Below are 144,179 nucleotides of genomic sequence, written 5' to 3' on the forward strand. Positions count from 1 at the left end.
GGTGCTCCTCCCACCGAATTGTGTGATGTTTTTCATATGGGACTTCTTGCCTCCAGTAACATAATGGGAACCTGGCATACCTCGAAGACCCCTGGCTGGCAAATGGAGATTATGGCAATATTCCCCTCCTGTCTGCTAATCCTAAAAAAGTTCCATACTGGGGAGGAGTACTTTCTTATTGGGCCATTGTCACTTCCTGAAGAAGAACTGTATGTAGGTGGGTGTGTCATTTGCCTCTTTGCAGTGCATACTTCTACTGAGGTACAGGTTGGTGCAGGTCTCTATTGGGGTCTTACTATAATGCTATTTGAATTTGACCACCAACTCCATCTTGACCACTGACTCCATTTGGTGCTTAGCTGCAGGTGCCGTCATATTGTTGGCACAGGTTTTGTTTCTACAAAGCTTGTTTTCTACACAGAACATGTTTTCACTCTTCTCACTAGAGTAGGGAACATATTGTGGGGGATGTAGAGGTGATAAAAGAGAAGTAGGGTGAGAATGTTTTCTCCAGAGAAAAGTAAAGCTCTGTCTCAGAAATGTGCATTGGGGCCTGGCTAGTTCTTTTGTGTGTTTTCGGCGCAGACCAAGTACAGTCAGCATTTGAAGTCAATAACTGAAGGAAAGAGTGGATTACTAGTATCTTCCTCCTGAGTTAATTTAAGGTATACAAAGCGGGGAAAACTTAACACTGAAACAGAGGAGATCGTTTTGGGAGTGGGTGCACATCCCAATCAGATCCCACTGGGGAGGTTTGCCTGTCTCAGCTGTTCAGGGTTCCCCAGTTGGATGTTGGCAAGTATGATAATTCGACCCCATGGTGATGCATTTTTATTCGCAAAATAAATTATAAAGAAACCTAAACTATTAAAATTTAAATAAGAAAAACAAATTAAAAAAATGAAATAAAAATGGCATAAAAATTAAAATAACAAATAAACTTTAAAAATTAAAATAAAAAGAAATAAAAAGAAAAACTTACAAAACAAATGATCAATAATTAATGATGTTTGTATGCAAGCCTATGTCAAAGACACACTGGCTGTGTGCACAAAATTGCTGCCAGCCAGACACATGGTTACACAACAACAACAAGAAGCAAGGAGGAGGCATGGAAAACAAAGAGCCCATGCAAGCCGATGGCAAGGGCTACTGGCTGGATGCACAAAATGGCTGACAGCCAGCCACATGGTCAAACACCACAAGAAGGAGCAAGGAGGCATGGCAAACAAAGAACACATGCATGCCCATGACAAAGGCACACTGGCTGCATGCACACAATGGCTGCCAGCCACATGATTCAAACAACAAGGAGCAAGGGTGCATGTAAAAAAAGAACACTATGGCAAACCTATGGTAAAGGAACACTGGCTGCATGAACAAAATGGCTGCCAGCCACATGGTCAAACAACAACAAGGAGCAAGGAACACAAAGAAGAACACATGCAAGCCTATGTCAAAAGGGCACTGGCTGAATGCACAAAATTGCTGCCAGCTACATGGCCATGGCCTAACAACAACTGCAAACAAGGAAGCATGGAGAACAAAGAACACATGCAAGCCTACGGCAAGGCACACTTGCCCAATGGACAAAATGGCTGCCAGCCAGCCACATTGTCACACAACCCAAGAAAGAGCAAGAAGGCATGGCAAACAAAGAACACATGCAAACCTATGGCAAAGGAACACTGCCTGCATGCACAAAACGGCTGCCAGCCACATGGTCATACAACAACAAGGAACAAGGAGAACAAAGAAGAACACATGCAAGCCTATGGCAAAGGGACACTGGCTGAATGTACAAAATGGATGCCAGCCACATGGCCATGGTCAAACAACAACTGCAAACAAGGAAGCATGACGAACAAAGAACACATGCAAGCCTACAGCAAGGCACACTGGTTGGATGGACAAAATGGCTGCCAGACAGCCACATGGTCAAACAACAACAATAAGGAACAATGAAGCATGGCAAACAAAGAACACATGCAAGCCTATGGCAAACAGCTACTGGCTGCATGCACAAACTGGCTGTCAGCCACATGGATGGATAGATGGAGGAATAGATCAGATGGATGTGAATGGATGGATCAAAGAAAAATGCAGAATTCAATGAAAATAAAAATAAAACATATTAAAAGTATTAAAAACATAAAAAGAAAAAAAGAAATTAAAAAAGTAAAAGTAAAAATAAATTATAAAGAAACCTGAAATATAAAAATCTAAAAAAAAGGAAATTAAAAAATGATTAAAAATTAAAATAAACAATTTTTTTTTTTACAATAATAATAAATCAAAAAAGATCAATAATTAATGATGTTTGTATGCAAGCCTATGTCAAAGACACACTGGCTGCGTGCACAAAATGGCTGCCAGCCAGCCACATGGTCAAACAACAACAACAAGAAGCAGGGAGGATGCATGGAAAACAAAAAGCCCTTGCAAGCGTATGGGAAGGGCTACTGGATGGATGGACATAATGCCTGCCAGCCAGCCACATGGTCAAACAACACAAGAAGGAGCAAGGAGGCGTGGCAAACAAAGAACACAAGCATGCCTATGACAAAGGCACCTTGGCTGCATGCACACAATGGCTGCCAGCCACATGATTCAAAACAACCACAAGAAGGAGCAAGGAGGCATGGCAAACAAAGAACACATGCATGCCCATGACAAAGGCACACTGGCTGCATGCACACAATGGCTGCCAGCCACATGATTCAAACAACAAGGAGCAAGGGTGCATGTAAAAAAAGAACACTATGGCAAACCTATGGTAAAGGAACATTGGCTGCATGAACAAAATGACTGCCAGCCACATGGTCAAACAACAACAAGGAGCAAGGAACACAAAGAAGAACACATGCAAGCCTATGTCAAAAGGACACTGGCTGAATGCACAAAATTGCTGCCTGCTACATGGCCATGGCCTAACAACAACTGCAAACAAGGAAGCATGGACCACAAAGAACACATGCAAGCCTACGGCAAGGCACACTGGCCCAATGGACAAAATGGCTGCCAGCCAGCCACATTGTCAAACAACACAAGAAAGAGCAAGAAGGCATGGCAAACAAAGAACACATGCAAACCTATGGCAAAGGAACACTGCCTGCATGCACAAAACGTCTGCCAGCCACATGGTCATACAACAACAAGGAACAAGGAGAACAAAGAAGAACACATGCAAGCCTATGGCAAAGGGACACTGGCTGAATGTACAAAATGGATGCCAGCCACATCGCCATGGTCAAACAACAACTGCAAACAAGGAAGCATGGCGAACAAAGAACACATGCAAGCCTACAGCAAGGCACACTGGTTGGATGGACAAAATGGCTGCCAGACAGCCACATGGTCAAACAACAACAATAAGGAACAATGAAGCATGGCAAACAAAGAACACATGCAAGCCTATGGCAAACGGCTACTGGCTGCATGCACAAACTGGCTGTCAGCCACATGGATGGATAGATGGAGGAATAGATCAGATGGATGTGAATGAATAGATCAAAGAAAAATGCAGAATTCAATGAAAATAAAAATAAAACATATTAAAAGTATTAAAAACATAAAAAGAAAAAAGAAATTAAAAAAGTAAAAGTAAAAATAAATTATAAAGAAACCTGAAATATAAAAATCTAAAAAAAAAGGAAATTAAAAAATGATTAAAAATTAAAATAAACAATATATATATATTTTTTTTTACAATAATAATACATCAAAAAAGATCAATAATTAATGATGTTTGTATGCAAGCCTATGTCAAAGACACACTGGCTGCGTGCACAAAATGGCTGCCAGCCAGCCACATGGTCAAACAACAACAACAAGAAGCAGGGAGGATGCATGGAAAACAAAAAGCCCTTGCAAGCGTATGGGAAGGGCTACTGGATGGATGGACATAATGCCTGCCAGCCAGCCACATGGTCAAACAACACAAGAAGGAGCAAGGTGGTGTGGCAAACAAAGAACACATGCATGCCTATGACAAAGGCACCTTGGCTGCATGCACACAATGGCTGCCAGCCACATGATTCAAAACAACAACAAAAAGGAGCAAGGATACATGTCAAAAAAAGAACACATGCAAACCTATGGTAAAGGAACACTGGCTGCATGCACACAATGGCTGCTAGCCACATGGTCAAACAACAACAAGAAGCAAGGAAAACAAAGAAAAACACATGCAAGCCTATGGCAAAGGGACACTGGCTGAATGCACAAAATGGCTGCCAGCCACATGGCCATGGCCAAACAACAACTGCAAACAAGGAAGCATGGAGAACAAAGAACACATGCAAGCGTACGGCAAGGCACACTAGCTCGATGGACAAAATGGCTGCCAGCCTGCCACATGGTCAAACAACAGCAATAAGGGGCAATGAGGCATGGCAAACAAAGAACACATGCAAGCCTTTCCCAAGGGACACTGTCTGGATGGACAAAATGGCTGTCAGCCAGCTACATGGTCAAACAACAACATCAAGGTGAAAGGCTAACAAAGAAGTACACATGCAAACCTATGACAAAAGGACACTGGCTGCATGCACAAAATGGCTGCCAGTATCATGGTGAAGCAACTTCCTACTGTGCCATCAAATATTATTACCCCACAATATATTCACTTTTTGCAAAAAAATTTAAATGCAAACAATAGCCAACATTGTATATTTAGTCCAATGCCTTCCTTGTCCTAAATGAAGTTTTAAAAACATACACCACTGAATAATTTATTTCATGCACTGATAACTACTAGTACTTGGCCCACTAGCTAAATAACCCTTTGGAAGTCTAGGCCCTATAATAAGATATGATTGCAAATGTTATAAACATGTAGAAAAGGTATTGGCTGTGCAACAATTTTACTTTATAGAAACTGAAAAATCAATGAAATACAAAATAAATAATAACTAGGCCCATACTTAAACTCCAGCCCTACCAGCACTATACATTTTAAAATCAAATATCAAATTAAAGTACAAAGACATGCTGGTGCATGACCCAAGCAAGCAAACACAACACCCTTACACAATAGTTTTTTAACTTAGTTGTGGGATTCAACAAAAACAAAGTCCTTATCCATAGGTGTATCCGGGAAACAAAGAGATTGATCCTTCCACCTTGAAATCCAAGTGAAAAGTGACCAGGAGATGGGCAAAGCAGTGGGAGGAGCTTGCTGGACAGGAACAGGAAATTGGAGTCTCTGACACACTTTGTCCTGGTTTGGAAAAAAAATCTGAAAAATAAATTGTAGTGTCCATTGGGGAAGAAAATCTAGTCGAAATCTCTTTTTGACTAGATTTAGTGGCACTGGAGTAGAAAACTTACTTCAGAAGTGAGTTTGTGCTCACAAGCCACCCTGCTTTGGCCACTGGTGTGGCTGGATGCAACACAAGCAAACGCAAGATGTGTTCGCTCATTAGCAGCCAGGGAGTATTGTTGCCTTTGTGAGAGAGCAGAAAAACCTAATCTCACAAGCGCGAACAAACTTTCGGGAACTCCGTGCTACTCCATGTAGTGCGAAGTGCCCAAATTCTGCAAACTCTTCTAGCGGAGCTGAGTTCTACGCCCAAGCCTAGTTTTTAATACCTGTTCTTAAATTGTACGGCTTTCTCAAAGCAAATTGGCCCTGTATTTTTTACATATGTAACCAAATGTTCCAGTCTGTTTTAATGTGGGATGTCAGCTCATTCTAAACATAAATCTTTGACTGTTTGAGTATTTTGGTTCAATATTGGTGTATTTATGTCTGTAATACTTTCACAATTGTTTTTAAATCATCTAATAAAGCCTTTCTGATTGATTGATATATTGAGGATAGTACTTGGTTTAACAAGAGCAGCAATTATAAAGTGATCACTGCCTCTCCCCAGGAATGATCATCAACATCTGTTGATCTTATTGGAGAAGAACAAATTCCTGATATTTATAAATGACAGCTCTGTTACTAAGCCACCTTACATCAACAGGACCTAACTATACAACCTCATTATTAGGAGACACTTGATAAAGGGAAGGGGTATTGATCTTTGATACTGAGACTGTGGGAGGTATCTGGAAGAGTATTGAAAATATTCACTATCCTCCAATAGTTTAAGACTAGAATCTTTGAGGCCTATTGTAGGAAAGTAGCCTCTTTCTAGCCTTGTTACCCGCACTTTTGGCCTGTTTGTGAGTATATGTCAGGGTGTTTTCACTGTCTCAATGGAATCCTGCTAGCCAGGGCCCAGTGCTGATAGTGAAAACCCTATGTTGTAAGTGTGTTTGTTATGTGTCACTGGGATCCTGCTAGCCTGGACCCCAGTACTCACACGTTTGTGGCCTATATGTGTTCCCTGTGTGGTGCCTAACTGTCTCACTGAGGCTCTGCTAACCAGAACATACCATTCTGGTCTTGGGGGGACAATTCCATGATTCCCCTGAGTCTCTAGCACAGTACCCGGGTACTGCCAAACTGCCTTTTCCGGGGACTCCACTGCAGCTGCTGCTGCTACCAACCCCTCAGACAGGTTTCTGCCCTCTTGGGGTCCAGGCAGCCCTGGCCCAGGAAGTTTGTGGCCTATATGTGTTGCCTGTGTGGTGCCTAACTGTCTCACTGAGGCTCTGCTAACCAGACCCTCAGTGGTTATGCTCTCTCTCTGCTTTCCAAATTTGTCACTAACAGGCTAGTGACTAAATTTACCAATTCACATTGGCATACTAGGACACCCATATAATCCCCTAGTACATGGTACAGAGGTACCCAGGGTATTGGGGTTCCAGGAGATCCCTATGGGCTACAGCATTTCTTTTGCCACCCATAGGGAGCTCTGACAATTCTTACACAGGCCTGCCAGTGCAGCCTGAGTGAAATAACGTCCACATTATTTCATAGCCATTTACCACTGCACTTAAGTAACTTATAAGTCACCTATATGTCTAACCTTCACCTGGTGAAGGTTGGGTGCAAAGTTACTTAGTGTGTGGGCACCCTGGCACTAGCCAAGGTGCCCCCACATCGTTCAGGGCAAATTCCCCAGACTTTGTGAGTGCGAGAACACCATTACACACGTGCACTATACATAGGTCACTACCTATGTGTAGCCTCACAATGGTAACTCCGAACATGCCCATGTAACATGTCTAAAATCATGGAATTGTCACCCCAATACCATTCTGGTGTTGGGGGGACAATTCCATGATCCCCCGGGTCTCTAACACAGTACCCGGGTATTGCCATACTGCCTTTCCGGGGTCTCCACTGCAGCTGCTGCTGCTGCCAACCCCTCAGACAAGTTTCTGCCCTCCTGGGGTCCAGGCATCCCTGGCCCAGGAAGGCAGAACAAAGGATTTCCTCTGAGAGAGGGTGTTACACCCTCTCCCATTGGAAATAGGTGTGAAGAGCTGGGGAGGAGTAGCCTCCCCCAGCCTCTGGAAATACTTTGATGGGCACAGATGGTGCCCATCTCTGCATAAGCCAGTCTACACCAGTGCAGGGATCCCCCAGCCCTGCTCTGGCGCAAAACTGGACAAAGAAAAGGGGAGTGACCACTCCCCTGACCTGCACCTCCCCTGGGAGGTGCCCAGAGCTCCTCCAGTGTCTCCCAGACCTCTGCCATCTTGGAAATAGAGGCGTTGGGGGCACACTGGACTGCTCTGAGTGGCCAGTGCCAGCAGGTGATGTCAGAGGCTCCTTCTGATAGGGTCTTACCTCTCTTGGTAGCCAATCCTGCTAACCGGGTACCCAAACATCCTTTTCTGGCTATTTAGGGTCTCTGCTTTGGGGAGTTCCTCTGCATCTCCCTCTTCACCTTCTACCAAAGGATCGACCGCTGACTGCTCAGGATGCCTGCAAAAACGCAACAAAGTAGCCAGACAACTACTAGCAACATTGTAACATTGTACACCTCATCCTGCCTCCTTTCTCAACTGTTTCCAGGTGGTGCATGCTCTGGGGGTAGCCTGCCTTCACCCTGCACCAGAAGCTCCGAAGAAATCTCACATGGTTCAACTGAATTTTCCCCCTGCTAACGTAGACACCAAAAGACTGCATCACTGGTCCTTTGGGTCCCCTCTCATCCTGACGAGCGTGGTCCCTGGAACTCAGCAACTCTGTCCAAGTGACTCCCACAGTCCAGTGACTCTTCCGTCCAAGTTTGGGGGAGGTAAGTCCTTGCCTCCCCAAGCTAGTTTACATTGCTGGGTATCAGATGATTTGCAGCTGCTCCGGCTCCTGTGCACTCTTCCAGGATTTCCTTCATGCACAGCCAAGCCTGGGTCCCCGGCACTCCTTCCTGCAGTGCACAACCTTCTGAGTTGTCTTCTGGCGCCGCGGGACTCCCATTTGTGACTACACATGGACTCCAGTTCACTTTCTTTCCAAGTGCCTGTTCAGGTACTTTTGCGGGTGCTGTCTGCTTCTGTGAGGGCTCCCTGAGTTGCTGGGCGCCCCCTCTGTCTCCTCCTCCAAGTGGCAACATCCTGGTCCCTCCAGGGCTACAGCAGCACCCAAAAACCTCTACTGCAACCCTTGCAGCTAGCAAGGCTTGTTTGTGGTCTTTCTGTGTGGGAATACCTCTGCAAGCTTCATCACGACGTGGGACATTCATTCTCCAAAGGAGAAGTTCCTATTCCTTTTCTTTCTTGCAGAACTCCAAGCTTCTTCCAACCAGTGGCAGCTTCCTTGCACCCTCAGCTGGCATTTCCTGGGCTCCTGCCCACTCTCGACACTGTCGCGACTATTGGACTTGGTCCCCTTGTCTTACAGGTACTCAGGTCCAGAAATCCACTGTTGTTGCATTGCTGGTGTTTGTTCTTCCTGCAGAATCCCCCTATCACGACTTCTGTGCTCTCTGGGGGTAGTAGGTGCACTTTACACCTACCTTTCAGGGTCTTGGGGTGGGCTATTTTTCTAACCCTCACTGTTTTTTTACAGTCCCAGCGACCCTCTACAAGCTCACATAGGTTTGGGGTCCATTCGTGGTTCGCATTCCACTTTTGGAGTATATGGTTTGTGTTGCCCCTATACCTATGTGCTCCTATTGCAATCTACTGTAACTTTACACTGCTTGGATTACTTTTCTTGCTATAACCTGCATAATTTTGGTTTATGTACATATATCTTGTGTATATAACTTATCCTCATACTGAGGGTACTCACTGAGATACTTCTGGCATATTGTCATAAAAATCAAGTACCTTTATTTTTAGTAACTCTGTGTATTCTGTTTTCTTATGATATTGTGCATATGACACCAGTGGTATAGTAGGAGCCTTACATGTCTCCTAGTTCAGCCTAAGCTGCTTTTACATAGCTACCTTCTATCAGCCTAAGCTGCTAGAAACACCTCTTGTATACTAATAAGGGATAACTGGACCTGGCACAAGGTGTCAGTACCTCTGGTACCCACTACAAGCCAGGCCAGACTCCTACACCTAGTCATACGCAGCATTTTGTAGTATGTTTTGTAGCACTATGATAGAACTACAAACATTGTACAAAATGGTATTCGCAAACCTACATGTGGACTTTCTGCCCCCACCACTCCTATCTTTTTCTGCACAGAGATCTATGTCCAGACTGTGGAGTGTCTACACACATAAGTATACATTTTAGTAGTGACTGGAAAATGGGGACTGCTTAATACTACAGGGAAGGGATGTAGGGAGGGGTTTAGGAAGAGACATGCACTCTCTCACAAAGGAGTAGGCCCATTGAGAGTCACAAAGTGACCTTCTAAATGTACTATAGTTAAAAATGGTCTCACAATGGTAGTAAATTACTCCAATTCAGAGCTGAAGTAAGTGCAGCCCGAGACAAGACCAGTCACTGGCACTGCAATGCCCTCACTTACCAATCAATGGTGGTAGGGAGTTAAAATAAAACCCCATAGGAAATAATGTTACACTGAATTGAAACATTTCAAATAGTTAAAAATATAACAAAATATATTTTGATGCAAAGATTTTTAAAAACAGTACATATTTATAATTGACAAATAAAATATCTTATCAACCTTCTTCACATTAAAAATTAATGTAGTATGCTGTCCTGCTTCGAGTGACTTCAGGTCTCAGAAGACACCACCACCTTTGGAGAGAGTGGAGTAAGAGAGTCTTTGTTGTCCTGCCCTACATTGTAAATTACTAGTAGCCCTTTGAACACACAGGAAACTTACCTGCTTGTCAGGGAATTCTGGTCCCAGAAGTCACCCCAGCCTTGGGTGGGAGAGGGGGAAGTAGGGCTGTATTGTCCAGCCTTGCACCTTAAAGTATTTGCAGCCATCCCGCAATGCAGGATGTATGAAGGTCAGACCCGTCTTCATTCTCGTACCCAGGAAGAGGAAGGTCTTGGCCACCCCCTTTTCCTTTCCATTGGAAAATAATATTGAAGCTGTAAAGTATTGTTTCAATTAAACAGGTAGAGAAGGGCAAGTACGTATGTGTTTATACTGGTAAAGTGTTAATTGAAATATATTATTAATGCACGATATAAGAACAAATCACAAGAGGCATGTTTTTAGCTAATTGCAAGGTAAATTGATTATCCAATTAAAGTAGGTATGAGGATAACCTAATGGGGAAACGAAAGGTGGAGATGGTCTGACAGGGGCAGGTAAAACAAAAAAAGAATGCACCCCCATTCTGCAGAGCTGTACATTGAGCAAGATAGAAGGGTTGACTGAGAAAGTTGAATCCCTAATACACACTTAAGGCTGAAATCCCAACCAGCTAAAGAAAACTTACACTATAAAACAGCCAATCATAAAAACTAGAACACTTAGGGGCATATTTGTGGAAAAGCAGAGCATCATTCATGATGCGCCACTTTTCTAGCGCCCCATTGAGATACCATTTGTGCGCCATATTTACCATATATCACATCATGTCAGTCATGTCCACATTAGCGTCATAATTTATGGTGCTAATGTGGCCCTTTGCTGGATTAGCTCCATAAAATATGGCGCTAATGCAGCAAAGCACAAGGAGGCCCATTGTTTCGAATGGGATCATCATCTTAAAACCTGCCATAGACAGGTGTTAATAATGATGCTAAAATGGTGCTGTGAAATCTAGTAAATTTTTACTGCGCCGTTTTCTGGCCTCCCTACGTGGGAACGCCCCAATAGCATACATTTGCCTGGTGCAGGCATAATTTTGAACAATGGTTTGCAAAATTCCACCGTAGTACCACATATGCATCAAACAAATGGCACAAATGTGAACAAGGTTGGTGCTAGGGGCATCATAAATATGCCCATTAGGGCCCTATTACAAGGTTGGCAGTCCTTGGACACCAAACCCTCGGTGGCAGTTGGAGCACAGCACTCCTGGTTTTGTGACCGCCAGATAATGACCCTGGTGGTTGGACTGCCAGTAGACTGCCACCACTGCCAGGCTCATGGATCCCAGTGGTGGGGCAGTGGTCAGATTCGTAGTCAGCCACAGCAATGCTGCATTCAGGCCTCCATGCTGATCACAAGTCCTCTGTCCACCAGCCTTTTCATGGCAGGGTTGCCACCATGAAAAAGCAGTCAGAAAGCTAATGCTGGGGGCCACCAGGAGGCCCCTGCATGGCCAATGCCAACACCCTCAGAATGCACACTGTCTGCAATGCAGACGGTGCACACTCCAAGAGCCTTGGCTCATGCTGTGGCACTGTGTCTGCCAGTCTGACCAGTGGAAACATCGTAGTACAATGTTTCCAACTGTCAGCCAGATGGAAATATCGTAATACGACTGGGAGGAGACTACCAGAATGATGGCAGCCACCTCCCCGCGGCTTTGGCAGTCAGATGATTCTGACCGCCAAATTCATGGGGTCCTTAGACCATAAAATAGCTATTTATAAACAAGTAAATTCATATCAGAGATAAAGGACCAAAATGTTAAAAAAAGAATCCATAACAAAAAGTGACAAACCCTAAAGAAGGGACCAGGGAAGAAAACAATTCAAGCCAAACAGCGAGCTCACCTACTCCCTCACATAATTTGTAGAAATAGGTACAAGCTACTAGCCAAACCAGGAAGGAGAGGAAGGACAGACTGACCCCAGCAAAGCCAATGACAAAGCTACACAGACACGAGGATTAGAGCTATCAAAAAATAGACAAACTAAGGTCCATATTTATACTTTTTAGCTCCACATTTGCGTCATTTTTTAATGCAAAAGCGGCGCAAACTTATAAAATACAATTGTATTTTGAAAGTTTGAGTTGCTTTTGCGTCAAAAAGTGGCGCAAATGCGACCCTAAAAATGTATAAACATGGGCCTAACAGTTGATATAGAGGTCAGGAAAAAACATTTGATATAAACACTGTAAAAATCTGTGACCCCACCCAAAGTATAGGCAAGATGCAGAAAGCCACCAAACTATTTCAACAGCTAAAGTTGCAACGTATACATCACCTTAAGAGGTAAGTTGATAGTTTTGATGCACAAAAATATGAAGCATTTAAAACGAAGGAAAGAACTAAAGACGTACACAGACCTACTATAGAGAAGGGGATCAAGAGGAACACACAAACGGTACAGAATAGCATTATTAGAACCACCAAATATTCGTCTAGGCCAATTTTAATGACAGGTAGTAAGAAAGAGACCACATGCACCATATAACAGTGACTCAGTCACCTATGAAGAATACATTTTGAACAGAACAACAGGACTATATGTGATAAATGTTACCAAGCTGGATTGTGATATACATGAAAATGAATCCTTATAAATGTTATTTACTGGTTAAAAACAGTTTGACAATGCACGTCATTGATCCATGACAACATCATTTCACTTACAAAGTGGAGCAGCTTAATTCTGGCTGCACCCTCATGTGTTACAAAAGTAACTTGACAATGTAATCACTATTGTATACGTTGCACATGTAACCATGCATTGATTGTCTGTTTTCTGCATTTATTCTGATATTATGTCTTCAGCTAAAATCAAATGTGTAACCATGCTTATTAACAGTGTTTTGCTAAGTTAGCCTGAGTAGGCCTTTGTTTTAGCATGTAAAATACTACTTCTGTGCTTCACTCATTTTTCCTTTGCAGGTGCACCTCATGAAAGGAGTATTGTGTATTAGAGCTAGAAAGACTGAGCAAGAAGACTTTGGCGTAGAGTGGATGATTAAGTGTGCCTTCCATTCATTCACTATCTGTTGAGATGAAACTCAAGGCCAACCTGTTTGTTAGTGTTCCTTGGGATGGGAGAATCACTCCATGTTGCAAATGTGCTCTATGAGAAGGAAAATTAATTGGGTTTCTGGTGGCTTGTTCAGAAGATACAGCTGCTCTAGGAACTTTTCACATTAATTTAGTGTCCACACTGTTAGAATTGCAGCAGGTCTCTTTTAGATTCGGAGAGGTGCAGACCTCTAGAATACTTGTCCTTACAGTGTCTAGCTTTGTGCTAAATGGATTCTTAGTTTTCTGACGACTTCTACTGGAGTCTTTGCGATGTTGACATCTCACTTGCTTTGTCCCAAGAGCCTTGAATTTAGCTCTACTTATAATAAAAGCAAAATAGCCAGATGTCCTTATTTCAATTTGTGCTGCATAGAAGGAACTTGAATTCTTTTATAGAATGTTAGTTATTTTTTCTTCGTTTTTTCATTTCTGTAAATATAATCTTTATATGTCTTATATTGAAAAGTCCAAGGCCTGATTTAGAGTTTAGCTGAGGGGTTGCTCTGTCACAAATTTGATGGATATCCTGCACGGTATGTTACAAATTCCATGGGTTAAATTGTAATTGTAATACAGCAGATGGGATATCAGTCATGTTTGTGATGGTGTAGTCCAATTTGCCAAATTCTAAATCGGGCACTGAATCCGTTTTGGTGTTTCAGCTTGACAACTTTGATTTTGCAACTAAATAACCTGATTTTTATATGCTCTTATGTGGGAATGATTACTAACTTGTAATAAAGCTACCAAACTTTAATACTGAATCCTGGTCCTTTTTGTGTAGTCAAATGGGTTTCACTGAATTGTAAAATTCAATTTAATGCTTAACTCCTTGTCCCCAGTACTCTGAAAAGATCCATAACTGACAATCTCTACTATGCTCACTCCAGCAATGGTGTACCTTTCCACGTAACCAAAAGTATTGTATCCAAACTGTGCTAAGTAATAAAATGAGGGCAGGCGAGTTAGTTGCATTAGACCAAAGGACCAAACTATCTAACAGATCGAGCGTACATTTTAAATACAAACCACCATTTCTGGCGTTGGCTATGTCAGTAAGTAGGCTTGTAAGTAGTCTAACAGAGGGCATTCTGTAAAAATTTCCTAACAAACATGCATTCACATCAGATCTTTGTGAAGTCAAGTAACTGGAAGAGAAATGCATTGTACCAGTGATAGTTAACACTGGTAGCATAAAAAGCCTAGCAGAAGAACTAATAGTAAAGGTGAAGCAGGTAATAAACATTGGAATGAGAAAAAACATTCAAAGTGATATCTGGCAAAGGTGTCCTTGACAACCTGATGGAGGGGGAATGCCTCGATATTACTCATCCCAATTAAAGGCTATATCATGCAATATAGCAGGATTGAAGGCAAATTAAGTCACGTAAGGTTTTCACAGGAAGGTATATTTTTTGCCTTCCATGATACATGCCCAGGTTTTATAATGCAAGACTTTAACATGATTTATTAACCGCTCAAAGCTATAACAGAGGATGAGGATGATGAATATTGAATACCACAGTTACATCTAATACCAATAAAATGTTGGTGGTTTGTGGCACAATAGCTACTGTCCCTGAAAGTGGATAGAGATTTAAGAGTTGTGCTACCCACACATCCACACATCCAAACATGATTGAGCACAAGGGAAATTAGTTATATAATACTCAACCTTCATTTATGGGCCCTGATGATAGATATGAGGTTGATAAAGAAAGCTTACTGTGACCTTCATACCCTAGAACTACTTATGAAAGGAAATTACTTTAACCTCGTTGACCAGCACTTCTGGACACAGTACTTCCATTGCAAATGACCAATATTCGCATACATATTAAATGAAAAAGAATAATGAATAACATACAAATGTTATATAAAATGTGTACTCAGGTACTAACACCATTAGAATCCTATAAGACTGCACACAGAAGACAACACTATATTACTGATCCACAGAAAATTTTTTGAGCCATAAAAAAAACATTTTATCACAGATTTTACTGATGTGCACACATAAGAAAAACCAATGTTATGGTATATCCAAGAATGTAGAAAGACAAATAAACAATTGGTCCAGGCCATAAAGTCTCAAAAGAAGGAGCATATTTCAGAGCCCCTACAGCCATGGAAGTTTAACACCACTTTTTTGTGGTGTTATACCTCCTTGTAAATATAGGCCCCTCAGATGCAATTTTCTGCATCAGAGGGGCATGCAATGGGTGTTGTGGTGGGCGTTCCACCGCAAAACCCATTGCTTTTTATGGTGCCTCAGATTTATGAGTTTTGGTAAACCTGAGGCAGAGCTCAAAAACTAATGCCACCCTAGGGGTGCATTAGCATGGCGCAACGGGGAGGAATGCTTTTATTTCTCCTCGCTTTTTGCTTTTTCTATGTGTGCTGCAGCACACATAGAAGAAGCAAAATGCCATGGACAATTGTTTACTTGCAGGAAGGGACTCCTTCCTTCACAGAAACAATCATTCAAAATGGCACTTCGGTACTTCTATGTCTGCTGCATTTTGCAGCGCACATACAAGTGACAAATCCCCATTATAGATGGAGTATATTATATATACAACCTATCTCCTAAATGCAGACACCCTTGCCCTATGGTGCACGGATGCCTGCATTGGCATTAGACAGCTTTATTCAGCACCAGCATTGGGGTAAATGCAGGGGTGCGCTGTATTCCTCTAAATATGGCTCACCTCTACGTTTCTAAAGTGGCAAAGCACAGCGCTGCTCTTTTTGACACAGAACCGCGCTGTACCACTTTAACATAAATCTGGGACTAAAACTCTAATATCAGAGTTTAGAAGAATATATAAACACACATTAATAGAACAGTAAGAAAGTCTGGGAGAATGAAAATTGGTTGGACCTGCAAGTAGCTTTTAAGATAAATGACACACAAACCTTTTGGCACATAACAGCTCAAAGGAAGCTATAATTAAATACTTTGGATTGAGGAGACACATTATGGGGGGGCATTAGATTGGAAGCACTTTGGTGGGAAATCACACCGAATATATAAAATTGCATTCTGAGACTGAGCCTTTGCTGTTCACCCTGCAGAAAAAAAGGGAAGCAACATCAACTAGTAAAACAAGAGGAAAACCCCAGGTCCAGATAAAATTCCTGGAGACTTATATTTGTCTGATCCCATTATTTGGGTTCCTCATATGAAGATCTTTACAAACGCTATTGGGAACAGAGCAGACAACCTTTATACATGGAAAGGATAAGAAATTGTTTCCAATCTATAAGAATGAGAGAAGAGAAGACCTAGCAAACTATAGGCCAATAAACCTAATTGATAATCTGCAAAACTCTTCTGTAAGCAGGTTTAATTTAAGTTGCAGCAATGAATGGAGGCGTCTCATGTCCTAAATGACTTACAAGTGGGCTTTAAAAGAAAAGTAAGTACTGTTGACCAGATTTTTGGGATTTAGGTTCTATATTGGAAGAATGTTTCAAATCATCGTAGATAAATAGCCTTTGTAGACTTGGGGGTGTACTTCAATTCAATACCCAGAGTTATACTATTGCAAGTATTAAATGAGTATGGCATACTGCAACCTTTATTTATCCTTCTAGTATGACTATATTCAAATACGTATGCACAGGTAAGATAAGGTGCCCATGGTGAGTTAACTAATAGGATCCTCGTCTGGAGAGGAGTATAGCAAGGGTGCATGCTGGCACCTACTATTTTTAGCTTGCAGATCAATGGAGCAGTTGAGTATCTACTGAAGTGCCAGAAAAATCACCAAAGTCATTAGGAGAGAAAACGCTGTTCTTGATGTTCGTGAATAATACCTTCTTAACCTCAAATACATCCATGGGCCTACAAGCCCTACGTCCCATTTTTTCTCAGAGAGAGCCATTGAGATACATGCTAATAAAACAAAATAGATGACCATAAATCCACACCGCACATTTGGAGGATCTGTTATGGTTGAAGGGATAAGACTGGAAAGGATCAGAAGTTTTAATTAATTAGGGGTTAAGCTCTAAGACACATCACTATGGAGTTCACAGATTAATATAGCCTTATAGTCTGCCTTAGCAGGCTACGGCAGCCATTAAAGGCCTGCTTCAGCTCTAAAAGTGCTTTAAAAGGGAAGCAGGACATTAATGCTGATAAAGCCCAGCTTTGGAGGTCTATAAGGCTATTAGAAAATTCTACCTCTGGAGGGCAGAATGCTCTAATAAATAAAACAAAGGCCTCAAGGAGCCTGAGGTGATTTCCTTGAGGCCTTTGTTCACAGCAATAGCTGTGAACAAAAGCATTGGAATGTTGGTGTTTCATGCTTCTACCGGCATTAAAAACTCAGGGAACTCCATTGTTTTCAATAGAGCTTCCAAAATTCCAATGTTCTAATAAAAGTCAAATGACATTAAAGCATAATGAGGCTATTCTTTAAAAAATTTACCAAGCAACAGCATCCATGGTGGTTTCACCAGCACTGGAGATTTATTGCCCTAAGAGGTTGAGCTCTGCATTATATGGAGCAGAGATCTGGGGTTTTAGAAATGTGCAGCCATTAACTAAAACTTAAAATTACTTTTTACAATCAAGTTTTTGGCTACTGAAAGGTGCCACACTTCTCCCAATATACCCTGACCAGGACTGTGGCCTGTGCAGCAAACTATGGCCCTTAATATTTTGGATAAGGATTTGGCTGGTTAAAGAGTGAGAACATTTTCGGAATTCATTGATTGATCTGTTGGAAGAGGGTAAAGCATGTATTACTCTTTGTCTAAAGTATGTAAAAGCTTTGCTCCGCAAGTTGGATCTAGAACACCTTTGGATGAACATGATGGCCTTAAAAATAGTATAAATATTATTTTAAAATAATATGGTAACAGAAGTTTAAAGTGGAGCTCTTATATCAAAATTTACAAATGTGTTCCCCAGTCTAAACAGTATGCGAATAATATCTTCTCATACTCTGCAAAAAATCTATACATGTTTTAGAATTGTGAATTTACTCCAGAATGAATTTAAATCAACTTGGGGGAATGGTGGTATAGCTAGTGTTGGCGCGTCGATCCTAAATAAATATACTTACAAGGGGATGCGTGTAGATTGATGAACCTTTTGACTCATTTAAGATGTTCTTACCATAGCTCTAGAATGGAAATTGATAATCATACACAATAATCAATAATCATTTGTCAAATCAATAATCAATAATCAAAAGAGACAGTAATTGTCACACACTATGATGTTTCAGCCATGAATAACCACACCTTTAGTAAAAGTTTAGTAATTTTATTTCCCTTTTTAACAATGCTAAAATCATGTAGATTATCTCAAAATCAAGTCAGAACGCATATGAGAACAATACTGATTAACCAAAAGACACGAGAAGCACAACCTAATCAAAGCTTGAATCACAAAACATTCTAAAGCATCAGTGCAAATCATTAACAAAGTTAATTTCAATAAGGCTACTTATTCCATAAGGTTCAACAAAGTAGTCCATCAACCATTAGTCTCTGGAAATTGTCAATAGTCATGTAGATACCCTCAACTAATCCAGATTAGCATCCGCATGTGGGGCTTCATGCAAAATAATTTGGAACACAAATTTAGGCAAACATCTAGCTAAGGAGAACTAATAAGACAGCGCCTTTGGTACCTAGAAAGAAAAAGCATAAAAATACAATTCAGTCATATTGTCATATCTACCTATCCACAGGAAGGGGCATCCAACAGAATCAGTCTTCGTCCTCAGGTCATCAATCGATCAGCAACACATCATGCTCTCAGTCAGAGAGTATGAGCTCAATGACATAATCTCAAAACTCTTCTAAGTCTCTTCTTCTCGACAGTGGTCTGTCTGCCTAAAATCCAAGGTCTGAAGTCTCTTCCCTCTGTCACGTTGTTATAACAAAGTCACCAAAATAACCTCTAATTCCTAATTGGTTAATTAATCATACATTATTACTCTGTCCAATAGTTTTCATATACCAAATCTATTAATTCTAATATTTCACCTTTCACACAACGTTGATTGGTCTGCCATACAATGTTCTCATCATCCGGCTCATCAGGTAACAAATTTGTTGCATCTTCATCTCTAGTAAGTGTCTTCAATGTTTGCGTCCTGGGAAAGAACCTCTTGCACATATTACACACATTTTGCTACATTACTAGAGACATCATCTCCTGTCCGTCGGTTCCCATAGAAAGCTTCGGTTAAGCATTCTATTAAACAATGAGCATTTCAGAGTTAGTTCACTCTGTCAGCATTGTCTATTAAACGCTAAGAAATACAGCTTCTGCATGAGGCCTGGCAAACTAGGCCAAGACATTCCCTAAGTTAAGGCCTACAATTAATAAGCTAAATGATCATTCATAACCCTTAATATCGCATATTACTACCTTAATCCAATACATTTTCAATATTTCATGCATATTAGAACATTCGAACATTGGCAGCTCCATTGGAGTGCTGCGGGCTTTTACTGGCTGGTAAAAGCCCGCAGCGCCAACATTCCAATGTTCGCTTTGTTCACAGCAACAGGTGTAAACAAAGCCTCACGGAGCCCGAGGGGATTTTAATCCCCTCGGTCTCCGTGAGCAATTTGTTTTTTTTAATAGAACATTCTGCCCTGAGTGGCAGAATGTTCTAATAGCCTTAGAACCCGCCGTAGCGGGCTCTACCGGCTATTAAAGGCCCTTTCCCTTGTTAAATGCCCTTGCCTTCGGCTCAGGCATTTAACGCGGGAGTGGGCCTTTATTAGCCAGAAGAGCCCGCTACGGCGGGTTCTAAGGCTATATTAATCATCAATTTGTACATTTCGTGAACACTGGTGGCCATTCTTCGAGGTCACATTTTTAAAAGTGCACATTATTTTTCTCTACGTTATTCATTTTCTACAGAATTCATTATTCAAAATACATAAACACTCATTAATAGTTTCTAATTAAGACGTCTGCTTCAGCAATCTCCCTGCTGATGAATAATTGTGTCGTCACACCAAATTTACCACCCACAATTTTATAACTCTATCTCTTCGACATTTTGTCTTCTCCCCGAGTTTTCCCTGTATATTCTGTCCCTATTTCTTTCTTCCCTCCTCTGATTATTTCTAGACCTTTTCAATGTAATTCTTTTGCATAATTTGCATAACCCCCATATTCCTAATAGGCAACCCACGACAATTAATATTCCCTGTATAATTTTCAATAGCACCCCCATATTCCAAATGCTACTGAGCCAATTTCCCACCTCAGCAAACCCCTTACCTACTTTTTTCCAAACACCTGGTTCTTTTAACTCCTTCAAATCATTACTTGCGTTAGTCAGATTAGTAAGTAAGTCCCTTATCTCTTTACTGTTGTTAGGTAGGTAGGAGCAGCAACGCCTAGAGTTAATAATTTTATAGACTCTGCCATCCTTCACTAAAAGAGTGTCTAAAGCAAGATGATTTTGAAGAGTCATAGCTCTACCTGAAGCCAATTCAGTATCTAGCAGGAGTCTAGCCCCTGAACAATTTGTCAGCATGTTGTCCACAATAGTAGACAACTTTCGAATCTTGATTGAATTCAGGATGACTCCCAGTGAAGGAATCACCGCACCAAAGATATCTCCCACTATCGCAGAACAGAACTCACTCCTCTGTCTCCTATGAAGTAATTCCGTCATTTTCAGAAACTTTTTCAAATCCTCCTGTCTGGTAAATCTTTTAGAAAACTATCCCCAAATAACATGCCCCATACCATCGTCTTGGAAGACAATAATATGCATTAAGTCCACAAATATATTATATCCCTGGAATTTCAGGGTCCTGTCCATTCAACATATATGTCCATTTACTCTGAAACAAAAACACATGCCTACATTCACTTGTACTCACAAATCAAGTGTCAGTGTGTGACCTATATATACAAAGCTTCTATATGTGTAATGCATCTAAAGATAGTTTCCCTTGCGTCTTATTTGCAGTGTAAGCATAATCATTCTTGTAAGTCCTTTTCTCTTAGCCTTTTTCTAATTTGTCCTTCAGCGCCTTTCTCCTGTCATCAGTATGATCTAAGAAGCTGTTGTAGCAGATATGCTAATTGAGAAAATTATTAAAGGTCTATATGATATTACTAATGAGAAAATGTGTAGAGAAATTAATCGTAGAAAAATAATGTGCATGTTTGAAAAATTAACCCTCAAGGTATGATCACCATGTGTACTAAAACGACTGAAATTGTGTGAAACAATGAAAATATATGAGAAAAATGTAATAATATGTCATAATGAGATGTATAACCTATGTTTTACATTAATTTATAGTACTAATTTAACTGAACTAAAGGCCTAGTTCCACTGGGCCTCGCACACTCGAAACATGGAAAAACCGAATGCTTTACAAAGGACTGGAAACTGCTGTATACAACCATGACCGATTTGAAGTTCAAGTTACTTAGCTAGAATTCTCTGCAATGTACCGGCAGACAGGAGATGATGAAGACAATTTGCTACAATTATGTGTAGAGCAGGCTAAATGTACTTTCCCAGGACTTGAACAATAGATGCACTGACTGAAGAGCCATATGCAACAATTTTGATACCTGATGAGCCGGACGATGAGGGCATCGCATGAAGAACCAATCAGCTTCTTGTAACTCAGGATTTATGGAAATTAGTAGATTTGGTAAACAAAAACTATAGGTTAAAGTCATATCTGCTAACTGATTGACCAATTAGCAATTGGGGGATGGATTGGGAGACCCTAATAAAAAGTCATGACAAGGCGCAAGAGATCAGAGTTGCGGAGAGAAAATTGATGACGTCAGGAGACGCTGTCTGAGGTGCTGATATTGGGTTCATATTCTGTGAGCCTGATTCGTAGCTGACTAATTGATGACTTATAGACGAAGACTGATCTGTTGCTGATTCATCCTGGATAGATAGCTATAAAATGTGATTGATGATTTATATGCCTTTTCTTCTAGGTACCAACTGCGCTGATTATAGATATTCTTATAGATAGATTTTTCCAAATTAATGTTTTCTCTAAAAGGTTTTCACATGAAGTCCCACATGCTGATGCTAATCTTGGTTAGGCAGTGCAGTTAAGGGTACGCTGACAGTAACAAACGACTGACAAACTTACTCTGCTGAACTTTGCTATTAATGCTGATATTCCAAATTTATGAATTTGCATTGTCATATACGTTTCTTCCAAGAGATGATGTTTTCTATTAATAAATTAATAAAGAAGTGGTTTTCAATAAAGTTCTAACTAGCAGAGGATTTAGAATTGTAAGCAATGGGAAATAAAAATTGTTAACTCCTTACCGAGTTGTGGTTATTCATGAGTAGGTGGGTTTTGGAGGTGATTAACTAAAATTGTTTCATGATTAGTGATGTTAATTTTTGGTTGAATGGTTACCGCATGACTAGGATACTCCATGCAATTCAAAAGGTTCATCGACCTATACGCGTCCCCTTGTAAGTTTACTTACTAAGGACCAGGCACGCTAGCAGTTTTTGGTAGCAGCTTGATGGTTAGTTTCCTTAGAGAACTAGTTATATGGTGAATATTGGTTGTGGTAGTAGTATAATTAGGATTAGTTGTGTGTATTTTTATGAGGTTTGAATTTTGTTTTTCTGAAATGGCAATGGCAGCAAAGATTATGTCCCCTTAAAGCCCAGAAATGACTTTCCCAGGTCCTGGATCTTGCTAGTAAAGTTTGGGTATGTTCTCGGCGTGTTTGTGATAGTGTGAAAGTGGTAGGTTGTGCTTGCACAGGATTAATCAAATCGCAGGTGAATTGTGATATATGTGAGGTAAAGTAGGAGTCTGCGTACTCCAGTTGAGGTTAGTAGGAGTAGGCGTACTCCATAGTATGAGAGTAGGGAAGTCGTCGAACTTCGTATGTGTGTGGCGATTTGTGCTCAAAATTTTCCACGTGGTTGTTGGTGATGTACGGACCCTGCATGACTCTGGAGTATATTGACAAGTGTAGGAGACACTTGGTTATATATTGTAATCTGTCTGGTTTAGTAGGTTGATCGGGTGTGGTCAACAAGTCAGTGTGTGAGATAAATGAGCAAAAGACATTTTTCGACTAAGATTTAGCGAGTTCTCTGTGCACCAGGACAGACCCATTGATCAGTTGGGAGTAAAATGTGCGGGTCAACTGTGGGAGAATGAGAAAGAGGAATAGCAACATAAGCGAAAAGAGCCATTAGTGAAAATCCGTAAGGTCTCTGAAGCGATTGTGTCCCTTCCTGTAGTAAACCAGCAGGTTTGTTTAGTTATTGGCATTTGGTTAAAGTGCTCGCAATAATTTGCATTAGTTGTGTGAGTTGAATAGGAGGACGAGCCGCAAGTCTTTGTCAGCCACTGTGTGTGAGTGTGATGTCAGAGTATGCCACGCTGGAATAGGTTGGATAGTGAGAAGAGTCGCGAGCGGATTGGCAGACGTCCGCAAGAGGCAATTGGTTGAGTAAGCGGGTGAAGGGAATCTTGGAAGTAAAAGTCATTTCATTATTGAATTGAAGTAAATAAAAACAGACAAAATGAAGTTTTTCAAAGCGTTTAGAAGTGCAATGAAGGGTGATTCTTACATTATGGCATAGTGGGGGAGCTGACCCCACGGGAAAATTCTCTGGCTAACATGGTAATGGAAGAGCAAGGTGTAGCACCGTTTCTGTGGTTGATGCAGTGGTGTAAGCTAACCAAGAAGCAAGGGTCCTTAGCGTTCCCAGAGTATGGAACATTTAATTTGAGAATTTTGGATGATTTGCGAATGTCCTTGTATGAGATTAAGCCATTACCAAGACCAGCACAATTTGAGGCTTTAGCAGTTTGGGAACTGGTAGCTGGACAGCAACAAGAAATGAAAGAGAATGAAATGAGTAAAGAAATCTTTAGCTGAAGCTAGATGGGATTGAGGACAGAAAAGATGGAGAGCAGAGACACTACAGTGTGCTAAAATGTTTCCTGCCATTACGGAGGAAGATGAGGCAGAGAAGGAAAATGGCGCTAAAGAGGATGAAAGTGCAGGAAAAAAGAAAAAAGAGAAAGTCTTATGTACATGATGAAGATTCTGATGTTGAGGATCTCATTACGCAATTGTTGAGGGATTGACCTCCACCCTTTGTGACATATTCAGGGGGTCCAAATACTAGTTCCACTACAACTGCTCCAACACAAGTACAGGGAACTGAGGGAGTAGCTCAGACAGATAGTGGACAGATACCAGGGGTAGTACAGAGTACATCTAATGCAGGGACTACTACTGTGGTCCAAGCGCAGATGCATCCACCTTCAGTAGAGAGAATTTATTCAGATGTACCAGTCCCAAACATAATGGTGCCAATGGAGCAAGTGCTTCCAAGGCCAATGCTAGTTCAGACAGAGCAGACTCCAATGTTCTTGCCTTCGGCATAGTCACAGAGTTTACCGAAATTTACCCCAATGACAGGAACACAGTCAGATATTACACCAGTCATGAACCAGGCAATAGGGGTAACATTCCCACCAGGTGCAAGTGTTAGGGCAGCTCCCGATGCAATATCGCTACCAATTACTGTTGGTCCAGCGGTTCCCTTATTTGCGCAAAAGAAATCAAACACAGGAGAGCAGAGTGAGATGTCACGGAGTCTAGTGAGAAGGGGAGTAAATGATCCTGTACAGGTAATATCATCCACAGGTCAGACTCTCAACAGATCTAGACCTTTAATGGATCTTAGTCCACTTTTAGCGTTTCCAGATGCAGTGAGTGGCCTGAATGCGAGTCAGAGTTTGAAACCTTTGACGCCGCAAGCTTCAGGTGCAGTGGTGCAACAGCTACCAGTGCCAAATGCGAGTAACATTTCATAACAGGGATTGGCAGCCCAGCAATTGTGTGAATGGTTAGACAGTCTAACCACTCCTCAAAATACATTCAAAGAGCAGATAAGTTGTGTGAGGTTAAATATAGAAGCAACTGAATAAGTTGAGGGAACAACAGGCGTGAACAGATTGGAAACCTACACTGAAGAAGAGTTGAGGTATTTATGTCCAAAGATAACAAGAGAAGTGAGTAGGATACATCAAAAATTGGCAGAGCTAGCAGAGAAACGTGGCATTGAGATTGAGAAAACGAAGCATTTGAAATGCAGTTATAGATTAGATTTCAAGGTAAAGGACTTTGAACATATGAGATCAGCGGGAATGAAGGCCCATTTGATGGAATTGCTGCAGAGTGCTCAGATTTGAGGAGCATTAGAGAAATGGGAAGGTAGATGGACGAAGAAAAAAGATAAGCAAAAACGGGATTCACAAGAAGGGTCTGAGGAGGTTCAAAAGGAAAAGGAATCAGTAAAAATGCTTCCGAAGAGAGAGATTCCAGGAGGGCGGTTTGTTCATGTTCCATGGCACAGGAGTGATATATTGTCATTTACAAATGATTACCCAAAATTAAGAGAGAAGCCGGTCGAGTGGTATCAGCAGACAGACAGATTTGTAAAACTTTCCAAATATTTGTGGGAGGACTTAAACACACTATTGGAGATAGTAGTACCAGCTGACTTGTGGGTTGAGTGTAAGAGAGCAGTGGATTGGCCAACGAGTGAACCGGAGCGGGATAAGGTAATGGGTGTGCCTTCACCTGAGGTAATGAAAAATTATTATAAGGTGATTGAGTTCCTGAAGACAAGAATTTCTCCCCAAAACATTGATTGGCAGAGGATTGATAGAACAGTTCAGGAATCTAAAGAGTATAAAGAGTCAATACATACTTATTATGAAAGATTGTTAAAAGTATTCAAGGAGTACAATGGTAAGGAAGCAATTGAGCCGAAAGACATGTTGCATTTTGTATTCAAGTTCGTCGAAGGTTTGAGACCAAAAGTAGGGAAGATGATTAAGAGTCATTTGATTTGCTGGCAGGCAAAGCCTATTGATGAGGTATTGCAATATGCAAAATACTGTAGTGACGAGATTGAATTGAAACAGAAAAAGTTGAAGGAGAAAGCGATGGTGAGGCAAATAAAGGCAGCTCAAACAGGAGTGCAAGGAGCTACAGTGCAGCCTACTGTTATGCTTCAGCCTCAAATGAGAGTTAGAGGACATGGAGTTGACATGATGCATAGTCCGGACTTAGGGACTGTAGTGGTTCAGAATGACATGCAGGGGATGAAAAAGATGTTGCTGTGTCATTTGTGCGGAAACGTGGGACACTGGAAGTGGGAGTCTCCATTGATAACGCAGGATGGTGTTGTTCAGCAGAGTGGTGATGTGAGTACATTTCAAACTGTGAAAGTCCCAAAAATGAAAGGATTTATTACCAATGTCCAGAATCGAGGACAGCATTTTTTACTGGTACAGCAAATGCAGGTGCCACATGCACAATTAACCCAATTACAACAAATACAGCAGCAGGTTCCCATGGTGCCTAGACAGCAAATGCAGATACCTCAAGCCCCAATGGAGCAGCAACAGGTGATGCTTACTCAGCAGGTCACAGGTCAAAGACAAGACAGTAGTAATAACACAGTGCACATTCTACAGTGAGGATGAAATTAACGAATAATGGATGAGTGACAGTTCGAATGAAAGAGCTTGTATGCTTGCAGCTTCCCTAGAAGTAGATCAGAGAGGACCTTTCGTGAAGGGAAAAGTGATGGGTTAGAAGGTCTCATTCTTAGTGGATACAGGAGCTACATGCTCTACAGTGAGAAGTATAGAAGTCCCGAATTTACCTCTTTCAGGCAGGACAGTTCAAGTTGTGGGTGTGGAAAATAGACAGTTGACAAACCCAAACACAGAACCAGTGCAGGTTGAAATTGGAAATTAGTAGGGACTACATAGATTTGTGGTGTGTGATTCGAATCCGGTATCTCTACTGGGCAGAGAATTGTTGTGTAAGAGGAAATGTTCCATTAATTGTTCCGACCCTGGAATAGAAGTTCAAACAAATAGCGATGATGAGGAAGAAATGATGGTTAAGAGTGCTAATGAAGAATACCCGTTGATTGAATTTTTCCCGATGTTTATGGTGAAGGAATTGCATGCAGATCTACAGGGAACAGGGAAGGAAGAAGTCTGGGACCTGACAGGTAAAAAAGTAGATCTGATTAAGGGAGTAGAGCCGATTAAAATTTCTCTGAGGCCCAATGCAGTATTTCCGCAGTTTCCACAGTATAACATGCCACAAGATGTTCTAATGAAGGTGGCACAGATAATTGGAGATTTTCTAAAACAAGAAGTCTTGAAAGAATTATTGAGCAGCCCGTGCAATTCACCAATAATGGGCGTGAAAAAGCCATGTGGGAAAGTATGTGTTGTGCAGGACTTGCGAAAAGTGAATGATTTGTGGTTAAATGTTGTCCAGTGGTGCCACATCCAGCAGAGATACTGTTTCAAATTCCTTTAGATGCAGAGTGCTTCACAGTGGTAGATTTGTCACACTCTTTCTTTTCTGTGCCTCTTCATGAGGATAGTCAGTTTATTTTTAGTTTCAAATTCTTGGACATAATCTACAGCTGGTGCAGGCTTCCACAAGGGTATACATAGTCACCATCACTGTTTAATTAGATTTTGAAAAAGAACCTGGTGTCATTGGAATTGCCATACTAATCAACTCTAGTACAGTACATTGATGACTTGTTGATCGCATCCAGAACAAGGGACGAGTGTAAGTATGACTTGATTGCCCTGTTGAATCATTTGGGAGAATTTGGACATAAAGTTTCAACTGTGAAATTGAGGTATTGCCAAAAATCTGTGAAATACCTGGGACATCAGATTGAGAAGGGATTAAGGAGACTCTCCAGGGAGAGAATTACCATGATACTGCAGAGAAGTCCCCCGACTTCACACAGAGATGTCAGGATGTTTCTTGGAATGGTGGGGTACTGGAGACAGTGGACTCCTAATTTTGCCGAAATTGCTAAATCTTTACAGCAGTTGACACATAAGGAAGTTACAGATCCCTTTGTCCTAGATGAAGATCAGATAAAAGCATTCACTGAATTGAGAGAGAGTTTGTGCAGAGCTCCAGCGATGGGAATGCCTGATTACACAAAGGCTTTCACTTTGTTTTGTCATGAACTTGATGCTTGTTCTTTGTCTGTTTTGACACAGGTCGATGGAGGTGCTTATCACCCAGTAGCTTATTTTTCAGCTACCTTGGACCTGGTCACAGCAGTTTTACCAGGTTGCCTGCGTGCAGTAGCTGCAATTGGTCAAAGTCTTTCCCAATGTGAGGGGGTAGTCATGGGATACCCGTTGACGGCAATGGTACCACACTCTGTTGAGATTTTACTGACAAGGACGAAAATGCAATACTTGACGGGTGAAAGACTGACAAGGTATGAGACGAGCATGTTGGGTGTTTCAAATGTAACATTAAAGAGATGTACAGAGCTGAATCCAGCAACGTTGCTTTCAAGTGATACTGTTGAGATTGAAAAAGAAGAAGACGTTGAGCATGATTGTCTTGAGGTAACTGAACTATGTACAAAACAGAGACCTGATATTAGAGACACAGGTTTGGAGGAAAACAATCAAATTGTTTTTGTTGATGGTTCGTGTCTCAGAGATGGAACAGGCACACTAAGAGCAGGATATGCAGTGTGCACAATTACAGGCACGTTAGAAGCTTCCTGGCTTCCAGGTGTATACTCTGCACAAGTAGCAGAATTAGTAGCTCTTACTAGAGCATGCTGTGTTTCTGCAAGATTAAGAGTCACACTCTATACTGACAGTCAATGTAGTTTTTGAATTGTTCATGATTTTGACAAGTTGTGGTCGCAGTGAAGTTTTATGACCTCGACTGGAACACCAGTGAGAAATGGCGACCGAATAAAAGAGTTGTTGTACGCAATATAGTTACCTGAAGAAATTGCTGTGGTAAAATGCAGTGCACACCAAAAGACGCAGGATTACATTTCATTGGGAAATGGATATGCAGATCAAGTTGCAAGGTTTTGAGCACTGAACTGTATATCGTTTAAAGACAAGTGGGAACTAATGCCTGAAGAAGAAAATAATTGTACAAGTTTTGTTTTAAAAGTAATTGATACACTGGAAGAATTGAAAACAATATCAAGAGAATGCAGATAAGGAAGAAAAATGACTGTGGATCAAATTAAAGTGCATTCAAAGATCTGATGAAATTTGGGTTTCTGAGGAGGGTCAGATGGTGATGCCAAACAGTTTGTTGATTCAGATGGCGAGGTATTATCATGGCCAAGCACATATTCGAAGAGATGCCATGGTTAGACTGTTTAAGGTTGATTGGTTTAATCCAAAATACAGACAAGCAGCAGGGGCAGTATGTCATCGATGTGTAATATGTCAGCAACTAAATGTGAGAAAAGGGACAGTGGTGAATTTGAGCCACGTTGGAAGAGCAGGAGGACCATTCAGCAGAATGCAGTTGGATTTCATTACGATTCCTGCATGTGGTGGATTGAAATACGTGTTGGTGATTGTGTGTGTGTTTAGTCATTGGATTGAAGCATACCCTACTCGAAGAAATGAGTCTCACAGTAGCAAAGCTGTTGCTTAGAGAGTTAATACCACAGTTCGGATTTCCGATCTCTTTAGAATCCGATGGAGGAACTCACTTCAATAATGAAGTGATCAAACTCTTATGTGCAGCATTAAACATTGAGCAGAAGTTGCATTGCAGCTATCGCCCTGAAGCATCAGGACTAGTGGAACAAATGAATGGTACTTTGAAGTCAATAATTGCCAAAATGTGTGCCGTAACTAATCTAAAATGGCCAAATGCCTTGCCATTGGTATTGATGTCAATGCTAAATATTCCTGAGAGGAAGACAGGACTGTTGTCCCATGAAATCCTCATGGGCAGAGCAATGAGATTGTCAGCAATTCCAACCAATGAACTTGTAAATATTACAGATGATATGGTGTTGGACTACTGCAAAGGCCTGGCTGATGTGGTTCGCTCTTTCTCTCAGCAGGTCCAGGCTGTTACCCTGCCACCCATCCATGACCCAGGTCACAATTTGAGAGCTGGAAATTCGGTTGTCATCAAAAAGCACGTTCGGAGGACCTGTTTAGAACTGCGTTTCAAAGGTCCCTACCAGGTGGTGCTAACAACTACAACAGCTGTGAAGTGTGCAGTACCACCAAACTGGATACATGCAAGCCATACAAAGAGAGTGGTGAGATCGCAAGAGCATGAAGAGGTGTGGTTGAGAGCACCAACAACAGCGAAGCAAGTGACTGTAAATGAGCCGGAACAAGAGCAAACTGATCCTGAGGTTGATCCTGAGCTTGTGGAAGATGGATCAATCACCCCTGTAAGAGACAAGAGTGCAGAATTACAGGAGGGTGATCAGGAGCCTAACTCAACGGTACAGCAGAAGAAACGAGTATAGTAGGGGTTCTCCCAGAAGCAGATGGTGCTGAAAAGCAAACAGAGCGAGTGCCAGATCAAGAGGGTGAAAGAGTTGAGACGGATCAAAGTCAAAGTGATTCGACTCCTCCTGAACCCGTTGCAGGTCCATAAAGAGAAAACACCATAGAAAGAGAAAAAGAGAATAGTCCAATCCTGAGGAGAATATTGACTGAAGGAACAAGAAAAGGAGATAATTGGCCTGAGTCGTAAATTGGGAAGAAGAAGGAATTGGTCATAAATGAAACAATAGAGGAAGAAGTGAATACTACGAGGAAAGAAGAACTGAGTGAAGGAGAATTAGGTGGAGAATGAAGGTTCCTACTCAGTACTTTGATGCAACCTGAAGGTGATCAATAGACTGAGTTGTTGAGCTGATCTAGATAAATCTGAAAGGAGACTGCAAGATAAAACCGGAAAAGACATTGATAACCTGATGTGACAATTGAAAACCCAGATGTGACAAGCTGCTAACTGAGTTTTAACAGAGGAGAAAGGGTTCCTATGTGTGAAACTGAACTGTGAGAAAGAAACATTTTTTTCTTCATTTTGATTTTTTTATTTTGATATTCTGTTGCACTTTATCTAAGAGTTGATTCTACTTTCTGATTCTTTACAGATCATGGCTGAAATAGATAATCATGTTAGGAATATTAGATATTGTAGGTATTTGAGTGTTGGACCGGCAATTATATGTGGAATAATGTTTATAATGATGATTGTGGGAATGTCTGTTCATGAAATGAAGGAAGCTACTATTGCTTCCATTCCTGAGACTACTACATTAGCAGCATTAGAAAGGTTTAAATTAGATGAGAAATACTTGCATGATTATACTAATGCTCAAGGAGAGCTTTCTTCTAATGTATTCTATTGTTTGTTGAATGAGTATGTTGAGACGATGGATGAAAGGAATTGTCTTGGTTGTACGCAAATTCCTTCCTCGGTGGAAGAAGGGGTTACGTACCACAGTCTCCCAATAACTTATGGCATAAGCTGTAGTTTGCTACTAACAAGATTCTATAATCAAGAATATATTCAGTACTTGTATTCCAACTATGATCTTGATTTTTTCTTTTGTGCATATTATTAGATATTTGAGTAAAATAGCCAAGGAGCATGATATAGTATTAGTTAGAGGTTTCTTTGAACCGACATTGACGTTTGGTACCGCATATGCCCGCAGAAATAATTTAACTTGCTTCCTAACCTCATTAGAAAAGAGCCTCATAGTGCATACTGATGATAGAAGGAAGGCATTGAAGGAGAGGTTAGAGAAAGGATTGGAGGAAAGGACTCATAAAAATGATTATACTTATACTGCTATTAAAACACAAGGAAAATTAGCTTTAGATGCATTACATGTAGGGAAACTTTGTATGTATAGGCCGAAATCATGCACCAACACTTTCTTTGTAGAAACGAGTGAATGTAGACATGTGTTTTTGTTTCAGAGTAAATGGACTTTTATGCTGAATGGTCAGGACCCTGCAATTCCCGAAATCTACTATATTTGTGGACTTAATGCTTATTACTGTCTTCCTAGAGGATGGTAAGGGACATGCTCTATTGGAATGGTTTTTCCTAAAATTTATCAAATTGATGATTTAAAGAAATTTCCGAAAGTAACTGAATTACATCACGAGCGTCAGAGAAGGGACACCTCTTCTGCAATTGTGGGAGACATTTTTGGGGCAGTAATTCCTTCTCTAGCAGTTATTTTGAATGCAATCAAGATACGAAAATTGTCTATTATTGTGGATAACATGCTGACAAGCTTTACAGGGGCAATACTCCTGTGAAATTCTGAAATGGCTGCGGATAGAGCTCTGACACTTCAAAATAGGCTTGCGTTAGACATACTTTTAGCGAAGCATTTGGCGGAGTGTGTAAAATGATTAATGCTAGACATTGTTGTTCGTATATACCCAATAGTGATGAGGAGATAAGAGACTTGCTTACTAATTTAACTATTTCATGCAAGGATTTGAAAGAATTGAAGGAACCAGGGGTTTAGGAAAAGGTTGGAAATGGATTTGCTTCAGTGGGTAATTGGTTTAGTCAAATTTGGAATGGGGTATTATGGACAATTGTACAGGGGATATTAATTGTGACTATTTCGATACTAGGATTATGGGGTACATGTAAGTTATGGCAAGAAGTGAGATTAAAGAGATCTAAGAATAATCAGAGGAGGGAAGAACAGCCTAGAAGAAGAATCTATAGAGAAAATTAAAGGAGAATCAAAATATGTCAGAAACTGAACTGTAAAATAATGATAAAGGAAGGTGTGATGACATATTTAGTCATCAGAGGAGGGACTGTTGAAGCAAATATGCTAATTAAGAAAATTTAAATTTAAGAAAAATTAAGAAAATTATTAATGATCTATATGATATTACTAATGAGAAAATGTGTAGAGAAATTAATCGTAGAAAAATAATGTGCATGTTTGAAAAATGTGCTCTCGGTGTATGATCACCATGTGTATTAAAATTACTGAAATTGTACGAAATAATGTCATAATGAGATGTATAACCTATGTTTTACATTAATTTATAGTACAAAGTTAGCTGAACTAAAGGCCTAGTTCCACTGGGCCTCGCACACTCGAAACATTGAAAAACCAAACGCCTTGTAAAGGACTGGAAATTGCTATATACAACCTTGACCCATTCGAAGTTCAAGTTACTTAGCTAGAGCCATATGCAACAATTTTAATACCTGATGAGCCGGATGATGAGAGCATTGCATGAAGAACCAATCCGCATCTTGTAACTCGCAATTTATGAAAATTAGTAGATTTGGCAAACAAAAACTATAGGTTAAAGTCATATCTGCTGACTGATTGACCAATTAGCAATTAGGGGGATGGACTGAGAGACCCTAATAAAAAGTCATGACAAGGGACGAGAGATCAGAGTTGTGAGAGAAAATTGATGACGTCAGGAGACACTGTCTGAGGTGATATTGGCATCATACTCTGTGAGCCTGATTCGTAGCTGACTAATTGATGACCTGAAGATGAAAACTGATCTGTTGCTGATCCATCCTAGATAGATAGCTATAAAATGTGACTGACGATTTATATGCCTTTTCTTCTAGGTACCAACTGTGCTGATTATAGATATTCTTATAGATAGATTTTTCCAAATTAATGTTTTCTCTAAAAGGTTTTCAAATGAAGTCCCACATGCTGATGCTAATCCTGGTTAGGCAGGCTGTTAAGGGTGATGCTGACAGTGGCAAACGACTGACAAACTTACTCTGCTGAACTTTGCTATTAATGCTGATATTCCAAATTTATGAATTTGCATTGTCATATACGTTTCTTCCAAGAGATGATGTTTTCTATTAATAAATTAATAAAGAAGTGGTTTTCAATAAAGTTCTAACTAGCAGAGGATTTAGAATTGTAAGCAATAGGGAAATAAAAATTGTTAACTCCTTACCGAGTTTTGGTTATTCATGAGTAGGTGGGTTTTGGAGGTGATTAACTAAAATTGTTTCATGATTAGTGATGGTGATTTTTGGTTGAATGATATTCCAAATTTATGAATTTGTATTGTCAAATAAGTTTCTTCCAAGAGATTATGGCCCTCATTACAACCCTGGCGTTCAAAGACCACCAGGTTTGTTTTGGAGTTTGCACCGCCAACAGGCTGGTGGTGCAAACTCGCGTATTACGACTGCTGCGGAAGCGCCGCAGTCGCACCGCCGGGACCGGTGGTTTACGGCCACATTGGTCCTGGCGAATTTAATAAGGAAATAAAAATTGTTAACACCTTACCGAGTTGTGGTTATTCATGAGTAGGTGGGTTTTGGAGGTGATTAACTAAAATTGTTCCATGATTATTGATGTTGTTATTTGGTTGAAGGGTTACCTCATGACTAGGATGCTCCATGCGATTCAAAAGGTTCATCGACCTATACACGTCCCCTTGTAAGTTTACTTACTAAGGACCAGGCACGCTAACAAAGCTCTTCTCTAAAGGTGTAAGCAAGCATGTAAGATTATTCTTGTGAGCATAAGCTCTACTATATGTTAGTGTAGGCTCAAAGAATCCTCTAACTAATAATTTGTCATTATCCTTGGCTACTCTACTCAAATACCTAGTAATAGGAACAATCAAAAACACAATGTTGTGATTAGAGTAGAAACACTGAATATACTCCTGGTTATAGAACCTTGTTAGTAACAAACTACAACTTATCCCATATGTTAATGGAAGACTATGGTAAGTGACTCCTTCTTCACCTTATGAAGGAATCTGCGTACAGACAAGACACTCCCTTGCATCCATCGTCTCAACATACTCACTCAAAAAACGATAGAAAACATTAGAAGAAAACTCTCCTTGTGCATTGGTATAATCATACAAATACTTCTCATCTAACTTAAACCTCTCTAAAGCCTTTAATGTAGTAGTCTCTGAAGCAGAAGTATGGTTGACTCCTTTGACATCAAGAACAGACATACCCACAATCTGTACCATAAACAAAATCCCAATCATAATTGCCAGCCCTATGCTCATGTATTTACGGCGCCTAGCATTCCTAACCTGCTTTTCAAAATCAGCCCTGATCTGTAAAGAATCAGAAAGCAGGAGTAACTTAGAAAACGTGCAGCAAAAACCTAAAATAGATAACTCTTCTTTCAGCAGTTCTGTTTCACTTCCAGGAACTCTTTTATCCTTGTCAAAAATCGGTTAGCAGCTTGTCAAAATCAAGTTTCAAAAGTCAAATCAGGTTATCAATGTCTTTTCCGGTTGCTTTTAATAGTCTCTTTCTCTAAAATATTTCTCAGGTTGTTCCAACAGTTCAGTTCATCAATCTTTTCAGGTCACCTCAAAATATTGACTCAGAACTTCCCTATCAAAACAAAAAGACATAGGGCCAGATGTAGGTAAGTATGGTTTTGCGAGTTGCAATTTGCGAGTCATAGAGACTCGCAAATTGCAACTCGCAAAACCACATGCAGAAAGGTGTCTCAGACACCTTCTGCGAGTCGGTATGGGGTCGCAATGACCCACCTCATTAATATTAATGAGGTGGGTCGCAAATTGCGGCCCCATACCGACTATGGGCACTCGCAAACATGGAGGCCTGCTGTCTTCAGCAGACCTCCATGTTTGCGACTGCTTTTCAATAAAGCAGGTTTTTTTTTTCAAAGTGCAACCCGTTTTCCTTAAAGGAAAACGAGCTGCACTTTGAAAAATAAACCGAAACCTTTTGTTTCGGTATTTTTCAGGGCAGGTAGTGGTCCATTGGACCACTGCCTGCTCTGAAAAATTATTTTTGTGATCATTCACAAAGGGGAAGGGGTCCCATGGGGACCCCTTCCCGTTTGCGAATGAGTTACCATCCACTTCAAGTGGATGGTAACTGCGAGTTGATTTGTGACCGCTTTTGCGGTCACAAATCAACTTACATCGCGGTGCGAGTTGCAAATAGGAAGGGAACACCCCTTCCTATTTGCAAGTCGGAAACACATTTTGCGAGTCGGTTCCGACTCGCAAAATGTGTTTCTGCATCGCGCACAGGCATTAGCGCCTCGCAAACGGCGTTTTTCGCCGTTTGCGAGGCGCTAATGCCTTGCTACATCTGGCCCATAAACCCTTGCTGCCATTAGTTTGTAGTTGCAAACGCCCATTCAGGACCCGCATATATTCGACTTGCTATTCTCTTTCTTTTCAACTTACGATCACCATTCAACTCTCCTTCACTTAGTTCTTCTTTGCTCATAGTGTCTACTTCTTCCTCTATTGTTTGATTGACAGTCACCTCTTTCCTTTTCTCCACTTGCAAATTCAGCCGCTTATCTCCTTTTCGTGAATCTTCTGTCTATATTCTCTTCAGGACTGAAATTGAATCTTTTTCTTTCTCTGTGGTGTTTTCTTTTGACGGACCTGCAACCAGTTCAGGAGGAGTCGGATCACCTTGACTTTGATCCAGCCCAACTCCTTCCCCTTCTTGGTCTGGTACTTGCTCTGTTTGTCTTTTGGAATCTGCTTCTGGGAGAGCTCCCTCGGTACTAGGCTCTCCTTCTGGTTCAATCGAAATAGGTTCCCCAGCCCCTTCCCAAGATCTCCTCCTTTGTCTCTCACAGGGGTGATGGAACCATCTTCAATGAGCTCAGGTTCAGCTTCAGCTCCTCCTTGTTCCTTTTCCTGTTCTGGTGCTGTAATCTGTCTCCCAGTTGTTGTTACTCTCAACAACACTTCTTCAAGATCTAGTGGACATGCCACTTTCTTCGTGTGACTTGTGTGAATTCAGTTCAGGATCCCAGCACACTTCATAGCTGTCGTAGTCGTGAGGACCACTTAGTATGGGCCCTTCCAAAGAGGCTCCAAACACGTCTTGTGCACATGTTTTTGGACAACAACCCAGTCACCAGCTCTCAGGTTGTGCCCTGGATCGTGAATCAGTGGCAGTGTGGTGGCCTCCACCTGCTGAGAGAAGGAGCAGACTACATAAACCAGACTCTTGCAGTAATCCAACACCATATTATCTGTAATGTTGACAAGTGCATTGGCTGGAACTGCTGGCAACCTCATTGCTCTGCCCATGAGAATCTCATGGGGCAACAATCCTGTCTTCCTGTCAGGTGTGTTTCTCATTGACATCAACACTAAAGTTTCAAATTCGTAGCTGCACACATTTTTGCAATTCTTGACTTCAAAGTACCATTCATCTGCTCCACTAGTCCTGATGCTTCAGGTCAGTAACTACAATGCAACTTCCGCTTAATGTTCAATGCTACACACAACAGTTTAATCACCTCATTATTGAAGTGCGTTCCCCTGTCTGATTCTAAAGAGATCGGAAATCCGAAGCGTGGTATCAGTTCCCTAAGCAGCAATTTTGCTACAGTGAGACTACCATTTCATTGTGTAGGGTACGCTTTCATCCAATGGTTAAAGATGCTCACAATTACCAACACAAATCTCAAACCTCCACAAGCAGGCATCTCAATGAAATCCAATTGCATTCTGCTGAATGGACCTCCTGCTCTTCTAATGTGGCTCAAATTAACCACTGTCCCTTTCCCTGCATTTAATTGCTGGACAATGACACAACAATGACATGCTGCTTCAGTTGAATGTCTAAACTTGGGGTTAAACCATTCAATTTTGAACAAACAAACCATAGCATCCCTCCCAATGTGTGCCTGACCATGATAGTACCTCGCCATCTGGGACAACAGACTATTTGGGAAAACCACATGACCCTCCTCAGATACCCACAACTCGTCCTGTCTTTGAAGACATTTCATTTTGCTCCATGACCATTTCTCTTCTTTGTCGACATTACTCTGCAGAGTTTTTAACTCTTCTATTGTGTCGATCACTATTAATGCAAAGCTCTTACATGCAGACTTCAGTTAACAATTCCCACTTGTCTTTGAACGTTAGACAGTTCAATGCACAAAATCTTGTGACTTGATCCGCATATCCATTCCCCAGTGACACGTAGTCCTGCGACTTTACATGTGCACTACATTTCACCACGGCAATTTCATCAGGGAGCTGAATTGCATGCAACAACTCCTTTATTCTTCACCATTTCTGACTGGTGATCCAGTAGACGTCAGAAAACCTTTCTGCGACCACAATTGACCAAAATCATGAACTATTCCAAATTCGTATTGGCTATCTGTATAGATAGTGACTCTCAATTAAGCAGAAACATGTCATGCCCTAGTAAGGGCAACCAAATGTGCCACTTGAGAAGAATACACGCCTCGAAGCCAGGAAGCTTCTAAGGTACCTGTAATTGTGCTCACTGCATATCCTGCTCTCAGTGTCCCTGTGCAGTTTCTCAGACAAAAACCATCAGTGAAAACAATTTGGTCATTTTCTTCCAATTGGGTATCTCTAATAACAGGGCTCGGTTTTGTGCACAACTCAGGTACTTTGAGACAATCATGTTCAACATCTTCTTGCTTTCAATTTCAGTAGTATTACTTGGAAGTAAAGTTGCTGGGTTCAGCACTGTACATTTTTTCAGTGTCACATTTGGTGCACCCAGAATACTTGTCTCATACCTAGTCAACCTAGCACCAGTCAAGTATTCGGTTGTCGTCCTTGTCAGTAAAATCTTAATCGAGTGAGGGACTGTTACAGTCACTATACCTTCACAATGTGAAAGACTCTGACCAACTGCGGCAACTGCATGCAAACAACCTGGTAAATCTGCTGCAGCTGGGTCCAAGGTAGCTGAAAAATATGCTACTGGGCGATGAGCACCTCCATGGACCTGTGTCAAGACAGACAATGAACATGCATCACACTCATGGAAAAACAATGTGAATGGCTTTGTGTAGTCAGGCATACCCAGTGCTGGAGCTCTGCACAAACTCTTGCTCAATTCAGTGAACGCTTTAATCTCATCCTAGTCTAGCACTATGGGATCTGTGACATCCTTATGAGCCAGCTTCTGCAATGGTTTTGAAATCTCTGAAAAATTTGGGATCCATTGGCGACAAATAGCCCACCATTCCCTGGAACATCCTGACATCTCTCTGTGAAGTCGGGGGACTTATCTGCAGTATCATTGTGATTCTCTCTCTCGATATTTTCCTAGATCCTCTCTCAATATGGTGGCCCAAGTACTTCACTACCTTCTGACAGTACCGCACTTTCAGTGGAGACACTTTATGACCATACTTTCCCAAATGATTCAACAGGACAATTGAGTCTTACTTACACTTGTCCCTCGTCTTGGATGCAATCAATAAATTATCAATGTACTGCACCAGAGTCAATTGAAAAGGCAATTCAAAGGACTCTAAATTCTTTTTCAAAATCTGGTTTAACACGGAAGGTGACTCTGTGTTTCCTTGAGGTAGTCTACACCAGCAGTAGACTCAATCTAAAAATTTGAAACTAAAGATAAATTGACTATCCTCATGAAGAGGCACAGAAAAGAATGTTTGTGACAAATCAGCCACTGTGAACCATTCTGCGTCACATGTAATACAGCTGGATTGTGCGCTATGGGACATTTGACCACAATGTCATTTATTTTTCTCAAATCCTGAACAATTCGAACTTTCCCACATGGTTTCTTCAAACCCATTATCGGTGAATTACATGGGCTGCTCAACACCTCCTTTAAAACTCCCTGTTTTACCAAATCTGCAATTATGTGAGCCACTTTCATCAGAATATCTAGCATCATGTTGTAATGTGGAAGCTGCGGAAACACTGCATTCAGCCTCAAAGTAACCTTAATTGGCGCCACTCCTTTGATCAAACCCACTTCTTTCCCTGTCAAATACCACAAGTTCTCTTGCACTGTTCCCTTCAAATCGGAATGAAACTCTCTTACTGTGAACATCGGGAAACACTCAATCAAGGGGTACTCTTCATTTGTAGTTTCACACTCATTTTCTGGGGCTGGATCTTCCTTATCATCACTATTTCTCTGGATCACAATTCTCTCATTCGAGCAATTAATCAAACACTTTCTTTTACACAACAAGTCCCTTCACAGTAAGGATACTGGACTCGAATCGCAGACTAGAAACTTATACAGTCCTTGAAAATTGCCAATCTCAACTTGCACTGGATCTGTCATCGGGTTCGTCAAATACTGATTCGCCACCCCCTCATCCTGAACTGTCCTTCCTGAAATAGGCAAATTCTGAACTTCTGCACTTCTTATAGTAGAGCATGTAGCTCCTGTGTCCACCAAAAATGAGATTCTGTGACCCATCACCTTTCCTTTCACATATGGTCGCCTCTTATCTACTTCTAAAGAAGTCGCAAACACACATGGCTCCTAATTTGAACTGTCATGCATCCCTTCACCATTTATTTCATTCTCACTGTGTAACAGGACCATTACTACTTCTGTCTTATCTCTGACCTGTGACCTGTTGAGAAGGCATCATCTGTTGCTGTTCCATCAGGGATTGAGGTATCTGCATTTGCTGTCTAGGTACCATGGGAACCTGCTGCTGCATTGGTTTCAATTGTGACATTTGTGCACAGGGCATTTACACCTGTTGCATAGGTGGGAAATTTTGCATCTGATTCACATTATTCTGAAAATGTGGATTAGGACCCCTTATTCTCAGTCCTCTCACATTCTGAAATGTATTGACATTGTCACTTCTCCTGCACCATCATCGGACACTCCCGCTTCCAGTGTCCCACGGCTCCGCAAATGTGACACGATAACAGCTTCTTTATCCCCTGCACATCATTCTGAACCACTACAGTATTCAAATCCGGACCATGATTCATATTGCCTCCACAACCTCTACCTCTCAACTGAGGTTGAAACATGACATTTCCCTGCTGTTGCGGCATCTGTTGCACAAAAGTCCCCTGCAGTCCTGTTTGAGCTGCCTTAATCTGCACCACCATCACCTTCTCTTTCAACTTTTTCTGCTTCAACTCAATCTCATCACTACAGTATTTTGCATACTGCAACACCTCATCAATCGGCTTCGCTTGCCAGCAAATCAAATGACTTTTAATCATCTGATTGATCTCAGGTCTCAATCCTTCCGCAAACCTAAACACAAAATGCAGCATGTCTTTCGGCTCAATTACTTTGGTGCCACTGTATTCCTTGAATGCCTTCAACAATCTCTCACAGTATGCATGTATCAACTCTTTTACTTCCTTCACTGTCCTGTCAATTCTCTGCCAATCAATATTTTTAGACAAATTCCTCAACTTCAAGAACTCTATCACTTTATAGTAATATTTCATTACCTCAGGAGATGGTGCACCTGTACTCTTATCTCTCTCTGGTTCACTTGTTGGCCAATCTACAGCTCTCTTGCACTCAACCCACAAATCAGCTGGAACCACTATCTCCAGTAAGGTGTTCAAGTCTTCGCACAAACATTTCGCAAGCTTCACAAACCTGTCTGTCTGTCTGCTGATACCACTCTACTGGCTTCTCCCTCAGTTTTGGATAATCATTTGTAAATGATAGAATATCACTCCGACTCCAAGGGACATGAACAAAATTTCCCCCTGGGATTTCTATCATTGGCAAAATCTTCACCGGATCCTTGTCCTGTTATATAATTCCTCTTACATCTAGAGAATCTAATTTCTTTTTATCTCTTTTCTTCACACATCTGCCTTCCCACTTCTCTAATGCTCCCCAAACCTGAGCACTCTGCAATAAATAGTTCTTTAAGATGCACCTTCCCTCCAGATGACCTCATGTGTTCAAAATCCTTTGCCTCAAAATCTAATCTGTAACTTCTCTTCCAATGGTTTGTTTCCTCAATTTCTATGCCATGCTTTTCTGCCAAATCTGCCAATCTCTGGTGGGCCTTGCCCACCTCTCTTGTGATTCTCGGGCATAAGTATCTCAACTCTGCCTCTGTGTAGGATTCTAATCTATTTACCTCCTTTGTTCCCTCGACTAATTCAGAAATAACACAAAGAAGTACGGGGTTCACTAGTAAATCAAAGAGCGTGAGTAAGGGGCATGCTTATGCTCCCCGCTGCTCAAAGTCCTTACTATGAAAATGAAGTCAGTGCGACGCTGTGGAGTGTTGAAAAAACAGGGGGAATTTCCTTTATGGACTAGGTGGTCTCACACACTATATAGTGTCATGCTTCATCATTTGACCACCTAGTCCCACCCAGGTAGGGCAGTGCCACCTGGGTGGACTCACCCTCACCGTTAAAAGAACAGGAGGGAGTGCGTAAATTAATTCTTGGTCTGGAAAAATTTGGGATCCAGCTAACCTAGGGAAGATGAAAACACCTAACCAGTCACAAGTGCAAAGTTACAATTTAATAATGGTGTCTGTTTGGTGTGGTTAAAAACAAAATGTGGGACACCTCCGTGAGGACAAGGACTCACAGGGTCACCTATCTAAAATTCAGTTTCCAACATGTTACTGCCCTTAATAATGAGCCAAGGAAGGTCTTGAGGCATTCATCAGGGCCTCGGATCCCTAAGACTCACACTGGAGTAAAAGAGCCTACTCCAAAATAATGGAGAGTGAAAGTAATAAGATAATGGGCCAACCTTACCCAAGGAATTACCTTGAGGGGGCCTAAAGAATGTAAAACAGAGAGGCAATTAAAACAAAGGTGAAACACATCACTGCACAGCATTGACAAGGAGAAAATTACTCATGCACAGTATATAAGTGGAAGACAATTCTACCACTAACATCAAGGAGGAATTCTTACCAAATCTCTAAAGACTACTAGCCTCTGGTATCCAGGAGGGGGAGTGTCCCCTTATAATCAAACACTAAGGATGGAAACAAGTAGCAAAGATAAGGAGGAGAAATATACACACACAAGACAGGGTAACCCACAGCTATGCCTGTGCCTATCCATGAAAGCCAGAGCGGAGGAAGGTGCCTTAATCAGCACCAGTACTGTCCTCAGAAGTGGGTAGGTGGTGGAGTGTAGAAAGATGTGTAGAGATCATGGCTCAATAAATGAGAGAGCATCTCTAATAAACAAATAATGAGTAATGAATAACGCGTGCCAGCCAAAACGAACAGTGCATAGATATAAAAATGGCACATGAACCCAGACATAATCTTATCTGTGCTGCGCGTGATCCGAAGAGTCACTCACTACATCAAAGAGGGCGCTCACTGTGCGCCTTTACTGTCCTCTCCCTGGACCACTTGGTGGAATGGCTCAGGGAGAGTCGGTCTTTTATTAAGGGTGCGTTGGAAATCCTTCGTCACCACCGCAGGCCTGAGTTCCAGGTGTGGGCCATAAGTGCCTATTCACCGCCGCGAGCTCATGGTGCCAAAGGGCGTCAACGCAGAAACCGGAAGGGTGTCTCCAACGCCGGGTCAGGTGACCCGGCGTTGCACTGCTGGAGCTCCGGGGTTGCTGGGAAAAGCAGTTCCCAGCGGCCGCGCTGAGCCTCAGAGTGGAAAGAGAGCGAAAAGTGGGGGAAGCAAGGAGAGGAGAAGAGGTTCAAAGTACTAATTCACCTGCTTCCATGCTCAATCTGACACAATTGATCTGCTCCTCACCCTTGGAAGCATTCTGTGGGGTATACATCTTGTTTAACAATTCAGTCAACCGCTGCGCTGTCAACCCTTGTAACAAAATGTTACTCGCATTCACCCGTGGCGCCTGTTGTACCACTGCATTTGGTGTCTGCTGTGTCAATCACTTCAAGTTCTGACCTGCACTAGGTCCATTCACAGTAGCTGGAAATGCAACAAGTGGACTGAAATCCAATAGCGACCTTGATCCATCAAAGGTCTGACCCATGTAGAAGACTACCTGAACTTGCTTCATTTGGTCCCCTCCTCACTAAACTCTGAGACATCTCTCCCTGTTCACTCATGCTTGGTTTCTTCTGCGCAAATAATGGTACAGCCGGACCAACAGTATTTGGCAGCGATATTGCATCTGGGGCTGCTCTAGCAGCTGCACCCTGTGGGAGAGTAACTCTCATGCTCTGATTCATAACAGGTGTCAAGTCCGATTGTGTCCCTGTCATTGGCGTAAGCCTCGGCATCCTCTGCAGCTGAACTTGGGGAAACGAAATTGGAGTCGGCTCAGTCTGAACCAACAGTGGTCTTGAACCACTTGCTCCATAGGCACAACTACGTTCAAAGTCGTCTACAAAATAAGCAAATCAGGATAAATTCTCTAAATAGGTGGCGGATGCATTTGTGTCTGAACTATTGGAGTAGGCAACAAATTTGGTCCTTGCACCACACCCTGTGTCTGGCTAGTATTAACCTGTATTGGACTCACTGTCCCCATTGCTGGAAACAATTTAACATCCTGCAATGTCACTGATCTCCACTTCTTTTGTTCCCAATCTCATCTTGCCTCTGCTAAAGACTTTTCTACCTTCCTTATTCTCCTCTCAAATTTCATTTGGTGTTGCTGCCTAGCTACCAGCTCCTAAACTGGTAACGTCTAAAACTGTGCTGGTCTCAGAAGGGGCTTCGATTTATATAGCGCCATCCACAATTGCTCCAAAATTCTCATATCAAACATCCCATTCTCTGGAAACGCTAAGCTCCCATTTTCCTCTGTTAATTTGCATCATTGCTTCAACCAAAGACATGGTGCAACACCTCTCTCCTCCATTACTATGCAAGCTGGTGTATTCTCTGGCGGTGTAGGCTCCCCTACATTCACTCTAGTGTATGCATCTCCCTTTGGGGGCACTCTTCAATGCCTTAAAAAATATCATCTTTTCTACTTTTTGTTTATTCAAAATAAGATCAGGAAATGACTTTTACTCCCAAGAGCCCTTTCACCCACATTCTCAACCAATTGCCTCTCACACACGGCTGCCAATCCGTGCGCGGCCCCTCTCACTAACCAACCTATCCCAGCGCGGCTCCAATGACATCACACTCACACGTACTGCAGCTGACAAAGTCCTGCAGCTGGTCCTCCCACACTCCAATCCACTCAAAACTAATGCAAATTATTGTGAGCACTAATCAAAAACAAAAAAAACAAAAAAACTAAAAACAAATCTGCTGGCTTACTACAGGAAAGGTAACACAATCGCTTTAGAAACCTTATGGATTTTTACTTATGGCCCTTTAGCTCATTCAGCTATTCCTTTTTCTCGGTCTCCCATATTATTATTTTTTTCTCTCACCAACTTTTAACTCACACACTGACTAGTTGACCACGCCCAATCAACCTACTAAACCAGCCTATTACAACATATAACCAAGTGTCTCATACACTTTTCAATATACTCTGGAGTCTTAGACCATGCAGAGTCCATACATCAACAACCACATGGACAATTTTTTAGCACAAAGCGCCACACACATGTGAAGTTCGACGACTTCCCTACTCTCATACTACTCAGTATGCACACTCCTACTAAAACTTCATCTGAAGTACGCAAACTCCGTAAATCCTCTCATATGTCACAATTCACCTGTGATTTGCATAAGCTGTGCAAGTGCAACCTATCCCTCTCACTCTATCACTAGAACGCCAGGAACATACCCAACACTACTAGGAGGATCCAGGATCTGGGAAAGTCATTTCTGGGCTTAAGGGAACATCATTTTCTTTACAAATGTAATTTTTGAAAACAAAATCAAAATCTCAGGAATACTGAATTCTCAATGACTGTCAACACCTGTCATTTACAGAGGTGAACCATCAGTCTCTTTACCACAATTGTTAACACCCTATACCGAACACTTATGACAAGCTCTTAAAGAGATGAACCATTGGTCCCTACACCATGTCTATTGACACCTGTCACATTCTGGACACCTATGGTAAGCTCACAAAGACACCTAACCATCAGTCTGCTACCATAACTGTTGGCGCGTCAATCCTTAATTAGTAAACATACAAGGGGACACGTATAGGTCGATGAACCTTTTGACTCGTATAAGATGTTCTTACCATAGCTTCAGAATGGACATCTATAATCATACACAATAATCAATAGTCATTTGTCAAATCAATAATCAAAAGATTTAGTAATTGTCACATACCATGACTTTTCAGCCATGAATAATCACACCTTTAGTAAAAGTTGGGTAATTTTATTTCCCTTATATTAACAATGTTAAAATCATGTAGATTATCTCAAAATCAAGTCAGAACGCATATGAGAAAAATATTCATTAACCAAAAGATGCGTGAAGCACAACCTAATCAAATCTTGAATCACAATACATTCTAAAGCATCAGTGCAAATCATTTGCAAAGTTAACTTCAATAAGGCTACATAGTCCATAAGGTTTAACAAAGTAGTCTATCAAATCATTTGTCTAAAATTTAGGAAAACATCTAGCTAAAGAGAACTAAAAAAACAGCGCAGTTGGTACCGAGAAAGAAAAGGCATAAAAATACAATTCAGCCATATTGTCATATTTACCTATCCACGGAATGGGTCAGCAACCAGAATCAGTCTTCGTCCTCAGGTCATCAATCGATCAGCAACACATCAGGCTCTTAGTCAGAGAGTATGAGCCCGATGACATAATCTCAAATCTCTTCTAAGTCTCTTCTTTTCGACAGTGGTCTGCCTAAAATCTGAATGAGGTTTGAAGTCTCTTCCTTCTGTCATGTTATTATATCAAAGTCAACCAAACTAACCCCTAATTCCTAATTGGTCAATTAATCATATGTTATAACTCTGTACAATAGCTTTCATTTACCAAATCTATGAATTCTAATATTTTGCCTTTCACACAACGTTGATTAGTCTGCCATACGATGTTCTCATCATCCAGCTTGTCAGGTATTGGATTTGTTGCATCTTCGTCTTCAGTCAGTGTATTCATTGTTTGCGTCCTGGGAAAGACCCTCTTGCACATATTACACACATTTTGATACATTACTAGAGACATCATCTCCTGTCCGTTGGTTCCCACAGAAAGCTTCAGTTAAGCATTTTATTAAACAATGAGCATTTCACAGTTCACTCTGTCAGCATTTTCTAGTGAACGCTAAGAGGTACAGATTTTGCGTGAGGCCTGGCAAACTAGGCCAAGACAGTCGCTAAGTTAAGGCCTACAATTAATAAGCTAAAGCATAATTCATAACCCTTAATATGTCATATTACTACATTAATCTAATACATTTTCAATATTTCATGCATATTTTTCTGCAATTAGTACATTTCGTGAACACTGGTGGCCATCCTTCGAGGTCACCTTTTCAAACGTGCACATTATTTTTCTCTACGTTATTTCATTTTCCACAGAATTCATTGGTCAAAATATATAAACACTCATTGATAATTTCTAATTAAGACATCTGCTTCAGCGCTATACATGCCATTTTTTGTCTAATGAATAATCTTTTGAGGAAGAAATGACTAATGGCTATCTGTCAGTCAATTGTAATAAGACTTTATCAAGCTGCATTATGGATATTTAAATCAGCCATAGCAGACCTAATCATGTATAGCTTATCTAGATTCCTTTCATCAGCCTGGATATTACAAAAGCATAATTAAACAGCAATTGTAAGTCTCCTTTATTAGGTGAAACTCTTACAGAAACTTTACTGGTATATCTGTGTTTTAGTGGTATTTTTTAATACACAAACTTAAAAAGTACATTAGGTGATTATGTTATACATATTAACTATTAAAAAATCATGTTATTACATGTGAAATTTTATAAAATATGAAGGCATGATTGAAAGATAGTATTTTAATCCCATTTTCATATTAAGAGTGATCCACACGAGCAGAACAGCTGTGATGCAGTCCCTGCAAGTCACTGACTACACACTAACTGCTCATTTTGTCATATTTTCAACTTGTGCAGCAAAGAAACTTAGGCCCAGATTTATGCTAAAGTGGCGCAGCACAGTGCTGCACCAGAAATATCAGCGCTGTGCCACTTTTGAAATGCAGGGGTGCACCGTATTTAGAGGAATACTGTGCACCCCTGCATTTTCCCCTGTGATGGCGCAGAATTAAGATGTCTAGCGCCAATGCAGGGATACTTGCTCCACAGTGCAAGGGTGTCTGCGTTGAGAGGATGTCCCTTTCTGCACATAAACAATCTATAATGGCGATTTGCCACTTCTATGTGTGCTGCAAAACGCAGCACACATAAAAGTACCAAAGGGTCTTTTTGAATTATTGTTTATGTGCAGGAAGGTGTCCCTTCCTGCAAGTGAACAATTGTTCATGACATTTTGCATCTTATAAAAAGCTAAAATTCAGGAGGAATAAAAGCATTCCTCCTCGTTTTGCCATGGGTGGCATTAGTGTTTGGCGCTGCCTCTGGTTTAGGACAACAGAATGCAGCACACAGAGAAAGAGAAAGAAATAAGGAGAAATAAAAATATTTCTCCTTGTTACGCTTCCCACGGTGAGGCGTAAGGTTTTGGTGCTTCCCCAGGTTTGTGTGATTAAGTAAATTTGGGGCAGCATAAATCCCTGGGTGATGCATGGGAAAATTCACCACAATGCCCATGGAATGTCTCCCTTGTGTAGAGTAAGGAAATGCAGTGACTTGTGCTGCTTTGTCTTGCTCCATATCTATGAGGCCATGCAAAGCAACACAAAGTGGCTTTGTGTGGCTTTATAGATATGATTGAGAATGTAACACCACCGGAGCATCAAAAAGAGTGATGATCTGGCAGCGCAAGCCTCTCATAAATCTCAAAATAACCTCCTTAATAACCCCCCCACGGAGCTCCCTTAGAACGTCTCATGCAAGGATGACAACTAATTTAAACTTTTGTGTATGAAGAATAGCTTTGTGTTTTTCTCCACACAAGTCCCTGTGTGCTGAAAATTGCTCCATGCCATACTCGCACCAGAGGAAAAAAGTCCCTCTTGTGTGGGCACCCGAGGGATTTCCATTTACTAACATCACCCTCTGGAGTTAGGGAAGAGCTTCCCCAGCACACAACTGTTCCTGTTTTTTCATTGGAATAATGGTGCACTGACATTATTACAATAAAAATGAAAGTGAAATGAGTTGATCAGCTCATTTCACTTTCACTGCATCAGTGCTTAGGGACATATGCCTCCCCCCAAGCACCAATTTAGATGGTATAGGTATCACAGGAAAGGTGAGAATCCCCCTTTTCCAATGGTACCATTTCTCTACTGGATCCTCAAACAAGGATCCATTCCACCAGACACCATGGACTATTTCTTGATAGGGTAGCGGTCCCCTCGTGATGAGCTAGCGCTCCCCCTCCACCAGGCCCAAAAAATCTTTCTGACTTTCCCATGGGCAGATTGGAGGGTAGAAGCTCCAATCTGACCCCGGGAAGTAGGAAGCCCTCTAAACACCAGGGATTATTTTATAAGTTGATAAATGGGTGGGGGTAGCGTTTGGGGCATTGGGTCTAGCCCCCCCACCCTTTTATCTCCAGCAGTCTTTCTGTGCCCTGTCTGGGGCAGATTGGAGATGTCTTTCTCCAATTACTTTTCCAACAGGAGGAGAACACAAAAAGATGTTTAGAGTTTTGCCTGGCATTTGGGGTTACTTAAAAGTGGAGGGACACATCTCAGATGCAGCACCCACCTATATGTTATCACTAGAAGACAAAATATTAGAGAAGTTAGAAAATTCAGAATTCAAACAAAGACTTCATTAACTGCACGTTAAAACAAGGCACCATGGGTTTTCTGGGTGGAATCTGGGTGGTGAGTCACAATATTATTCGCACAACATGAGACTAGTTCTGAGGGGAACGCAATAGAGAATGCAAGGTTTCATTCTCCACAACCATGGGACTAGCTCTGAGGGGACAGCAATAGAGAGTGCAAGGTTTCGTTCTCCTTTAGTAAGGAATCGAACATAGATGAAGAAAAGTAGGTTTCTACAGGGATTTTAGATTCCCACTTGAACTCTAGGTTATTGTTTTTCAACAAGGTCTGAAACATTTTATTTTCTTGTTGTAATTCCAGAATCTTAGATTTAATGATGTCCTGTGAAGATTGTAGATCTTTCTCTACAAGGACAATGGTGGATTCATCAACTTCACAACAACCAGCAGCACTAAACCTTGGATTTTGTTTAAATGTGCTACTACTGGCCTGGGTTCCAATAGGTCTTCTCTATTCTGCTAATTGTTAAGCTTGAATGTGGTCTTAAGCATTGGCTCTTTAGCATCAAGGACTCTGATCTTTATTAGGACACAAGTCTGGGCTATATGATTCAAATGGTAAACAGAGGTTATGAAATGTATCTGTTCTTTCTTTTGTTGTTGTGGGGTTGAACATTGTATGTTACAACTACTTTCAGCAGACTTGTGAATGTCAGAATTCTTGTTCAGCAAACTTAGGGGGTCATTCTGACCCTGGCGGTAATTACCGCCATGGCGGAGGTTGGCGGTAGCACCGCCAATAGGCTGGCGGTGCTCCGCCGGGCATTCTGACCGCAGCGGTACAGCTGCGGCCAGAAGCGGAAAGCTGGCGGTGTACCGCCGACTTTCCGCTCCCCATGGGAATCCGCCATGGCGGCACAGCTTGCTGCGCCGCCATGGGGATTCTGACAGCCCATACCGCCATCCTGTTCCTGGCGGTTCACCCGCCAGGAACAGGATGGCGGTATGGGGTGTCGTGGGGCCCCTGGGGGCCCCTGCAGTGCCCATGCCAATGGCATGGGCACTGCAGGGGCCCCTGTAAGAGGGCCCCACAAAGAATTTCAGTGTCTGCTTTGCAGACACTGAAATTTGCGACGGCTGCAACTGCACCCGTCGCACCTTCCCACTCCGCCGGCTCCATTCTGAGCCGGCTTCCTCGTGGGAAGGGTGTTTCCCGCTGGGCTGGCGGGCGGACTTTCGGCGGTCGCCCGCCAGCCCAGTGGGAAAGCCAGAATGACCGCCGCGGTCTTTTGACCGCAGGGCGGTCTTTCGGCAGGAACTGCTTGGCGGGCGGCGACCACCGTCCGCCGCGGTCAGAATCACCCCCTTAGTATGGTATAATTCTCCATTTGCAATGCTTATATAGTCATTGAATCTGCATCAGAACAGAAAACTAAGGGCCAGATGTATCATCACGGGCCTTTGCGATTCGGTAATAGCGATTTTTAAGAAATCGCTATTACCGACTTGCAAAGTGCCATGTATCACATTTGCGATTCGGTAATATCGATTTCTTAAAAATCTCAAATGCTATTACTGAATCGAAAATTGCGATACCTGTTGGCCCATAGCTGCGAATTATTTGCATTTCCAAAATTGCGATTTCTGAACCAGAAATCGCAATTTTGGAAATGCAAATCCCAGGGTGCTGGGGGCCTATGGCCCCCTCTGCTGCACCCCAAAAATGTTTTGGGGGACATGTAAGGTGCACACATGCCAAAAGGGCATGTGTGCTTTACATGTTCAATTTAAAAATGCATTTTAAATGCATTTTTAAATTTTGCACCAGGTTACCACCTGGTTGCAGTCCTTGGAATTTTGCATGTGCAAAATGCCATTCTGCGAAAAATTGTGATTCGCAAAACCCAGGTCGCAACGCAAGAAATCACTGTTTTAGCAATTTCTGCTTTGTGGTCTGCGAATGCCTTTCATGCATTGCAGACCACTGTTTTGCACTCGCAAACGGCTGAATTTACTGATTCACACCATTTGCGAGTGCAAAACGTTTTTATACATCTGGCCCTAAGCGCTGCCTAGCTAACTGCAACTCCCCTCACTCCCAGCCTTTACACGGCTGTCTGACTGGCACAGAAAGGCTGGGGGTGAGGGGGTGCTGGGGGCTGCAGGGGCCCCATACCTGCCCATGCTGTTTGCAGACAGTGTGCATTTGAGGGTGCTGGTTGGCCCTCTCTGTGCTACGAGATAGAACTCAGCTCATTAAAGGAGCCAAATGCTACCTCGTAGCACTGTTCCTACTGGTGTGACCAGCAAGAATGACAGAGTGGTCTTGTCCATCCGAGATGGGACACTGAGTGACATTTGTGTGTACTTGAACCTCTTTACATTATTGAGTTGAATATAAAAAACCCTGGTGGGATGAACATGGAGTAAGAGCTGGTTGTTCACATATGAACTTTTTGGAGATTGGTTTGATTTTTAATCTTTGGTCTCTGTTTTTGATAACAATTTTGCCACAGGTGTTACATTATTAAATGTGCTATGTGGATTGGTGGAAGGATTTACATTTGTGTTCAGAATTTAGCCAAATATGTGTAAATCCCATGTGATGGATTTAATTAAGGGTAATGAATTTGTTTTATTGGCGCTTCTTGTTATTATTCAGATTAATGTATTTGCACCTACACCTTTTTAAAGACATAATTGCAGTATAGCCTTGGTATTGCCCACTTGGGCTTGATTTTCATTTCATATTACTTAATTATAGATGCAATGTATCGGCTAGATCTTATGATCTTAATAATTTATATTTATTTTTATTTTTTATTTTCAGATGTATTGAATTGCAGACTGTTTATTTTCGATGGCAGAATAAATTTTTGCAAAATATCATGTCTCGCTAATTGTAAATTGCAAAATAATTGTACCAATCAATGAACAGCCAATTTTATTTCTTTCAAGTTCAAAGACAAACTTTGTAAAAACAAAATGCATGTTCTTTTAATGATGTCACTTGCAGGATCCATCTTCTGTTTTCTTCAAAGTCGTTTTACTTTGTTAAATTTTCACTATGGATTGGTCTGCACTATAGAGGCCCTAATTTATACTTTTATTTGCACCACATTACCATCATTTATTGACTCAAAAGCAGCACAAACTTACAAAATACAATTGTATTTTCTAAGTTTGTGCCCCTTCTGTGTCAAAAAATGATGGTAATGCGGCCCAAAAAAGTATAAATAAGGGCCATAGTTTTGAAAGGGGATTGACCCTGTCCTTGAGAAAGGCGGCATAGCGGAAATGCATTTTCTGACATCTAATAAACCAGTGGTTTCATCCCGGAGGAGTTCTTCATATTATTTGTCTGCTTGTGGAAATTATTACGGGTGCTGCAGCCCGTTAAAAAAGCACCAGCACGTCTGCGGTTGCAGTCGGTATTCTGCGGAACCTGTTTTGTGCAAACACACACATTACATATACATATATATATATATATATATATATATATATATATATATATATACAACAACGTAGACAATAATGGGAATGTGGGGTAAAGCAAATGGGAATGAGGGATAAAGCACGCAGGAGCTTGAAGCTCAATATGGCTCTGACCCACAATTTCTGTTACAGATTCTGACTGCTAATACCCATATATTGGATATACATGCAAAGCCACGTTCTTTGGAGCTGGCCCCTATGGTGATGTTAAAAAAGTAACTGAAAGACAACACTCACAGTGGACAAAAAACACCACGAGGTTGTCAGCTCAGCCCAATCAAACAAGAACAGTAAAGATGGTAGCAGCAAGGGTGTAGAACTTAATACAACCATGATAGAGGAGCTAGCAAGGAGGAGTCCTTTATAGGATAGAAGAAGAGAAAACAAAGGACACACTTGGCAGAAAGCAAGTACCAAACATACAAGGAAACTAGAAACAAGGCAGCAGGAAAACAACCAACTATGAACTGGAACAAGGAAATTGAAAGAAAGGCAAGGACTGGGCAAAGGAAAATACAGAAGGAGAGGCTTCAAGGGAGCACAAGAAATGCTAGTCCAGGAATAAGGAAACATGGAAACAGCAGGCAGAAGTAGTTCAAGGAATAAGGAATAACTGAGGATCAGGAGTCAAAGATCACTTCAAGTGGTGCTAGTTCCAGAACTAGGATTTGCTAAGGCTCAATGACAAGGTAGCACTGCAGGGAGTACTAGATCAGTAACAAGGATTCAGTAACTACAGCTCAGGAAGAAGGATAGCTACAGCTTAAGAACTTGAAAACCTACAGCTCAGGAACAAGGAATAACTGCAGTTCATGAACAAGGAAGAAAGAAAAACAAAAGCTCAGGAAACGGCGAGAAATAACTAAGGCTCTTGAACAGGAACAAGGAAGAACTATGGTTCAAAACTTCAGGTAACAAGGGTCGGTCTCACCACAAAACATCTACAATGACCAAAACTGGACTGAAAAGAACTTAGGCTTAAAAGGGCTCACAGTAATCACATGAATCAGGTGTGAACAAGCTAGCAGCAGCCAGCCACAGGTGTGCTGAATTCCTCTATCCATCCTTGGCCTGCAGGGGTGGAGACGAAGCAGTAAGCATGGGATTCCAGGTAAAGGAGTTCCAACCATGAGCAGACTGGCTTCCACAAACTCAGCCATGGATTATGAATGGATGGTAATTTGCAATAGCATCCAAATGACTGGAAGTCTGGGTATGCATGCAGGGGAAGGCCTAGAAGCTTGTTTGAGGATTGAAAAGCCCCACAAATTGGTCCCCTGGTGGTTTTAGTCAAGGTTTGAGTCAAAGTTTGTGTTGTCAAAGTTTGAGTTTTGCAAGGGATTCTGAGTAAAATAACCAGGTGGGAGCCAAGCAAGGTAGCACACCCTGAATTCCCCAAGGTTTTCAGTTTTAAAAAATATACAGGTTTGCTAGGTTTTCCTATGTGCTGACTTAGCTAGGCCCCAAAATCCACAGCTATCCATTTTGAAAAAAATGGGACAGTTTTGAGTGGAAAAATGAGATTAACCATGTTGCATTTTAGGCCGTTTCCTGTTGCAGGGATTAGGCCTACCCACACTTCTTAAGTACCATTTTTATCAGAAGACGTGTGACCCTAGGATAGTAGGATTTTTATTAATACCAATTAGATTTCGCTGTATTCGTATCTTCCAAATGTAAGCCAGCGGGTAAGAAAGAAGTCCTTTTAAAAAATACCCTCTAAGTCACATATGTCTACAGGTTCCCACAAATTCAAAGATGTACAACCACTGCTTTTCACCATATGAAATGATCTATACTCAGTACAGAATGAAAACCCATTGTATGGTGCAGCACAGTTTATGGCTCTGGATACATTGAGTTCTTGGAGAAATTACAAATCTTACATATCCCCACAACCAAAAGGTTCTCACTAAATTAATGGTAGATTGCTTTTGTAAATCACCCATTGTGACAAAAAGTTACAGATGAAAACATTGTCACAAATGGCTGTTTTTTCCTTCTCGTTTTTTATATTTATTTATTTCAAGTTAGTTTCTTTGGGAAAACCTTGAAGGATCTACACATTTAACCCCTTGCTGACTTTCAAATTTTGTCTACTTTTTAGAAATCTATAAGGTAGGAAAGTGCCCTTTTTGGATGATTACCCCCAGGCTTTTTGCTCTGGATGCTATTAGTTATGAAAGTGCACTGGAGCATTCTAACTAGTCCCCAGTGCCACTGCTCTCTGCCTGAATTGGTAACTGTAAATTGGTATCCCCAATTGGCAAGTACTTTAACCCCCTTATAAGTCTCTAGTATATGCGATCACTGGTACCCAGGGCCTGGGTGTTAAAGGGGTCTCCAGAGCCTGAAGCACAGTTTGTGTCACCCTGAGTGGCCCAAATAATACTACTGACAGCAGACCTACTATTGCAGACTGCAGGAGTAGTGCATGCTGCTCGACCTCGACTGTGCCCACATCATATGTGGCACATCCCCAGCACTGTCTTTAACATATGTCAGACAACTCTAAGATAGGCCTCCTGAGCCCAGTAGGCAGGGTGCATTAAATAAAGGTATGAACTTATAAGTCCAAGCTTCTATGTCCCTATAGGGGTCTTTTCAGTTAAAGGCTTTTATAGGTGAATGACAGCCCATAGGATAACATGGGCTGGCACCCGGGCAAACATCAGGCCACCAACTCTTTTATGGTATCTCTGAAGTGGGTCATGTTTGGTATAAACCAGCATGGCTTTTCACCCCTGACATGTCAAGGAAAATGTGTCATGGACCCAGTATGCAACCTTGGATGTTGAGTTACCCACTCAGTTACCCCTATTTTCCTGTGCCCTGGCTGCCAGCCCGCAGCTGCTGACCCAAAACAGGAATCTGACACTCCTGGGCAGAGGTGCAAACACTCAGAGGTGTCAGGACAGTGGCATGGACGGGAAGAAGGTCTTACGTCCCTCCGTCCCAGGAAGGCTAGTGAAGTAGCACACAAGAGCTTCAAATGGCACACCACGTCTGATGTACAAGCAGGCAGTCTCCCAGCTGTTACCCTGCCCATGGGCACATTTGCACCCGGGCAGGCAGAAAAATGATTTAATCAGGAGGTGTACATCCCCAGAAGGCTAGCAAAACCTTTAGGGTGTGCAGACTGGTCAGAACAACCAAGGAAGACTTCTGCCACCATGAAAAGTGGTAAAATAGAGGGTTATGGATCAGAAAAGTGCCACAGCCTACCGGATGTGGTCACCTCAAGGCCAGATTAGATGCTGGGGCTAGTACCCCATTTATTACTTACACCCACATCTCTAATGCATCTAAATCTAGGATTTAAGGGCTCCCCTGGCACCAGAAACTCAGATCTGCAACAACGTTTGACAAGAGGACCTTGTCAACCAAAAGGCATGATATCATGAACCTGTGGTGACCTCCTGGAACTGCTCGATTGCATGGGCTGGCACCCGGGCAAACCCCAGGCCACCAACTCCTTTGTGGTATCTCTGAAGTGGGTCATGTTTGGTATCAACCAGCATGGCTTCTCACCCCTGACATGACTCTCATGTCAAGGAAAATGTGGCATAGATGTAGAATGCAACCTTGGAGGTTACCCTAACAGGGGTCAGGAGCCAGGACAGGGTTGGGTAGCAGGAATCACCTGCAAGAAGTGAGGGACACACATTAGCCCTGCACTATGGCATGGGGTATGACTCCTGAAGGCATTCACTGACATACATTGGGTGGGGACTCAGTCTCACCTATAAGCCACACTCTGTGCCCCTGTAGTTGTGCCATCAGCTGTGGGACACTGCTATTCCTCAGGACAAAGGCATCATGCACCGACCCAGGATACTTGGCAGTGACGTGGGAGATGTACTGATCAGCAAGGAACACCATCGGGACATTGAGTGAGTGGAAACTCTTCCTGTTCCTTTCAAAGACTTTATTACTCTTTGAATGGACTAGGAATTTGATTGCATTTACCATGATGCATTGCGGTCATACTTTGTTGCTGGAGTGTAAGGAGTGTGCTCTCTTTCTTTGAAACTGTCTTATTGACGGCTTACTTGAGTCACGGCTGATGAGCCTTGGGAGGCACCTGTGTGCCATGAGTGGTATTTAACTAGAGAAGACATTTGGCGGCATTTCAAGCAAGCCCCTATAACATGCTGCTCCCTGCTGATGACGGGCTAAATCCAGAAACACGTGTACAGGGAAATACGGCACTTGCTGCACCTACTGAGGTGAAAGACTTTATTACTCTTTGAATGGTCTATGAATTCAACTGCATTTACCATGATGCATTGGAGTGATACTTTGTTGCTGGAATGTAAGGAGTGTGCTTCCTTTCTTTGAAACTGTCTTATTGACGGCTCCCTTGAGCCACGGCTGATGAGCCTTGGGAGGCACCTGTGCACCATGAGTGGTACTTAAACCCGAGAAGACATTTGGCAGCATTTCAAGCAAGCCCCTTTAACATGCTGCTCCCTGCTGATGACGGGCTAAATCCAGAAACACATGTACAGGGATAAACAGCACTTGCTGCACCTACGGAAGTGAAAGACTTTATTACTCTTTGTATGGAGTATGAATTCGACTGCATTTACCATGATGCATTGGGGTCATACTTTGTTGCTGGACTGTAAGCAGTGTGCTCCCTTTCTTTGAAATACTCTTCCTGTTCCTGTACACTTGTTCATTGGCCCGGGGGGCCTAAGGCAATATCTGTACAAGAGGTGGTACTACTGTTGTGCAACAAATACCAGGTAGCAGTTCAGGCTCCAATTGTGCACATAGCTCTGTGATTCTGCCCCTGTCCAGACAACAGGTGAGTATGATGTGCCTGTCCTCCAGTGTAGGCAAGTCCACAAGGGATCTGTACATCAGTGCTTGCCTCCTCCTCCTCCTATTTCTCTGCAGTGGTTGGTACCTAAGGGACCCAAAAGTAAGAAGGGAGTGACAACAGGAACCATGAACACACTGCAGCAGTGTACACGGAGCATGCTTGTATTTTGGACACTGGAATTGCATAGGTGAGTACATTTGACTACAATGACGCACTTAATAATCTGTACATGTACAATTGCCTTATAAAATAGCAAACGCCTGTCCTGTATGCAGGGACAGGTGGAAGTGACCTCACTCCGCCGGCGTTCGCGTCATGGCGGGAGGCAGTTTGCACCGCCGTGCAATTCCTCATTGGCTAATATCGCCCTCTATGAAGTATTGGAACCAATAATGATCGACGCCGGCGGTGACGGTGTTTACCGCCACGGATGTGACTGCCATTTTATCACTACCACTTCACTTGATTCCTGACTTTTCACAGCTCGACATGTCAACTGCGTATGCTGCTGTGACTTGTGTCTGGAACCTGCCATGGCACGTGCAACAGGGGAAAGGGCCCCAGCCTTCACGCCGGAGGAGTTGGAGAGGCTCGTGGATGGGGTCCTACCCCTGTATGAGCAGTTGTATGGGCCTCCAGACCAACAGGTGAGTACATCATGGGTACGTTGAATGCAACATGGTTGCATGTAGATGTATGACTGTGCTAGCAGTGTGTCATTTGGGGAGTATGGCTGGTGGCAGTGTTAATGCAGGGATATGAGTCATATGTGTGCCTGATGAGGGGCTAATGCAGTTTGTAGGCCATATGTGTGACAGGCTGGATTGTCTTGTTCATGGTGTCCCACTGGTTGTGTTTCCTCTGTAGGTCAGCGCCCATCAGAAGAAGGGGTTGTAGCATGCCATCACCAAGGACATGCGGACGCTGGAGGTCTATAGCATGCGGAGCACTCAGTGAAGGAAACAGTGGAAGGACCTGAGATGCTGGTCCCGGAAGACTGCGGAGACCCAGCTGGGGATGGCCTCCTAACGAGGGAGGGGTGCCTGTCGGAACCTGACCTCCCTGATGGCCTGCATACTGGCGGTGGCCTACCCAGAGCTAAATGGGCACTTGAGGGCATCACAGCAGCCACAAGGGGGTGGGTACAGTGTGTTTGACAACCATCTCAGTTGCCTGGCATGGGATTTGGGTGCAGGGTACTAGTCAGTGGATGCCCCAAAATGCCAGTTTAGACTTTGCTGCATGGTCCAGCTTAGATTAAGAGGGTGAAATGCATGTATTTGATAGCTATGTAGCTGGCAGGGCTTAGTTGGTCCCAGTGGGTGTGTAGCTGGCAATGTTTGGTTCCTACCGGCTGTGGTACTTAGCCAATGGAATGGCCCCTACCTGTTGTGGTACTTAGCCAATGGAATGCCAGTGTGGGCCATATTGCCTATTCCCAGTCTCAGAGTGTGACAGTGATGTGTATGCCATCTGTGCTGTTGGTGTTGTGATTGACCCTGTGCTCCCTTTCTTTATTCCACCTCTATCTCCTTTTGTCATCCTGTCCATGTGTGCATTAGCATCATCTGGTGAGGGAGCAGGGGCACCAGCAGGTGAAGGAGCTGCAGCCCAGGGGTCCCAGGAGGCAGAGTCCACTGATGCTGAGAGGAACAGTGGAACGGAGGGTGAAGGGAGCCCCACGGCAGGGACAGGAGCTCATACCACTGACTCTGATTCCTCCTCCAATGGGAGCTCCCTGGTGGTGGCGGACCCCTCTGGGATCACCCCAGCTACAGGTTCTACTGCTACCCCCATAGCAGCACTGCCCTCCCAGTAGCCCCCCCACTGAGTTGCCTGTTCCCGCTCACCCAGGACGGTAGGCATCTCCTTTGCCCCAGGCACCTTAGGCCCTGCCCCAGTCAGCACTGCTACCCTCAGTGAGGAGGCTATTGACCTCCTGAGATCCATCTCTGTACGGCAGTCAACCATCCCAGATGCAGCAATGCAATGCCTTCCTGGGAGGCATTCACGGTGGCTTGGTGGCCCTATAGACCTCGTTTCAGGCTCTGGCCTCCTCTCTGATGGCAGCCAGTGTCCCTCTTCCTTCCACACACCACATCATCCACTGCCTCCACTGTATCCCCTTCCTCCTCCTTCCTCACAGTCACATCTGCACTCACACCTGCATGGACTGCATCAACAGAACCTGCCACTTACACAACCTTGCCTACAGTGACCACAACAGCAGGCCCACAGACATGCACCCCATACACCACATGCGCAGTCACCATAACCACCATCACCACATCATGCAGCATACCCACCTCACTTGCAGACACCACCACAACATCCATCTCCAGGTCCTGTTTGTCCTACCCCACCCTGTCTGCTCCTCCTCCAAAGACACACAAACGCTCGCACTCAGACCCCCACCTCACACATGCACACTGACCATGCACCTGCACCCAAGTCCTGCACACCTCCTCCTCTTACATACACTCCCTCTACCTCCACTCCGATCCCTCCTCCCACATACCGCCCCATTGGCCCTAGAAACCTGTCCTTTCCTGCCTTGACCTCTTCCCTCCCCCTCCCCATCCTGGCCATAAGAGGAAGGTCCCACTGCCCCAGCCCAGTACCTCAAGCACTCAGTCTAACACTGTACCACCCCCAAGGTCTTCAGCTGCCACTTAAGGCACATGAGTGTGATGCCATCCCCCCACCCCAAGGACACTCCTCTGCCCCCAAAACGGAGGGCTAAAGTGCCGCCCCCTCCCAAACAGACAACCAAGACCATGGACCCACATCCAAAACCTAGGGCCAATGAAACCCCACCTAAGACAAAGGCAAAGGAGCCTCCTCCCAAGACCACGGCCAAGGAGGCCCCTCCAAAAACTAAGCCCAAAGAGGCCTCTCTGAAAACTAACCTCAAGGAGGCCCCTACAAAAACTAAGCCCAAGGACGCCCCTAAAAAAACTAAACCCAAGGAGCCTCCTGCCAAAACTGAGGCCAAGGAGCCTGCTCCCTCACCAGAGGGCAGGGACCCCCCTCAAGAACCAGTGGGCAAGGAACCCCCTCTATCACCAGAGGGCAAGGAGCCCCCTCAGTAACTATTGGTATTTGGAAGGACCCCCACCCCAAGAACCAGTGGGCAAGGAGCCCCCTCAGTAACCAGTCGGCAAGGTTCAGCTCCAGAACCAGTGAGCAAGGATCCCCCTCCAGAACCAGTGGGCTAGGAGCTCCCTCCCAAAGAGAAGCACCGACCCAACCAACTCCACCGCCCTGCCCCCTAAAGTGCCTGCCCATTTCCAAAATGATGCCCCGGAAGAGTGGGATTCCGGTGTTGTCAGGAGTGAAGTTGGGGCTTGGACCTTGCCCTGTGGGCATTAGAGACTTTGAACTGGCCTTTGGGCCTGCATGTACATATGCACTTGTATATGTTTTTGGAATCTGAATTTTCATTCAACATAATTACAGTGGTTGGAACAGAGGTATGTGTCCTGGCTTTCTTTGCTCCTGGGTACTGTTACAGTTGATTTACTCTACAGCTGGTTCTGGGTGTGTGGTGTGTTTGTGTATGGTGTGTGTTATGCGTGTGTAACACTCTCTCCCTCCTTTGTGTGCTAGGTGGCTGTACTCACCATCGTCATCTCCGTCGGCATTGGTACTCCTGGACTGTCATGGCATGGAACTACTTCGCAAAAACTTGCAGTTCTGGTTCCATGACAGCAGTTGTCTCCTCTGTGTTCCTGGAGGTGAGTGTCTCTTTTTAAATATAGTGTTCCTACCAGGCTTTTGGTGTCGTTGCTACCGCCCCGAAAATCCTGGCAGTGTGCTATGTAACAATATGGTGGGCAGATCCTTGTCTTCCGCCTGCCTGTAGGTTGCTACGGCGTGTTCAATGGTTGTACTGCGCTGGCGGTTGGTGTGGTACATTGGCTGTCTATTTGAGGGATCACTGCCATTGTCATTATTTGGCGGTCATTACCACCAGCCTGGTGACAGTACTACCGCCATCACCGGCGGGGTAGTAACCTGACCGCCAAGATCATAATGACCACCATAATGGTATATTGCTTTTGTCAATCGGCCATTGTGACAAAAAGTGTGATTGCAAGTGCCCATTTTTTCTTACTCATTTTCAATATTTCTGTATTTCAAGAGTACTTTTCCTTGACAAAATCTTAAAGGATCTATACATATGACCCTTTGCTGAATTTGGGATTTTATCTACTTTTAAAAAAACTATAGCTTTTTTGTATCACCCATCGGTTTCCCAATGGTTTTCACTGCAAACTGTAAGTAGGTTGAGAGCAAACAGAATAGGGAAAATAGGCTACCTCTTAGAAAAATGCCAAAACTGTAGAACAAAATTGAGTTTCTAGATTCAGCTCTGCGTGTTCCTGAACGATGGGAAGAAGGTGACTTTAGTACAGCAAACCATAACAGATGCTTTACCTAGAGCACTTTTTCCATATTTTTCTAAAAAACTCAAAATCTTTCTATATTTTGCCTATTTCCTCAGTTCCCCCTTGGGTACCCCTACAACCCTGAGAATGTTAGGAATAGGGAACACAAATTTGACATGGATTTTTTGTGGATAAAAGGTAATGTAGCCCTAATCACAAACTACCCTAAATAGCCACAAAATGGCACAGAACTGGTGGGGGGAGGGGGAAAGTGTGCAAAGAACAACATTTTAAGTGGCTTTAGATTTGGGCCTTACCTGAAGGGCTGAACAGGAGGTAAAAAGTGTGGATTGAGCCAGTCTGAATTCAAGGATGTTCTGACTTCAGGAAAGGTATGCCTTTCTGCATACCAGTTTATGTTTAGTGTCATATGTCCCTTAAATAGGTTTGTCACTGGTTGTTGCATCTGTGCTCTGAATTCCTTTGGGGGCTAGGGTGTCTATTTGAACTAAGGCTGGTTAGAGTTCTGATTGGATGGCGTGGTAGGTGTAGGTACCTAGGGCTTGTGTTTCTTTTCGACCTAGGGCTTAGGATTTGGCTTCTGATTAGTTGCTAGGGCTGGGGCTGTGATTGGTTGAAGGGGCCAGGTCTCACCCTGGTCCTAGGGCTTAGAGCTTGGGCTCTGATTGGTAAGACTAAACACTAGGATGCCCATTGGCTAAAGGTCACTTGACCTAGGGTTATTCTACCTGAAGGCCCAGGGTGTCTGGGAGTCAAGGCTAAGGGTGTGGAGAACAAGGGCAGTTGTCTGTTTGGGCCTGTTTAGGCCAGAGATGCTGCCCTTTGTACAATTCACCTGCCATCACCATAACCCATCTACAACCTTAATAGCAGACTCTCAGTAAATTAACACTACTGATTTACAACCAACAAACCCTAACCATACTTAATGTCTCAACAACTACTACAAAATCCCACAAAGCAAATCTATACACTTTTCTATCCCAGCTGTCACACAATGGTATCTTCACTCTCATACAACACACCACTTTGGCCTAAATCACTATCAAATCTACACATCACTGACAAAGCACAAATCCACACTATTCTAAACCTTAATCTCTATAAATACACACTTCCTGTTCATACAAAACACCAGATCTAACCTCTACCTACTCCTAGCAAACCCCTTTATACTCTATCAAACCTATACTCAACTTTTACTCATATCACCCTCAAAAAACACCTTCCTCCCCTTTCTATTAAAAACACACAACTGAACAATTCTTACACTCCACCTCTTCTTGCTACCAAACCTAGCACAAACACTCATAACCCCTGTTCATCCCCTCTCACACACCACAATTTTGTAGATTGCCCACAAATAAGTGCTCCATCACTCTCTTAAAAACAAGCTTCACATCTACGAAACAGACTGACTTAGGGCCTGCTTTAGATGTTAGCCCTAATGGGCCCGCCGTCAACTTTTTGACTGAAAACCCATTCGCCTCCCTGAGGGTCTGCCTGCCCTGTTTAGATGTTAGCTGGAGGATAGGCAAAAGGCCACTGAAAGTCCGCTTTCACCGCCAAGAATCAACACCTGCATTGATGGCACCATAGGCTAAAGCAGGGGTCTTTAAACAGGGGGGCGGGTCCCTCTGGGAGGCCTTAAGTGATCTCAGGGAGGGTGCCAGGCTATGGCCAAAAGAATCATTATACAGATTACAGTGCTTTGTTTTAAGCAGAAACATGTTATTGCATTTTTAAAAAGGGAACAGTACTTAGCTGCAATGTTTAAGTAAGTCTAGACATATTTAAACATTGGCATCCTAATAAAATAATTGTGAAAATTTCTGAGAGGGGGACCCCATGATTTTTATTTTTCAACTAAGGAGTGCAACATTAAAAAGTTTGAAAATCACTGGGCTAAAGTGACTGACAGCAGGACACCAGCCCCTTTTACCACTGAGCCAATCACAATGTGCATTCCTGGCGATGCAACTGAGGCGGCTAAACCTCCATATCTGAGTTTGCAGTTTGGAAGGTATATCAGCACAAAACCTTTAAGCTTTCGACAGTTCCTGTTGCCATGAACCCGCTTCTATCAGTCCTGCCATTGCTCCTGGTCCAGGTCCAAGATGGAAATCAACCCCGTTGTCGCTGGAACAGAAGATACGTCAAGGTCATGCCTGTTATCATCAGAGTTGTTGCTTCACAGTGGTACTCGAATCATGCATGGATACATATTTTTAGCAAAAAACACCAAAATGATGCACAATGCTTAAGTGTATGATGTTATATCTAGAAAATGCATCCGAACAGACCTTGAAATATAAGTAACACCCACCACTCTAGTACGAACTGTCTTTATGACAATGGACACCCACACAAAAAAAACACAGTAATCACAGAGAGGAATGTATCAGCACAGGTGTGTACAATAATTTCCCCAAAATAACAAAATCATCAACTGAACCAGTACACCCTATCTGAACCAAACAATCCCATGGTAATGTAGCAATTGCACTACAACATGGTACAGGCGGGTGTACACAGAACGTACTACCAATCTGACAGCTAAAATGAAAACATGGCAGATATGTATGAATGTCACATGTTCCCCTTGGAGTATGCAATACATCACAAACATTAAATGTCACGTAACTGTAAAGTGGCAGGTTCACTCTGTAATGCATAAGTGCAGATCAATGACAAATCATGTCAAAATAAACACACATGCATTCTCCGGCCACAATTACAGAAACACACATAATTTTGATGTATGTCCAGTAACAACATAAATGCTTGCACCAAAATTAATATGTCTATCCCAAATATACAACATAAATGTATGCATTTAAAAAAAAAAAATAACTGCAATCCACAAATTCTGCTGGTCACTGTCACAAATGAGAGTAAGAACATGGAACACACTTAATCAGAAATTATATTATCAGCAAAGAATCAGCAACATTATCAAATAAGGCCGGGACAAAAATGTTCTAAAAATAAAAATGTTCTATAAACATGAGATAATTCTCTCAAAAACAAGTTAAAGCAGCTGTACCCAAGCAAAAAGTCCAGAATGTGGGTACATGCCCACAACTTGCCTGGTAATGTCACTGCCAAAATAAACCTCCTATGGAAGGGGCATCTATGGGACAGAGAGAAGGCACCTTAATGATCCTACTGAGAGTGGGGGTCATTGGGTTTTGGAGGGATGATATTGGGTTTGGGAGGTGAGGTTGTGAGTTTGAGAGGGGTGGTTTTGGGTTTGGGAGTAGTGTGTTAGGTAGGGATAGGTTGGGATTTGAAAGGGGTGGGTTGGGATTTGGAAGGATGGTGTGAGATATGGAAGTAGAAGAGGTGATTTCGTAGTCAGAAGGGACGGTTTGGGAGGTGGAAGGTCTGGAAAGATGTTTGAGAGAGGTGGTTTTGGGGTTGGAAAGGGTCAGGGCCAGGGTAAAAAGTAGGTCCTACTTAGGAAAATGGATATGGTAATTTTAGGGGAGTTTGGGTTGGGATTTAGAGGGAGTGTCTGTTGTGCATGTGTGTGTTGAAAGTCTGCCTGAGAGTCTGGTGTTCTGTATGTTTAGATTTATGTCTGTTGGGTGAGTGAGTGTGGGTGTTTGGGTTCAGCATGTGTATGTGTGGCTGTATGTGCTGTGGATGTGGTGTGTGATGGTGTGAACCACTGTGTGTACTGATGCACGTGTGTGTTGTGGTGGGTGTGCTGACCCGGTGTGCTTGTAGTGTGTGTCAGTGTTTGTGTAGCGGTGGGTGCGCTGACGGGGGTGTGTGCTTGTGGTGTGTTTGGGTATTGGTGTAGTGATGGGTACGCTGACTGGGAATGTGCTGGTAGTGGGTGTGGGTTTTGGTGTTGTGGTGGGTTTGCTGACTGGGGTATGCTTGTGATGTGTAGGTGTTGGTGTAGTGGTGGGTGTGCTGACTGGCTGGAGGTGTGCTGGTGGTGTGTGTGTGTTTGTGTCATGGTGATTGTGATGCCTATGGGTATGCTTGTGGTGGTGGGGTGTGTGGTGTCTGCATGAGTGTGTCTGTGTTTTTTGCTGTGTTGGTGTAAGGATGTGCTGCTTGTGGTTGTTGTAGTGGATGCATACAAATGTTTGTGTGTGCTTGGGATAGGGCTGATTTGAGGGACTTTTGATGAGGAAGTGGTCAGAGTCTGTGGACAAGGTTGAGATGGGTGAGAGGCTGCACTCAAATAGGAGGCCAGACAATGGAATGACCGCTGTAGGCCAGACAGGGCCACCCAGGTAAGCCAGCATCTGGGTGTTCTGGCCAGCAAGTCCGTGGATGGCATTCAGAAGTGCAGTCTGGCCAATAGAAATAGTCCGTAATAGGTCAACAGCCTCCTGATTGAGCACAGTCTGGGACACTAGGGCAGGGGCTGAGGTACCTGCAGCAAAGGTGATGCCGCCCTTTTTAGGGAGGTGGCTATGGCCAACTGTGGGGGTAGCAAGAGGGAGAGTGGAGCTTGGAATATGGGTGGTAGATGATGATACAGGTCCCACTGTTGTTCCAAGGTCTGCCACCACTAGGGACTGTTCTTCATTGGAGGGTTCTTAAAAAGATGTTGAGTCAGTTGTGGCCTCCGTGCCAGTCCCCTCATTCTCCATGCCACTGGGTCCTTTGGTGTTGGTAGTGTCCACACCCCATTCCCTGTGACCTGCTTCCTCCTCGCTGTTGTAGCCACTGTCACCTTCTCCTTGCCTAGATGATGCTGAAAACACAGATATAACAGTTTGAGGGTATCTGTACAAATACAATTGGAAGTTAATGTCCTACACACAACATCTGTAATAATTTCGGTAATCCCCCATCCCAGTTTCCATATCATGTATGCCTTTGTCACTTATACACTTGTAAGTCCCTCCTTAAAAAAGGGTTTTAACAGCATGAGTTAACATGTAGGCCTTGCAACATCTCTGCACCACTGCAAGACAGAGCTAAAATGTATTCGCATTTCCTAAATTACCACGTGTTGGGCTGGGAATAGGCTCCTCAAGATGACACTATAACATCTATGTGGTGTAACCTTCCATCTGCAAATTACCCTTTAAGTGTCCCCTTGCTCTCCATAATTTTTTTCTCAGCAGACAGAACTAAGGACACCAAAGTGTTGTTTGGGGAACATGTGACTCTCTCTCCAATGTGGACACAATCCTGTCTTTTGCAATAAATACAGTATGGCATTCCAATTCACACTGTTTGACACAGTCTGGCTTACATGCACATTTGTAAAGGAAAAAGGCCTCAAGTCAACCTGTTACCATCCATATGAAGTGTCTAGAAGTTTGCTGGAGAAACTGGTTTCAAACATGTTCCAAATTATGAATGATGCCACTGTACACAGAATTCCAGTCCATTTAGTGCAGATGCACATTCTCATATTGTCATAGCACATACTTACCAATGTAAAGTCTAATATGTCAACTGCACTATAATTGTGCATTTTGCCATAGTCACAAGCAATAGGGCATACATTACCTACTCACACTTGAAATGGAACATCCCACCTGACCCAATCATGATATCGGGTATGCTTGGTGCAACTGTCTATCATGACTTTGAGAAAAAGCAGGTACGCTGTTTTCTGTCACAAAGGCATGTGTCTGCTCACAACAGTACTTGCCTTGTGATGAGAAATCTATTCTTAAACGTCTGCGCAAACAAATACAACACACACAGCATCAGACACTCTCTGACTAACTTACACCTCCAGAAATCCTCATGGGATTTGGACGTGTGTCACACTTAAGGGTTATGGCATACAACATTGCTGGAAATTAAAAAGGTTCAACAAGAACACTATCTATAGATAATGACTTACCCCTTTGATGCTGTTGTTGGGCCCTCAACTGCCCATCAAGCTCTGGGTAAGCCACCATAAGGATGCAGGCCAATAGAGGGGTCAGGGTGTGGTGATACCCAGCTGGATCGCTGGGAGCACTGCCCGACTTGGCCTTCAGAAGACTTTCATGTTGCGCTACTCAGGTCCTGCAACCTCTTCTGACAGTGCAGGCTGTGCCGCTTGTGAACCCCTAAGGATCCGTACCTTCTTGGCGATGGCCTTCCATATCTCATGATTCAATGGGGTTTGACCTGTATGGATGACAGAAAAAAACAAGAAATTAAATTTTGAGTGATTTTATTTGGCAGTAATGTCGTGACATCATTATTTGGCATTGCACACATGCATTCACCAAACAGTAACTCAATTTTTAATGATAAACTTTAGAGGTAGCTTAGAAATACTGAGTTACAGGAAGCTAATGAGCACCCTAAACACTTTCAAGCTCCCAGTGTTACCAAACTAGGCCTACAACATCATCTAGACCAGGGCTATGAAACCTATCCTGTTGTGAGAGCTACCCTTGACTACCCACAATCATTTTGCATTACTAAAGGCTAAACAACCTATGCAATCTGTGCACCTAGCCCCACTCACAGCTACATTGGATTCATGCCTAACATCCCAAGAGGCAGAACTCATGGTCTGCATCACATACAGTGACTGAGGGCAGTACAGAAGGGCAGCTATGTGTCAGTGAGAGCAGATATTTGGAGGATGCATTTACATGTGTGCTTTGGAATGGGACAAACTGGGATGGTTGATTTTGAGACAATGTCATATGAACTTACCGCACAGGGAATAACTTCACCTATATGTGGCTACATGACATATTGAAACCACCCACAGCAGCCTACTATACGATATGGGTGGGAATCCCACTTGACAATGTAGCATCAGACAACTCCAAACCCTCCATTTTTTAACACATCACCATCATTTTTACAATGACTGTATGTTCTCACTCCTGGCTAGTGGGCAGTGGCAGTCAGCGGCCTGCAGTTTGTCTGATAAAACAGGAATAGTAAGTTATATGGGCACATATTACAGCTTGTCATTTCAGATGACCTAACACTGTCATGTACAGACATTTCAGACTGTGGCAAAAAAACATTCTGCCCCAGCTAAATTATTCATTGAGCTCCAATCACAGCACTCCAGACATTAACAAAAAGGGACAAAATAGCCTGTGGATCAAGAAGGAAGAAGTTACTTATTCAGGCATTCACCAATCAGACATGTACCTTTTCCTCTAGACTCCCATAGAGCTGGCTGTACAGGGACATGACCTCCCTGAGAAGGAGCTCCACCTCCTCCATACTGAAGGCAGGGATCCTGTAACCTGCTTTTCCTTGCGTTTTGGCCCCTAGAAGTCGGTAACAGCAGCAAAATACCAAGGAGAATTTGTTGGCTGCAGTGATAGGAGTCAAGTGAGCTTTTTTCACTATGCCACATAACTGTACATGATGGACACAATCTGTGACCAAGACGGTCACAGCCATTAGCTTTCGTGCATAGCCATCACACACATTAGCCTATGGCAAGGACTGTTGTGGAGGGTACCACCTACTATGCGGTCAGCTTCCACTGACAGCCTTCGGGTAGCCAATGTCCTGACGGCAAGTTCAGACAGCTGCCATTTTAGGGTGTAAAGCTATGCATTTTTGCAATTGTTAGTCCATCACTAGCATTAAATATAGAGGCTAGTGTATTTCTAAATATCAGATAAGAACAACACAGTTCTTGGCAAGATATGCCAAAATAAAATGTGAACTGTGACTGTGTGTGACATCGATAGTTCGCAAGGGAAGTAATACCTCCAGTGACTGTATTAAAAAGAAAAAAAAAATCAACATTTCAATTGTATTATTTGCACAAAATGAAAAAAATATTGAATGAAAAAGTGACTTTTGAAGTTCCAAAAGTTTGTTAACTATGTATGTATATGTGTTAAACAATGACATCCCCAATGTTACCAAGACTTAAGATGTGTTGATGTTAAAAGTATGGTGTGATCATTTGAGCCAATATTTTCTTTTCCCTACGTATAGACATCTCAACCTAGTTATGTGTAGGAGATGACAGCCTCAGGTGCTCCAGTCCATTCCAGACCTTGCCACCACAGAGGAAAGGGATGTCATAAAACAGTTTGGTTTACATAGGCAAACTATCCTGGATTTGTGTCAGCTGTTTGAGCATGATCTCTCATGAGAGCACTACATTTTGTGGCCACTGGCTCTCTTCGATACACTGTGGCAGTATCTGGGGACATGCCCCAACCAACATTTAGTGGTGTGATATAAAAAGTCCTTCCTTCCTTGATGAGACTCATCAACAGCTACATCCAGATCCCACATCAACAGGATTTGACCACCAAGAATGGAGAATTTGATACTTTGGGTGGACTACCACATGTGGTTGGAGTAATAGAAGGCACGCATTTTGCCTTGGTGCCACTACACACAAGGGAACAGGACTACCACAATCAGAAGGTCTTCCATTCCATCAATGTGCAAGTTGTCTGCTTACCAGATTTATACTTCTTAAGTGTGTGTGCTAGCATCCCTGGGTCAACACATGATTCATTTGTACTACGGAACAGCACCATACCCATTCGGATGTTAAAACGTGGACCAGAGAGGGCCTGGCCTGTTGATAAGTAAAATATTACTTGATAAACTTTTGCCTGCATCACAGTTTCGGAAGGGACAATGGCTTGATATGTAAGTAATCTGTTGATGTATTGCTTCCATGTAGGAGACACAGCATATCCTAACTGACCAGGGTTATTGGCATTGCTGAGGAATCCAACAATGCCAGGGAAAGTCTGCTTTAATGAGGTCCACTGAAGAAAATGGAGGCCAATGGAATGAGGTTTTGGGCTGCGACAGGCCAGGTTTAGGTGTATGGACAAGATAGGTGGAGCCTTCCTCTACTCATCCGATAAAGTGTGCAAAATCATGGCTGTCTGCTACATTCTCCATAACATCACCCTGTGACAGACCATCCCTGTAATCACGGAGGACAGGAGACCGTGATGAGCCACTGGGTGAAGATGTTGAAATACCCATTGAAGATGACAGTGGAGAAGAAGAAGGAGATGACTTACGTCAAGATGTGATTGACCACTTCTTCACCTGAGTATAAGTTAATGTTTACAAATTGTAACCTCCAATGTCAGAACAACTTGTGAACCAGGAAACATAAAAGTCTGCATTGCTAATTTGACTGGAATGATCAGGGCAGGAAAGTCCAAGGCAAAGATGGTAGTGGGTCAGAGTTTCCCTACATTGAATACTGTGGTGTTGACATAGACTAATTTTGCTTGTGCTAAGTATGTAGGTCCTCATAACTTGCCATTTGAGTCAAATTTAATGTGATAACTCATTAATTATCCCTTGATATTTAGTTTAAGGGTTATTAACCATATCATCTTTATTTGGACATTTCAAAGTTGTGACACTTGTAGTGATATATCGCCTTTTTGAAAGTACAAAGTAAAACATGTGTTGATCCTTGGACAGACACCCACTAGGGATGGACAGATCTTGTGCAAAGACAACTTGCACTCTGAATGAATGGACATTCAGGAGATTGTATTATAGCTGTTTTATTTATGATGGTGCAATCAAGGCAATATGTCCCACATAACTTGCCCAAACCACATGTATATGTCATGCCCTAGCATTCTGTTCTTCCTTCACATTGACTAAGGCCCTCATAATAAAATTGGCGGTAAAAGCTGCCTACCGCCGCGGCGATGGCCGCCAAAAGCACATCACGGCAGCTATCATCCGTCCACCATATTATGACCACAGCCGGATTTCCACCACAAGAAGGGCGGAAATCTGGTTGTGGTCATACTGGTGGATGGCGGTAAGGTGGGGCTGCTACCACCAGCAGCACCATGCCAGTAGACTGCCGCCAGCCGTATTATGACAAATAATATGACCTGCTGGCGGGCACTGCTGGCGGTAGCAGCGCCCTGTCCTGTCACCTGCCGGATGACCCCCTGGATCTAGGTAAGTCGGGTCTCCAACAGGGGAGGGGGTTGGGGGGTTGTGTGTGTGTGGGTGGGGGTGTGTGCATGTATGCGTGAGTGTGTGCCTGAGTGCAAGTGTGTGTTTAGTGTTGTTTGCATGCGTATATGAATGTGTGTGAGTGCATGTATGTATGGAAAGTGAAATGCGTGTCTGCGTGTATGTTTTGATGTGTGTGCAGATGTGTGTGTGAATGGATGAATGCATGCATGTATGTAAGTGTGAATGAGTGTGTGTCTGCATGCGTGTGTGTGAATGGGGGGTGTGGATGTAGGGGGGTGGGGGTGTTTGGAGAGGTATGGGGGAGGGGTCCTCCTATCAGTGACAGGGAAGGAATTCCCTGTCACTGATAGGGCCTAACCCCATGGTTTTCATGGCGTTACGAACACCACGAAAACCATGATAGTAGGCAGGGACATAATCCCGTCGAAGGCACAATGGCGGCCGCCGGACTGTAGATTGTTATCTCCAGCCCAGCAACTGCTACCACCATGGCGGTCGGAGTGGTACACTAGCGGGTTGGTTTCAGCCAATGTCATAATGTGGCGGTAAGTGCCGCCAGCCTGTTGGCGGTACTACCGCCACATTAGCCCTGACCGCCGGGGTCATGATGACCCCCTAAATCTTCAAATTGTGGACAGTAGAGGTAGATGTTGATGTGTGTCCTCATAGTTCGCACACCACTGAATGGTGAATGTGTCACTGCACCAGATCCTGCCACAGTGTCCTGTAATGGTCATACGGTCTCAAATGTTCTTACTGCTACGATGTAGACTATTGGTGGTATTGATCTAGGTTTCCTATTGTGAGGGCAGGATGTTTGGCTCCAACTGAGGTCATGCATCAACAATAGTTTGCCTATTTAATTTGATGCTATTAAATATTCCTTTTCCTCCATGGTTTTAAGGGCTTGAGCATCTACCCTTTTGGCACAGACTATTGAGGTTAGTCATGGATATTGAAACGTAGCTCTGATTTCTTCAAGGACTTGTGAGGAACATATGTATGTTCCCAATACATTATGTAGTGTGTTTTGTTTTTTGTTTGAATAAAAAGGATCACACTTTACCTCTTTGTCATTTCTAATTTTCTTTAGCAATTGAATGTTCAAAAGAGTTGACCACATGATTATGGAAGACAGACATGGCAAATGAAAGGCCACAAATAATCCAACAAGAGTCTTGTAGTCGTGCCCATACCATTTATTTGCAGGACACAAAAGAACAGAAAGGTGAATCCAAAAATGAGGAAATGAACCAAAGAAGTCTATCGTGGTGGATGGAAGTTTGTTAGTAGAGCCAAAAACAGTTTGGAGTCCAATGTAAAAAATACAACAGTCCTCAGAAAAGGTAATTGTGTCCATCAAATAGTCCACCAAGTGAATGGTAGACACACACTGGAGGAAATTAGGATCTGCGTCTCCTGGAGGTGGTGGTGGCAGTCTTTCCATCCTATCTAGGTGGTCTGGATCACTGGCCCTCTGGGGAGGAGGGGGTGCACAGGTGCAGGACTGGAGTGTGAGGTGCAGTGGTGTACTTGGCCCAGATGTGGAGGGACCACAGACAGGGACAGATGGAATGGGAAAGGAGCTGCACACATGGTGGTAGATGTTGTAAAACACCCCAGTCAAGCATCTAATTTTTTCATTATGATTGTGTTTTTCCAAGATGAGCGTCCTCTGTACCTCCTTGATCTCCCAGAGCCCAGTTACAACCTAGCCCATCACGTCTTGGGACTGTTGTACTGCTCCCAAGACTTGGTCAGTGGTGGTCTAGCTGACTAAGAAACCAGTGGCCTCAATTTGCTGGCCCACAGATTCCCTCCCACGACCCCTACTCCTACTACCCTGTGCCCTTGAAGAATTGTGTCCCGTCCCACTGGTTACTGGCAGAACTGGAGGCTGTTTTGGTGCTATTTCAACCACAGCCAGGACTGGGGGTGACAGGATTGGTGTGTACCTCCTTCGTACACAGAGAGTGGAGGTGTCCTCATGTTGAGATGGTGTCGCAGCTGTGGTGAGAATTGTGGGTGTGGGCCAAGTACGACTCACTGGATCGGTTTGGCCAGACAGGCCAGATGAACCAGCTGGTTCCTGATCATCTGGACTTGCAGCAGTAGGGTTCTCATTGAAGGCTTGCTCCTGGTCTGGAGTTGAGATATCTTGCCTGGCAGAAGTGGTCCTCTGGGCTGTGTGGTTGGACCTGTGAAGGTTGCAGGGAATATGTAATTAATATATAGTTTGTGCATTTTATGGGTCTTTGTCTACAAATGGACCAACCTAAAAAAGTAGAAACAGTGTCTGATTTTCATTATTTCACAAATGCAGGCTGATTTACACAGATGACAACTCCAGTGCTGACCTTGTAGAGATGTCCTAAAATGCAAAAGAGTTATTTCCGAATTTTACATTACATGTAGATTAGGGTACTGAACCATTCCAAGGCATAGCAGGCTACAAATCATTAGATGGAAAGTGGTTCAACTTACAAATAAAACCGCAATTGGTTATCATATGGATAGTGCAAATTACCTTGTGTGTGACTACTACTTCTATTCAGCATGCCACAGCATGCTGTTGGGAATCTAGGATTCAAAAGTCAATGAATTATGTAAGCAGTTTCATCAGCTCAAGGTAGCTCTGGTAAGGTGTTAGCATGCTTAAGATACACAAGAAGTGACATTTTAATCCACAGATTGACATGGTAACTGTCAAATGCACTAGTCTTTGAGATGTGTGGACACATGGAAGTAAAGGAAGATGGAACAACATTACATTGTACTATTGTTTTGCAGACCGAAAAACAGGGGATCATAGTAGTTGTAGTCATCTGTTGATGTCATAGGCAATACTTGTTTGAAAAGTGACTTACACATATCTATTTCACTGACTATAGAGGAGATGAAAACACATTGCCAACATGTACACACATGTGGGTTTGATGTGAATAGGAGAAGAAACCACTTAGAAACACTATACTTTCCTGTGCAAATGGATGGAGTTTTGGACCTGTTTTTTGGGAAAACACAACATTCATTGATAGAAAACAGGGGGATGAGCAAATGCAAGGGATTATCCATGAGGAAGAACACACAATCTGCACATTGTTAAAAGGAGAGCTACAACTACATTGCTAGTAATTGGCATGGAACAAGATATTTTGAGGAGTCAAGTTTAGGTATATCTGTTTTGCTAAGGGTGTTGAAGCACTCTAAATATCAAACTTAAGGGCAAGACTTAATTTGAGATTGTTGAGACATTGCTAAGTGTAACTCACCACACTCGACTCCACCAGGGATTCTAGTCAAGTCTTCAGGATGTAGGGTATGCAAGTCCTTCTCCTCCCAGGGAAGGAGATGTAATGGGGAGAGGGGAGAACCACCATCAGTCCTTTGGGACTCCAGGTGGTGCTTGGAGGCCAGTTAACAGACTTTCCCCTGCAGGACGTTCCACCTCTTCCTAATCTCCTCATGTGTGTGTGGATTGTTTACTACAGCATTCACTCTGTCAACTATTCTGGACCACATTTGTATCTTCTGGGATATAGTTGTATTTTGTACTTGTGTGCTCCAAACAATTGCGGCTCTACTCTTATGATTTCATCAACGATGACAGACAACTCTACCTCTGAAAAATGGGGATTTCTCTTCCGTGCCACAGAGCACAGCTCTGAAAAAAATTAGTGGCCAAAAAGATGAAGGATAATCTAAAAAAATAATATTAACAAAAGACAAGAGCCCTCATTACAACTGTGGCGGTTGGTGTAAAAGTGACGGTAATACCGCCAACAGGCTGGGGGTAATTACCGCCAAATTATGACCATGGCAGAAATATCTCCGATAGACAGCCACTTTACCACACTGACCGCCAGGGCAGAAACAACAGCACCACGGCTGTAGCCGCCAACAGCCAGGTGGAAGTCAATGTTTCACCCACCATATTAAGACCCTGCAATCCACCACCTTTTCCGGGGCGGTAGCAACGACATCAAAAGCCTGGCGGAAACACTGCACAGAAGTGAAAGGACTCACCATTGGAGACACAGGGAACAAGCATGCGCCCATGGAGCCCAAGCTGCATGTCTTCCCCATGGTCTTCTATGTACTACTCCACCACTAACACCAATGATGGCGAAGACGACGACAGTGAGTACAGATGCTCAGCACACAAGGGAGGGGGGAGGAAAAAGAGAGTGACACACACACACACACACACACACACACGCACAACAAACACCTCATACACACACCCCATACACACAACCAGATGCACAAGAAAACAAGTTAATCCTCCTAATTTACTAAAGTGAGTGTAATAATATCAACAAAGTATAAATAATAATTTAGCTAATGTAACAGATATTTACAAATGTACAGAACAAGGGACACTGCCCAGTCCTCAGTTTGCGTGGTCCACATGGCCACAGACCAAAGTACAAGGCCCCACTTGTCACCTGCCTCAACACAGAGAGAACACTGCAGGGGCATCAGTTAGCAAATAGTCAGCCACCTCAGGGGAACGGGAGGGGGGGCCACATCAGCCGGCAGATGGAACAACACCACTGGTTCTGTCGGGGCAACATGCCCTGTGCTTGATCGTCGCTGGTGCCTCTACTCCTCCACCAGATGATGCTAATGCACGTAAGGACAGGGTGACAAAACAAGAAGGGGGGAAGAGACAAAGGATACACTTGGTCAATGGCTGCACCAACACCACTGTTGGTGTACACAGCACCTTCATACACAGGAAACAGGCCTAAGCAATATACATTGCACTGCCTGTGATATTGCTAGCCACCAAGGCATGGGGAGGGGCACACACAGGCAAATCCATCACACCAGAGACCCACGCAGCCCTGACCAGTAATGGATGCCTAAGAGCTAGATAGGTAAATGTGCCCTTCTGCACCCTAGCCACCAGGGGACCTAGGCTGCAATGTCAGGCCTGGCCTAGGGGCACTCACTGACATACATCCACCGCCCGGTTACCACCCCACCAGGTGTTAGTAGTAATAATGGGCACTGTACTCACCCCCTTGGGGATGCTGTGTTGCCTGTACTGACCTTTCTCGTTGGGAGGCCATCCCAAGCTGGGCCTCCACCATCTTCTGTGCCCAGCGTCTCAGGTCCTCCCACCGTTTCTGGCAGTGGGTGCTCCGCCTGCCGTAGACCCCCAGGGCCCGCATGTTCTTGGCAATGGCACGCCATGTACCCTTCTTTTGATGGGCGCTGGCCTGCACAGGCAATACAGACCACCTTTTGCACACACATGACCCAGCACACAACCAATACGCCACCCAGAGCACATCCACCCACCCCCTTACACAAGGCCTTCACACACACCACATCATGCATTCATGCCACATGCATCGTGCCCACAGTATACTCACCTCTTGGTCTGGAGGCCCATATAGGAGTCCGTACTGGGGTAGGACCCCATCCATCAGTGTCTCCAACTCTGCCGAAGTGAAGGCAGGGGCCCTTTCCCCAGTCACACGGGTCATGGTATGTTCCAGACACAGGTCACAGCAGCATATGCAGTGTAGGTCCTCTCCTGTTGAAGATCAGGTAGCAAGTGAGGAATCAGATAGAAAATGGCGGTCATGTCCACAGCGGTGCATACCGTCACCTCCGGCGTAGATCACCATTGGCCACTGTAACCCATAGGGCCCAATGTTACCCAATGAGGAGTTGCATGGTGGTTCCCGACCGCCTCCCGCAACCGTGCACAAGATCAGCGGAATTACATCACTTCCACCTGTTCCTCCACACAGGACAGGCGGAAGCCATTTCAGGGGCGGGGGGCAAGCCCTCGATAATTGCTGCGTCACTGTTTAAAATTGGACATACTGGACAATTCACACTGACCCCTTACAAATTAACAGCATGCAATGTTCTGTTGTAGCCCGATTGTTCAGTTTGTGACTGGCTCCTCACTCTTTTGCCCCATAGATTGCTACGGCTGTGGATGAATATGAGATGGAGACATACCTCTGTGTACAGACCACTGGTGGACTTGAAACACTAGAGGACAGGCACATTATCATCACCTATAGACTGGACAGGGCCACAATCACTGAGCTGTGTGCCCAATTGGAGCCTGACCTGATATCTGCTATCCATCACCCCACTCGGATCCCCCTCTTTTGCAAGTTCTATCTGTGGTCCATTTCCTGGCAACTGGTTCCCTCCAAGTGACAGTGGGCTTGGCAGCAGGAAGGTCACAGACAATGTTCTTCACAATAGTGCTGACAAGAGTTTTGTCTGCCCTGATTAAACAAATGTGAAGCTACATTGTATTTCCCCAGCTGGAAGATTTGGCCATTGTGAAGGCTGACTTCTATGCAATGGGACATATCCCCAACATAATAGAGGCGATTGATGGGACGCATTGCATTTGTCCACCCCCATCAAAATGAACAGGTGTACAGAAATCGTGAGAGTTTCCACTCTATGAATGTAGAGATGGTGTGCTTGGCGGACCAGTACATCTCCCACGTCATAGGCAAAGTATCCTGGTTCGGTGCATGATGCCTTTGTCCTGAGGAATAGCAGCATTCCAAATGTGATGGGCCAACTACAGAGGCACAGGGTGTGGCTATTAGGTGAGGCCTGGTCCCCACCAAGTTTATGTTGGTGTATGGGTCTGGTGTGGGCCATATGAGATAGTGTGTGGCTAAATGTTGTCCCTCAATATTTGCAGGTGACTCTGGTTACCCCAACCTATCTTGGCTGCTGACCCCTGTGAGGAATACCAGGGCTAGGGCAGAAGAGCATTACAATGAGGCACATGGGAGAACCAGAAGGATTATAGATCGGACCTTTGGCATCCTGAAGACCAGGTTCCGGTGCCTCCATCTAACAAGTGGATCACTGTGCTACTTACTCAAGGTCTGCCAAATAATAGTGGCATGCTGCATGCTGCACAACCTTGCCCTAAGACGCCATGTGTCTTTTCTGCAGGAGGAGGAGGAGTCTGGAGATGCCCGTGTGGCAGCAGTGGACCCTGTGGACAGTGAGATTGAGGAGGCAGAGGATGAGGATAAGGACAACAGAACAGCAGTCATCAGACAATACTTTCAATGACACACAGGTAAGACAGTGTTACTTCACATTTCATTGTAATTATTTTTAATATCTGTGGCACTGGCATGCTATCATTTCCCACCACTATGCCCACTTACTGTACCCTTTGGCAATTAATTTTACAGATGTTGGTGCATCCCAATAGTTCCTGGTGTGAATACTGCAGCCAGCCACAGGTCATTAACATATGCTCATTTACTGTACAGTTGAATTGCATTGTTTGAACCTTGTTAGATGAATACATACTTGAAGCATTTGACATATTCCATACGTCTATTTTTTCCAAGGGTGTTTATTGAAGTGCTTAGAAAAAGAGGAGCAAGTGCAATGGGATGGAGTGATGATGGAGGAAAGTCCAGGGTATTGTTCCAGTCTATTTGTAGCACAGATGCATTGTTCAAGGGGACATAGGAAGGGGAACAATGGCAGTCAGGGTGGACAGGGTGACTGTGTGGGACACAAGGGTGACAATCAGGAGAGTCTCATTTCCTGGCGGGGTACTGGGCAAGTGTCTCTGGCTTCAGTCTGGAATGCAGGGTTCGTTTGCAGGGTGGTTTGCATTCTGCAGAGGGAGGGGTGCTGGTTGCCTGTTGGTCCTGTGGGGCCTCCTGTCCACTAGCGACGGCGGAGGTGGAAGGCAGTTCAGGTGTCTGGCTAGTGGCAGGGGCCCACTGTTGTGATACTGCCTCCCTTATAACATTGGGCATGTCTGCCAGCACCCCTGCTATGGAGACCAGAGTGGTGTTGATAGCCTTCAAGTCCTCCCTGATCCTCTGGTACTGTCCCTCCTGCAGCTGCCTGTTCTCCTGCACATTGTCCAGGATCTGGCCCATCGTGTTCTGGGAATGTTGATATGTTCCCAGGATCTCTGCAAGTGCCTCCTGGAGAGTTGGTTCCCTGGACCTGTCCTCCCCCTGGAACACAGCAGTCCTCCCAGTTTCCCTGTTGTCCTGTGCATCTGTCCCCTGAACCATGTGCCCATTGCCACTGACCCCAGGTCCCTAATTGTTTTGGGTATGAGGGGTGCCCTGGGGTCCCTGTAGAGGTGGACACACTGCTGATTGACATGTACTGGGGACAGAGGTATGGGTATGCTGGGTGGGTGCTGTGGTGGTGTTTCCTGATGGGGGAGGCTCTGTGGTGGTGTGTGACTGGGCCTGGGGAACCGACTGTCCATAGGTCTCTGATGGGCCAGGTTGGTCATCCAGATCCTTAAGTCCAGAGTTGCTGTCATCACTGTGGGCCTCTTCTGTGGGGGGGCTGGATATTGCTGGCACCTCCTTTCTGCTGACATTGGCTGGGGTACCTGTGGGGATGTAAATGCTGTGTTATTGTTTCTGTGTCTGACATATTGTGGATCCGTGGCTTGCCCTCTTTGGTTGTATTTGCCCTGGCAGTTTTCACTTGTGCACGTTGATATGTGGTGTGATGGCTGATTCTATCTAGTGTACATGCTTTAGTGATAGGTGTCCATGCAGGGCTATGAGTGGTTTTCATGCATATGGCATGGAGGGCTTGGCATTGGGATGAGTGAGATGTGATGGTGGGATGTGTGGGACATGATAATGTGATTGGAGTGAGGATGAGGGTGAGGGTGGGGTATGTGATGGCATGCACGTAGGGGGGTAGTAGTAGTATAGAGTTGACTTACCAGAGTCAAGTCCTCCTTCTACTCCGGCCAGGCCCTCAGGATGCATGATTGCCAAGACTTGCTCCTCCCATGTTGTTAGTTGTGGGGGAGGAGGTGGGGGTCCACCCCCAGTCCTCTGTACAGGGAGTTGGTGTCTTGGTGGGGTGGTATCCAGGTGGTGGATGTGTGTCAGTGGGTGCCCCTAGGCCAGGCCTGATATTGCAGAGTAGGTCCACTGGTGACTAGGGTTCTGAAGGGAAAATCCTGCTACCTAGCTCGTGGGCATCCACTACTGGTCAGGGCTGCGTGGGTCCCAGGTGTGCTGGATTTGCGGGTGTGTGCCCCTCCCCATGCCTTGGTTGCTAGCAGTATCAATGGTAGTGCAATGCATAGTGTGTAGGCATGTTCCCTGTGTGTTAGGGTGCTGTGTACGCCAACGGTGGTGTTGGTGCAGCCATTGACCAAGTGTATCCTTTGTCTCTTCCCCCCCTTCTTGTTTTGTCACCCTGTCCTTAAATGCATTAGCATCATCTGCGGAGGAGCAGAGGCACTGGTGACGGAGGAAGCTGCATCCCACATGACCCAGGAGGCAGAGTCCACTGACGCTGAGGGCACCAGTGGGACGGAGGGCGAGAGAGCACCATGGCGGAGACTGGAGAGGACAGTTCTGACACAGACACCTCCTCCAATGGAAGTTCCCTGGTGGGGGCGGACACCTCTGTGACCACCCCAGCTACAGGTACAGCCACCAACCCCGTACCAGCACCACCCTCCCAGCAGCCCCTCATTGAGTAGCCTGTGCCCGTTCACCGAGGAGGGTGGGCATCTCTTTCGCCCCAGGCATCTCAGGCCCTGCCCCAGTTAGCCCTTCTGCCCTGACTGAGGAGGCTATTGACCTCCTGAGATCCATCTCTGTAGGGCAGTCAACCTTTGTGAATGCCATTGAGGTGCTGGTGGCCCAGATGCAACAGACTAATGGATTCCTGGAGGGCATTCACACTGGCTTGGCAGCCCAACAGAGATCAATCCAGGCTCTGGCATCCTCTCTGATGGCGACCATTGTTCCTGTTTCCACCCTCCCCCCTCCAACTTCCTCTTCCCAATCCCATTCTCCTCAACCCCAACCTGCACACAGGCAGACAAGCATGCACACAAGACAAAACACAAGAGTGGTTTAGGCAAACATAAGCACAAAAATTCATTCCACAGGTACTCACACAAACACCATCCAGATGCAGATATACCAACATGCACAATTTCCACTGTGTCCCCCTCCTCCTCCTCCACTTCCCTCCCAGTTCCATCTACACTCACACCTGCATGCACTACACTATCATCCACTACCAGCATCACCACCACACCAAGCAGAACACACACCTCACCTGCAGACACCTTAACAACAGCCATGCACATGCCCCTGTGTCCTCTCCCACTGTGTCTGCCCCCACTCCCAAGGTACACAAACCCAAGCACTCAGACATCCAACAGCCATTCACCTCACAACAGCATCCAGCCCATGCACCTGCACCCAAACTCAGCAGACAGACACCTCCTACAACCACTCCCTCTTCCTCCACTCCCAAACCTTCTCTCTCTTCCCACCCCAATGTTCCTGAAAAACATGTCTTATCCACCACACCATTGACCTCTTCCCTATCCCTACCCCACCGGCCTGCACGTCTGGCCAGGGTGGCAAGCACCTCAGCCACCCAGTCCATGGGCCCGGTCGTCACCATGCCTACTCGTGGTGGAAAAGGATCCAGGGCACATGTCCTCACAGGTGAAGGAGCCTGCACCAAGCAGCCTCAAGGGAAAGGAGCCTGCCACAGCTGCCAGAAGGAGCAAGGAGCCTGCCCAAGCTGCTGCCAGGAACACAAAGCAGCCTGCCCCAGCTGCTGCCAGGAAGACTAAGGAGCCTGCCCCAGCAGCTGCCAGGAAGACTAAGGAGCCTGCACCAGCTGCTGCCAGGAAGTCTAAGGAGCCTGTCCCAGCTGCTGCCAGAAAGAGCAAGGAGCCTGCACCTGAAGACAGCAAGAGGAAGGGGCCTGGGGCTGGAACTGTGACGGATCCCCCACCACCAACCATAGTTGTGCAGCCATCCGAGGCTGCAGGGGATGGGCAGGGGCCTCCCTCCACCAGAAGCACCACCACCACCATTGAGCAGCCAGCTGAGGCTGCAGGGGATGGGCAGGAGCCTCCCCCCATCAGCAGCACCACCACCACCATTGAGCAGCCACCTCTGCCAATGGACGGTATGTAATCCTGCCTCCATGGGCTGCTGTGCAGGCTGCCTCCTGCAAAGCCAGTGGGCATGACACCCACCTGGGAGACTGTGACCTTGCACTTGCCAGGATCAAGAGCACAGGGCACAATGCCCCCTCAAGAATCAGTGGGTTAGACACCCACCTACCCCTGCCTACCCAGGATCAAGAGCACAGGGCATGTTGCCCCCTCCAGAGCCAGTGGTCTTGTTCCATCTGCCGGCTGAGGTGCCCCCATCTCCCGTCCCCCTGAGGTGCCTGCCTATTTCCAAAGTGATGCCTCTTCAGTGTTCTCTCCATGTTGAGGCAGGTACCATGTGTGGCCTTTGACTTTTGGCCTATGGCCTTGTGGACAACGTACATTGTGGACTGGACTGTGTCCCTTTTTATGTACATATGTATATATCTATTAACCTGCCTCACTTATTTATCTTGATGTGTTGCTCTCATTACATTCCCTTTTTCTAAAACGTTTTGTCCTTGCATTATTCATCTGAGGTATGGGGTAAATATGTTTTAGTAATGCAGCTGACTGTGGGTATGGTGTTGGGGGTGTGTGTTCTGCATGTGTGTGTCACTCTCTTTTTCATCCCTCCCTCCCTTCTGTGCTAGGCATCTGTACTCACCATCATCGTCATTGCCAGCATTGGTGGTCGTGGTGGAGCAGCATGTAGAAGACCATGGGGAAGACATGCAGCTCGGACTCCATTGTGGCTTGGTTGTTCCCTATGTCTCCAATGGTGAGTCCTTTCTCTTCTGTGCAGTGTTTCTGCCAGGGTTTTGATGTTGTTGGTACCACCACGGAAAAGGTGGTGGTTTCCTAGGTCATAATATGGTGGGCGGAAAATTGACTTCCGCCTGGCTGTAGGCGGCTGCCTGTTGTTTCTGCCCTGGTGGTCGGTGTGGTACATTGGCTGTCTATCGGAGATCTTTCTACCATGTTCATAATTTGGCAGTAAATTACCGCTGGCCTGTTGGCAGTATTACCGCCACTTTTACAGCAACCGCCATGGTAGTAATGAGGGCCTACTTTTTTAATAAATCATACCTCTGGTTCCCCTTGTCTGATTTTATTCATTTTAGTGTCATTTTCAAAATAAAAATATAATCTCTTTTTAAAAAATGGTGTTGGATTTTAAATGCATTTTTTGTTTTACCTATTTACAGTTTTGTGATTTTTAAATGCTTTATACACTTGTCTCCCAAGTGAAGCTTTTTCGCTCGTTGCCAAAACTGCCAAGAGTTGAGCTGGATTTCATTTATTGAGACCTAACTGGATCTAAGTGGAGGTTAGTGGCCTATTGCTAAGTGTAGGTACTTACCTGCCCTTACCAACAATCCACTTTCCAACAATTCAGAACACTAGTGTCAGACTACTCCTACATATAAAGCCATAAGACTTGAGGTCCCTACATTGGTTATTGGTTGCCAGAAGATCCACCTTCAAGCTGCTTTGTATCACCCACAAAGCAATATATAGAAGAGGATAACTTGCTATCAGGACAAAAATCACAAAATAGATACAATTAAGGAACCTCTGCTCAAGATTGGCACCTCAACTCAAAACCCCAGCATACAACAAAAAGAACATGGGTGGTACATCTTTCTCTGTTCAAGTAGCCAAACTATGGAATTCATTACCCCCAAACAATAGAGCAACAGATAACTATCTTATCTTTAGAAGACTACTCAATGGTTGACTCTGTCCTACATGACCACCACACAAAAACACAAATGTACAGCATATGCCTGTGCATGTAAATATGTATAGATTGATTATATGTATGTGCATCTCTTTGCTCAAATATATACTGTTTAAAAATATATAGGTATTCTTTTGATCTGCTTAACAAATGTTTATATTACTCATATTACTTATAATATATATATATATATATATATATATATACATACATATACATTTATATAAATACCCATATGCCACTAGGTTTTATATATATATATATATATATATAACCTGTATACCTAACAGTCACCGCTAGGTAGTTATAGTTAGGACCTAGTTTCTATATGAAAAGTATTTGAGATCTATGGTGCCGCTTGATGAATCTTCACGAAACTTACCCAAACAAATTGGCAGTCCTGTCAGCTGCTGCGTAGAAAGTTTTGGGGTGATCCATTAAGGTGGGCAAAGAAAAAGGGGGGGCCCAAAACACATTTTCCCTATTCATTTTTCCATAGGGAATTCGAATAGCAATTGCGAGACATTACTGAACGGAATTTCACCAAATTTGGCTAGAACTTAGGTCCTGGCCCAGAAAGTGATCATATTTGTTTTGGTGTGTTTCTGTTTGGTAGTTTTTTTGGAAATTAAAGGGGGCAAGAAATTTGTATATTTATGGGTGCAAAAGATTCATGACCCCTCCTTTTCTCGTGCAGAGATTTGATTGGCTGATAACACTTCAACAATAGAAGCTGTTGAAGTGTTGCCAGCCATCTTAGGACTTGGCTGAGAGTTAAAAAAAAAGTAAAAAATAAACAAAAGGGGCCAGGGTACAAACACCCTGACCTCTTAGCTCTGCTGGTGGGGTCCCAAATGGAACCCCCAGGGCTGAAAAGCATTTGTTTTTTGATTTTACAAGCCGAGTTGTGGTGGGGCCATGGATCCACTGTAAAAGTTTAAAAAAGAATGAAGCACGAGCTCCTGCACGTCGTTTATACCTCCTTCTCAGCGATTTTCATTCATGTGGGGGGGAGTGTGCCCTCGCTGCCTGGGGACCATCACCTCCCCAGGGCAAATATTATATATGTGGAAGGGGTGCATGCCCACCCAGCTGTCCTGGGGACCACCACCTCCCCACGACAATGAATGTAATGAATGCGGAGGGGCCTGTGGCCTTCCTGTGCTCCAGGATCCACCACCTCCCTGGGGTGATGTATGTAATGAATGTGGGGGGCCACCACCCGTGGGGTTACACTGTATTTTGAGTGGGTGGTGCCCTGCCCCCCACTACCCCAGAAACCACATCCTCAACCCGAATATTTAAAGAAAGAAAGAGAGTCCCTACGGGACCCCCAAGCACCGGGGAGCACCATCGCCAAGGCTAAATCCTCATTGGAAGGAGGATGCATGGCCCCTTTCTTAGAGCCACAGATGGACCGGGGGATGGACCGGGAGATGGACTCCTGCTTGTCCCGGGGTGCCCACCCCTGGGACATAGCTGTTTGCTGTGGCTTGGCTGCAGCTCGGCATGTAATATCTGGGGTAATTAGCAGTGTGTGGAAAAGGCACCAGCTATAGCTACCTTAGGGAATGAGTTATAGTTGCTTGAAATAACTCTAACAGATAAATTTCTATGGTTTTGTGCTTGTAAAATCTGGACCTAACAATCATATCCCTGTACCCTTTGTTTTTTTACTGACTTTCTAAGGTTTATTTAATGCTATTTCTTAACAATAACGTCCTTGTGATCTTTGTATTTTTTAGTGAATGTCTAGTTTTAAAAAAATGTTTAGTAAGATGCCCATCACAATGCAAGGTGAAGGGGGGTCAAAGGGACAAGCCTGTCATTATGCTGCCTCACACAAGCTTGCTGCTCCTGCCCCTGCTCCTCCTTCCCATCCATTGTCTATGTCCATGACCCTGCTTCCTCATTTCAGCCCTGCATGGCCGTTGTTCTGCCAAAGCCCTTCTCTCCTGCCATGAAGAATTAGCTTGCTGCCCCATCCACCTCTTCCCTACCTGCTGTTGTCTGAGTCCATGCACTAGCCCCCTCCCACCTGCCATGCCTGGTCTGATGTGCTTCTTCTGCCTTCCATTTAGCTTGATGTCCCTGCTCATTCCTCCTGACCTTCATTGCCCAATTATATGCCATCATTGCCCTCCTGCTTAGCCTCTTTGCTTAGCTTGCTGCCCCTACCCTCCTTCCCTTTCCCTCTGATATCTTTGTGCATGCTCAAGTTCCCTCCTTTTTGCCCAGCATGTTCCATACATGTGCCAATGCTTCAACCTATCTACTCTCAGTGCTCTATTGAGCTGCCACTGCCACTCCCACCTGCCTAGTATGGTCAAAGGGCTGCTGCCTGTCCCTGCCACCCCCACCCTACCTATGGGAATTCCATGCCGCTAGCCCCTCCCTCCTATCTTCCATGGTCCATTTTGCAGCCACTCCCTTCTCTCCTACATGCTGTGTTGTTCTGCAACTTCTCCTCCTGTCTGCCCTGTATGGTTTGTTGTGAAGCCCCTTCCCCTGCCCTATCTTGTCTATGTCTAGCCCCTACCCCTTTCTGTCCTCCATGGTCCTTTGTGCATGCCCCTACCTGCTCCCTTTTGCTCACCATGGCTATTGTGCTGCCACTACCCCTCTCACTTGCCATGCATGGTCTTCGGTGCTGGCACAGCCCCTCCCACCTTCCCTATGTGGTCAACTTACTGCCTCTGACCCACTTCCACCTTCCCTCTGCTGTCTGCGTGTAAGCCTTTATTGTCTCACTGTTTACCTCCAAGGTGTGTTGAGCTTCCAGTGCCAACCCGCCCTGCCTCCATGGTAAGCTTGCTGCTCCTGTCCCCTTCCCCTGCCCTCTTTTTTCCATGTGCAGGCCCTTATCATCACCCTCCTGCCTTGTCTGCTGGTTGTCATGCCCCTGCCCCCTCCCTTTCCTGCCCTTCATGGTCTGTTACGCTTCATGGTCTGTTATGCTGCAGCTGTCCCTCCTGTCTGTCTGTTATGGTCAGCTTGCTGCTCTTGCCTCTTTCATCTCTGCTCTCTGATTTCCATGTGCATGACCCTGTCCGGGTTGGGGTAGTTTAGGTTTTAGGGATGGGGTTGGGGTTGTTTTAGGGGCGTGGTAATTTTTATGGGTGGGGGTGGGGGGCAGGGGGGACGCATGCTGAAACACTGCATGCCTATCACTAATGCCTTTACCAGGAATGCCTTTACAATGAAAAATCGTTGTTAAGGCATTCGTGGTAAAGGCATTAGTGGTAACAACAAGGTTGTTGTTCCAACCTTGTTGTTCAGGCATGCGTTGTTCCGGCAGGCATGGTTCCGACATCCATTCCTCCGAAACTCACCCCAAAACTCATTTTATTACACTGATCTCCTTAATAACCCTTTCTAGACTCTTCCCTCCTCTAGCTGTTCTTTGACTCATCCAAAACCTCATATACTAACATGAGTGCCCAAATAACGCTATCTAGACTCCTCCCTCCTGTATCCCTACTTTATCCCATTCAATCAAGCTAAGGCTGCTCCAATTAACAACTTATATTTCCCTATACTAATCCATGACTAATCCTTTGTGTTCTGGGGTAGAGTCCTAATCAACAAAAATCACTTCAGTGCCTCAGCAGGGGTAGTAAGCACTATATAATTACAATAACAAATGATTTGGTAAAACAGTTTGGACAGCCAGCAGACTAGAACAAACACTGTTAATGACCATATAGTGCAGTATTTGTAGGGTGACGTTTTCACTGTTGCCCATTGCATATATGATATTTGCTACTAGTCTAAGGTTTTATGTTCGGACAAATAAAAATTCAGTGACAGTTTTTAATCACATGGGTTATCAGTGCATGTTTTGGCGTGTTTGGATTTCTTCTCATCATTGTGGTGAGAATGAAAAAGATATAAAGGTTGCTGGACTTTACTAAACTGTGAATAATTTGGTCCTCATTTATCATTACTCTATGGGAAATTGTTATCTTTGTGTATGCATTAAACTGGCACTGCCCTACGCCATCCCAAGAGCAGTTAACAATGCCAGCTGCACTACACGTGCAGGACTTCTGATACATTGATGGAGGTACTTACTGCTTTGTCCAGCAGTAAATTTGTTGCCAGCCATGGCCTGTCCTTTGGGGCTGAGGGACCACACACCCCTACCTTTTGCCCATCAAGAAGAGTGTCTGTCAGGATGAGCAAAGGTCAGCCAGAAGCTATACATGCCTGATTTGAGCAGGCTCATGGCTGCCTAAGCTGAACTTTGGTGGGCTGAAGAAGTCACAGCCCTGTGTATGTGACCGCTTCAGCCAAGCAAAGATGCCTCGAGGCCCTCCCCTCATGACGAGGGGGAGCATCACTGATTGCTTCAGAACTGGGTGCTTCAGTTTTAAGCGCTGTAGCGCCCAGGGCCGAATGTCAATCAGAGACATCTTGTCACAGAGTGGGGTGGGATCAGAAGTCTCACTGACACCCATCCCACTCTGTGATGAGTTGAGACTTCTGCCTTCCCTCATTGGGTGACCTTATATTAGCCAGTGAGGCATCAGTCCAAGCCCTCCTGGACCTCCGAGGCAAAGCCGAAGGTAAGTGTGTTTGCTTTGTATTTTGTTAAAATAAATGTTTAGTGTGTGTATGTTTGAATATTTGATAATAAGTGTTGTGAATGGATGTGTGTGTATGGATAAACTATTTATTTATGACACGTTAGCTAAACATTAGGATGTTCTAACACTAGATGAAGACATTAGGAAATATATGATAAAATACAAGAGAGCACCTTCACTCAAGATAATTCTTAGTCCCAGTGACACAAGAAAATATAAACCCATGAAGAATAAAGTACTCACAGGTGTTGAGCAGTTCCCTATTTGCCCGATAGGTAGTTATAAACATGCAAATATAATTGTTCTAAATTTGTTGTAAATGGAGCTATAACATTTGATAATTGGGATGGGAGTAGGAACTTTCAGTTAAGATATTTTATTAATATTAATACAAAGAACTGTATTAACTTGATCATCTGCATGTGTGTGTTACAATATGTGGGATCAACTAAATAGAAACCTAAAGAAAGATGGAGGAAATACACCAGAGTAATAACCAGCAGAAATGAGAGAGATTTCTTTGTTAGACATTTTATAAACATACTTGATTTGTCAGCAGTTGAGATTATAGAGATTATGGACAAAGAGCCCGTTAAACCAGATCAGAGAGGATGTTATTTGGAACAGAAACTAAGATCCAAGGAAACATTTTGAATCAACAAATTAAAGACTATTCTTAAGAGCTTAAATTCAGATAGGGGACTTTTTACTCTTGTGTAATGTGAAACAGTTGTGTTTATCCACAGAAACTGAAGATTGATGTATATCTATATGAATTTTGAAACTATTTTAGCTGGTAGGGAGGATTGACATAGAACTAATGAAAGTCAAAGTTTTACAATCTGGAAATATTAACTACAAGACCTTTTTAAAGTCTCTATATTTTTCATTAATTGAAGATGAATTGAAAATGAATTAGCATGGAAGTGAATTTGTGGATATTCTTGTATTTTGATTCTACCATGTGAATCAGGATATTCATAATGATGGATTGGTGTAGTGTAACGTTTTGATAAGGTGGGAAGCATGAGTTGAGTTAGGAAAGTTATTGTACATATCTTCTGTTACAAATTGAGGGCCTTATTTATACTTTTTGGTGCAAAACTGCACTAAGGCAGTTTTGCCCCAAAATGTTTTGCACCGGCTTGCACCATTTTTTAGCACCAGCTGGGCACCATATTTATGGAATGGTGCAAGCCGGTGCAAAGGGTAGGCTAGCTTAAAAAAAATGACGTTAGGCAGTTTTGAGTCAAAATAAATGATTCTGACCAGATTAGCATAATTTTTTTACGCTAAGGGGCATATTTATACTATGTTTGCACTGAATTAGTGTCATTTTTTAAAAACTCTAATCCAGTGCAAAACTAACTCCATATTTATACTTTGGTGCTAGACCTGTCTAGCACCAAATTTATGGAGTTAAAGTCATTTTTGGGAAGTGGAAACCTACCTTGCCTTAATGAGATGCAAGGAAGGCGTTCCCGTGCAAAAAAATGACTCTATGGCCTTAACACCATATTTATACTCCAATGTAAAAATGGTGCAAGGGAGGGAGGAGGGGTCAAAAAATGGGGCAAAGCTTGCTTTGCCCCATTTTTTAAGACCTGGGTCAGGGCAGGTGTTAGGGGACCTGTGGCCCTATTTCCATGGTGGAACACCATGGAATAAGCCCAGAGGTGCCCTCCCTAGGCCCTAGGGGCATCCCCACCCACACTAGAGGGACTGCAAGCATGGGGGACCCCATCCCAGGTCAGTACAGGTAAGTGCATTTTATTTTTTAAAGTGCCATAGGGGGCCCTGAAATGGGCCCCCATACATGACACCGGGTGCAATGGCCAGGGGACCCCTGTCCTCTGTGCTGGCCACTGGGGTGGTGGGCATGACTCCTGACTTTTCTAAGGCAGGAGTCATGTGGCATGGTAGGTTTAGCACCATAAAATGACGCTAATCTGGTTAGAGTAATTTTTTTTACTCTAACCTGCCTAAAGCCATTTTTTGGTGCTAAACCCTCTTCTTCTATATTGCCAGCCCCACCCGACTAAAGTCATTTTTTTAAACTCTAGCCTACCCTTTGCACCGGCTTGCACCATTCCATAAATATGGTGCCCGGCTGGTGCACAGAAATGGTGCAAGCCGGTGCTAAACTTTTTGGTGCAAGACTGAGTTAGTGCAGTTTTGCAGCAAAAAGTATAAATAAGGGCCAATATTTTGTAAGTTTGCGCCACTTTTGTGACATAAAATGATGTTAATGCAGTGCAAAAAAAGTTTAAATCAGGGCCTTGGTGCTAGATGGGTCTAGCACCAAAGTTTAAATATGGAGTTAGTTTTGCACCGAATTAGAGTAAAAAAAAATGACACTAATTCGGTGCAAACAGAGTATAAATATGCCGCAGAGTATAAATATGCCCCTAAATATGGCGTTAAGGCCATAGAGTCATTTTTTGCACGGGAACGCCTACCTTGCATCTCATTATGGCAAAGTAGGTCTCCACTTTCAAAAAATGACTTTAACTCCATAAATTTGGTGCTAGAGGGGTCTAGCACCAAAGTATAAATATGGAGTTAGTTTTGCACCGAATTAGAGTTAAAAAAAATGACACTAATTCGGTGCAAACAGAGTATAAATATGCCCCACAGTCTCTAGTTGGAAGAGGTATATACCCTTATCCAAGTAGGTGCCACAATCCTAGTCAGGGTAAGTCACTACACAACTTAAATTATCCTGTGCTCACCCTCTGGTAGTTTGGCACAGTGCAGGCAGACTTAACTTAGAATTCAATGTGAAAAGTATTTGTGCAATAGCTCATACATAAACACAGTAAAACACTCCAAAAAGTACTCCACACCAGTTTCAGAAAATTGATAATATTTATCTGAATAAAATAAGATCAACATAACATATATCCATTATGCATTTGTCAAGACATCACTTTTTAAAGGTTTAACTGAGTCTCAATCCTTAAGAATCAGTGGTTGTATCCTTGTAGCACACAGTGCCTGGGATGTGTAAAGAATAATGACGCACTAGGTCGCAGAGGAGGGGATGTGTCAAAAAATAAGGTGTTGAATTGGATTTTCTGGCTCAGCACAGACAAATTCCTTGTAACACACAGTACCTGGGATGTGTCAAGAATAAGGGGGCACAGGGCTCCCTAGGGAGGAGGTGTGTTGAAAAATAAGGTGTTGAATTGGATTTTCCAGCGTGGCACAGATGATTAATCATTTCTTTCCACACCACAAGGTGATGCATCGATGTACAGAAGCGCAGCCTTGGTTCCTAGGACATGCGTTGAAAAATAAGGGGCTGCATAGGAGTTTCTGGCGCAGCACAGACAATGCGTTTGGTTCTTTTCACGCTGCAAGGGGATGCGTCGATTTACAGGAGCACAGCCGTCATTCCTATTGCAATGCAGGGCTATTTTGACACCCAGGGACGATGCATTGAAAATCCTTGACAGGCTGGCAAGAAGGAGCAGGTGCTGTGTCGATCCGGTGAAGATGCAGTGATTTTGCAGCCTCAAGGCAAGCACTGCATTGATTTCTGCAGACATTGATTTTCCGATGCACATGGATTTCCTTTTCTTTCAGAAATTCTTTGTGTCCCTGAGACTTCAGAACAGGAGGCATTCTCAATCCAAGTCCTTGGAGAGCACTCGTGGGGAGAGTCCTTCCAGGAGAGTCAGGGGACAACATTAAACAGGGCAACAAGCAGGGCAGCAGTCATTCGCAGGAAAGCAGTCCAGATTTGTCCTTTAGGCTGCCAGACAGTCCCTCTAAAAGAGTTCAGTTGCAGGTCCAGAAGTGTTTGATTTGGTGGGGTCGAAGACCCAGTATATATACCCAAATGTGCCTTTGAAGTGGGGAATCTTCAAAGAGTGGTGTTGAAGACACATTCTTCTTTCAACCCAGCCCTGTCTCTCAGGAGCCCTTTGGGGGTTATTAGGATTATGGGTGAGGACAGGCCCCTGGCCCTTGAAGTGTGAGAGCCCCCCTCCCACCCTTCCTGGGGAGAAAAACCCATGCAGTATGCAGATGTGACTTCGTGTCCTGTGTTTATGGCTATCTGGGTCGAATGCACAAGGGGAGTTATCAACTAGCACAGTTCAGATGTGGATTGGAGACAGGCTGTAGAGAAGGCCATTTTCCAAAATCTTCTATTTATAGGCACCATTATTTTGCTAATTGAATTAAATATGAACTAGGCAAGACTGACGTGAGATTGTTGCTTTTCTTGTGGTTTGAATTTATTAAGGTAATTTAGCGTTTGTATTAATTTAAAAGATCAGTTTGGTTACAGATTTATGAATAGTCTCATAACAATATGGTATTCCTATTGACATGTTATTTAGAATTAAGGGAAAGTACTAGCTAAAAGTCAGGGACTTAAAACACCTGAGACTGTATGGTGTGAGTGTTTGGCTCAGTGGATAACACCTGGGAGTCCTAGGTCTCAGCTCCGGTGTCACAGGGAAAGGGAACTACGATTATAACTTTTTCACATGTTTCAGAGTATAGTTAATTCAGTTAAACAAAATAAGGGTGCTGCAATATTTGACACCATATGTCAGGGGAGATTTGGCTTGGTGATAAGAACTTGACAGTCACTTGTTTGGTTGTGGGTGTCTGAAAAAGAATCAGAGACCCCTTTTTTCTGATTGCTTGGGGGGATTTGTTCCTTTTTATTTACAGGTTATTTTTCATGCAGATTTAGAAACAACCAAAGAAATAATCATGTATTAATATTGGTGCAAGTGCTGATATATTATTCAGGATTTTGAAGGAGATGACATACTAAATTTAATTTGGGTCTTTCTTTGTGCTCTATTTCCTTTGTGTAAACCAGTGAACCACTTCAGGGTAACACCGAATGGAGGATGTTTAGCAGGAACTTGATAATGGTATTTAAAGGGCAGCATCATGCGACTGTGGGGAGATGCTGTTTGTACTGCATGCACAATTAGAACTGACAACTAAAGGCTGTTGTAATAATGTATTCATCAACAATAAAGTTACAGAAGTCTGTAAGTTAGAAATGGACCCTGATAATCCTGCGGTTCCAAGTCTTCATAAATGAAATCGTCTTGAGCTGAAAGTTTTAATTGTGCCATCATTAGCAGCTTTTGCGAAGGCTGGGGTCGCCCTTGTAACTTTATTACCCAAGTGGCATGAGCTTGGCTCACCCTGGTCCATCATCTTACAGTTTTTCTGAAGCTTTTCAGTTGGTCCTTTCCTGACCTGTTTTACATTGAGAGCTGTAGCATTATTAGCCATGAAAATGTCCTGTGGAAGAAACATGTGTCAGCTGCTACTATGGAGAATGCTTTATGTATTATAACAGAAGATATGAATGTATTAAGCAGATTAATATTAGCAACTTGATCATGTGACTACTTTTGCTTACTTATCAAGGGGTTTTGGAACATTTCATAGTGTGTGCTTTGGACCTTTTTCATAAGCTATCCATATTATGAATGACTCGCCATGGTCATGGCATTTGCACTCACAAGTTAGACAAATAGTAAGTTCAACACCAAGGCCGAAACACTTGTATGTCTAGTGCAGTGTCAGTAATTACAAAAACTGAAGTGTGCGTATGTCAATCAATGTCAGTATACCTCCTGTAGTGTATAAAAAAGGATTGAGTCAATCATGACAGAAAACAGTATGTGAATCACGTGTTCACAACAAGCATTATGAACATTGCCTTATTGTTCCCCTCCTGTCTTCACAGCTGACCAAGAAAATGGTCTGCAGCCATGTGTCATGACCTCATTTGTACATCCCCAGATGGAGGCACAGCGCAACTACAATAATGCCCACAGTAGGACCCAGTCCATTGTTGAGCGGAGTTTTGACATTCTAAAATCACACTTTCGGACTCTTGATTTGTCCGGGCTGAGATTGCTCTAATCCCCCTTCATGTCAAGTAAAATCATTCTGGTCTGCTGCAATTTGCACAATGTTTGTGTGTGAACAAGTGTTCCATGGGATGTAGAAAATGTGGAGCAATAAGGCCCAGCTGAGGATGATGAGGAAGAAGAGGGCAAACATCCAAATGTTGCATCATTTGCTAGGACAAGCTGGAGAGTCCAGAGTTTGAATATTTTTCTTACTGAGCCATAAGAAGATTTGTGCCACCAATAAATGCATAGTGTATCTGACAAATTGAAATTGAATAAGACATTATTTTGTACCACATGCAAAGTGTAAGGAATCTTTACTCCAAATTACTGAAAAATCATTAAAACATCTATTCATATGTACTAGCCATTGGCACACAGCAATGGTTTGTAGCAATGTGTAACAAACAGGGCTGGAAAACATCTTGAAATCCAAATTTAGGCCTCATTGTGAGGCTGGCAGTTGTCAGACAACCAGCCTCGCCATGGCAGTCTCACCGCCACGGACCGTCAAATCACAAGCAGTAGGGTTTGGCAGAAGCCAAACCTCCACAACGCCGCCTGGCCCACAGGTGCAGTGGCACCGTCACGGCTGGCGGTGAGCATGTCCAACCCGCCGGCAGGCCTCAGCCTGCCAGCCAGATTACGAGGCTGCAAACCGCCAGACTTTCTGTGGCAGTCACTCCACCACGAAAACCCTGGTGGTAACACACCCAGCTACAGGAATCCCCATGCCTGTCACCAGCACACACACTCCAACACGTCCACACACATGCAGACACCCCATCTGTCCACACAGTTACAAACATCCCTCCCACTCCTTCACGCATGCATTCATATTCACACCCTTCGGTATGCACATACATTCACACAGACCCTCACTCACTCACATACATGCAGACACACACCACCATTCCTTCGCATATATGCAGACACACACCCCAACTTACCTGCATGCATGCAGACGCACACCGCCACTCACTCACAAACACACACTCAGACACCTCCATTCACGCGCCCATACACGCACACAAACATTCACATTTAATCGCATACACATACGCATTCACCACCCCTCCCCCTCCGTATACTCGCACTCATACTACACCCCCACCGCATACTCGCATTCATGCACCCAGACACAAAGACCACCCCCCCACCCTGTTGGATGATCAACTTACCTTTTCCGGTGAGCTGGTCGTCCGGAAGGGGATGGGTCCTGGTGGTTTTGCATCACCAGCAAGACCCTGCCAAGCCGTATTACAGCTCGTAATACGGTGAGTGAAGTCTTGCTGACATGGTGGTGCAGGCGATCTCACCACTTCTTCAGAGTCGGACCTCTGACCATAAATGTCCAAATTCTATGTGTGTGTTGTTAAGATAACTATTTGTACTGCCACATACTTGTGAAGGATAGTAGAGAAAACTCATAGTCAATTAAGGCACTTAGGGGCATAATTAGAAAACTGGTGCATAAGTGCTGATGCACCAGTTTTCTTGCATCGCCCTGCCCCACCTAATGATATCATGATTGAGCTGTATTCACAATACAGTGTACCATGGCGTCATTAGGCCAATAGCATCAGCATTTTTGATGCTATTGTGGCGCTTTGCTGCGCTACCATCAAACATATTGATGCTCATGCAGCAAAGTACAAGGAGGACCATAGTTTTCTCTGGGTATGTCATTTTAACACCTGTTTTGAGCAGGCATTAAAAATGATGCCAAAAATGGCACCATTTTTGTGGGCCTCCTAGCGCCACAACACCTCCCTTGCATACATCATGCCTGGTGCAGGCATAACGTGGCGCAAGGAGGTGCAAAGTGGCGCAATGCATTGCGCCACTTTGTAAATACGGTGCAGCAAAAAAGCTTTCCCAACGCCACATTAGCGGAACAAAATGATGCAAAAGTGATGCAGGAAGGTGCTAGGGTCTTGTAAATATACCCTCTGTGTTTGGGAACCCAGTCCAACTCATACAATAAACATATGCCCCATCAATGTGTGCAGGCAAAGATAAAAGAAATGTGGATATACCATAACAGACATATCACTTGAAAATACACAAAAGTGGCAGTACAAGATTGTCTATCTACTACCAATGCTGCCATGGTAGCCTCACTAAGTGATTATGTAAACTTCACACTTGTACAGTGCACTACTCACCCATTAGGGTCTCAAGGCACTGTATGCATACGCTGTGGAACCCCACCTGGCTTTTCCCTGTGAGGTGCCCACTCCTGGGCACCCCCAGGGTGAAGCCAGGCATCCAAGTGCTGTTGCAGAGATTAAGCAAGCTATTGCCCAGAGTTACAGAGTGGGACCCATTAATTAGATTAGGCACCGAGGCAAGAATGATCTGGTCCAAGAGAATTGAGACCAAGACCTGCTAAGGCAGGAATTGAACCCTGGTCCCTGACCAGATCTCTGCATTAGGGTCTGCTGCTCTAACCATTGTGCCACACTTCTCCATCTGGAAATGGAATAAGCAGTTTGTTGCACTCAGGTACAAGCAATAGGCTAATTCCTCTAAAAGCATTTCATGTGTGAATGTTAAAATACAACACAAAGAGTCTGATCATGTAACCTTTACACAGAAGCAAGGAGTAAATGTAAGCTGAATACAGCCACAGTTACATGCACTGATGCATTTCAGGTCAGAGGAGCAGACTGTGACAATAAATGCACAGTTTAGCAAGTTGTGTGAATGCATACCTACACCCAAAGTACAGGTTACCATCAACATATGGTTATGCCTGCCAATAGCAAACGGATCCCTCAAAGGAATAAATCAGACCCCTTGTTGACTAGCCAAGCCGGCTACATCAACACAAACTTGATGAAAAAGATGTTATTAAAAAATATTTGTATAATGGCACTGTGACCATGCAACACATATCATTCCAGACACAAATTCATACAGTAGATGTGTGTGTACCATTACATGAGATGGTAGTTTTCCAACATGACTCTCTGGTATCTTCTGGCATGCACATATCATAAGGGACCTCAGATAGCACAAGCAGCTCCAGCATATCCATGAGGGCATGGAAAATCATCCTGGGTGGCTAATCCTTGCCTCATAGTTATCAGGTAAATCAAGGCACATCAGTAGGCTGCCTTGGCCTGCTCTGTATCATGTATGTATTCCATGTGACTTGCAGGGTGCTCTGACAGTAAACACACATGGATATCCAGGATGAGTAAAGTTATTGGAGGATTACAACATGTAGTAGATGAATAGGCTTATACCTTCAATCAATCTGACACCAGCTTCCATTCAAGACACTTATGCAGATTCATGTACATAACCCATACTTGGTTTTGCTTAGCATGTTAAGATAAGCATGTTTTATGAAGATTCACCTTGTTGTGCCTCTTCTGGGGATGTGTAAAGGTTTGGCCCTGCACCAGGTTCATGTGAGCCTAAGACCCCGGGTCAGTATCAAACTCAATGGGTCTTTACTGGGAACACCCACTGTAACATACAAGCCACATCTCCTTGATACCAACTCAGGCTACGCTGTGCTTCATGGTTCCTGGTGATGAGGTCACACACAGCTATGCATGCTTGCTTTTAAGTTCACAAACAGTATGAGTGAGAGTCCTGTGCACCACAACAGTTAAGAAAGTAAGGGGCATCTTTATACTTTGCTTGGGTCATTTTAGCGTCAATCATTTTGATTCTGTAACAGCACTGAGCTAACTCTATATTTATATTTTGACACTAGGCCTGTCTAGCATAAAAATATTGGAGTTAGCATCATGTTGTGGATGCAGCAAACTACCTTGCGCTAATTAGATGCAAGGTAGGCATTCCCGTCCACAAAATGACACTAACACCCTACCGCCTTATTTATACTCCGGCACAGAAACAACGCACACGGAGAAGGCAGACCCAAATAATGGTGTTAAGCCTGCTTAGTGCCAATATTTAACACCTGGGTCAAACCAGGCATTAGGGTACCTGTGGACCCATTTCCATGGCCAAACACCATGGAATGGTCCCACAGATGCCCACCCCAAGCCCTAGCAACACCCACACCCACACCAGAGGGACACCATGGGATGGGGGACCAAGAGATATCCTGGGTAGGCATAGGTAAGTATATATATATATATATATATATATATATATATATATATATCTTTTTTTTAATGTGCCAATGGGAGGCCCCTTACATAGGGCCCCCTGCCCGCCACTGCCTGGCACTCTATAGACAGGAGTCATTTTTTGATGCAAATGCATCAGAAATGAAGCTAGGATGGTTAGCGGCATCTTAATTGCAGCACAGCTCCAGAGGCTTCATGCACCACAAGCATTTGGCAGGTGGTGCTGTGTCAGGGATTAAAGAACATACGTGACACACAAAGGTGTCAGCAAAATTCTGTTGGAGCACAATTCACAAGTCATGGTGCAGGGCAGTTCTCCAAGGTTTCTGGCTGTGCTGGCCAACATCAAATTGAAAGTGCAGAATTGGGCAGTCATGAAATATGGGGCATAACAATGCTGTATGCTTTGCACTGAATTACCTCACTCTGGGGCGTATTTATACTCTGTTTGCACCAGATTTTTTACGCAAATCCAGTGCAAACTTAACAACCCATTTATATTTTGGCGCTAGACATGTCTAGCGGCAATATATTGGAGTTAAAGTAATTTTTTGCCTGCAAAAAACTACCTTGCATCAATTAGACGCAAGGTAGGCGTTCCCGGGGAAAAAATGAATCTAAGGCCCTAGCACCTTATTTCTCTTCCCATGCAAAAATCAAGAAGCTTGCTTTGCACCATTTTCAATGCCTGGGTCAGGACAGGCATTAGAGGACCTGTGGGCCTAATTCCATTGTGGAAAACCATGGAATAAGTCCACAGGTGCCCTCCCCAACCATCACAAGAGCGACAGTGGAGGATGTGGGACCCCATCCCAGGTAAGTATAGGTAAGTGCAGTTAAGTATTTAATTGTATTTTTTAAAGTGTCATTGGGGGCCCTGAAATGCCCCCCTCACATGGCACTGGGTGCAACGGCCATGCCCAGGGGACCCTGGTCCCCTGTGCTGGCCACTCGGGTGGTGGGCATGAATCCTGTCTTTTCTAAGACAGGAGTCAAGTGGTGTGGATGGTTTTGCATAAGAAAATGACTCTAGGCAAGTTAGAGTTTTTTTTTACTCTAACCTGCCGAAAGTCATTTTTTTGGTGCAAAACCCCCTTCTTCTGTACCGCCAGCCCCCCGGTTAACGTCATTTTATTTACACTAGCCTACCCTTTGCACCAGCTTGCACCATTCCATAAATATGGTGCCTGGCTGATGCACAGAAATGGTGCAAGCCGGTGCTAAACCTTTTGGTGCAAAACTGCGTTAGTGAGGTTTTGCACTATAAAGTATAAATCAGGGCCTCCATACTTCGGAATGCATGCCAAGCAATGCAGGGTGGCTTTGCCTGGCCTCATACAAAAGACTGAGGGACATATTAACAACCTTTTGATTCAGGACAGTACCACAAACCTTCAAGCTGTGCTGCCCTGCATCAAAAGAAAAGGGCAGGAATGTGCTGTATCTATAAGATACAGTACATTATTGCCCTTCTCCCCTGCGTTGGTGTACAATGGGCTGCCATGCACCAACACAGGCACCCATGCAGGTGCAAGGGTGTCTACATTGCAGGAACACCTTCTTGCACAAAAACAATCAAAAGAGGCATTTTCCTCTTTCTATGGGTGCTGCAGAATGCAGGACATGTAGAAAAATAAAGAAAAACAGGAGAGTAAAGGGTATTTTCCTGAATGTGCCTCCCTTACGCCATGAGGAGGCATAGGCTTTTGAAGCACTCACAGGTTTGCAAAATCACATAAATTTGGGGTTGTGTCAAATGCCATGGGTGTTACATGGGAACACCCAGTTTAACGCCCATGGCAAACCTCCTTGTCATAGGGTGAGGCGACTCAGCGACTTGCTCTGCGTTGACTAAGTCCATAGGTCCTAGGCCATGAAAAGACATGGTGGGTGGCTTTATGTGGCCTTGTAAATGTGGTCCTGACAGTGCTCAGCCACTTGAGCTGTCTTGTAAACGACTCTTCAGTTGTACATGCCTCATGTAAATGAGGCCCAATGTATGCTAAAGGGGACCCCACTCACATGTGACTTTATCCAAATGTTAGACAGGCAGAATTGGACACATCTGAACATATCTCATACATGCTGGTGTTACATTTTTTAAATATCCTCATTGGGGTTGGACTTGGCATGTATGGACAATGTCTGGTACTGTGTAGCACTAAGAAGTACTGATCTCAGTTAAATGAAGGAACAACAATGGCTACTGTGTGATGTATGTAGCATACTCATGGACATGTAAAGATATGAGAAAGGCACAGGTATTGTAATACCTTGCAGAGGGCGGTATATATGTTCTTGAGGTACACACAGAAATGAAAGTCAGCTACCATTGTTACTTTTTGTAGTATTATTTCAACTGGTTCCCCAATCTGGCCATCAGATGCATGTGTTGTCTCATCTCATGTGTGTACACTTCATCCTGTCCTACCAATGTGTATCTTTAAGGCATGCCAACCGTGCCATTTAATTCATTACAACCTTGAAGAGTCACATTGCTAATTTCTATTTATATGTACTGTGCTGTAATTGCCTACAGTGTTAAAGATCTACATTCACAGTGCAATGTATCATGTTATGTTTTATAGGTGAACCAGACCTGTACACAACGGATGAGGTGGAGAGTTTCGAGGATCCATAAATTACCAGTGACTGGCATCCTGAATGCTTAATATGCAATACAAGGATCTTGTGTGATGTAGGATGCTGTATGCAATGTTGTGTTAATTGTGCATCTCTTACACATTAAAACCATATGTCATGTGAAAGATAGTTCAAAAAGCTAGATTTAATTTGTATCCTGTGCAGCGGCATATGACTAATGTCAAGGTGAATATATTGCCAAACTATGATGCTTCACATGATAGATGGGCTGACAGAGGTGCCATGACAAAATTGCCATATTTGGTGAAAACATGTGGTAGTGGATTCATAGGTGAACATGGCTGGGGATAGTAAACCATCAAAATGCTGTTTCAGATGCACAATTCAACTGTAGTTGCTCACATTGCATTTTCTGTTCAATTAGTATGGCTAGTCCACACAGGAGGGAAGGACTCACACAACTGTAAAGACAGGGCGTCTATGGGCTCTATTTGCAAGGACATAAAATGTCAGGCAAGGTGGCTTTACATGGGCTTGTAAATATGGCTCTGCTCTGTGTGCCACAGGACCATCACTAAAAATGACATTCGTGTGGTACAGATGTTCTCTAATACCCCATATTCTATTATGGATACCTAAACATTCCTTTGGCCTGTCTTCTTAACTGAAATGGCAAGATGCATTTGACCAGTGGCATGTCTGAACAGCATAGTCATCTAACATTCAATTGCCCTATCCACCTTCAGATTTTGTTGCACCTGATGGTATTCAAAATGTATCCCAAACAGGATCACACTTTGGACATCAATTGCTATTTACATCCCAAGGTACCTGGGCAGATAAGATGTATAGCATGTATGCACACACCCATCACATGGATGTATTGACTGCTGATGTGCAGCAAGATGACATTATTCTCTGACATGTAGGGGCAGACAATACGCTGTGTAGAGGGACACAAGCTGTTACATTGGCTGCAGGTAAGGAGCTGTGGCATGTTCCACAACAGACTCACATCAGTCCAAAAACACATGCCATACATCTCTATGACAAGTAAGTCAGCTATCCGCCCTCCATTCTTAGATTACTAATACCTGGCACATGTTAAGTCTAGGTAGCAATGTGTCCAGATATGTGTTCTTGCCACACCAGGTAAACAATGTTGTGACATAATACACGTACATTGCAGACACTGCTCATCTTATTTTGGCTAATGCTAATAGAATGAAGCCCATTGCAGGATGCAGAAGAGACACTAATGATCAGCATTGTTCCTAAGCATACTCTGTACTCAGATTGTCATACCTAGATGTGGAACAATGATTCAATTGCATAGGCCTACATTTGTGAAGCCTTGGTACTTTGACCTTAATAATATGGAGGTGATAAATATTAGGTAGATGTATGTTCACTTTAACCTTAGATAGATTTATTTTCATTTAGGAAATGCCATGTGATATGGAAACTGAAATTACAGATCATGATTATTGAACCAGTTCTTAATTACCCTTTGTCAGACAGTACTTCATTCTGCCTAAACAGACAACATGATCGAGGAGCAGAAGGAGGCGCACTTCATCCACCTTGAATGCTAGCGCTACATCTGGCTCATTAAAAAAGCCTATAAGGCAATGGGTAAGCAATTTATTGAATAGAAGACCTTAGGAAAATGGTGGATAACACCACAAGGACCAGCCAAAGGGAACAAGCCCTCCCAAGCCCAGGATGTCAGTGTAAAGCAGGCTGGTTCTGCACAACCTACTGCCAGCACAACCAGCAGCCAGCCCACAAGACCACCATTATGTCAGTCTCAAGGCACAGGACAGGCTAGTTCATTAAGCAGCTCACCATGAAGGCCATATTGGACCTCAAATACAGAGTTACAGGCCTGGAATACCAAATTGACACTGTGATTTGGCTCCTCCAATATGTGAAGCAGGCTGCAGAGAAACCTTCACCCTTCACAAAAAGAACCAGAGACACTATGGGGCAAATTTTTAAAAGGTGATGTTGCACCCAGTGCAGTGCCACTATCCTGCACACCCTAGCACCTCCCTACTGCCACCATGTGTACACAGTATTTAAAATACGGCACACTATGGCGCGTGGTAGGGGCAATAGCGTCAACAGGGTTTGAGCCAAAATTTTAGCGCTAACTCTGAACAGTACATAGGGGCCCATTGTAACAAATAGTGTGCCCCGTTTCAACGCCTGCTCTTAGCAGACGTTAAAAATTCACCATGTGGAGGAGTGTTTCAGTGATAAGAAGGATTAACAAATTGCCAATAAAGAAGGCCACATTGACAGCATACACACAGGTGAGGTCAACAAGTGCAACAGCAAATTGATGTAATTTCTAATTATGAAGTTTACTGGAGTAGTCATAAGCACTGGGCAAAGAAGGAAGTTGTTCATGCCTCATGACACCAGTGACATCTGCCAGGGACAGTTGGGTTCCATTGAGCAGAGTATAGGTGCCTCATATTGCATCTGAGGTGTCACTATTTGGACTGAGACACCTATGGACTTCCTCTAAAGTGCCCGGCATGCTCTTCATCACCACCCTCACCACATCTAGCATCTCCTGCTCGACTCCTACTGCCCAATGTTGAAAAATCGACTTGGGGGCCCTCAAAGGTGAGGACTGGGGGTGGTGTTTGCTGTGTGCTGTGTTGATTCTCTGGAGACCCCGCAACACTGTCTGCCCTTCCTGCAACTGGATATGGTGTGTCAAGTGAGCCAAGGATTTCCCAGAAGGTGTCCCAGAGTGTGCCTTAATCAAGGGTGGACAGGCTGTCATCCTCAGGCAAATCGTCACCCCAGACAGGCAGCTGCTCAGAAGATGTAGGTACATCCTCTGCAATGGGAGTGAGCAATGTTAAGGGTGTCCTTTCTGAGATGTTGCAATGGCTAAACTGTCTGACAATCTGACTTGGTAATGTCTGATTTTCAATACAACATTTTTGTCTAAGAAGTCTGTTACACGGAGTCTTTGTTGAGTCCAAGTTGCATTGTTATTGCCTTCCAGATGGGAGTATCTGTGCATTATCACTACAACCACTATGTGACCAGACAGACTTTTGGAGAAATGGCACATATTGCAACACTGTTAGATAGGTCACTGGGTCTACCATTCCTGGAAGTATGTAAAGAAATCTTGCCCATATCTGTCAAGTTGATTTGCACTCGTCGACATGATGTCTATAGTGACTGTGTGTTGACATTTTGACTCAGCTCCTGTTTTGATTGCACCTATTCCCCAGGGTGGCTGGATTCCCTGTGCCAATATTCATCCCACTGCTCGTGTGTATGTGATGTGGCACTGCTCATAATGTTGTTTCACGATGTTCTTATGATCCAGCGGTCTTGGTTTCACACTGTCTACTATGCGACTATGCCTTGTACTGTCTACCATGCACATCATGTATTCATGTGTTCAAGGGTTGAATTTGTTGCACTTATTCTGCACAATCCTACATGTAAGAAAATTGATAGACTTCAGAATTGTTTGTGGGCATGTACTTTCCACTTAGTACCTATTTCTGTCACCTCATTTTTAAAGCTTGCATACACTTTTGGAGCCATCATTGTGGACAGTGGGCACTATGGCCCTCATTCTGACCTTTGCGGGCGGCGGAGGCCGCCCGCCAAAGTCCCGCCGTCAGGTTACCGTTCCGCGGTCGAAAGACCGCGGCGGTAATTCTGACTTTCCCGCTGGGCTGGCGGGCGGTCACCTTCAGACCGCCAGCCAGCCCAGCGGGAAAGAGGCTTCCACGATGAAGCCGGCTCGGAATCGAGCCGGCGGAGTGGAAGCTGTGCGACGGGTGCAGTTGCACCCGTCGCGTATTTCACTGTCTGCGCAGCAGACAGTGAAATACATGTAGGGGCCCTCTTACGGGGGCCCCTGCAATGCCCATGCCAGAGGCATGGGCACTGCAGGGGCCCCCAGGGGCCCCGCGACCCCCCCTACCGCCATCCGGATCTCGGCGGTCCGACCGCCGGCATCTGGATGGCGGTAGGGGGGGTCGGAATCCCCGCGGCGGTGCAGCAAGCTGCGCCGCCGCAGAGGATTCAATGGGGCCGCGGTACACTGGCGGGACCCCGCCAGTGGTGCCGGTCCGACCGCGGCTTTACCGCCGCGGTCGGAATCCCCATTGGAGCACCGCCGGCCTGTCGGCAGTGCTCCCGCGGTCCTCCGCCCTGGCGGTCAAAGACCGCCAGGGTCAGAATGACCACCTATGTGCCAAAGCAGCGGCTATGGTTAATGTCACACTAGGTAGTTTGTTAGCACTAACAGTCACCCAAGATGGTACTTGGCAGATTTGAGTATCTGCATAGGGTGACACATCATTTGACTGAGGTCTATTGACTTGTACATGTACATGCCTCCTCTACAACTCCTCATTTTGAGCCAGGGACACAACTTACTGCCACACAGTGATGTTACACAGGCTAGACATTGACCCTCTTGTACCTACAACACCAACAATATGTGTGACCATGTCCAATATAATGACATGTCTGGCTTTTTTATGTGCTATGGTTCAAGCTGTACGCCACATAGTAGAAGTGGTGGAAATTATGACATATATCTAACCATTTTGCAACATGACTGACTCCTTCCCTTTGTGCTCAAAGAAGCTTTTACATGACCCTTGACATGTCCATAATTCACATGCTCCAACTGGAAAAATTGTGGCAAGGTGACACAATTTCCCTTCAGACTCCCTCCTGCCTGATGCTAATTATTCACCAAGGACAACTTGACATATAGGCTGTTGTACCACAATGGCCTATTCTATGTCATCAGTTCCCAGCTGCAACACAAGTGTGGCACTGTCAGACACAACAGTGCATGTGGATTGTTTATATTACTGTTTATAACAAGTTGATTCTGATATACTTGCTATGCAATGTCTCCCCATTCAGACACAGTGGCAGTTCCACCTACACAGACATCATTTACATGATTTTGTTACTATGGGTATTGCCAATAAGTATAACACCTCCCCAGGTGCCCCATAACACGGAGTGGTATCTTTTATTATATCAGTTTTTATATTTTTGTATGTGTGCTACATTCCACAACACACATAGGAAGAGCACAGAACCTGATATAATTGCTTTTGTGTAGTTAACTGTCCCTTCCTGCATAAACATTATCATCCCTGCAAAGCAGACCCCCTTGCTTCATGGTGCAAGGGTGCCTGCATTGTCACATGCCAGCCCATTGTGCACCATCACAGGGAAAAAGGACATGAATGCACAGTAACTCATAGAAACAGCGCATTCCTGCCATTTTCTTTTGACACAGGGCAGTACAGCAATAAAGCTTGTGGCATTGGCCCACCCCCAAAAATAGCAAATATCCCCACCCATGTTGTGGAATTTGTATTGTGAGCTTGTAGTTTTGTAGACTCCTGTGGTGCAATGCACTACATGTACCAGAATACACAGGTTGGGATGGGTTGGTGCTGTACTTTACAAATGTTATGGATAAATGTAAAGGAGCCTGACAGCTGTGCAACATTCTGCTTGGCAGTGTGCGTGACCTCTCATTGGCATTTGACAGGACATGATCCAGATTCCTACCCTATACCCTGCAGACAGCTCAACGGAGCACTGGGGCATTGCTAGCAGAAATCCAAATTTTGACATTTGTTGCTCCCATTGCCCCTTATTGACACTTACCCTGTGCTGGTGGTAGTTCCTTGTATGGTGCACTGTCTTATCCTGGGACCCCAGCCATCAACTTGTCTGGGGTGACAGTTGCTACCCGCTCCTCCAAAGTATCTAACTCCTCCTAGGGAGCAGGGCTCCCTCCTCCAGTCTGCATTGCTCCCTTCAAGTTATTTGCCAAGTTCTCATTTTTCTGGCGCTTATAATCGTGCCAGCACTTCTTGTAATCGGTAATGGTCCATTTCACTTGTCCCAGACTGTGTACCTTCTCTACGATAGACTGTCAAATGGCCGCTTTCCTTCCTAGTGGCAAATTTGAGGTGACAAATGGCTGTGGTTGGTGATCTGTCACATCAGTGATCAACATGTCATTCTTGTCCTCACTGTAGGTACTTTTCCTTTTATTCTTCCTCTGTGAGTCTGTCTGGACATCCTGACTGGTGCTGGGGTTGTTGTCTGTGCTGCTAGTGCCTGCTGCCTGGTCAATGGCTGCCTTCTGTGAGGTGTGCGTATTTTTTTCTTCATGAAGCATAATTTTTTATACTTTTTTTGTAGCATTCTGCACTCACAAGTGAGGGCAGGCCAATTTGCATTACTTTACATGTTGCAAGTCAACCCTGCGTCACTTTTTCAGCAGTAACATCAGATTGCGATATAACATGGTGCACACAGATGCGTCCGTTTTTTTTATGCTTCAAGGATCCTTACACCATGGTGCACTGTATTGTAAATACAAGACATCAATGGCATAGGATTCTGTCATTCTAGGGTGCACATTTTTTGATTCATTGATGCTGTAACGCATCAATGCATAATTTCTTGTCAATATGGGTCTAAGTATTTTGTGAACTGACCTAATAGTTCATTAGTTGGCTTGTAAGATAGTATGTGTGCAATTTGAAACCACATTTTGCAAATTAAATAATAATATACCTTGACATTAATTTTCAAAATGAGATATATGTAAATTATATTCACTCCATATTTACAGATCTACCTGGAGGTCATTATATACTGAAATCAGCATGAAGCACACTAACACAAAATGTAAGCTGATTAGACACTGTTTAGGCACCAGCCAGGTAAACAATGAAGTTCCTCTGCTATTGGACAAGTTGTGCATATTATTTGCTATTTAACAAGCCACCAGGTGAATAAGGAAGTTTCTTTTCTACTTTCAAGACAGCCATCCAAATGATACATCATTTCTATTTTTTAGCAGCTGGGTAAATATTGCCAGGCTATCGGTAAAATAGTATATAATATCTGCTATTTAAGTGAAGCCAGGAAAATAATTGCATTTAGTTCTATTGACATGGTTGCCAGCCATGTTGTAAATACTGTCTGATGTTTTGCCATCAGCGGGTAATAAGTGAAGTTTCATTGCTTTTTAACGGACTAATAGCCAAAATAAGCATAACTTCTGCTAATTATCCAGTGGCCAGGTAAACAGTCAAGGTTCTTTGTTATTTGCATGGCTGCCAGCAAAGCAATGCAGAATCTCTATTATTTAACCAGCAACCAAGTAAATGGCAAAGTTTCCCTGTTGTTTTCAATGCTGCTGGCCTAATAGTATATCATTTCTACTATTTAACCAGTGGCTGACTAAAAGGCAGAGAACATCCACTATTTATTCAGAGGATCCACACCCGAAACTTGAGTGTGACCTCATGTCTACAGGTTTGAAATCAGGTGAGCTCATTCATCCCCCCAAACCTGAGCGTGATTTCATTAGTATCATTGCGATGGATGATAATAAGCACCTGTCATTCACAGCCAAGCTTCTGAGGGGCTGAATCTGTACTTTATAAAAACCCATTGTGAGAAATTGGGTTACTGGTTGTCTGGGATGTGAGCCCTGGTCAAGCACCAACCACAATCCTAATCAGGGTAAGGCACAAAGCAAACCCCAATTTCACCTGTGCTCATCCCCCTGGTACCTTGGCATGGAGCAATCAACCTTAACTTAGAGGCATTGTGCAAATTAGTTGAACAACAATTCAAACAGTAAAATAGTGAAAACCCCATAAAAGGGATCCCTTCCCAAGTAAAAAAATAGAGTAAAATGTAATAACTAAAACAAGACCAAAACAACAAAAAAGTAGAAAGGGAGACATGGAATTAAAACGTTTTCAGAGAAGGTAGATCCAAGAGGCCTAAAGTACAAACTGTGGATATCTGGTCACGCTGAACCACGACTAACTCACAAGTTCAGATTGACCACATGTGGTCCAACTACAGGGAACTGATCAGGGCCACTGAAAACAGTACCTTAAGTCCTTAAGGGGCATATTTATTCTCTGTTTGTGCCGGACTTGAGTCCTTTTTTTAACGCAAATCCGACACAGACTTATCTCAATATTTATATTTTGATGCTAGACCCGTCTAGCATCAAAATAATGGTGTTAACGTCATTTTTTGGATGTGTGAAACCACCTTGTGTCAATGAGATGCAGGGTAGGCGTTCGCGTCCGAAAAATGACTCAAACACCCTAGCGCCATATTTATCCAACCGGGCAAAAAAGACGCATGGGTGGGAGACGGACCCAAAAAATGACTCAAACACTGATTTGAATCAAAATTTAACGCCTGGGTCAGGGCAGGCGTTAACATGAGGCAAACATACCGCTACTTAAGGAAAATACACTGAAGCAAAATCACAAACCACAGAAGAAGATGGAGGTGATACTTGTAAAGCTTGCTAGGCGGCGCAGAGGACAGGAACAACTCCAGCAATCACCACCACCACAACACAACCCACAAAAGCAATGCAAAAGTCATGATAGGGTCTTCAGAACCAGGACAATCCTCCTTGGCTTCAGGGACCTGCACATCATTAGGACTTAGAGACTGAACCAGCAAGCCATAATACACCTGCTACACCACTTTGAGTCACAAATTGCAGCCAACCTGCAGACTCCACACAACATACCACTTATAACAAAGCTGCTTGCTGTCCTGCACATACTTGCAAGTGGCTCATTCCAAACCACGAGTGCACTGGTTGGTGGTGTATCACAGCCGTCATTCTCTGCATTTCTGCCAAAGGTCTTAGATGGCAACATCTCCCTGACTCCCACCACATCAGATTCCCCAACACCCAGCAAAAGCAGCAGGAGAACAAACAGGGGTTCTATCAAATCCATGGCTTCCCGCATGTGCTCGGTGCAATGGACTGCACCCAAGCCCGGCTCATACCACCTGCAGCAACAGAGCACTTATACTGGAATCGAAAGCACACACATTCCATTAATGTGCAGGGCATAGTTGACCACCACGGATTATTCATACACATTTTGGTCAAGTATCCTGGGAGTGTCTATGATGCCTACATAATCTGGCACAGTATGATCAATGAACAGTTCCAGGATGGACAATTTTAAAATGGCCTACTTGTGGGTAAGTCTACATATCTAGTAATGTACACAAAACACCCCAACCCTGTCGGACACACAAGACATACACCACTACATTAACATATGGCCAGGGTAACACACATGTGCAGGTGATAACACATATGCAACATGCTGCAGTACAGCACAATCAGTGCATGAAACCAATAAACACCCACATGTACGTAACACACCCACAACTTGACAGGCACACCACAGGAGGGACAGGTGCGGACATGTACCCTTTGAAAACAGCAGAACTACATCGACCACTACAAGTGACCTCAGGTTGCCCACTATTTACACATCACACACACTATACCAAGCAAACAAGAGCACAGACACGTCAAGGGCATACACCATGCCCATGTCATGTAACTTACAAATAGGCACAGATGTCTCGAGTCATGTCATGCTAATCACTGCCAGAACACATATCAAACACCATACAACTTGCCCCAATACCTACTGCATTTCATCAACACATACCTAACTTACCTGTAGTGTGCAAAGACAACTGCCTGATGCAGTGGCTCGCACACATGGGAATACAAGATTAATCATCAATACATACCATGTGCCAGATGTGTCTGCTAGACGTGAACCACAGTCACTGTAGTGCAACCTCACATGCAACACTCATTGGGCCAGATGTAGGTTCAAAAAACTTTGCGAGTCGTAAATAGCGACTCCATGTAAATCGCTATTTCCGACTCACAAAACGATATTCCAGTAAGAAGTGCTATTCCAAATAGCGAGTCGCAGTGGAGTCGCACTGCATTTTGCGACCTTGCAAAAAGCGAGGTCCCAAATTGCACAAAGGGTGTGGTCCGGTGTCACAAATTGCGAATGACTCGCAATTTGCCTGCAGGTGGAATAAAACCTTTTGAAACACCCACTTCCTGGTTCTGCGTGATGACATCAGAACCAGAAATTAACCACATGGAACAGGGAGAAGGGAGGAGGAGGAGCCCACCCAGCCCAAACTGCAGAGCCACACCCAGGTGAGAGGAGCAGCAGCAACAATGGCTACACAGGAGAAGGAGACACCCAGTGGAGGCAGAAAATGCAAAATCAAGTTTTCTGACAAGGAGTTGGAGGTGCTGACTGAGGAGTGCTGCCTGCACCATGAACAATTATTTGGCAAGGCAGCAGTGAGTTTACCTGACACCCAAAAAAAGAAGATCTGGATGGACATCCAGAACAAGATCAATGCCTTTGGTGTAAGCCCGCACCCTGGATGAAATACGCAAAAGGTGGTATGACCTTCGCTCCAAGACCAAGAAGAGAGTAGCGGAGCGCATGAGGGAGATGCATGGCACTGGAGGAGGACCATCCACTATTTTACCCTCTACAGCACTAGAAAGCATGGTGGAGACAACTCTGGAGCCGTAGGCTGTACTGGGCATTGGAGATGTAGACAGTTCAGCACCAGGAACATCAAAAAGTAAGTACAAAAATATATGCATTCACACATGCATATGCACTATGCACACAACCCCAGTACACATCAGCAGGCACCTCCAGACTAGCTCCATTCACAGTTTCGCAACCCATAGAATAGTGCATTATGGGCAATGTAGTACAGTAGTCCAAATATAGGCAAATGTTTATTTTGAGGCATCAAGGAGATCTGCGAGACTGACAGTGTATCCCCTATTTCCCACAGGTCTCCCACAAGCCCCCCCCCTCCATCAGTGCCACTGTGCAGGGAGAGGAACATGGCACAGACCCACAGGAGGAAGCTGCCACAGACACCGCAGGGGAGTGCAGGATAACACCACCCGTGGAATTGGCACAGGAGACCATGGACCATCCTGCACTGGGTATGGAGGCAGCCGTTGAAACACCAGGGCCAATGCCTATGGAAAGGCAAACACATGCATCATCAGGCGCAGTGCGTAGACGACGACGCACATTGCAGTATGTGCGCAGTGAGGATGTGTCAGATGTAGATTTTGTGGGAATTAAGGTATCCTTATTGCAGAGTCAGCGCCTGCAAAATAGACAGATGAGGTTAATGAACCGGAACCTCTCAAGACTGCAGACCACTATCACACATTGGCTGGCAAATGTGGACTACCACTTCACAACAATGAACACACATCTGGGTAACCTGACAACCTCCATTGACAATTTGGTCAGGGAACTGGTGGCTGACAGGGCACAGGCACGGCGCAGGGAGCACAACACTGCTGCCCGTTTAGACAGGCTTGGTGCATCCATAGGGCACCTGCAACAAACACAACCTGCCTGTCAAGGTGCACTGTCAGCCAAGTAGAACTGGGGCATTTTGCAGGGGATGTGACACGTGGACTTGGCCGCATCAGCCATGTGGTAGATCTGCTGGAGACCAGACAGGCTGCAAGGGGCGTAGGGGATACCCCGCAGGACAGTGAGGAGGGCTCACCTGTGAGTAGTGTGTCTGCCACTGATGCACGTGTGTTACGGAGTAGCAGTGCACGGCAGGGCTCAGGGGACCAAGCTGGAGTGAGCCATGGTGGCCGCAGTGGTAGGAGGCTGTGAGCCACTGACACGTACTGGTGCAGAGGCACATGAACATAATGTGTCTGATTTGACTGTTTTATTACCATACTGTAGCATAGTTCACAATGATTTCAACATTATAGTTCTGCAATAAAAAGGTTTCGTTTGTTTGACTACACAACTGGGCTATGTGTGTCTTACATTAGTGAGTGTTGTCACGGTTGCCACGTACCTGCCAGAGTAGTGGGTTGCAATGTGGTTCCGTCTCTGTCTGCCCTCCATTGCGATGCTTCTATCCTCAGGCTGTCAGTGTGGTAGCTCTTGCTCCTCATGCTCCATATCTGTGTCTTCAGGGGTGAGATATAGCCCACGTCTGGTGGCAATGTTGTGTTGGATGGCACAGGTAGCAACTATCTTGCATGCAGATTCTGGGTCATACTGGAGTGCTCCTCCACTTTTGTGGAGGCATTGGAATCTTGACTTCAACAAGCCAAACGTCCTCTAAACTACAGTTCTTGTCCACTGATGTGCAATGTTGTATCACCTCTCGTTCTGATTAGCAGGTTTTACGTATGGGGTGAGTATCCATGGACTCAGGGCATATGCACTGTCACCTGTTTGACAAAAGAGGCACATTTTGCAGGGCATCACAGGGTTACACAGTGACCTGTATGTAAGTCTTCAGAGTGTATTCGCCAATACCTAATAAGTATCCTTCTCCAAACTCCCCACGTTCTAGGCGTTGGTGTATCCCACTGTCCCTGAATATGTATGCATCATCTGTTCTCCCTGGATATTTAGCCACAATGTCAGTAATTACATTATGGGCGTCACATACCACCTGGATGTTTAGTGAGTGGGTACATTTCCTATTGCAGAACACATATTCCAGATTTGCTAGTGGGCAAGTTGGTATATGTGTCCCGTCCACACACCCTATTACATGGGGAAAGTTGGCAATTCTGCAGAAGTCCAACTTGGTGCTGTTCATTTCTGGGAATGTATATATATCTGGACATGTGTGCGAGTATGGGATCTAGGAAACATCTGAAGAATCTTGAGAGTGCACTTTGGGATACCTCACCTGCCACAACAATTACCCCCTGATAGCTACCCGAGGCCCAGAGGTGCAGTGAGCATAGAACTTGCACATGTGTGGGGATGGCGCTGCCGCGCATTGTCTGTCATTCAAGCTGAGGTTTCAGCAGTTCAATTATCTCCAAGATAAGAGCACTGCTCAGTCTGTATTTATCATATATCTCCTCCTCAGTTTGTTGAAATAGTGTCTGCTTGGTTCGGTATATCCTCTCCTGTCTCTGCCTCCTCCTCTTCTGCTGGGCAGCCTGGACTCTCCTCCTCCATGCAATCATGTATAGTGCAGCCATTTTGAATAGCCCAGATGCCTTCTGGGTCTCCTTTTATACTTTGGTTCTGGATACCACTTGCTCTGAATCAGTAGTAATCTGGGTGTGCAAAACAGGCTTTTTGCGACTAGTTGCAATTTGTGACTGGCTTTTGCATACGGTTTGCGACTCGCAATTTGCGACTTCCTAATTGCGGGTCGCAAAATCAGGTCACAAATTTACGGTTATGGGTTGTATCGCTATTTGGTGATCTGAAATGGGATTTGTACATCCCATTTTGCGAGGTCGCAAATAGCGCTGCAAGCCGTTTGCGACTTGCAATCCTCTTCTACATCTGGCCCATTGACTCACAACACAATTATATCTGTACTAGATATAAGAAATGGCCTAACCAGGGGTCAGAGACACAGTCAGACAGTGCAGATCATGGATGTCATAGTGGGAGCCATTAGGAGACAACAGGACATCACTGACCTCACATGCACTGTGCCAAGGGACACATTTGCTAAGTAGCTGAGCTGCATCCCATAGCTTGCAATGGGAATGTGTCGACAGTAGAAATGCACAGTATTGTTTTGGAAAATAGGAGAGACACTGATAGTTATGTTGATCATCCTGTGACAATGAGACATACACACCCTTGGACAACTCACGGCTGACACAAACATTATCTGCCACTCTGGAACACCAAGGGACATATGTAATAGCCCACAGTTCCATTGGCATGGCCTGCACTGTATGTAGAACTTGGCAGATGACCATTTCTTAATGACGTGAAGCCACATTGAGGCCACCCTCCCATGCTGTATGTAGTGTGGAAGTGGTGTGCAATGTTTGTCTCTGCAGGTCTGTCACCACAAGATACATAACATGATGATGCTGACTCACATGTAGCTGTCACCTAAAATCTGAGGAAGTGCCAACAACAAACACCACTAACCAGGACCAGAGGGACTCCATATCCCAGACTGCTTTGTGGCCACAGAAGATGGCCATCTTGTGCATCACCTGCTCCTACCTGCCAGATCCAATGAGTGCTATAAAGCGCTTGGGGGCATACCACAGCAAATGTTGCAGGACACAGCAGCCAATTTAGGAGACATGTTGTGCAGTCACACTAACCAATTTCAAAGGCCCCAAGGGCCTGATTTATGAAAAGTTAGCTCAGCATTGATGTCATTTTTTGTTGCAAAAGCGGTGCAAATTTACAAAATATAATGATATTTTGTAAGTTAGCGCAGCTTTTGCGTCAAAAATGACATAAACTCAGCATTAACTTTTCATAAATCGGGCTCTAAGTGTCACACCTCATCTGCAATGACACATGTCAAAAGGGATGGGATGTCCAGGCACTGTAGTGCCACCATGTTGCCACCTCATCTGACCCCATTGTGTTGTCAGGATGTGTCATGTCCCCTCTACTAAACAACACTGATACAAAAGTGCACTACAAAACACATGATACATACAGAATGACTATCAGTGTGGAATCCAAATCAAGTGGTCTAGGCACATGACCCATATACAAGATTGTCATGTCCAACAACCTAGAGCTGACAAAAGATCACACAAGGTTACGAGCTCACACCAAAACACAGATACATATGAGACACAACCAGATCCTAATATCAACTGCCATGCTACATGACTTACATCTTGCAAGCCCTCACAATGATTTACTCCTGTAATCTTTTGCAGCAGATCTTGGTTATGGCATACAGCCATGGATAATGACCCCATTTCACAACCCAAGCACAGCAGCAGAGACTGCATATAATGAGGGAAATCGGAGGACACGGACCTTTGTGAAGAGAACATTTGGCATCCTGAAGTCTGGATTCATGTGCCTGGACATCACAGGATGCAGCCTCCTATGTGCTCCAGAAATGGTCTGCAAGATCATATTGACCTGTGCCATCCTGCACAACATATGTCTATGGAAGAACGTACCATTATATGAGCAGGTTGATGACCTGCCTGAGGAGGAGGATGACGATGGTGGAGAATTAATGAGGGGAAGACCACAACACAGCTGCTGGTATACGCCGCAGACTGCAAATTGTACAGAACTTCTTCACATAATCATCACGTAACTCACCTTGTAAATTTAGTCAATAAACATCTCACTCATCCACACAATCCGGCTTCGGTGGATGCCAAAATATGGTGCGGAGGTAATGTTTTGAACAAACTACTAACCCAACTCAGTGTGAGATTTGCAATGGCTACATGGGGCATTGATGACAATGCCCAACATGATTAGCCCAGGTATGACAAGCAATGGGAGAAATGGAGCATGCTTATTAAAGTCCATGGAAATCACACTTGCCACTGCCATGGTGCCCAATCCTGTCACAGGGTACACAGGACCTAACACTTTGCACGAACATGTCTATGGAATGCACATCATAATGGATGAGAACATATGCAGCTCGGGCTGCATGTCCACCACAAAGTAATTGTAATACAAAGCAACATGATCAGATTTTCAACTGGCTACTGTGTTCAAAACATGAAATGGTAGGAAGGTAGGCAGAGTGTGTCAATCACAATGTGTTACAAAGATATATGCATGTCAGACATATGTGTAGTCAACACACAAGTCATCCATATACTCAAGATCAACATATGGAGACATTTGTCGCATACCAGTTGCCAATTTGCAAGCATCAGCCATCATCAACAATCCCTAAGTTGTGAATGTTGCATGAAATGTGATGCTCTGTAAGACAACTACACACAGCACATAAGTGAACACAAATCACAATCACATACCATGACGCTTGCATAGTACTGGTTGCCATGCATATGTGGATACACTCTTGTCACATACAGACATATGCATGACGTGTATTCATTTGCTTGCTGCTGATTCTGTAATACACACTTTAGTGTAACTCAATATTCACACATAAATCACATTGTGCAATGGACTACCACATGTGGCCAGACACAAAATGCCATGCTGCAGCCCATTACATACAATTATTATGTTGATACAGGGTGCATACATCAATAAATCTCAAAATCATGCAATCACAATTAGAATAAAAAAAAGACGCCAATGCGTCTGAAATATCTGAAAACACAAAGGCTGTCATTATGACCTTGGCGTGCGGTTTTAGCCGCCTGCCAAGATCTGACCACCGGGCGGCCGCCAATTCAGCCGCACTCCCACTCCGGTCATTATGAGATCCCCGCTGGTCAGGCTGACGGAAACCTGGTTTCCGCCCGCCGGCCCAGCTGGGATCTCGGCCGCAACACAGGAGCCGGCTCCAAATGGAGCCGGCGGTGTTGCGGCCGTGCGACGGGCGCAGTTGCACCCGTCACGCTTTTCACTGTCTGCGGTGCAGACAGTGAAATGCTGCATGGGGCCCTGTCAGGGGGCCCCACGACTCCCCGTACCGCCAGCCTTTTCCTGGCAGTTCAAACCGCCAGGAAAAGGCTGGTGTCGGGGACTCATAATCCCCTGGGCAGTGCTGCAAGCAGTGCTGCCCAGGCGGATTATCACCGCTGGGGCAAATGTGTCGGGAAACCGCTGGCCCCGGCGGTGCGACAGCGGCGCTTCTGCCGCGGTCATAATTCCCTGGATTGCACCGCCAGCCTGTTGGCGGTGCAATCGCCACAAAAGCCCTGGTGGTCTTTGACCGCCAGGGTTGTAATGACCCCCAAAGTGTATGACCCATGGGCCCGTAGCATATTTTCCACCTTTGCACTCCTCACGATGCCAATTTATTGTTAAATTGACTCATATAGGTTATGCGTCAATATAAATAGACACACGTAAGTATTGCATCAGAAATAATCACACAAATATCAGATGTGTCAAAAAATACACGCATAACAGAAAACGTGATGCAAGGGCACAGAAGGTGATGTAATAGGATATCCTGTTTACAAGCATGGTACAGTGGGTGTACTTTCACTTTCCCTTTACAGTCTGTGCCTCTTTTGACTGTGTGGTTGTGTTTTGGAGTTGGTGGTCTCTTGCTGCAATTTAGTCTATCTTGTGCTGTCCCTCCTGTCATGTTTACTGTTGCATTTTATTGTCATTTTTCCCAGTGTCTGTGAATTTGTTGTGTTCAGTGTATTTTACCTTGTAATTGTGCCGTCGGGTGTCTGTCTGGGTTAGTTCTATAGGTGGGTTAGTTGGGTTATAGAATTGTTTCCTTTCATTACTCTTTTTTTCCATGGTTCTGTCTAACATTTATTCCTGCCTCTACCCCAGTGCAATGTCTAGCAGGGGGAGGCTGACCAGAATGGGGGAGGAGGAGCTGGGAGGATTCATTTGGTTGGTAGCCCACTATATACCATTGATGCTAGAGATGGGTGGCTGTGTGATCCAGGGCTACCGTATGGAGGAAAGGCGGCTGCAGTGGGAAAAGGTGCTCCACCTCCTGAAGAGGGTGTACCACACCAGTCGCAATGACCATCAGCTGAAGCATTGGTGGGCTGACCTTGTGGGCAGGGAGCAGGATCTTCTCGACCAACTTGGTGTGGTGATTGGTGGGCCTGTTGATGAGTACCCCATTGGCTAACTAATTACTGTTCACTGCACTTGAATGTCAGTAGCAGATGTGTTGGTGTGCTGTATGCACTGCATGTGGACAGGTCGCATTCAACTAGAAAGGAGTGTCACTGTACCAGTACAGACATGGGCTTCAGATATCCTAACATTTAACCAATGCAGGTCAGAAGTCACACATGTCATTGGCCATGGCAACATCTGTGCCCCAGCATTGTGTCATGTATGATAAGGTTAAACACTACCAGCATACCATTTGTGAGTGGATTGTGATAACAAGTACGACAATCCATATATGGTGCAATAATGTCAGAGTTTCACAATCATCAGCCCTGCCATTATGTTTATAAAGGAGAAATACCTGCCTTAGGGGGGCACTGATAATGGGCCATTTGATGCCATCAGTCAATTGTGACACATCAGTCATGGATTACACAATGCATGTGAATTGCAGACTAAGTATTTAGCTGCTTATCCTCCACAAAGTGCCTCTGTGTGCCTTGCAGGACAAGCCAGAACACCTGTATCAGTTGTCTTACAGAGCACAAGGGTTTTGTCATTTATCTGTCACCTTTATACCATGGAGTTCCATCTTCTACAGATTGGCCACACATGGTTGTTGCAGGGTGTAGCACTATATGAGTCTCAGGCCCAGTGTAAGAGTGCAGATGTATGTCTCTCACAGAGTGACAGTCACATTGTGAGTATGCAGTGGTGTGTCTGTTGTACTGTCCACAACCTGGATGAATACCTCACTCTTTAGAAATAGTACATACTGTCATATGTTGTCCACTAGTATTGACAGTTATGTGATACTAACCATGATTTTCCATCCATATATTTCAGGTGGACCTCCCCCCTACACCATAGGTGAAGTGGCAAGATTTGAGGACCCAGGTGCATCCAGTAAGTGTGATTTTGTCTGTCCTGTGTAGTGTTGAAGTATTTAGTGTGAGTGAGTCATACGTTCAGCACTCAATGCTAGGATTGATGAGCTGTAAAATGATCAGAAAGCAGATTAGGATGGATGATGACAATGTGTCACATTTAAGTGGTTCCCCATGCACAAGCAGAGAGTCATATCATGTGAGGCTTCTGGCGCTAACTGGCCATCATTGAGTAAACAAGGTGATGACAAGCCACATGTAGCTCCTTATGTGACTCAGATGTGCACCATTGTGTATGTTATGGCACTGAAACACACCGTCATTCACACAACACAGTGATGCAACATTGTCTTGACAAATTGTGCCATCCCTGTATTGTGATTTACATGTAGGAATAAGTGGGAAATTGTCTACTAGCATGGTGCCAATAATCTTGTAGTACACCTACGTGACAGCTAAATGGAATGTGATATGCGTGCATGCAGGTCATGTACAATTGTGTGCTGGCATGGTTATGGGTGTGTGAGGAATGGTATTGGCTGATCAGGTATTGATGGGTGTCTACACCTGGACACATGAATGTAGAAGTGAGAGACCTATGGATACCAGCTTCATATTTTGTCATCACTGAAATTATGGTCCACCCCCTGACTCCATGGATGAGTGGGCATGCATTGGTGGATGAGCTGGACAGATGAGATGTTGATCTGCATGGCCATATCCCCTGGGGCACATGGGGTGGGATCAACTAATATGTAGGTAGATGTGAGGCTCACTGTGTAGGTGACAGTCCTTTTGATCGGGCTTGCATGTGTACCTATAAACACTGACCCCTTATGGTAAGCAACATCATCCTGTACTCACAATAACAGCATCAAGTTTCAGGTGATGTATGTTTGAAAATGTGACACTTCAGAACAGGAATAGTGGCCCTGATCAATGTGAATTTGACACTGCCTTAGCATTGTCACACATTGTGCAAAGTCTAAGCACATATGAATTTGTTTGTTACCTAATCTTGTTGTTGATGTCTATGATATAAGGGAAATGATGCTAAGGCAGCGTTTTTGTTTCATCCAGCAGGGCCATTATACCGTCTGGATTTTGAGTAGGAGTGCATGTGCTATCTGATGTTGATAGTAAGCTGATACACTGTTGAAACTTCACACATTGATGACACTGATGGTTGCCTGTCTCATTTTTACAGCTGCCAACATAAATGAGAACCAACTCCGTGCATTACAGAAGAGGGCAGTGTGTTATTTTGGCAGTGGAATCTGGGTTCAGGAGGATGGCACGCTGCTATCGCTCGGAGAGATCCACTGGTGAGTGGCGGGCATTCAGCCAAGGGGGACCCACACTGCCCGCACAGTCTGGGCCAAGCACAATTGCTGTGCAGGGGCCCACAGCTGCCAACGTCACCATTGCTCCAGCTGCTGCACCCACAAGTAGCATGACACAGCCACCCACATCAGTTGCCATCAGCATGAGTGCCATATAAGATATGCAGAGGGATGTACAACTGGTTCTACTAAAGTTGAACTCCGTTTAGCAAGAGGTGGCCAAGAAAAGCAAGGCCCTCAAGAAAGACTCAAAAAGGGCAACCTCTGAATCTCATTATGTCACTCTTTTTTGTAGATATTGGGGGGTTAATTTTAGGTTATAATAGTTTAGTGGGTTATTTAGGATAAGTAGGTTTGGGGGTGGGTTTACTACTTTTTTATTTTACTATGTCGGTGGGTGGGGGTGATGGGGCTTTTATATGTTTGTAAAAAACAAAAACAAAAATATATGTTTGTTTAGTTATAGTTAGTAAATGTGTAGTTTAGTGTATGCTGTCCTGCATGTGTCCTGTGATATAAGAGGGGTCGGGCGAATGTTTAGAGTGTGTAGTTAAATGTGTAAGGTAAGTGTAGCATACAGTAGTTGGGGTCTGTTGTGGGTGAGGTATAGTTAGGATAGGTTAGATTAGGAAAGGTGTTAATTATTATTGTTTAATTGATTTATTTATCATAATACATGTTATTGGGTACTCCCTTACTTTATGTTTCATATGCTTAGGTCTCAGGGTTTTCCCATGGGTGTACAGTGCAAATTGTGTGTTGTCCTGGGGACTCTGTCCTGCATCCAAATCTCTCTCTTGACATTTTCAGCACCTCCTTATGACTGAGCTGTCACTTTGGCAGCTACAACACATTTACTTACCTGTGCACCTGCCATCCAGTGTTCCCACCACTCAAGCTGACTATATTGACCATGTATAGGACAGGATAGGTGTGGGAATTCAGCTAACAATATATGTGTTATGTTTTGGGATGTTGGTCACTGTGGGACATGTTACTACTGCCTACATAGTATTCCTATCCTGCTAAACTGGCCAGTGGCAATAACGGATGAGTTTGAGTCCCTCTGTTTCACACCAATGTGTTCTAGCGGTACTCCCAGCTGATGAAATTGCCCGATGACTGTTTCACACCCATTCTTGCAGTATGTAGTGGGTTTAGCATACATGTTTTCAGAATATATTACATGTTCAGTGATTTGATTGTAGGGGATGAGGCCAACAACAAAGTACAACATGTAGGTACCATGTGCACAGATCTGTGCCCACATATACATGCACTCTTGTACTGAGACTCTGTGACTTGAGACATGTTACACACATCTTAAACACTAGGCATAATAGAAGGGTCACAACACACATAAACATGCTGGTTGTGTTGGTGGTGTTTATTCACAAGTGTAACAGTGCAAAGTAAATACATTGTCCAGGTCTGTGACCCAATCTGTGGAATCCATCCAGTTGGGACACAACACAAATCCAGGGTTGAGGGACATGTCATGGGACATGCTTGGGTAACGTGTCTTTCAGTGCAGGAGTACATTAAATTGCATCACTGCAAGGAGAAGCTGCTGGTTTTTAAGTATAGCTGCAACATCCCTGTGGTAGGCAGCCATGTCTGCCCTGAGGGAGACCAATTCCCGGTGCATGGAGTCCTTATTGTCCCTAGGCACACTGCTGCCAGTTTGGAGGGCAGTTGTTGTGGCCTCTCTCTCATGGCAGCAGCTATGTCCCTGAGACACTCCTGGACTCCACGCATTGGGGAGTGTGTGCGTTGGTTGGCTGCAGTCTCTTCTGTTGCGGTAGCCATGAAAGTGTGCATCCCCTCAAGGCTGGCTGCCATTGTCTGCATCCCTGCCCAAGCCTCCTTGGCCAGCTCCCGCTGGACTCCCACCACTGACCTCTCAAAGCTGGTGTCTGTGTCCTCGAAGTCCTCTGCTGTGTTGGTGCTGGCAGGCTCTTGGGGTACTAAGTGGGGCCTGTGGGATGTCTGCTAAATCAATTTTCTTCCTTGCGACTGGAGGTGGAGTCTTCATGTTCACAAGGACTTCTTGGAGGGTCTCTTGGCTGATAGTTGCCAGCTGTTCATCCAGGTCACAAGTTTAATCCAGGACAGGCAGATCCACAGGAGAGCCATCACCGTCTGCAATGAGATGGTGTATAATCAGTCTATCTGTGTTATGGCAGTTGACAAGTCACTTCACTGACTTGATAATTGAGGCTCATTGTCATTATAGGCCCATGTTGATGTTGAAGTGGTGCAGCACGGTGCTGTGCAATAATAATCAGCGCTGTGCTGCTTCACTTTGGTGACACAAGAGTGCACCATATGCAAGTGATTATGGGGCACCCTTGTGTTGTTCTCCCATACTGGTGCAAGATTCAGCTGCCAGCATAATTGTAGGCATCCTTGCACCATTGTGCAAGCATGCATGCGTTAAGCGGTGTGACTGTTAATGTGGGTGAAAGTGTCCCTTCACGCACATTAAAAATCACCAATGGCACTCTGGCACTTCTGTGTGAGCTGTAGAAGAGCCAAATTGTCTTTTTACATAGGATTGTTTATGTGCATGGAGTTACACCTTCCCGGTCTTAAACAATCATTTCTGGCATTTTGCTCTTCCTATGCCTGCTGCAGATTGCAGCAAACATAGGAATTCAGAAATGAAGGAGGTACAAATGTATCCCTTGTCGTTGCACCCTGCTAATGCCAACCCTTGGGCTGGCGTAATAGGTTTGGCCCTACCCCAACTGTAAAATATTCCTTTTATCTGAGGCAGCATTGAAATATATTGTATGTTGCTGTGGCACACCCACAGCAACACCCATTGCACCACCTTCCACGCACTGTCATGATCAGGTGGCTACGTATTTACAAGGTGACATAATGCCATAAAAAGTGTCTTAATGCTACCTTGCCGATACAGCACAGTGCTTAGCGCCACTGGGGCATCACTGAAAGTGACGTTCCCGTGACGCTAATGGTCTATGATATGCCTATTAGTTTCAAAGGATTGTTCCAGTACATTATAGCTGCAGTCTACAGCCCTATGCCCAACCTGCATGTCACATGAATGGAAGCCCAGTTGCCACAATTCTATACATCATATCTTCTAAGTGTGTTATCTATCCTTATTGTGTCTTGATGGCCTCTTATTATGTTCTACCCTTCCTTTGCATCTATTTGCATGGTGTTGCCTTGCAATGTGTGTTGCTATACCCATGCCACAGTACCACACATGGCAATTTTCACCTGTCCCAGTCTTGGGACAGGTTTCACATACACCCATGCTGTGCTGAGACCAGGCACTACCTGAGGGATGGCATAGTTGCCACACTGTGCTCGTGTTGCAATGAATGTCTCCTCATGTTGTGATTTGTCTTTGTGCGCTACTTTGTATAGCACTCATGGACCTGGCAGAGTACTGTTTCTACTCCTGCCGGAGTAGGTTGTTTACCTTACTAAACACCCATGACCTCCCACTCAAGGCAGCCCTCCTTGCACTATGATACATGAGTGCAGCATAGTGACAGTACAGCTCATGTGACAAAAGTTCAGGTTTGTACCCAGGGATAGCCAATATGGGTATGGAATGTCTGCTCTGTTCATCATTCTGTTTGTGACAGTGCCTGATGGTAAATGTGTCTATGGATATTGCCAATTCTAAGGAGTTGTACTCAGGTCAGGGCCTGAGGTAGGTTCATATTTCATTTGCAACAGTCCAAGGGGCACCTGACTGACACTGTGTAATTGTTCACCGCCTACAGCGCAGGTGGTGGTGTCAACTGTTGTTAATGTGTTATGCTCCATGGCCTGAACATGACAGGTTACCAGCAGCTGAGGGACTGGCTATGACATCAGTCCTGTGACACCAGACCTGTGATACATTCAACACTACCCTCAGGTATATTTCCAAATTTCCTCCAGTCTTTTCATGGCGGTGAAACCCCCATGCAATGGTTGTTGGTGAAGTGAAGGGCGTCCATACCTTGGCCCTTTGCCCTTTCCACTGTCTGATTTACAGGGATAGGTGCAGCGTGTCCTGTCACACCCAATGCAGGCCATAACTGGCACTGACTCCATTTGATCCATCTATATTGTCTAGTGTGTGCCCCACAGAGCTACCATGAGCAGGCATACTGCCAGCCGCCATCCCAACTTGTCACTCATACCAACACGTGGCTTGCCCGTGCACCATCCCCGCCCGTTGATGTGGAACTAACCACCATTATGTGGAAACCATACCCCATATGTTGTATGAGTGTGTTTATTTCTCAATTCCCATGTGTCTGGCATGGTTGTGTCCAAATAGTTGTGGTCTCAGTCTGTGAGAGTTGTGACCTACTGTTAGTAATCTGTGGTACATACTTTTGTATTGGCACATTTCAGTTCAGCATCAATATGTGTAGTTGAACACAACTACAGTTTAGCTGGTCTGGGTAGTGGCATGTTACCAATGATTCAAGTCCATCATGCTATTCCACCACCACCTTAGATTCCTTGTTCCATGCACCCAGGGGACACCCTGACTGCGTGATGTAGGGATGGCTGCCTCATGTGGAAGTGTTGTCTAAGTGTTGTGGTGCTACCGGCACATGCCTGGGGACTGTTGGGACAGTTGCAATGACTAGTGTGCTGTGAGATGCAGCACACATGTGTTTGGGCAATGAGGCAAGGCTGTTACAGTATGTTACAGCAAGGGACGCGCCTATGTAGTTGCCCCAAGAATGGTGTTGACTGACTACCTGGGTTCTGAGGTCTTGGTTGTGCTAGTGGTGTTGATATCACTATATGCAAGGGATTTTGTGATGACACAACCAGTGGCACAGTGATTATACATACCATCCATCCCATGTGCTGCATATGTGTATGTAGGTATTTAGGCCTGGTATTCAACGTATGTCCAGGTTGTGTATGTGTCATGGTGCATGACACTACCAAGGCATAGGTACATGTGTAGCCTACATCATCATGGTGCATTGTGTCCCTCTGCGCTTCTTTGACATGTATTGTGTGAGTCCTTTGTGCCTCCCCCTTTTTGCACATAACATTTTAGCATAAATATCCCCCAGGCAACTTATCCTGCATTTGTGGTGTTCCCTCGTAGTCTGCGCTTTTCTGGCCTGCCATTTCTGTGACGATTTCCTTTGGGATGACCGCTGCAACCATCTCCTCCATCTCATCCAAGTCCTCTTGTGGTGCTGGACTCCCACCTCCACTTTACAGTGCTCCCTTCGTGTTCCGTGCCATTTTTTCCTTTGTCCTTCTCTTGCAGTAATGACTTTGTTTCTTGCACTCACTCACTTTTCTCCTAACCTCTGCCACACTGCTGACGTTATCCACAATCTGCTCCCAGATTGCCTCTCTCCTTCCAATTGGCAATTTAGAGGTGATGAAGAGTTGATTTAGATGCTCCGTCACCTCTCTCACCAGTTTTTTGTGCTCCTCTGCGCTGAAACAACACTTCCTCTATTTCTTCTCCCTTCCCTGGGTCTCGTCTGTGTCCTGCTGGCTGGTTCCTGGTTGACTTGGGTCTCCTTGGTGTCTTGCCTGGCTTCTGGGATCCATTTTGAGGCTCCTTTGTACTGTTTGCTCCATTTGCGTCTCTTTTTGACGCTATTGAGGGCAAAAATGACACATTTCCATTTTGCAACGTGTTTCGATGGCGTAAACCGAATTAGATTAATTTTTTCTCCGTTAGCGTCATTTTGCCTTATGACACGGCACCAAGGTTAACGTGGGAAAAAAATGACTCTAAGCATTTTTTAGCACCACCCAGCGTCAAAGTATAAATTTGACACCGAGTGGCATTAAAAAATGGTGCTAGTCAGCGCTAACCTTTTTGACGCAAAACTGCGTTAGTGCAGTTTTGCATTAAAAAGTGTAAATCAGGGCCTAAGTAACTTAAGTCCTGGTTCGCAGAGTGTTGCCTGGATCAGCATCAAAGATGCGTTGTATAGCTGAGGCGATGCTTTGGTCCTGAGATGTGGCGAGGCTGTGGTGCAAGGTCCTGATGCATCTATGTTAAGGATCAAATAAATCAATCAGGATTTATAAATTGTGGCTAATCACCCAACAAGGTATCCAGAGGATCCTGTCGATGGGGCTTGCAATTTGAAACCCAGTGTCATAGGATTCTCACTGTAGAGATTAGACTGCTGGTTTTGAGCTGTAGCACCACCGCCTGTTGGGAACTGAGTCAAACCCACATTGTTTGACAAATGTTAGCCTAACCCTTTTGGCTACCTAGCAGCACCTTACCCAAACCTAGAAAGTAAAGGTGATTTGTGGCAGCTTGATGCATTATACTCAGACTTCTCAAGGAAGTCGTTGTAAAACAGATCTTACCCCTTTCTCTCATTTGCATGGGGTCTCAAACATGCAAGACAAACAGAGCAATGTAGGACAGGTTAAAATATATTTTATTTAAGCAACTGCATTCTATGTAAAAAAGCATGAGCTGCAATTATTAGGAAGATGGAAGCCATATGATTATCATTGTAACCAAGAATGTAAAACAAATAAAAAGTCCCAGCATCCTGTCACTTTAGTGAATCTAATGAATCTATGCTAAAAATAATAAAATGATACATGAAAATGAACTAGGTAGAAGGGCACAGGAAGTGTGCCCAAGCATTGCACTAAAATAGACCCACGGCATCAGGATGCAGCATGCAGTCAGTGCAATGCATCAGTTTAGAAGAGCTGCAAGGCTGCAGTGTGGAGTCTGGCGTCATTGTTACGGCTGCTGTCAATGAGGGATGCAAAGGCCTGCTCCGAGGATGTGTTGTGCAATGACGGTTCCGAAGGTGATGAAGGTTGCGGTGGTGATGTGAGTCTTTGCAATGGATTCAATCCACACAGCAGTGGAGATGCATCAGTTCTGCTCTGGGTTGTGTCAGCTAGCAGAGAAGATGTGTTGGTTCCATAGAGGCTGGCATAGTACCTTAAGCCCACTTCCAAGGGTCCAAGACTGAGGTGGCACCACTTGGCAGGGTAGATGAACAGAGGGCAGAGTCCAGCAACAGATGTAAGGATGTTGCAAACCTGTGATATCCCTGAGGATTCAGATCCGGGGGCCAGCCAACTAGCCCTTGGAGTCACTCTGGGTTCTTGGTCAAAGTGATGCAGGTTAAGTCCTTTTAACTCCAGACAAGAGGACAGAAGGCAGCAGGTCAGCACAGCAGGGCAGCTGTTCATTCAGAGCTGCAGTCCAGCAGAGTTGCAGTCTTTTCCTGCCAGAGTATCCACAGGTCCAGAGGCATACTGAGGTGGCTCTTATATACTCTGCTGTACCTTTGAAGTGAGGAGAAGCTTTTTGAGGCATGCCATTGAAGTGTACAGATGCATTGTCTCCTATGCCCTAGCACCGGACTGAATGCGGGGGGATATTCCCTGTGGTGGAGTCAGGACACAGTCTATTCAAGTTTAAGTGAGGCAGGTCAAGGCTCCTCCCTCCCACTCTGCCAGTGATGGCCCATCCGTTCACACCCAAGCTCCAATACTATGTGGCTGTCTAGAAGGAATACACAAAGCACAACTACCAACTACACCCAGTCATGTGACCGAAGACAGGTTGCAGGCACCAAATGTCTAATGCAAGAAAATACCAATTTTCAAAATTGTAATTAAAAATCCGACTTCACAAAATCTGACTTCACCATAAATTAGGATTTTAAATTAGGATTCTTGAGACACCAAACATGAACCAGTTAACTATTCCCATTTGGAAATTACACTTATAAAATGTAGTAAGGCAATCCCAATACTATCCCACAGGAGGGAAATGGCTTGTAGTAGTGGAAAATTAATTTAAGAATTTCTCAATACCTGGGCGTGTCAAACTTAAATGTACACGTCCATCTTTTTAAGTAGATTGCACCCTACCCTTTAGGGCTGTTCAGGGCCAATCTTATGGGTGACATGTGTATTAAAGTGGAAGGATTGGGTCTGGCAAAAGGTTTATTTTTTCCCAGTTGAAATGGCAGTTCAACCTGCACACACAGGCTCCACAACGGCAGGCCTGAGCCATGTTTAAAAGACCACTTTAGTGGGTGGCACAATCAGTGCTGCAGGCCCTCTAGTAGCATTTCATTTACAAACCCTTGGGACATGTAGTGCATGTTACTAGGGACTTATAAATATGGCAATTGGGTATAGGCCAATATTGCCATGTTTTAAGCAGAGAGCACAAGCACTTTAGCACTAGTTAGCAGTGATAAAGTGTGCAGAGTCCTATGGCCATCAACAATGAAGTCAGCAAAAACAGGAGGTCTGTAGGCAAAAGGTTAGGGGGGAAACCACGCCAAAGACTCCAGGGCTAACACCCATGTTGTTTTCAAGAAATCCTTTGAGATACATCTTCAACCAGTTGATCTGAAGGGGGGCATGGCCAGAAGCCACTGAGAACAGATATGGCTCCGTGAGCTCCTGCCTGCTGAGCCCCCATCACCTACCATCCTGCATCCTGAGGGTCGCAAACAGCCTAAAATACACTCCCTGTCTCAGGAGCACTGGATTTGCAGTGGATTAAGCAGATCCAAGTGTTCCTCGATACTGCCTGCACCGTAAAAAGAGGCCAGGTGCCGCCCTCTTTGCCTATGTCCAAAATGGCAAACGGGGACGACTGAGCATCTGAACCCTTGCTGCCATGCGGAGTAGACCTGGAGAGAACTGTTGCTAATGGGCACCCTTGCTGCACTGGCCCTGCTGGAAGGCAGGGTCCTGTGAGGAGGCCGAAGCAGCACCTGGGACCAGCTGCCTTCCGGACTGCCACAGAGCATAGTGAGGAGGTGGGCTTGCCCCTACCCGGAGGACAAGGTCGCATCCCTGGAAGCTGATCCTGCCCACTCACGGGGGTGCCCCTGAAGGATGGGGGGACCCCCACTGATGGCGAGGCTTACAGTGGAGGCAGATTGGGAACCCCCAAGGAGCAGCAGAGTGCAACTGGAGAGCCTTGAGTGATCAATGCAGCAGCCTCCCCGGGGCAGTGTGGGCCCTGGGGTGGCCTAACTGGAAGACAGGAAGGCCGGCCCATGCCTCATGCCGACATGACCTTGAGGACCCCCACGACTGAGGGGGTGGTTGGATGGCACCTGGTGGACCCTGGGGAGTTGCGAACTGCACTGAGTGGAGCACACCCTGATTATTCATAGACTGATTCTAGCAAGCCAGGGAGTCAAGTGCTGAGAACTTTTTTGCCTTTGGGGTGAAAATACAATAATGGTGCACTGTGTCTGTGGACATGTGTTGGGAGACCCTGGGTGGAAGAAGGAGGACTCTATGGCCCTGCAGCCTCCCTGGAGTTGGCATCCACCCTTCTGAAGCACGGGCCGCAAACTGCCCCGGACCTGCCTGGTTACCCACCTGGAAAATGAGGCCTACCTCTTCCATCACATGCGGTGACTGGGGGGGTACTGTCACTGGAAATGGCAGCCTGGTGAGCCCCGAGGAGCCTCAGTGAAAGCACGAAGAGCCTGACGAACTCTGCTCAGGTCCTGCGGGTGCTGCAGGCCCTGTGCAGAAAGCAGTGCATGCAGTTCACCTGCTGGCCACTGGAGGACTGAGTTGGGGATAGAGCCTTATGTGCTGAGCTGACCGAAACAAGCAATGAGGTTGGAGAATGGGAGCAAGCAAGTACACCTGCAGGCCTGCTCAGGAACACATATAGCAGAAGGCTTCAGGTGGAGGCGAATGAAGAGGACCCTTGCCAAGATGGCCCGTTGGGAGGCTATACCCCATTCTGTGCACAGACACAGACCCTAGATGCCTAGACCTGTCCGATGCTCATCTACACTACTGGGCCCCTGACAAACCCCATGCGCTGAGCCCACATGCCTCAAGTGAACACTATTTCAGCACAGACGCATAGCTGCCCAATTGCGCCACTACACTGTGGCACCTCCTGACTGCACCACTGTGCTGTGCTGGCACATCCGACGATGCTGCAGATGGGGAAGGTGGCCAGAAATAGGAACCCAGTGGCCAAACTCCAAAGCGACACATGAGGAGGCATGGAAAGAGAGCTGCAGAGCCAGGGGGGAGGTCATAGCCCTCGCGAGAGGCAGGGCCCACTCTTCAGGACATTATGCAGGCCCTCACAGTGACGAGAGAGGCCCTTGAGACTAAAATAGAAGACATGGGAGCTGACCTTGGCCTGCTCAGGGATGACCATAGACAGCTAGGGAAAGAGTCACTACAACTGAAAGACTGGTTGCTGATATCTCTCCGGACCTATCTAGACTGCAATCACAGCTACCTACTTTGGAGACTAAGGTCCACATGTTAGACTTTAAGGCAGAAGACAGTGAAAATAGGTCCAGAGGAAACAATATTAGACTCATCGGACTCCCGGAGGGAACTGACAGCTCAGGCACCTTTGAGCGGTCCCTCCTGGTGCCGGGCAAGCCACTTCTGGCCTCATGGCCAGCAGTTGCCAGACTTCTATACTATAGAGACCTCAACCACATATTAGCACCAGCCAGACAAAGGGGAGATAGTCAGGTAAATAACAATAAAGTTATGGTTTTACAGACTACACCATAGAGGTCCAATAATGTTGTGCCTCATTTGCAGAGGCCAAGAAACAGTTACAAGCCCAAAGCCTGCAATACGCGATGCTATCACCAGCAAAGCTATGAGTGATCACACCGCAAGGAGTACAGTTCTTTCGTACCCCGCATGAAGTATGGGACTGGCTGGAAGCCCATCCACAGGCAGGACCAAGCGGCTGAGAGGCGAAACGCCTGCCACGATGCTGCAAGCAGAAACAAGCAACCATGCGATCACAACAGGGAGCCCTGTCAGATGCTGAGATGTGGAGGGGTAGAGGGGCGGGCACTGGAGGCTGTTACAGCCCTGAGAAGAGATGATATTAGCCCCACCCCCTCTCTGAACTCAGCCCCCCTCAGCACCCTCGACTGACTCTGATTCAGAGAATTCGAGCAAATACTTGCCCATTATCACCCCAAGTACGGCAAACAAGCTCCTGTGAACCTGAGGGCAACTAACCTGGGCATATGGATAGCAATCAGGGACTTCACTACAACGTGGGAGATCACAGCTGCTAACTGGATTTTTGTAACACTGCTATGCGGCCCTAACACATTGAGATTTCAACCCAGAAATTAGGTGGGGACGGCACGGAAGTGATGAATGATCGCTGGCTGCAATGTCACTTATCCCATATGGACTGTATGAAAGTCTGTAGTACAAGGATATATGTTTTTGGGCTTTCAGCAGTTTAGGTGAGTGGGGTTATGCTACTTGTCCTGCTGAATGGGAGTCTGAAAGTTATTATTTTTGCTGAAAAGCTGCTCTGTCCCTTTCTTGCCACGCAATATGCTCAACCCAACGGGGGCTTCTTAACGGTGAACACCCCACCAGCATGGGGTCTTTTTCCCCTTAAATTAGATTATAGCCCATGGCTAACCTGATAGAGTATAAGATCCTCACATGGAATATTAAGGGGATTAACTCACTGATTAGGCACCATAAACAATTCTCACAACTCACTAGGTGTGAAATCTACATAGCCCTTCTCCAAGAGACTCACCTGGACACAAAGGAGGGGCTTGCACTAAAGCACAAATGGAGGATCAGGTTGGGAGTCCCATGACAGCTCTCCCAGTCCTTTATCGACCCTTTCGTCTGTTATGCTATTATCACTGGGAAACTGGATGGGAGGGAGATGACATTCAGAAGTATATATGGCCCCAATAGTGACTAAGCAACTTTCTTGGCTTCCATAGCCAAACACACTTATCAGAATCGGTCATACTGGGTGGAGAGTTCAATTGTATTGCGGATACAAATTTAGACAGGTGTAGGAAAGTACCATCTTGCCTGGCATGTTACCCCCATATTTCACTGTATATATGTTGTTTAAGTTGTATGTGTCACTGGGACCCTGCCAGCCAGGGCACCAGTGCTCATAAGTGTGCCCTGTATGTGTTACCTGGGTTATGACTAACTGTCTCACTGAGGCTCTGCTAATCAGAACCTCAGTGGTTATGCTCTTTCACTTCTTTCTAAATTGTCACTAACAGGCTAGTGACCAATTTTACCAATTCACATTGGCATACTGGAACACCCTTATAATTCCCTAGTATATGGTACTGAGGTACCCAGGGTATTGGGGTTCCAGGAGATCCCTATGGGCTGCAGCATTTCTTTTGCCACCCATAGGGAGCTCTGACAATTCTTACACAGGCCTGCCACTGCAGCCTGAGGGAAATAACGTCCACGTTATTTCACAGCCATTTACCACTGCACTTAAGTAACTTATAAGTCACCTATATGTCTAATCTTTATCTGGTAAAGGTTAGGTGCAAAGTTACTTAGTGTGTGGACACCCTGGGACTAGCCAAGGTGCCCCCACATTGTTCAGGGCAACTTCCCCGGACTTTGTGAGTGCGGGGACACCATTACACGCGTGCACTACACATAGGTCACTACCTATGTGTAGCTTCACAATGGTCACTCCGAATATGGCCATGTAACATGTCTATGATCATGGAATTGCCCCCTCTATGCCATCCTGGCATTGTTGGCACAATCCCATGATCCCACGGGTCTCTAGCACAGACCCGGGTACTGCCAAACTGCCTTTTCAAGGGTTTCAGTGCAGCTGCTGCTGCTGCCAACCCCTCAGACAGGTTTTTGCCTTCCTGGGGTCCAGCCAGGCTTGGCCCAGGAAGGCAGAACAAAGGACTTCATCAGAGAGAGGGTGTTACACCCTCCCCCTTTGGAAAAAGGTGTTAAGGCAGGGGAGGAGTAGCCTCCCCCAGCCTCTGGAAATGCTTTCATGGGCACAGATGGTGCCCATTTCTGCATAAGCCAGTCTACACCGGTTCAGGGACCCCTCAGCCCTGCTCTGGCACGAAACTGGACAAAGGAAAGGGGAGTGACCACTCCCTGCACCTCCCCTGGGAGGTGCCCAGAGCTCCTCCAGTGTGCTCCAGACCTCTGCCACCTTGGAAACAGAGGTGCTGCTGGCACACTGGACTGCTCTGAGTGGCCAGGGCCAGCAGGTGACGTCAGAGACTCCTTCTGATAGGCTCCTTCAGGTGTTGCTAGCCTATCCTCTCTCCTAAGTAGCCAAACCCTTTTTTCTGGCTATTTAGGGTCTCTGCTTTGGGGAATTCCTTAGATAACGAATGCAAGAGCTCATCCGAGTTCCTCTGCATCTCTCTCTTCACCTTCTGCCAAGGAATCGACTGCTGAGCGGGCTGGAAGCCTGCAAAACTGCAACAAAGTAGCAACGACGACTACTGCAACACTGTAACGCTGATCCTGCCACCTTCTCGACTGTTTTCCTGGTGGTGCATGCTGTGGGGGTAGTCTGCCTCCTCTCTGGACTAGAAGCTCTGAAGAAATCTCCTGTGGGTCGACGGAATCGTCCCCCTGCAACCGCAGGCACCAAAGAACTGCATCACTGGTCCTCTGGGTCTCCTCTCAGCACGACGAGCGAGGTCCCTTGAACTCAGCAACTCTGTCCAAGTGACTTCCACAGTCCAGTGACTCTTCAGTCCAAGTTTGGTGGAGGCAAGTCCTTGCCTCCCCACGCCAGACTGCATTGCTGGGAACTGTGTGTTTTGCAGCTACTCCGGCTTCTGTGCACTCCACGAAGATTTCCTTTGTGCACAGCCAAGCCTGGGTCCACGGCACTCTAACCTGCATTGCACGACCTCCTGAGTTGTCCTCCGGCGGCGTGGGACTCTCTTGTGCAACTTCGGGTGAGCACCATTTCACTCCACTTTGTAGTGCCTGTTCTGGCACTTCTGCGGATGCTGCCTGCTTCAGAGAGGGCTTCTTGTCTTGCTGGATGCCCCCTCTGTCCCCTCATGCAATTGGTGACATCCTGGTCCCTCCTGGGCCACAGCAGCATCCAAAAACCCTAAAGGTGAGCTTTCCAGCTAGCAAGGCTTGTTTATGGTCTTTCTGCAGGAACACACTTCTGCACGACTCTTTACGACGTGGGACACCATCCTCCAAAGGGGAAGTTTCTAGCCCTTGTCGTTCTTGCAGAATCCTCAGCTTCTACTGTCCAATAGTAGCTTCTTTGCACCCACAGCTGGCATTTCCTGGGCATCTCCCCACTCTCGACTTGATCGTGACTTTTGGACTAGGTCTCCTTGCTCCACAGGTACCCTCGTCTGGAAATCCATCATTGTTGCATTGCTGGTTTTGGTCTTTCCTGCAGAATTCCCCTATCACGACTTCTGTGCTCTTTGGGGAACTTTAGTGCACTTTGCACTCACTTTTCAGGGTCTTGGGGTGGGCTATTTTTCTAACCCTCACTGTTTTCTTACAGTCCCAGCGACCCTCTACAAGGTCACATAGGTTTGGAGTCCATTCGTGGTTCGCATTCCACTTTTGGAGTATATGGTTTGTGTTGCCCCTATCCCTATGTGTCCCCATTGCATCCTATTGTAACTATACATTGTTTGCACTGTTTTCTATTACTATACTGCATATTTTTGGTATTGTGTACATATATCTTGTGTATATTTGCTATCCTCATACTGAGGGTACTCACTGAGATACTTTGGCATATTGTCATAAAAATAAAGTACCTTTATTTTTAGTATATCTGTGTATTGTGATTTCTTATGATATTGTGCATATGACACTAGTGGTACTGCAGGAGCTTCACTCGTCTCCTAGTTCAGCCTAAGCTGCTCTGCTAAGCCACCTTTTCTATTAGCCTAAGCTGCTAGACACCCCTATACACTAATAAGGGATACCTGGGCCTGGTGCAAGGTGTAAGTACCCCTTGGTACTCACTACAAGCCAGTCCAGCCTCCTACATTGGTTTTGCAGTGGTAGGATAAGTACTTTGCAACTACTTACCACTTTTGTCATTGTACTTTTCATAAGAGAAAAATATACAAAACAAGTTCAGTGTATGTACACCTAACCAAAAAGTTTTGCTTTTCTCCTTTCACTTCTTTTCTAAGTGCTGAAAAGTACCTCTAAACTTTCTAAAAAGTTCTTAAAAAGTTTTAAAAGTTTTTTTCTGTCTTTCAAAAAGTTCTGAAAAACTTTTTCTCACTTTTTCTATCACTTAAACACTTTCTAAAATGTCTGGCACAGGCCAAACTGTTGATCTGTCCAAACTTGCTTATGATCACCTTAGCTGGAAAGGAGCAAGGAGTCTCTGCATTGAAAGAGGTTTAAGTGTAGGGAAAAATCCCTCTAGAGAACTGTTGGTTAATATGCTTGTTGAACAGGATAAGGCCAGAGGTGGCACTTCTGTTGAGAAATTAGCTGATGGGTCCCAATCTGACCCTGGGGCACCCCAGCAAAAGATTTAGAAGGGAAACTTCCTGGCCTGCCTATTAGCAGACAACCTAGCATAACTGGTACTGATGTAGAGTCACATCATAGTAATAGTGTTGTCTCACATCACAGTAAGAGTATTCCTTCTCATCATAGTAGAAGTGCTGTTTCTGTTAGCCAGGCTGTTAGGGTGCCATCTGTTAGGGACAGGTCTCCTTCTGTTCATTCTCACCATACTTCTGCTTCAAGGCATGCCCCACCCACCCACCCTGATGACAGAATGTTAGAAAGGGAGCTCAATAGATTGAGAGTGGAACAATCCAGACTGAAGCTCAAGAAGCAACAGCTGGATTTAGATAGGCAGTCCTTAGAAATAGAAAGAGAAAGACAGAAAATTGGGTTAGAAACCCATGGTGGCAGCAGCAGTATTCCCAATAGTCATCCTGCAAGGGAGCATGAATCTAGGAATCTGCACAAGATAGTTCCCCCTTACAAGGAGGGGGATGACATTAACAAGTGGTTTGCTGCACGTGAGAGGTCCTGTGTTGTACAGGATGTCCCTCAAAGGCAGTGGGCTGCTATCCTATGGCTATCATTTAGTGGAAAGGGTAGGGATAGGCTCCTTACTGTAAAAGAAAGTGATGCCAATGATTTCAAAGTTCTTAAGAATGCACTCCTGGATGGTTATGGCTTAACCACTGAACAGTACAGGATGAAGTTCAGAGAAACCAAAAAGGAGTCTTCACAAGACTGGGTAGACTTTGTTGACCATTCAGTGAAGGCCCCTTAGAGGGGTGGTTACATGGCAGTAAAGTTACTGATTATGAAAGCCTGTATAACTTAATCCTGAAAGAGCATATTCTTAATAACTGTGTGTCTGATTTGTTGCACCAGTACCTGGTGGACTCTGATCTGACCTCTCCCCAAGAATTGGGAAAGAAGGCAGACAAATGGGTCAGAACAAGGGTGAACAGAAAAGTTCATACAGGGGGTGACAAAGATGGCAAGAAGAAGGATGGTAAGTCTTCTGACAAGGATGGGGACAAATCTAAAAATGAGTCTTCATCAGGCCCACAAAAACACTCTGGTGGGGGTGGTGGGCCCAAATCCTCTTCAAATCAAAATAAAGAAAAGAAACCATGGTGCTATTTATGTTAAATAAAAGGCCATTGGACAACAGATCCCAGTTGTCCAAAGAAAAGCACCAAGCCTCCTACCACTGCAAACCCTGCTGCTACACCTAGTGCCCCTAGTATTAGCAGTGGTGGTGGGAGCAAACCTACTAATAGCCAATCCAAGGGAGTAGCTGGGCTCACTTTTGGTAACTTATTGGGGGTTGGTCTTGTTAAGGAAACCACAGAGGCTGTGTTAGTCTCAGAGGGGGCTATTGATTTAGCCACCTTAGTTGCTTGTCCCCTTAACATGGATAAGTACAAGCAACTACCCCTAATAAATGGTGTTGAGGTTCAGGCCTACAGGGACACAGGTGTCAGTGTTACAATGGTAATAGAGAAACTGGTCCACCCTGAACAACACCTACTTGGTCACCAGTACCAAGTAACCGATGCTCATAACAACACACTTAGCCACCCCATGGCTGTTGTGAATCTCAACTGGGGAGGGGTTATTGGTCCAAAGAAAGTTGTGGTTGCCTCAGATTTACCTGTAGACTGTCTACTAGGAAATGATTTAGAGACATTAGCTTGGTCAGATGTGGATTTGGAGGCCCATGCAGCAATGCTGGGCATTCCAGGGCATATTTTTGCTTTAACCAGGGCTCAGGCCAAAAAGCAAAAAGGACAGGGTGACTTGGATCCTAGAAGAATGGACCAAGTGCTCCCTAAAGCTAGGGCTAGTAGAAGTCAATCACTACCTACTATCCCTCCCTCTACAGTGGATTCTACTTCTGAGGAAGAAGAATTTCCACCCTGTGCAGAACCTACACCAGAGGAGCTGGAAGCAGACACAGCTGAGCTTTTGGGTGAAGGGGGCCTGCCAGGGAGGAGCTGAGTGTGGCACAGCATACCTGTCCCACACTAGAGGGTCTAAGGCAGCAAGCTGTCAAACAAGCAAATGGGGATGTCAGTGACTCTCACAGAGTTTACAGGGAGGACAACCTCTTGTACACTGAAGCAAGGGATCCAAAACCTGGAACTGCCAGGAGACTGATGATTCTTCAGGAGTACAGAAAGTTCCTCCTAACTCTAGCCCACGACATTCCCTTAGCTGGACATTTGGGGCAAATAAAAACTTGGGACAGGCTTGTTCCCTTGTTTCATTAGCCTAGAATGTCAGAGGACACAAAGGAATTTTGTAAGTCCTGTGAAACCTGTCAAGCCAGTGGCAAGACAGGTGGCACTCCAAAGGCACCCCTTATTCCACTGCCTGTGGTTGGGGTTCTCTTTGAAAGGGTAGGGTTTAACATAGTTGGCCCCCTTGACCCTCATACTGCTTCAGGCAATAGGTTTATCTTGGTGGTAGTGGACCATGCCACCAGATATCCTGAAGCAATTCCTCTAAGGACCACTACAGCTCCTGCAGTGGCAAAGGCCCTCCTGGGAATCTTTTCCAGGGTGGTCTTCCCAAAAGAGGTGGTATCAGACAGGGGAAGCAATTTCATGTCTGCTTACTTAAAGGCCATGTGGAAGGAGTGTGGTGTTACATACAAGTTCACCACACCCTATCATCCACAAACAAATGGACTGGTGGAGAGATTTAACAAAACTCTCAAAGGCATGATTATGGGACTCCCTGAAAAACTCCGCAGGAGATGGGATATCCTGTTACCTTGCCTCCTTTTTGCTTACAGGGAGGTACCCAAAAAAGGAGTGGGCTTCAGCCCCTTTGAACTCCTATTTGGTCACCCTATGAGAGGTCCTCTAATACTTGTTAAGGAGGGTTCGGGACAACCTTTTAAAGCTCCAAAGCAAGACATAGTGGACTATGTACTTGGCCTCAGATCAAGGATGGCTGAGTACATGAAAAAGGCCAGTAAAAACCTTCAGCCAGCCAAGAGCTCCAAAAGCAATGGCATGACCAGAAGGCTGTTTTGGTTCAGTACCAACCAGGGCAGAAAGTGTGGGTCTTGGAGCCTGTGGCCCCAAGAGCACTCCAAGACAAATGGAGATGACCCCACATAATTGTTGAGAAGAAGGGTGAAGTCACCTACTTAGTTGACTTAGGCACTGCTAGGAGTCCCCTTAGGGTGCTCCATGTCAATCGCCTGAAACCCTATTATGACAGGGCTGATCTCACCCTGCTCATGGCAACAGATGAGGGACAGGAAGAAGAGAGTGACCCTCTCCCTGATCTCTTCTCTTCCACAGAACACGTTGCTCTAGTGGAAGGTGCAGTTTTGGCAGATTGTCTTACTGCTGAGCAGAAAGACCACTGCATAAATCTCCTAGGTCAGTTTTCTGAACTCTTCTCTACTGTGCCAGGTATCACTTCTTGGTGTGAGCACACTATAGATACTGGAGACAGCTTGCCTGTCAAAAGTAAGATCTATAGGCAGCCTGACCATGTCAGAGACTGCATAAAGCAAGAGGTGCAGAAAATGCTTGAACTAGGAGTGGTTGAGCACTCTGAAAGTCCATGGGCCTCTCCTGTGGTACTTGTACCAAAACCTCATTCCAAGGATGGAAAGAAGGAAATTCGGTTTTGTGTCGACTACAGAGGTCTCAACCAGGTAACCAAAACTGATGCTCACCCTATACCCAGGGCAGATGAGCTAATAGATACACTGGCATCTGCCAAGTATCTAAGCACTTTTGATTTGACTGCAGGGTATCGGCAGATCAAATTATCAGAAGATGCAAAAGCAAAAACTGCATTTTCAACCATTGGAGGCCATTACCAATTCACAGTAATGCCTTTTGGATTGAAAAATGCTCCTGCCACTTTTCAGAGGTTGGTGAACACAGTCCTGCAAGGGCTGGAAGCTTTTAGTGCAGCATATCTAGATGATATAGCTGTCTTTAGCTCCAGCTGGGATGATCACCTGGTCCACCTATGGAATGTTTTAGAGGCCCTGCAAAAGGGAGGCCTCACTATCAAGGCTTCAAAGTGCCAGATAGGGCAGGGGAAGGTGGTTTATCTGGAACACCTGGTAGGTGGAGAACAGATTGCACCACTTCAGGGGAAAATCCAAACTAATATAGATTGGGTTCCCCCTACAACTCAGACCCAAGTGAGAGCCTTCTTAAGCCTCACTGGGTATTACAGGAGGTTCATAAAGAACTATGGCTCCATTACAGCCCTCTCTTAATGACCTTACATCTAAAAAAAATGCCTAAAAAGGTATTGTGGACAGCTAGCTGTCAGAAAGCTTTTGAGGAGCTGAAGCAGGCCAATTGCTCTGCACCTGTCCTGAAAAGCCCCTGTTACTCCAAAAAATTCATTGTCCAAACTGATGCATCTGAATTAGGGGTAGGGGCAGTCTTATCACAACTTAATTCTGAGGGCCAGGATCAACCTGTTGCTTTTATCAGCAGGAGGTTGACCCCTAGAGAAAAGCGTTGGTCTGCCATAGAGAGGGAGGCCTTTGCTGTGGTCTGGGCACTGAAGAAGTTGAGGCCATACCTGTTTGGCACTCACTTCATTGTTAAAACAGACCACAAACCTCTACTTTGGCTAAAACAAATGAAAGGTGAAAACCCTAAATTATTGAGGTGGTCCATATCCCTACAGGGAATGGATTATACAGTGGAACATAGACCTGGGAGTACCCACTCCAATGCAGATGGACTCTCCAGATATTTCCACTTAGACAATGAAGACTCATCAGGTCATGGCTAGTCTTATTGTCCTTCGTTTGGGGGGGGTTGTGTAGGAAAGTACCATCTTGCCTGGCATGTTACCCCCATATTTCACTGTATATATGTTGTTTTAGTTGTATGTGTCACTGAGACCCTGCCAGCCAGGGCACCAGTACTCCTAAGTGTGCCCTGTATGTGTTACCTGGGTTATGACTAACTGTCTCACTGAGGCTCTGCTAATCAGAACCTCAGTGGTTATGCTCTCTCACTTCTTTCTAAATTGTCACTAACAGGCTAGTGACCAATTTGACCAATTCACATTGGCGTACTGGAACACCCTTATAATTCCCTAGTATATGGTACTGAGGTACCCAGGGTATTGGGGTTCCAGGAGATCCCTATGGGCTGCAGCATTTCTTTTGCCACCCATAGGGAGCTCTGACAATTCTTACACAGGCCTGCCACTGCAGCCTGAGTGAAATAACGTCCACGTTATTTCACAGCCATTTACCACTGCACTTAAGTAACTTATAAGACACCTATATGTCTAACCTTTATCTGGTAAAGGTTAGGTGCAAAGTTACTTAGTGTGTGGACACCCTGGCACTAGCCAAGGTGCCCCCACATTGTTCAGGGCAAATTCCCCGGACTTGTGAGTGCGGGGACACCATTACACGCGTGCACTACACATAGGTCACTACCTATGTGTAGCTTCACAATGGTAACTCCGAATATGGCCATGTAACATGTCTATGATCATGGAATTGCCCCCTCTATGCCATCCTGGCATTGTTGGCACAATCCCATGATCCCACGGGTCTCTAGCACAGACCCTGGTACTGCCAAACTGCCTTTTCAGGGGTTTCACTGCAGCTGCTGCTGCTGCCAACCCCTCAGACAGGTTTTTACCCTCCTGGGGTCCAGCCAGGCTTGGCCCAGGAAGGCAGAACAAAGGACTTCATCAGAGAGAGGGTGTTACACCCTCTCCCTTTGGAAAAAGGTGTTAAGGCAGGGGAGGAGTAGCCTCCCCCAGCCTCTGGAAATGCTTTCATGGGCACAGATGGTGCCCATTTCTGCATAAGCCAATCTACACCGGTTCAGGGACCCCTCAGCCCTGCTCTGGCGTGAAACTGGACAAAGGAAAGGGGAGTGACCACTCCCCTCACCTGCACCTCCCCTGGGAGGTGCCCAGAGCTCCTCCAGTGTGCTCCAGACCTCTGCCATCTTGGAAACAGAGGTGCTGCTGGCACACTGGACTGCTCTGAGTGGCCAGGGCCAGCAGGTGACGTCAGGGACTCCTTCTGATAGGCTCCTTCAGGTGTTGCTAGCCTATCCTCTCTCCTAAGTAGCCAAACCCTTTTTTCTGGGTATTTAGGGTCTCTGCTTTGGGGAATTCCTTAGATAACGAATGCAAGAGCTCATCCGAGTTCCTCTGCATCTCTCTCTTCACCTTCTGCCAAGGAATCGACTGCTGACCGCGCAGGAAGCCTGCAAAACTGCAACAAAGTAGCAACGACGACTACTGCGACACTGTAACGCTGATCCTGCCGCCTTGTCAACTGTTTTCCTGGTGGTGCATGCTGTGGGGGTAGTCTGCCTCCTTTCTGCACTAGAAGCTCCGAAGAAATCTCCTGTGGGTCAACGGAATCGTCCCCCTGCAACCGGAAGCACCAAAGAACTGCATCACCGGTCCTCTGGGTCTCCTCTCAGCACAACGAGCAAGGTCCATGGAACTCAGCAACTCTGTCCAAGTGACTCCCACAGTCCAGTGACTCTTCAGTCCAAGTTTGGTGGAGGTAAGTCCTTGCATCCCCACGCCAGGCTGCATTGCTGGGAACCGCGTGTTTTGCAGCTACTCCGGCTCCTGTGCACTCCACAAAGATCTCCTTTGTGTATTGTCAAGCCTGGGTCCACGGCACTCTAACCTGCATTGCACGGCCTCCTGAGTTGTCCTCCGGCGGCGTGGGACTCTCTTGTGCAACTTCGGGTGAGCACCGTTTCACTCCACTTTGTAGTGCCTGTTCTGGCACTTCTGCAGGTGCTGCCTGCTTATGAGAGGGCTCCTTGTCTTGCTGGACACCCCCTCTGTCGCCTCACGCAATTGGTGACATCCTGGTCCCTCCTGGGCCACAGCAGCATCCAAAAACCCTAACCGCAAGCTTTGCAGCTAGCAAGGCTTGTTTATGGTTGTTTCTGCAGGAAAACACTTTTGCACGACTCTTCACAACGTGGGACATCCATCCTCTAAAGGGGAAGTTTCTAGCCCTTGTCGTTCTTGCAGAATCCTCAGCTTCTACTGTCCAGTAGTAGCTTCTTTGCAACTACAGCTGGTATTACCTGGGCATCTGCCCACTCTCGACTTGATTGGACTAGGTCTCCTTGTTCCACAGGTACCCTCGTCTGG

Source organism: Pleurodeles waltl, chromosome 1_2 (assembly GCF_031143425.1).
Source record: "Pleurodeles waltl isolate 20211129_DDA chromosome 1_2, aPleWal1.hap1.20221129, whole genome shotgun sequence".
Taxonomy (NCBI): Eukaryota; Metazoa; Chordata; class Amphibia; order Caudata; family Salamandridae; genus Pleurodeles; species Pleurodeles waltl.